The sequence below is a fragment of the Wolffia australiana genome, chromosome 3 (genome assembly GCF_029677425.1).
Source record: "Wolffia australiana isolate 7733 chromosome 3, ASM2967742v1".
In the NCBI taxonomy this organism is placed as follows: Eukaryota; Viridiplantae; Streptophyta; class Magnoliopsida; order Alismatales; family Araceae; genus Wolffia; species Wolffia australiana.
In genome coordinates this window covers 16303221-16437500 of record NC_135837.1, presented here as the reverse complement: position 1 = coordinate 16437500, position 134280 = coordinate 16303221, and the positions used below count along the sequence as shown (strand labels likewise).

Below are 134280 nucleotides of genomic sequence, written 5' to 3'. Positions count from 1 at the left end.
CTTCCTCTTCTAGCTCGTTCCATTTCTTCTTCCTCCTCTTCTAGATACTTCTTTCTTATCTTCCTCTTCTTCTAGCTCCTTCTTATAGCTCTTCTTGCTTCTTCAATTTCTTCATTGTCTTCTTGTAGCTTCTTCTTCCAGCTCTTTATTCCTTTATTCATTACTTGTCTTCAGAACCCATTGAAATTGTGTAGCAGGTCACTATTTTGATATAAAATATAAATATATGACTTATGTAAACAGAGGATAGGTTCTCTTGTTCACATGCAACAAGTGAGCAGATGTTTGACTTGGGAATTGAGTCAACTGCGACATTGGTGTTTTTATATTGCAATGCTTAGTTTTCACATCATTTTTTATCTGTCAATCTGGAGAGATTACTGCAGCTTACACCATCTGTACTTCTTATTATATTGAAGTACTTTCCTTTTTTAATTTGATAAAAATCCTTACATTGATGGACGGTTCAATATGTCGAACGACTCTAGTCCACTGCACTTGGGTAGACATGCAGACGACTATCTCACATATCCGTCTGTTAGCATATCTGAAAGCTAACAGACGGATATGTGAGATAGTCTAAACCCTAAACCCTAAACCCTAAACCCTAATGATCAAATGGGTGATCAAAGTAATGACAGTGCACTACGCAATGGTACAACCAGCAAGGGGACAAACCATACATGTGATCTGGATGGGTCAACCGCTGGAAGCAGGCATTATGAACCAAGGTCCAAAGTCTTCCAGTATTCCGGGAAGACAGGACCTCAATTGTACGTATGTAAACTATGTACAAAGGTCACCCCTCCTAGCAAGGCCACAATCAATAGGAACAAGGACGGGAGCACTACTTTTTTTTGGCGGCATCTAGAGAAGTGTCATCGTGCTATCTATAATGAGTTGAAGGGGATGCCAAAGAAGAAGAAATCTGTTGTTGACTTATTACGTGCTAGACCACGCAGTGGGAGTGACCCTCGATGGACTGGGATTACCCTAGAAGCTACTAAAGTAGAGCTCGACAGACTCATTTGCGTCGATGACCTACCATGGAGCATAGCAGACAACGAGGGTTTTGTGCAATGGTCGCAGTTCTTTGCGCAATTCGACATGCACATTCCATGTTTGAGAGTAGCGAAAGAGTCATTCTTTGAAGCATATCGCGAGATGAAGATTCAGTTTTCCCAGGAACTCACTAGTGTCGACCATATCTCCTTGACAGTGGACGCGTGGACAACAGAGAATGATATTGAACTGCTTGGTCTCAGTGTGCATTGGATTGATGCTGAGTGGAGGATGAGGAACCGGGCATTGTCTATTCGGGAACTACCTGAAGGCCACTCTGGGGAGAAAATGAACGATGTTGTCATGGCAGTGCTGGAAGAATTCAAGCTCACGGCGAAGGTATATCATGTACCACTACTACAAAGATTCATATTAGTATTTTAATCTATTTTTGCTTGTCACAGGTCACTGCAATCACGACTGATAACGCTTCGTGCAACGGCACAATGATGATACTATTGGCAGAAGGAATAGTGGACATGACCCCAGGCTTCACACATGCCTGTCAGGGCCCATGTTTCGCACACATAATTAACATAGTCGCCCAAGCAGGCCTAGCTAGGCTTCGCATTGTAGAGAAATCATCGCTAGAGGAAGACGATACTAAGATGACTGAAGAGCATGATCCAACAAGTCAGATTTCTATTTCTCTTTGGCAAGTTGTGACACGAGTTAGGGAATTGATTACTATGGTACCGGCGTCAACAGGAAGATCTAAAAAATGTCGGGGTATATGTGCAACCCTTGGGCTTCCAAATTGCAACAAATTGCCCCTTGACATGCCAACAAGGTGGATTTCCACCCATGACATGTTGGAAGCAATGGTGGAGAAAAGTGAGGCCTTGTTCAACATGGCCCTCGTCCTCGACCCACAAGGTCGGAACCTTCATATTGCTGAGGAAGAGTGGGATGTGGTCACCGAGTTTGTAAGGGTTTTGAAGCCTTTCGCACAGGCCACACATTCATCCACCAGAGAGACTGCATTTACAATACCTGCGGTTGTAGGTGTCATTGTGTTGTTGAATGCGCACCTAGAAAAATCAATTATGTACTTTGCAAACTATTCTGGCACCTTGACAGAAGTGGCACGTGTCTCAATGTTGACGGCTATAACCCAAATGGCGTCGAAGCTGTCAAAGTATACATTCATGCTAAAGCGCAACATAGTCGTAAATGTTGCCGCTATGATGCACCCATCAGTGAAATTAGCGTCGACGGATCGTTTACGACACACCATCATCTTGAGCTATGTGCGCCATCTACTTCAAACAATGGCAGACCGAGGAACTAGTAGTCTATCCCAATTTGGCTGCGTAGAAACATTACCAACCCCATGTCTCTCTAGTGATATTTTCTCACAAGGTTTGAAGCTCTACATGACGCATGATCCAGATCAGGGGCCTGCTTGTTCCACGATAGAGCTGGACGACTACATATCTGGTACTTCGTACCAAACGATAGACGCATTATCATGGTGGAAGGAAATTGGAGAACGACAGTTCCCACAAATGGCGAAGATAGCAAAACAGTTTCTTTCGGTTTCACCAACCTCCGCCCCAGCAGAGAGACTATTCTCCGCTGGACGGGTCGTGGTCACATACAACAGGCACAAGCTGAACGCGGAGAGCATCGAGGTATTGACAACAATGAAGTGTTGGTTGCGCCCGTACAAAACAAAACAAAGGGCTCGCAACAGTACAACCGACGAAGATAAAGTGCCATAGCTTTCTAATGCCTCTTATCTTTTTTTAAGCTAAATAAATGAATACATTCTTGCAGATTTCTGGAACCCGAGTAGTGTTGTACGGGAGCATGGACCGTTGGAACCACAGAGAAGACACATGCTAGTTAATTACTGGGGATGTTTTATTCTTGCAAGGTCGTGCACAACCTAATTTTGAAACATATTTATTCCAAGATGTTGGAATTGGACCCATAACTTTTATATTTAATTAACGAAAAAATCATGTTCTCAGGATTATTGAAATTTGAAACTCACCAAGAATATGAATCACTTAATATTTATAAAAAGTTAATCTTGATATGAAAAACCTGACAACAAACTTGATAATGTGTTAAGTTATTTCAAAAAAATATAAATATATGATGAAAACTATTTATATTAATATTTGCATATTGAAATAACTCTACTCTAATTGAAATTACAGGTTTAAGAAGTTAATTGAATGTTAAATAATGTTGAGATGAATCACGGAATTTTCTAGCAGGTTATTGATTTTTTTGGGAATTTATTTGATAAATAGATAAATTATTAAATAGAAAAAGAATAGAATTAAAAGGAAAATAGGAGTTAAAAGTAATTACTAAGGTCGGAGGGACTTTTCCTTTATTCTGTTTACAAATATACCCTTAAAATTAAATTAAATTTAAAATAAAATATGTTACCTTGTAACTTTAATGTTCCAATAATAAAATAATTGAACGTAGTGGCTTGTAACGTTAATGTTCCAATAATCCAAAAATAGAAAAACTGTTGGCTTCTAACGTTAATGTTCCATAATCAAAAAAATGAACGCAGAAGCTTGTAACGTTAATGTTCCAATAATCCAAAAATAGAAAAGCTGTTGGCTTGTAATGTTAATGTTCCATAATCAAAAAAATGAACCTAGTAGCTTGTAACATTAATATTCCAATAATTAAAAAATTAAACATACGGTCCAATCTTGCGTTTAAACTTATGGGTTAATTTAAACATCGATGATCTCTGTAATCAAAACTGTTGGCTTGTAACTAACGTTTGTGTTACAATAATAAAAAAATTAAGCATAGGGTCAAATCTTGAGATTAAAATTATAGGTTAATTTTGAACTCCAAGTTGCATCGATGAACTCGGTCGTTGCCTCTTCCCTCGTCTATGTCTCGTTCTCTACTCCGAAGGTGAGCCCCGTAAGGTAGTTGTGCTCGGCGATGTCTCGCTCTCTACTGCCTAACCTTGAAGGTTTAGCATAGATAAAATAGTCACTGCTCATTATATAGCAATTTCATTTTTTCATATTTTCAATATGGGATAAACGCATGTTTCATTCATGAGGAGGCCAGCGACGGCTTCAGCGGCGGCGCCAGCGAGTGGCGGCGTCAGCGAGCGCCAGCAGCGTTCGACGACCGCCAGCGACCGGCAGCAGCGGGCAGTCCATGCAGAGCCAACCGCCACTTGTTCAAATCTTGTTCGATTTTGTTCGAACAGTTCGAATAAATGGAAAATCGAACAAGAACGGACCAAAATGTTCGTTCGAAACTTTTGATCGAACACAAACGACCGATACAATCCCCGATGCCTACACATTTCTCTCTCTTTCTCTCTCCTACAGTACCCATTTCTCTCACCCATTGCTCTCTCTTTCTCTCTCCTACAGTACCCATTTCTCTCACCCATTGCTCTCTCTTTCTCTCTCCTACAGTACCCATTACTATTTACTACCCATTTCTCTCTCTTTCTTGCTCTCTCTTTCTCTCTCCTACAATGCCCATTTCTCTCTTTCTCTCTCCTACAGTACCCAATTCTCTCTCTTTCTCGCTCCTTTTCTCTCTCCTACAGCACCTCTTTCTCTCTCCTACAGCACCTCTTTCTCACTCATACAGCACCCATTTCTCTCTCTTTCTCGCTCCCTTTCTCTCTCCTATAATACCCATCTCTCTCTCTCGTACTCTCCCTCTCGACTCTCGTTCTTCTCTCTCTCCTACAGCACCCATCTTTCTCTCGTTCTCCCTCTCTTTCTCTCTCTTTCTCACTCCCTTTCTCTCTCCCTCCTACAGAAACCCATCTCTCTCTCTCTCTCGCGCTCTCCCTCTCGTTCTCTCTCTTTTACAGCACCCATTTTCCCCTCTTTCTCTCGTTCTCCCTCTCTTTCTCTCTCCTACAACACCCATTTCCCTCTCTCTCTCTCTCTCCATCTCTTTCTCTCTCTACCCGACGGATACGCAGTAATTTATAAGTTCCTGCGGTTTCCATACTGTCTGCCGAGTGCCGACTGCGGCCGAGATGAGCTGTCCTTATCGAGACGCGAAGCCAAGCCTTCAAAGAAAGTGAGTGGAAGGTGAAGAAGCCTTGGCCCCCACCCCCCCTTTCCTCTTCCCGGCTTCTTCTTTCACGGGCTGTCAACAGATGCGGACGACCATTTCACACTAGCATCGACCAAAGAACAAGTCTTTCACGAGCTTCTCCCGAGAACACCCCACGCTCATCTTCTTCCTCTTTTTCGGCCCCTTTTTTGCCCAATTCTTTCTTTCCCGGCGATTTCCTTCCTGTTCTTTTCAGGTGATTTTCCTTCCTCTTCTCTCTTTCTTTCGCGGGATCATTCTCAAAATCCGCTCCCGAATGCTGTGAATCTAATCCTTGAACCAAAGTTTGCCTCAAATTATTGAGAATATTAGGCCGCCGAGGAGAAAACTTGGATGTTTTCTTGTGAATTTAGGATTTAATTTTATCGCGAACTCGATTTTTTCTCATCTTTTCCCGGATCGGCCCCTTGTCGCGGTCGATCAAGCCTGACTTGCTCAACTCGTATCATGGATCGCATTCAAGATGAAATTCTTTTGAAGTAATCAGATTGTTTATCTGAATTCTCTTGAGCTTGGGCTCTTCGTATATTTGGTTGAGCTGAAGATCGGACGGGGAATGCACCCGAGCATTTCCTGTTGGAGTTTAAGGAATGAAATTGTTCGGTGATATCTTCATCACGCTATTTATTTTACATTTCCATGGTACTGCATTTTATGTGTTTGATGAAATGGTTTATTTCTCGTAGAAATGATCTTGAAGGATAAGTTTCGTTAGCCTTGGCTATTTGAAGCGGAAGGGGATGCTGTTCCACTTGTTCTTTGTTCTTGCTTGCCTGCTGTCGCCTGTTTCATCTGATTACCAAGGTAAATGTTCAGGTGTTAATGTTCCACTAAATCATTTCATATTCGAATCAAGTCTGTCACCTCTAAGCTCGATTATCTTCCAATTGGTATATTCAGTCTCCTTGCCATTAGTCAGTCTGTCAGTTCGAGTATTGCCGTGATTACTTGTCATCATCCGCTTATAAATGATGATGATGATGATGATGATAACAAAACATCATTCAAATGACGAGGACTATTTCATAATGTTATGAAAATAACCGATTAATGGTAGAATATTCCAGCAGGACATCAATTTTTGTTTAAAACTTTGGAGGGGCTAAAACTCTATGTTATGGGGAGTCTCATCCTCCCTAAAACTCTTAACTACCAAGGAATAATAACCATTATATCGTCTTGCAGGGGACGCATTAGATGATATGAGGAGGCAATTGAATGCCTCCGATGATCAACTGACGGACTGGAACGTAAACATGGTCAGCCCATGCACTTGGAGTTCAATTATTTGTGATGCTCAGGGCAATGTCCTTCAAGTGTAAGTTGTTATTGAACACGTGGAGCTCCTAATCCTTCAAAATTAGGCTAACCCAGATATTTATGTGGACATTAAGTTACATATTTTTATTATCGGAAGAATGGAAGTGAATCTTTCTCCTCACATTTGCATGATAATGCAGCACACTGTCTTCCATGGGATTCACCGGGACTTTGTCGCCCAAAATTGGTGTCTTAAAGTACCTATCAGTCCTGTAAGTATTGTCGATTACCATCACTGATCACCATAGTTTTTTTTGTTAATTAATATGTTTTCTATCAATTTTGTCCACATGAGTCAGATCACTGCCTGGGAACAGGATAAGGGGGCAGATACCGAAAGAATTTGGTAACTTGTCAAGTTTGTTGAACTTGAACCTGGAAAACAACATTCTAAGTGGGGAAATACCAGATGTTCTAGGCAACCTCCCCAAGCTCCAGATTTTGTTCGTAACCCTCTACCTAACTTCGAGTCATTTAGGGTTTATGTATTTTTACGAGGAAGGTGAATTAATCCTTCTTTTGTCTGGATTGATTGCATCTACTGCGATTTTCTCAGGATTTTAAGTGAGAACAATCTCTCAGGAAGTATTCCCAAGACTTTTTCAGACTTGCCAAGTCTGACCGATATGTAAGTAGACACTCCATATGAATCATATTTTCTTATCCAATTTTTGCAAATTTGATTTTTTTCCCACTAAAGAATGAATTCTGTTCTGCAGCCGGCTAGCCTTCAATAACCTGATCGGCTCAATACCTGATCGACTTTTCCAAGCTGGCAGATACAAGTACGAATGATTTCTCTAATATACCATGATTGACAGAAAATTCTGAGATAAATTTCAAACGTTCTTTTTTTTTCTCTCTTTTCATTTTCTTCAAAGTTTTACTGGAACCAACTTGAGTTGCGGATTGAATTTTCCCAACCCTTGCGCATCTACTCTTGCCCAGAATGGTACGTAATTATTTGTTTCCACAATGGGCCTTTATCCTAACCCTCTGCTGTGCATGTAAATTTGGCTGCTTTCTGACCCCAGGTAAATCCCGTAAATCAAATACCCCGCTGGTACTTGGGGTAGCCATACCATCGATTTTCCTTCTCGCCCTGATCGTAGTAACTGTTGTGTTAAAGGGTAGAAGGAAAGGTTCCCATGGCGAGGTCTTTGTCGATGTTTCAGGCAAGAAAATTTTAAGACAATGTTTTTAGATAATGCATGTTGATAAGATAAAACTTGCTGTCGAATTAGCCACAGTCTCGTCAAGGATTAAATTTCTTGATAATTTGCAGGAGAGGATGATCGGAGAATTGCGTTTGGGCAGCTGAGGAGATTTTCCTGGCGTGAGCTACAGGTGTCCACCGATGGTTTCAGCGAGAACAACGTTCTTGGGCAGGGGGGTTTCGGAAAAGTGTATAGAGGGGTTCTCTCAGACGGCACAAAGATCGCTGTTAAACGACTAACAGATTACCAGAGTGCCGCCGGAGAGTCCGCCTTCATGCGTGAGATAGAACTGATCAGCGTGGCTGTTCACAGAAATCTCCTCAGGCTCATCGGCTTCTGCACCACCCCCTCCGAACGACTCCTAGTCTACCCTTTCATGCAGAACTTAAGCGTCGCCTATCGCCTGCGAGGTCTGTTCTTCTTTCTCCCAATTCTTTCTTTCCCTGCGATGGTTTGGCTCTTTTCAACCAGCATGTCAACATCATCAACCATCATTCATGTTGATGATGGCGTTGTTGATTAGGATGACGACGACGGGGTACCAACCCTTAATGTCATCGCCCATTATTGATGTTGACAATGACGTTGACTTGTGTTATTGACAAGATGTCAACCACTCGTCAACATCTCACATCAGTGTCTAGATGTGCTGAATCTTGACTCAGCCTTTGTTGGTTGATGCAGAAATCAAGTCAGGAGAAGAAGTGCTGGACTGGGGCAGAAGAAAGAGAATTGCCCTGGGCGCAGCTCGTGGGCTGGAGTACCTCCACGAGCACTGCAACCCAAAGATCATCCACAGAGACGTGAAAGCAGCAAATGTGCTTCTTGATGAGGACTTTGAGGCTGTTGTCGGCGACTTTGGCCTGGCAAAGCTCGTGGACGTGCGAAGGACCTCCGTTACCACCCAAGTCCGGGGAACGATGGGCCACATTGCACCGGAGTACTTATCCACGGGGAAGTCGTCCGAGAAGACTGATGTCTTCGGCTATGGCATCATGCTACTGGAACTCGTCACGGGCCAGCGGGCCATTGACTTTTCCCGGCTAGAGGAAGCAGATGATGTCCTCCTTCTAGACCATGTAAGTATGACTTTGTCATCATCATCATCACAACCCCAGTAAAGAAATGGATGTCGATATAGTTGCCGTCGTCGTCATTATCAATGACAATGACGAGAGTCACATTTAGAGGGAAAAAACTAGAGTATGTAGAAAGTCTTGTACTTCCACTGTCATCGCCGTCATCATCATCAATCATCCCCATCTGGAATGATGATGATGTATGATGATGCTGATTTTTCGTCATCGTCCTCTCGTCACTGTCATCAAGAATGGAGAACTCTAACCTGTGCTAGAACCCCTAAAGAACTACATCAAAGAAGCTTAAGCTTACGGTTTGTACCATGTAGGTGAAAAAGTTAGAGAGGGAGAAGAACCTGGATGCAATGGTAGACGGCAATCTGAAGAGAAACTACGACAGGCGGGAGGTGGAGATGATGATACAGGTGGCACTTCTGTGCACGCAGCCATCGCCGGACGATCGACCGGCCATGTCCGAGGTTGTGAGGATGCTGGAAGGTGAAGGGCTGGCGGAGAGATGGGAAGAGTGGCAGCAAGTGGAGGTTCATCGCAGGCAGGAGTATGAGAGGCTTCAGGGAAGATTTCTCTGGATGGAAGATTCAATGTACAATCAGGACGCAATTGAGCTGTCTGCTGGGAGATGATGAAAGAGCTCTTTCCTGCCCAGGTGAGTTTTTGTGAGTGAAACTCAATGAAATTTTTTTGATTTTTTAATTAAAATTCAATGAAAAATTCACAGCAGCAAAGGAAATCTAAACACGGGAAGAACCCTGCTTTTTTCTCAGTTGAGAAATTTGTGCTTGTTTTGATAATGCCCTAGGAAGAATATTTATTTGCATTTTCGATGCAGACTTTCTCTCAATGAAAATTTTAATGGCGGGCCATCTTCCTCGTCAAAGCCGGAGGAAATGAGGGGATTCTTCTGATCCTTAAATTAATCGAGAAATGGAATATTCCGACCTATCTGCTCCATTCAAGCTCCGCATTTGTCCGATTATTGCTCGGGCGGCCTGAGTCCTCTGGTCTGATCGAGCTTCCAAAAGTATGCCATCCCAAGAGATGTGGTATAATAAACTGAGACCAACAGACCAAAGATAAATCGATATGTTAATAGTCGTCCTTTAAAATGTCAAAGAAATGTAAGGGTACTGAAAATCAACAATCAACAAACGAACATAATTAATGAGATTACGAAGATAAAAAATATATTTGTTTCTACTTTTTCCTCAAAAAAAAAAATTTGTTTCTACTTTTTCTGGAAGCTATTTATGTAGACAGAAATTGTTTACAGTTCATTCTTTTATTCATCACCGTTTGGAAACGATCGTAACACCCGAATTTCTATGCTGATGAACCTCCAGCCAGTAAAAAAATCCAGAATGCGCAAAAAAGGGGAAAATAATTTAGAAAATTAAATATAGACGCTGTACATTTTTCCTAGAAAAAAGTGCAACCTATGTGATGAGATAGTAAAAAAACGTTCATTGAGTAAAATAAAATTGATATGATTTATCCGCAAGCAAGGAAAGATTGTTCTTACGTGGAAAGCAGACTTGAGAGCAGCAAATTCCCCTTTTGTTATAGTAATGTAAACGCTTTCATCCGCATCTAAGATACGATTTTTAACACCTGAAAGAGGACAAAATATAAAAATTAATTGATGAATACATGGCGGACTAACAAGAGCATCCCGACTACAGAATCCCATGGAGTTTTCCCGTCAGAAGGTCATTGCTAAATCAGATTCGGATAAATCTCGACATAGACATTAAAAAAATGAAGATTTTTCTGGTAATCCTGCGAGATAACAACTCTTTCCTGCTTTTAAAAAAGAGATTGAAATCCTTCAGTGATAAATTTAATTTTGAATTAAATCCGAATTAAACCCTTCAACGACATCTTGAATTAAATCTGTCACAAGTCCCCCAATCCCTTGGAAACACTTAGGCACAGGATCGAGTAAAAGACGAGATACAGAGAAAAACTTAGGTTTTCATTCAAGTAAAATCAAATCAGGGAGATACAGAGAAAAACTTAGGTTTTCATTCAAAGAGAACGTAGGATTGTGTTGGGTCGGATTAGCAGCTAATTACAACGGCTCCATTCTTTGCCTCAAATTATGCGAAGTACTGACGTTCTACTTCATAAAATCGTGACGAAATCAAATCTACTAACTCATCGGGTTTGGTCTTATAGGTGCTTTTGACAGTTTAAAAAATATTTTCAAAGTCAAAACCGAGAACTGTTTGCGTGAATGGTAATGTAATTAAAGCAACGGTGTAGATTGAAAAAATACTTAGATTCAAGACATGGCCGCTGCCATCAGGAAGTGCCTCTGCCTTTAGGAGCTTCTTCACCTTGCCTTCATCACTGTCCATTTCTAAGAGACGTCAGCAAGTGATTACCATTGCCTCATTAGTTACTTTTTACCTTAATCATGGTTGAAAAGAAAATTGCAGACAGTACTCCGAAAATAAGCCGAAAGTTTTACTGAAGGATGTATGATAGGACAATAATCCGTAACAAGAAAAAACTACTGAGATATTTTCCTGTTGAGCTACGTGAAATACTTAGAAATGAAATACACCGGTGCCTAATTTCTTTTTATTGGAAGAACTGGTGCCTAATTGCTTAGATTAACAATAATAGCAGTTATAGTAGGAAATTAATGTCAGAGAAGATATCGATAAATCATACCCACGAGTAACAATTAATCGCAAAAAAACATACGAAATTCGCAAGAAAAATTCAGGAATAAAAATGTCAATTTATGAGTTCACGAGTACCTTCTTCCTATAAAAGGATCATGAAAAAATTCGCACGAATCATTATCACCAAGGCTCATCAGCGTCCCAATTTCTGGAACAGATAAGGAGAATACCTGATAAGAAGTTGACAAAATAAAGAACATTCAAAGACTACGCAAACTTGGAACAACAAAAAAAACGAAGTATGAAGCCGCTGGTGATATTCATCAAAGAGATAAACATGCAGGAATAAATTTCATGGCTCACTTGTTTTTTGTTCCAGTCGTATTGACGCGCTACCGCCGCAGGGGCGAACTGGAGCAAGATAAAACCCTCTTTTGATATCTTGTAAGCGCCAGACTGCATTCAATATGATACGAGAATCGCATGATAACCAAGAGAAACAACGCAAAAGAGTACTGAGATAAAGGATAAGCGTACATCCAAGGAGGAGAACTCAGGAGGCTTCGGTTCCACAGTCAGAGCAGCATTCCCCTTGTATATCGTGTGACCGACAAAAACCTTGGCCATTTGACCTGAGAAGGAAGCAAAAACCATCCTGAACAAGACCTAAAAAGACAAATCCAGACGCAAACGCCAATTCTGAGCTTCAAAAACGAGTAATTCCTGAGCAAACCTTCCGGGAATTGAGACTTGGAAGAAGAAGTTTCATCCTGCGGCTCTCGCAATCTTCCCTGTTGCACTCCTCTCGCCGCAGGCCGGCGACATTTCACGGATAAAGAGCTCTTCGAGGAGATGAACAGAGGAGGGCGATGGAGGCTACTCTGGGAAGAGTTGTTGCAATGCGGAGCAGGGAAGAGAGATGGCGAAATCGCATGCATCTCCAGAGGACGATGAAGAGAGAAGAAGAGAGAAGTTGAGGAATGCAGACTATGGTGGGAAAGAGCTCGTCTTTGGTTTTTATCTTCTCAGTAGACGCAGTACGCTACAAATACAGTCTTTTCCTTGGGTTTCTGCTGGAAGTATAATGCAGTGACGCGGACGGGACGGTTTTTCATCCCGTGACGAAAAAGTCGTCCCGTGCGCGAGGTTGGACGAAAACCGGGACGGTTTTCGTCCACTCGGACGAACAAACCGTCCAGTCCGTGTCACTGGACTGATTCCGACGTCGGACGTGACGATCTTCGTCCCGTCCACTCCGTCATCCACGCCCAGGACAATCTGGAACTATACTAGTGCAGGGATGCGGACGGGACGGTTTTTTCAGATCAGAACAAAAAAATCGTCCCGTCCGCAAGGATGGACGAAAACTGGGATGGTTTTTTCGTCCGAGACCTCTGGACAGGACGGCTTTCATCCACTCAGACTGATTCTGGACGTCGGACGGGACGATCTTCATCCCGTCCCGTCCATCGTCCACGTTCTGGATGATCTGGAACTATAGCTGGAAGCCTGACCAGATGGTCTAAAGCCCATACTGCAGAATTATCTGTACTCCAAGGTTAAAACACAAGAATGTAATATATAGTTCAATAGCAGTAATTATTGCCATTGCAGTTATTATTAGATGGATGCATTTTGCATGAACAGTTTTTTTGTAGATTTTTCGCATGAAATTTATGCCTTATGGAAGGAGGATATTTATCAAATTTTGGTGCTAGGGTAGAAGCAATTATTAACTGTATTTTTAATATGCAAATTATGCTGGGATGGCAGAAATTCTGTCTTTCACTTGTGGAGTTGAGCAGGAATGTAAAATCTATGAAAATATATTTTCCAAAATCATTCAAGTTAAATTGAGTCATTTTAGGGTCGAGGAAATCCAGCAGACAAACTTGTGACTTTTGTGCATTATTTTGGTGAAATTGAATTATTAATGTATAAATCATTAGGATATATCACATAAAATCATATGTTATATGTATTTATTCAAGATTATTAACTTTAACCATGTACTTAACCTTGTATTGATGACAATTAATTTTAATTGTCCTTTTTAATATAATTTTCATGCATAGTCATGCATGCCTTTACTGGACCAGTAAATTATAGTAGTTTATAGCATTAGAAGTTATTTTTTAGATTTAATTATCAAAAGGTACATTATTGCAAATGAGAGAAAAGGAAATTTGGAAGGGACCGTGTACTTGTATAACGTTGGAAGGCTGGTTCAAAGATATTAAGACAAGGCCCAGATAGGGTACAACTGAGCCTTACTTTTATAAAATTGAACAGGCCCGTTTAATGCTTAGTAATACGATTCTTTATATCCTTTGATATGGGAATAAAATTTTCACTCAATATCAGGTGACACAAACGTGGCAAGGAAGATTAGGAGAAATGAAACAGCCATTAAGATGTACATAATTTATGTTACAATTTCTGGTATTGACTTTGCAAAAACTTGCCAATTTCTCCTTCATGCTAATCATAACTACTCTCAAAATGATGGTGGAACACTCCGTGATCTGAGCTCCAAAATTCTAAAAATTCAAGGCTTTAAAATGTAAAACACAAATTTTGTTTCTCCTTCTAACAAGTGAAGCTAGAAAGGGTGGTTAAGGTCTGCTAAAAATATTGCCGTTGCCTCGACTTGTTTTTAAAGCCATTTATTTTTTCCAGTGGAGAAAAGATGCCATCGGAAGACCATCCTTCAGAGAAGTGATAATCCTAAAAATTGGTTGATTTAATAATGGGAATAATATTTATAAATATAATAATATTTGTAAATTTCGAATAGTCAATTTACAGAAAATATAGGATGATAAATGGGTCAATCTACAAGCAGTTAGTCATCCAAAAAAATGAATATAAGATTTGATTATTAGTGTTAAAGAATGTGTACAAAGAAGAAATATCAATAGGGACTTTTTCAAGATTTCAAATGAGTTTTTTGCCTTTTTAAAATTTCTTTTTCATAAAGGCAAAAAATGCATTTCGTAAAATTTCTCTTGTTTTATTTGACTCAAAGCAGCTGCAAGCACACAGAGCTAGTACCTATTGACCTTTGGAAAGGGAGGATCTCCAAAAGTGTGTGATGGGCTTAGAGAAAAAAAATTGGAAAGGATTTGTTCAAAAAATTTTAATGGAGAAAAACAGAATGGAAAATTAAAAGAGGAAACAAATGAATTTTTATGAAATCTTAATGTCTCATATAAAGATAGATACTTGAATTTTGGAACAATAAACATATGGATCTCGAGATAGAAAATAGATAAATTGATTTAGAGAGGGAAAATGGATAAAAGTTTGGGGAGGGGAAATGATTTTAAAGGGGAATACGAAATTCATCTAGGAATATAATGCATGAAAATGAAATTAAAACGTTATAGACTAACATGATGCATTTAAATATTTTCTTGAATCAAATGAAATGATATTAATCATTGAAATCCTCCAAGGGCATGTAGACGCCCATTCCTAGGCATTTTTGAGACGTTCAAGAAATAAATCAAATATTTAAGAAGAAACTTACAATTTCAGTCCAAGATGCAAGGAAATTTGGATGCCAGTAGCAGGTTGTGTCCTTCTTGGTCAACTAGGTTGGGAAGAGCTTTAAAAGTATTCTCCCTCTCTCTCTCTCTCTATATATCTTCTCAACTTATCTAAACTCATCAAAAAAACTTATATAAATGCATGGATAAAGGGTAAAAATTGGGTCCAATTAGAGGGCTAAATATCCAAATGTTGTGATTTTAAATTGGTTAATTTCGGCCATTAGATCCTTTTAACCTCTCCTCCACGTGGCTTACCAACTTGATCAGATTCTACAATCTGGTTGGTCCTCAACCTTATCCTTATTTTTTACCATTGGTTCTGGGCATTAAAAGGGTCAAGATATTCCAATAAAAAAAGGTTAGGGACTTAAAGGAGTGGATTATATAGCCATAAAATCTGTTTCAACAAATAGAATCATGTAATGTGCCATGAATGCTAAAAATAAATGTCATTTACAACTAAAAACTAGTGTCCATATGGCACTGCTTTTAATGAATTGAATCCTGATAAACTGATTTTGAGTCATTAAAAAACAAACATTTTACATTCATTCCATGCATTATTTTATTAATCATACCTCTCTTTAAGTATAAATTCCCATTTCATACATTTATTTTTCAGAAACATTAAAATCACCCTTTTTAATGAAATTTATACCTAATTTTTGAAGGCCATACATTCTCCTATAGAACATGTTTCAATATCATTATCTTCATTGAATTCAATATCATTATCTCACACGAGTGACTATTGTACATTTTCCAGGGCAAAAAATGGATAAACAAGTAAAATTAAAAATGTGTTTTTAGACCGAGCATGGTGCTGGAAATGTTCAAGCTAGACGTGTGCACGAATCCAGAGTGCTCAAGCCCGCCTACAGACGGCGAACACCGCCGTGCATGGAGCTACCCAACGAGGTCTCAAAGGTTGCACACAGAACCACCAAAGGCCCACAGTCACAAGGCCCAATGTGCACAAAGTCATGGCCAATACACATGCCCGAGAGGGGAAGTATTTTGTTTATTCAAAGCATATTCCCGTATAAATTTAAATAATAGTTAAGATTTCAAATATTATAAATATGGGATAATATATAACATATTTCTTTCAGCACCATATCAGGCTGGGCTAACAAACGAAGAAATGGATCGCGACCCGTTGGGCTGCAATCTTAAGAAATTAAAAAGAAATTTATGACCGGGTTTGAAGCTGACCAGGCCCAAAGCCCTTATTATATAGGGCCACTTTGAGTGAGGGGATATGATCTCAGCCATCAGATCTTATGAAATATTGGACAGTGAGATATGTCTCATATTATTTAACATTCTTCTTTTTCTTTTCAGCCTCTTTATTGGCTGACGTGGATGGTGGGGCCAAACGATGGGTGAATCAAAGCACGAGGTGCTGATGAGGCAGTTGATAACGTTGATGACGAAGTGGCTGGAGGGCCAATTGATGTGGCAAAGTCGGGTGCATTAGGAGGAAAATGGTTCGGCTGAGATTTAGTCGCAGCCGTTAATAGTTTGTAAGTAGGCATCCAATGACCAGGGGCAGATATGTCATTTGCAATCCTAGCCATAGTCCTCCTTTGGCCAAACGACAGTTTCTAGCTTAGGGGGGACTGCTATATGCCATGTACGACCAGGAAGGACCCCCAGATCTGTTACATGCCATCTACAGCTACAAGAGTCCTTCCCAAGCCTTTAAGGGGCTCACCGGCCCCTTAATTTAACATATTCATCACAGAAAGGAAAGAGCACCGGTCGAGGTCCCTTTCAGAGCTTTGAGTGATAATTTGCAATTGTGACAGCTGTGCCATTGCGCAATCAGCTTGGGGAGGCATCAGAGAAGAGCTATGATCAGAATAATCTGCACCAAAACGGAGGATAAGAAATGGGGAAACAGCACACCAAAGCTTGGGGGCGGCGATTGGCATCTCCACCCCCATTCTTTGATTCAGGGCAGATTTGATATGTTTGCTAGCTTGGTCTGAATGAAAACTAATCCATAAACATAATAGACTTGGTTGATTTCAGTTTTATTCAAACAAATTTTTGATTCCATCTCGTTTGGGTGTAGTGACCTCTTTGAGTTCTATAGACCACAAGCAAGGTGTCGACATGATTATCTGATTTTCTTCAATTTATTTCAAAATAAAAATAAAAATAAAAATTCTCTTAAATATATTTACCGATATTACTCATATGACTATACTTCTAAGATAATCATAAAATCTGAAAATACCCTCTATATTTTGTCTTACCAATATTCTTAATTCTCCTACCTCGTCTTAATTTCTCTCTCGGACTATCTTGTTAACTGAACCACTTTAAACATCCTCTCTATCTAACCACTTAACTCTCTTCTAAATTAGGCAATACCTTTTCTCCTATCTATCTTTCTTGCTCGTAAAATCTAAGCATACATATATATTTTCCTCTCATCTAATCTAAAACTCACCTAATAATCCGTTCTTTCCCTTATCATAAGTATTACATCTTTATTCTTCATCCTTTTTCTTCTTACATCTTATTAAAGTAAATACTCCTACTAATTAACTTCATACATCTTATTAAAATAAAATCTTATTCAATATCTAACTAAATCTTAATAGCCAACCTTATTTTATATATCTCCTATCTTATACCTTCTATATTATCTTATATCTAACAATACAACTTACTATTAAATAAAGAAATAAACTTCTTTTCTTCTGTTAAGAATAGTCTCTTATTATTATTCTATCTATCATACTAATCTCACATACTTCTTCCATTACCTATAACATCACCCTTAAATTGAATCCCATTAATCCACTCCAATATCCTAATTCTTTATTTTTTCTAATATCTATAAAAGATATAAATAGTATACCATATTATCTCTCTCTGGATCTAGGTCTCCCTCACACAATTTACTATTATTATTCACTATAACCTATTATCTTAAATCTCTCATTAATTAAATACTTCCTCCCACCTAAAAAGTACTTATCTTCTACAATTTTCACTATATTAGTTATTAAATAAATATTACCTTACATTTTTATTATTATAAGTACCTTATATCTTTATTACCTATTACTTCTATTATTCAACTATAACTAATATCTTTAACAACCCTTATGATCATCCTAAGTTCTCCATCACCCTAACTCAACTATTAAATAAACTTCTAAAGGCCAGTCCCTATGGAGATGACCTCACTCCCATTATACAAATCTGAGCGAGTTTTTTATTTTAAAAAAAGTTATTTGATTTAGGCAAATTAAACTACAATGACACTACAATAACATCACAGTTTGCTTTTATAAAATCCCTCCATGTGTCCCCAAGGAACTGTAAAATTATAATAAAGGCTATGTTAATCAATTAAAGCTATTGCAAGTTACCAATATGAACAGTTAGATGTGTGTATTTTTCGACGGCAATTTAATATGTAATACACATGATTCTTCTAAGGCAATTTAAATGTTGTAAATGATGGAAATATATGTGGCCGACAAGCCAATCACACACTCTACATCTCGTTCCATGTTCATTAATACAACATACTCATTATAGTGCAGGTGTGATAGTTATAATGAAGTCCATGAATACATGATCGGACTTAGTGAATTATGATGAGATCATAATGTGGAGATCACTAGTCTTTAAGCATGTAATCTAGACATTCCTATTCGAAGGATACACGAGAAGGACATCGAAGTATCCGGAAAGAATAGCACTATCTAGCCTCACTCATATGATGAGTATGGCCGGTCCCGTAGCCATTAGTGTGGCGACACTAAGGATAGATAGTGGGTGCTCTTTAGTGGAAAGAGTTCACTGAATTGATACGTATGAATCCCTGAATGGTATTATACCGAACTGTCAATCAGGTTGATTCACGTCACGATTGTGTAAGTGGTCCTTAGACCTGAGACACCAAAGACGTCTTGTGGACGGACGGTTGTACTTTGGCTATGGTCAACGAGTCTCTAATCATGGGATTCTAAACGGTCTTAGTTCGGGTACATCAAGAAGTACACGAAGGCGATTGAGTGGTCAAGATGGGATCATCCACCCTCGGTATAAGAGGTGACAGCTCAAGGAAGATGATGGAATGAAGTCCTTGGCCAAGGCAGTGAAATATCAGAGAAGAGTTCTCCGATGATTTCCAATTGCATCAGTACTAACTCAGATGACTGATTAGGGTTTGACAGTTGACCATACCCTAAGTTGTCCAAGGACCATCAAGTGGATGAGGGATTATACATACATGGTAACCGATGACGAACAGGTTCCATGAGTGAGTCGATACACACTCCTTTGTATCTTCTAGGACACGAGGTGTAGCTTGGCACCCCACGTGTCGGAGTCTCGACCTATCGATTGGGTTAAATCGATCCGACATTAATTAATCTATATGATGATATAGTTAATTAATTTGGAAGGCCAATAAAGGTTATTGGGCCGCTGGAGTCGTTAACTAGACTGATACATGGGCCCAGAGGGTCACACGCAAATGGTCTTTTGGACGTTGGAAGATATACTTAAGTTTTGGGGTTTTTATGAAAACTACCCACTTAGTATAAATAGGGGAAGGCCCTGAACGAAATTCACCCGGGCCAGAATTGTTCAGGGGCCTTTCCCCTTCTTCTCCACTCTCCCCACACCCCCTCTCCATCCCTGATGCGATCAGGACGACGTAATGACACCGACGGAGAAAGAACGGGGCTCGTCAACGAGAAGGAGGAGATCCGACGCGCCGAGAACCACATCGATACGTCCAGAGGCTGCACACTTGAGCAGCTCGACTCGTCTCGCTCCGGGATCGAAGAAATCACGAATGAGATTCGTGCAAGGTACATTGTTTCAATGTTTTTTGTTGATGCCGTTCGATTATCAAAAGTCTTCCGCTGCGCATCGTTTTTGATTTGTTCATCCAAGTCAAGGCCTATAGAACCCAACAGTAAAAAGGATTAAAAACATTTTCTACATCATCTAATGTACTATGGGAATATTTTTTTATAAACCTTAGATTAAATGGAATTTAGAGCCTTTTATAAGAATTTATTCATATTTATATGATTTACAAAATAAACATGTTAAAAAAAATATTAAGTAGATATTGTCTCCAAAGTCCATAAAATATAACTACATGCTCTTCTTCAGCTTCAGGGGATTACATCATCCCACATCAGCATAAAATTTAATTAAGTAATCATAAAATACTTAGAATAACTAAATAATTTTTCTTGAAACAAAAATATAAAATTCTAAGAATCCTGGACATTTTATAAATTTAATAGAAAACTGTATTACCCATGTTTTAGGGGCAAAAATTATCCTTTGACATCTGATTTTTCTATTGCTCTATAAAATTTATGTAGTCAAGTTGTGTATATAGATACACAAATTTGTGGATCTTTGAGTTCAAACTGAAATTGTGTTCTAATTTTTTATTTTATTTTGTAAATAAAAAATATAAATGTATAAAATATGTTGATCACATCATTAGAATTGGGAATTTATTGTTCACACTAAATATGTTTATTATCAATTATAATATCATATCATAATGAGACTCAGGCTTCTAATGCCTATCCAAAAGATTCTGAATCAAACTTCCCGAGTATATGAAATTAATACACGACACGGAGAAGAATTGAAGATGATTGTGAAAATAGAAATATTTAGATGATGATTACAGATAATTCAACACATGTTATTGAATAGGGAAGGTGTGAAATCTAAAAAATGTAGTATCCCCGTTTCAATAATTTTTTAATATCTTCATGATGATAAAAAAATTCATAACACTTTGAGATAATGATATGAAAGGATATATATATTTATTTTGGAATGATATAATTTTGTGTTGCATCATCAAATGAGGATATTTACAGAAAAATAGATGAATTGAAACAATGGCAGATGGAATTGAATACAACTAGAGGGAAAAAATAAATGGATAAAACCAATTTCTGTCCTTCAACCTCAAACTTGGAGCATAAGTCACAAAACAAAAATGGGAAGCGGAGTTATACTTATATGAAAATGTGTATTTATTTTGATAAATTTGAGGAGAATCGTCAACATAATTGTTTCATCCAATTTTATATTCTCCTCCCAATATTAATATGCCATCATTTTATCCCAAACCTCCTAGTCATGATTTTTAATGTGTTAAAAAAACTTTCAAATGCTATAATTTTTAATGCCCTCTTTCAAAGTATTACTTATGATGATAAATGCAAATGATTATGATGAAACAATATATAGTGAAGAAAAATAATTTATGAAATGAAAATATATCAAACTTTAATTTATAAACTTAGATAATTCTGAATTTGTCAAGTCTTAAAACAAAATATCTTGGCTCATGTTTATGAACCTATTTATTACAATTCCATTGATTGCTATCAAAATTTCCAAATAATTGAACATTACCTGCCGATTATTAAATGCAGAAATTTGTGTTTTGATGAATATTGAAAGTATATCATGCAAAGTCAGCCCCCAATAACTGGGCTTATCTCAGATCACACATTTTTGTTCATATCAGGAGTTATGCTTAAGAAGATAACCACATTCATATCGTTGAAACTATGCATCGTGCACGTCCTGGTCAAATGTATGATATTTGACCATCCTGTCAAGGGCCCAAATCATTGATGTAGGATTCATAATGTTTATGAAATGTTGATAACCAGGCCCGATGTCTTGGTTAAAAAAATATGTTAATCATACATCATTTGAGCAGTAAAATGTGAAGACCAACATGGACTTATATACCTACCTTACTTATCTATGCCTGAATTATTGGATTATTTCAAAGAGATGGCACGGAAGTGGTGAATATTAAGATGAAGACGCGACTGATGGAGCAAAAGATGAAGGTTCTGATTTATCAGAACAGTTATTAAATAAAAGATAAGTGTAGAGTTTTATGTTAAGTGAAATTATTTCAGAACCTAGGCGCTTAGGAGCGAAGAAGCAACGGTTCCACTTTAGGAGAAAAGAAACAAAGGCGCCAAAGCGGTGAATATATTAAGATTTAGACGAGCGAGCGGGGGCGACAGAGCGGGAGCATTTATAATCATTTATAAAAATTTATTAAAATTTTTTAATAATAAACTTCATAAATAAAAATTTTAAAGTTAAATTTATTAAAGAAATGCAACTATTGGTTTTACCTTTATGGTTTATGAAGTGAATGACAAAGTTATAATTGTGCCAATTTGAATTTGGTTATTCTTCCTTAGTTTTCTCTCTCATATTCGATTCATTTAACTGTTAAATTTTTGGAACTTACAGAGTTAACTCTTTAACTTTTGAAGGAAATATTGGATGATCTAGCCCTAATTTTAAATCACCTTCTCTATCTCTCTTGGTAAAAATCACACTATGAGGAGCACGTCAGATTCTGGCATTCTGTAGAAATTTACAGGCATTTTTTTATGTATATTTCAACACCAAGTTTGTTTCTAATATCATCAAAGATCCATAGGAGTTGTAATTATTTTTTTTTGCCCTAGAATTGACATTGTCAACGACATTGGTCTGAAGATTATCATTTGGAGAGCAATGAGAACAAAGGAGAACATTATAAGATCACAGATAAAAAGAAGTAGCCAACTCGCAGGATGATTTTCAAATATTCACTAACAAAAGTATCACAAAATCAACACAAAATCACTGTATTTTTATGATTTATATATCTTGACTCCTTTGATAGTTTATATAATTTTTTTGTACAGTATTTTGAATGGCACGGGTAAAATAAAGAAGGAAACATTGTGCAGCGATCGGACAATATATCAAATAAAGAATCGTGTGTTTCACAAGTCTTCAATTTTCGGTGAAATCGATACTGAAAAATATTAAATATACATAAAATAAAAGAGGATATAGACATAGAAGACGGGAATAAAATAATCAGGAGATAATTAAAAGCAAGGTATTCTAAACCATCTTGTTATACTTGATTGAATATGCAATGTATTTTTATTCAAATATATTCAATATTTTTTCATATAGAATATCCTTGAAATCATTTTCCTTTTAAAATTATTTCCATCTATGTTATTATTTGGAATAACTAGATATACAACAATTAAGTGGATCTTAGGAGACTCTAGGGGACAGATAGGTTGTTTATATTCATGTTTAAATTTTACCCCATTATCTAAGATTATCTATCAATGATTATTGATAAAGTTTTGTAAAAAATTCAATAGATATGAATTTTTAGGCTTAAGATACTTTTAAAAGTGATATTTCTCATGTTATACAGAATATTAGATTTCAACATATAATACATACTTATTTTTACCATGTTATATTTTGATGGGTTTGAATAATTTTAATGATATTATTGTTGAATTATTTATGCATAATTCTCCAAAATGTTATCCTAAATTTAAACAAAATGGGATGGTTGCAATTAATCCACTAATCCTGATCTCCAAAATTCATTTTCATTCCATATTTGACCATATTTCAGGTTCAATCAAAAAATACATTATGGGCGGAAAATATTAAAGAATGATGGATCTAAGCATTGTGGTTTTTGTTCATCATGAATTTCTTGTACTACAGTCATTAGCCATTGAAAATATGTTCAGGTTCCTATGAGATTTTTATGTGTCTTTAGTGAACTATATATATATTTTTCATATTTACCATAAACAAACTCTAAACCGCCAAATTAGGTTCTCATGATATTATTCATACAAACGAAAAAAAAATGTAAGTAGATTTACTATTTATCTATGATAATATGAAATCTAAAAGGAATTCAAATTTATATATGAAAATCTGAAATGTTAAAATCCAATTCTAATCAAATTGAGAGACTCTGAAATCAGGTAAAAAATATTATGATTTAGTTTTTGAATATGAAATCCTAAAGTTTTTTTGGGTCTAAAGGTGGATGAAGAACTCAAAAATGATTCACAGAAGACTTAGATGGAATTATAATGGCACCAACAAAACCATGAAATGAATCACCTATGCACGGGTTGCATTCGTGATTTCTTGGATCCTAGAGCAAGACAAGCCAAGCTGTCATGTGTGCAGCCTCTAGATATGTCCACATGGTCCATGACACATCAAATCTCCTCCTTCACCTTGACGAGCTCCATTCACCCTCCATCGTCGTCATTATGGCATCCCAATCGCATTGAGAGTGGAGCAGAGGTGTGGGGAGAAGAGATAAGAAGGGAAAGGCCCTGAATAATTCTAGACTGGGTGAATTTTTTTCACGGCCTTCCCCTATGTATATACTAAGTGAGTTTTTTTCATAAAAATCACAAACTTAAGTATATATTCCAACGTCCAAAAGACCATTTGCATGTGACTGTCTAGGTCCATATATTATTCTAGTTAACGACTCCAGCAGCCCAATAACATTTATTGGACTTTCAGAGTAATTAATTATATCATCATATAGATTAATTAATATTATATCAATTTAACCCAGTTGATAGGTTGACTCTCCAACTCATGGGGTGCCAAGCTACACCTTGTGCTCTAGAAGATACAAAGGAGTGTGTATCGACTCATTCATAGAACATGTTCATCATCACTTATCGTGTATATATAGTCCCTCATCCACTTGACACTCCTTAGACGACTTCGGGTTCGATCAACTGTCAAACCCTAATCGGTCATCCGAGTTAGTATTGATGCATTCGGAAATCATCGGAGAACTCTTCTTTGATATTTCACTGCCTTGGCCAAGGACTTCATCGCATCATCTTCCTTAAGCAGTCACCTCTTATACTGAGGGTTGACGATCCCATCTTGACTACTTAGTTGTCTTTGTAAACTTCTTGATGCACCCAAACTAAGACAGTTAAGAATCCATGATTAAAGACTCGTTGGCCGTAGTCAAAGTACAACCGCCCATCCACAAGATGTCTTTGATGGCTCAGGTCTAAGGACCACTTACACAACTATGACATGAATAAAACTGATTGATAGTTTGGTAAAATACAATTCAGGGATTCGTATGGATCAATTCAGCGAACTCTTTCCACTAAAGAACACCCACTATCTATCCTTAGTGTCTCCACACTAATGCATATGGAACCGACCATACTCATCATATGAGTAAGGCTAGATAGTGGTAGTTTATCTAGATATTTTGATGTCCTTCTCGAGTATCTAGATATTTTTTATTAATAGAAATATTAATAAAAAATTCTTAAAGACTAGTGATCTCCACATTTCGATCTAATCAGAATTCACTTAGTCAGATCATGTATTCATGGACTTCATTATAAGCATCAGACATGCACTATAATGAATATGTTATATTAATGAACATGGAACGAGATATAATGAATATGAGATTGGCTTGGCGGCCACATATATTTCCATCAAATTTTTTTTCAATATATTTTAATTACCATATCATAATAAAAATAAATCCACATATTTTAAAGCCAAAAAAATGTATAATCCACCAATTCCGTATTCAATGAATATAAATTCAATGCAAATCCTGTTATCAAGCTTAAAAATAATTCAATTCATTTTAGAATGATATTCTGAATTTTCTATATATTTTTATTTTTGGAGAATTTTCTAACAGCAGATTCTGAAAGAAAAAATTTTCTGAGTCAGAATATGCTTTTTTGGAATTTTTGACATTAAATTTGGAAACATACAATTTTTCAAAGTTAAAAAATATATATTTTTATTTTTGGGCCTTTATTTTATTAAATATGAATTTTAGAATATATTTTGGGTTTTTATACTTTTCTTGACGCAAATCACGTGGACCAATCAGAAAAAAGAAACTATTTTTTGCAATAAATGCATTTCGTGGCCTCAAGAAAGAGATGATTAAAATATTATTATTTCTCTCTTCTTGGAATAGTCAATGTTGGGCGACGTGGCAGCATCATAGAAGGCCACATACAGGTAGTGCGCATGTGTGCACTAATGGATATTATGTGGCCGTCAAGCCAGTCACACTACTAGGTTTATTTAGATTCATAGAATAAAATATTTGCGTTTATTATTATTCCATGTGATGTTTATAGTGAAGTCCATGAATACGTGCAATGACTTAGTGAATTATAATGAGATCATAATACAGTGATCACTAGTCTTTAAGCATGTATTCTAAATATTCCTATTCGATGGATACTCCAGACGTACATCGAATTCTCCAGATAGAACAACACTAGCTAATCCTATTTATATGATAAGTATAGCTGATATTGTAGCTATTAGTGTGGCGACACTAAGGACAGATAGTGGGTGCTTTTTGGAAAGAATTCACTGAATTGATCCGTAGGAATCCCTGAATGGTATTGTACATAAATGTCATTCAGGTTGATTCAAGTCATGGTTGTATAAGTGATCCACTGATATGAGACACCAAGGACATCTCGTGAGAAGACAACTACGTTTTGACTATGACTTACGAGCCTCTAATCATGGGATTTAAATAAGTTATAGATCGGATGTAGTAAGCAGCTTACGAACACGTGGCCAAGATGGGATCATCTGCCCTCGGTATAAGAGGAGATTGACTCAAGGAAGACAATGCAGAAAAATCCCTGGCTAGGATAGTGAGAATATTGGAGAAAGCATTCTCTAATGATCCCTGTTACGCATCAGTACTAATTGAATGATGGATTAGTGGTTGACAATAAACCATACCCTAAGTCGTTCAAGAGTCTCGTGCGGATGATGGATTATACATATAAGGTAACTGATGATGGTAAAGGTTCCATGAGAGTGTTCGAGACTACTCGATATCCTCTAGAGCACGAGGTGTAGCTTGGCACCCCACGGGCTGAAAACTTAACCTATCGATTGGGTTAAATCGATACTTATTTAATTAATCTATATGTTGATATAGTCAATTAATAAGGTTGGTCAATAAATGTTATTGGGCCACGAAAGTTATTTACTAGAAGGATACATGTGCCTAGAGGGGCACACGCACAAGGTCATAAGGGCATTGGTGGATATATTTTACTTTGGCGGGTTTTTGAGAAAAAAACCTTAAGTGAAATATAAAGAGGGAAAGGGGTCTCATTTTAAGCATCCATACAAGCCTGATTTGAGAGGCCCTCCCTTTCTCCACTCTCTTCTCCACTCATCCAAGGAAGAGTGTCTTCGTGGTGAGGAGGTCCTCTAGATTTTCAAGAAGAGTTGAAGAAGAAGACATGGAGATCCAAGCACCGAGTGATCGCGTGGATACTTCTAGAGGCCAGAAGCGTGAACAGTTTCAGAATGATCTCGGAGCGATAAACTCAAGGGTGGAACGAGTTCCCCAAAAGGTACTTTCAGTGGTTTGTTTTAAAGATCGATTATGAATCGATCGACATGCTTCCGCATCCATGGAACATGTTTTCCATGGCCGAACCAAGGCACCGAACCCAACATACACGTGGCACATACATGTCACATTTCTATTGATTTAGAAGGGAAAATCACTGATGTGGCATGCGCTGATGTGGTGGCATGTCAGTTGTGACAAAAGATATTAAACAAGATACTTAAGCAATAACCTATCGATATTCCTTTTTTATTTTTTCTCACGGCAACACATGGGGCTACGAGAGCTGATGATTGTAGATGACAAGGAGAATTCTCAGCCAATCATCGCATTTAATGTGAAGAAGAGACAAAAACCTAACCAAATGACATGAGAGCACTGACGAGGAGGAGAGAGAAATATTTGAATTCAATTGACATCTAGAAATCATCCAACTTCCAAGCTTGATATCCAACAATCCAAGACTCGGATTGAACTAAAATTTTAAGAGAAACTTTGTCTTTTCATCCTATATCCATCCATATAGTTGGATCTATAAATTGAGCCCCCTATCTTGTAAAAACTATCTATCAGCTGACTTCCTACTAGTGAGGCTGATTGAAAGAAAGTGAAGGTTTGAAGGTCCATCAAGTGTATCTCTATGTCTCTAGTGCTTGAGGAGGTTCAATAGAGAAGTGGGAAGGTTGATCTGCAACAGGAAGATGCCGTGATCCCAGCATAATATAGGGATCTAAGGTTAGCTTTTCGTCTTACATTGAATTATTTCCAACACACTTAGTTAGTTTATCCATCTTCATCATCCATTACCATACTTCATCCACTCCGTCATCGTCCCCTATGCATCTTCACCTTAACCTTCATTTCACGTGATCCCAGCATTGTGACCATCTCGTCACACATCTCTCTCCTTCTTATTTAAAAAAACACATATCACTACGTCTCTCATTTCTACCATCATTCTTGCTATTCTTATAACCACTCGCGATTGTGCACTCACCGCACCGCAGTTACGATCCCGTCTCACTCCCCATTCTCTTCCATATTAACCCTAAATGAGTAAAAATCTAATTAGCCATTTATCATCGTATTATCTACTCTCATCACGCTTTCACTACCGTATACATAATTCCTCTCATCTTTGATTTCCCAATTGGGATTGCACTTTCTCTGATATCCATTACCTATGAAGACGACCCATACTCATCACTAGCTAATCAAATTATTTACAAGTATCAGTTATAAATTAGACTGATTAAACTCAAATTTTCAATGACGTTAGCTTTACCCAAAGTTTGAGTTTATCAATATGGTACTGCTAGAACTTCAAGTAAATGTCATCCCCCACTTTGAACTTGACATGAAAGCAGATGCTTATCTGCATTGGTTTCCATGGTGCATTTGGAGTGTTCTCAGTTTTAATGAATGAGTTCTTGGAGTTGGTAGTGATTACAAAGTGTGGAGTTCAAATCATCAATCAGGGACAGCATCAAGCCACCATGCAGGATTCTTGGAGGCTGGTCTTCATAGACAACTTGGAGGGGAGACATCTTGATGTTTGCGTTATACATAGTGTTGTAACTTAGCTCTACCGAGTGTAATCGGACTTTGATTTACCCCTAAAGTCTACCCATTAAACTCTTGGTGTTATGAAGAGCTGTGGCTCCCACTAAAATGCACTCCAGGAGACAATGCCACGGACCTAGATAATTGGTGCGGGCATGCCGCATAGTTTCTCCACCTCTGTACTAAATCTTTAGGTAACTTGCTTGGTAGAAATAAGGTGTCCCAATAGATAAAATGTTAAAGTACTCAACCATGAAAAATATGGCATGAAAACCCACAGTTGGGAAATCCATCGATCATATATGATAAGGAAAACAACAGCCAATGATTGAAATAAATATTATGGTATTTTTAAGGTTAAGAAGTTTTCAACATATAAATGTGAAGTGACAGTGGCGTCGGCAAGGAGGGAAAGAATATTTAATCAAATGAATGGCCAGGATTGTTCATACTTCAAAGGTTGATATCTGAAAATTTGTCATAGTCCTGGTGGAATGTAAAGACCTAGGGTTAAAAATCTTTGCTTATAATGTTCCATACTCATCATTGTTATTAGCTTATATCTATTTCATCATCAAGTCATAATACACTTTGATCATTGTCTCATCATCCCATGGTGTCAAAAATCTAATAAAATTCACATCTATTCATAGATTTTTATTTGCCTGAATCTCTCTATCCATCTTCTCATCCAGTCACTATAATTTCACTTCTTTTCACATCTCCCTTTTCCATTATCTCCCTGTAATCATTATTCATTGTTAATCATATATTATCATCATATATGTCATTTCACTTGTCCCCCAATTTCATATTCTATAAGAATCCCCTTTCATCTCATTAATCACCGCTTTAAATTCCTTAGCACCTCCCTGTGGAGACAGTCATTAATTATCACTAGCTAGATCTATTTGATTGATTAAAGGTATTTATATATTTTATTTTTTAAACTCAAAAGCTAACAATGGCAAATGAAAGCCCTAATTTTGAATTTATCAGATTCCATTTTATCTTTATCTTGGATCTCCTTCCATAGATAGGAAAAGTTAGTTTGAAGTAATTGAACAGAAATAAAATCAATATAAATACAAACTAGCTACCTAATTGAACCCCTCTTCTTAGGAAATCCTTAAATAATAAAACTACCTAACCACATAACGTCAAAATGGGCCTTGAAATATAAATTTTAATCAATAGGTACTGGTCATATATTAAAAGATTTTAATAGACATTGAATGCCCAGCTAAGGAGAATAAAATCAGTGTGTGGTGAACACAGATCCAATATATTTGATGATTTCTTTTAGTTTGTGCTGGTTTAATTTGGATGAGGAGAGCCAAAGAAGGGGGAGGGGAAATTTATGAAATTTTGAATTTGTGAACTTTAATTTCTTTTTAATCAGACCTTTATGAGCCTAAATATAATCTTATCGGATTTTTGGAGTTAAAATAAATGCAATGGATTCTGTGTTTTATGCAGGTATCAAAAACCCCAATATCCGAACCTGGGTATTCTTTTTTTGTTATGTTGTTCAACATCCCCCAAGTTAACAGTAAGGCTAGAATGGCCTAAAATCTACTAACTGGATTTCACACCCTTTTATCCTTTTTTTTTACCCACAGGTAAATGCACTTAATTTTACTGTCCCTTAATCCCGAAAACTTGCACAGGTATGAGACAGGCAATTGTCTTCAAGTTCATAGATTGAGCCACGTCCTTACAATGAACTTTTTCCTCACTTCTGGTGATCAAGCCTTCACAATGAATGCTCACATTCAATATTCTTGTGCATAATAGAACTCCTAAGAAGGGTTCCCTTAAACATAGTAGATGATATCCATTCTATAATAAAACACATACATTATGAATAATATTCATCTGATTTAAATATCAATTAATATTATAATTATAAAAAATATTAGCTTTCCTTAAAAACAATAAATCATAATAATTTTTTCTATAAACTCATCATATGTCTCAAAGTTTAGTTAGTATAGTGTGATTGGTTATTCGATCATAGGTTAAATCCTACCTAATATGAAATATGCATATTTATCCCAATGTGAAATGGAAATAAAAATAGGTTTTAACTAGAAGAGAACCAACATACTCATACTTATAAGATAATTCAAAAGTTAGAGAATAACTAATTTTTCTGTAGTTTTTAGCTTTTAGGGTTGAAAATTTCAGAAAAGACAGTATGTGATTATGTGTAGCAAAATTATTGCAAAAAATATTTCTGTTTATGAAAGGTAAGATAAAAGTAAAGTTTCATACATTTTATGTTATGTTAAACTGAAAAGTAAGAGAGAATATAATTCTTGTTTCTACGATTTCTAGGAACTATCAGTTTGGTTAACTATGAACTTACCTGTTTATGATTTCTTTATTTCAGGATAAATCTATTAATTTTTTTTTATAAATTAAATAGATAGATCATTTTAGTAACTCCTTACTAGATCTAATATCAGTTACAAAAGTTTTTTGAAGCAATTATTATTGTTATTATTCCAATTAATATATTTCCAAATAAGTTATGGAGAGAATATGAGCGTAAGGGATTTAATTCATGCAGAAATTTATAACTACTGTACATGATTTAATTGGGATATGCCTTGTGAATAATGATCATTTCCCTATAAATGCATATTCACACACTAATGATATTTACATAATGTGTCAGGATAAATGTATAAGGTTGGATTTATTGGATCAAATATTAATTTACTGAACCTTTGGGTGGAAGTCAAAACCTTCACTTCAATTTTTTGCGCTTACATTCTGGTCACAAAGATTTCATGATATCTTATTAAAGTAGTAATGGCTTGAGAAAAAAACTGAAAGTGGGGTGACCTAAGGTCCCATCTGATTCTACCACTTCCTGAGTCAAAGTAGAGTTTGAGTAAGACATAAATATCAAACGTGTAGTCTTACCTTTCAAATTAATGGCATAACGATTATCCAATTGTTGGTAGTTGTGTAAAAATAAATTTACTACTTCTGCGATTGCATGCTTGGATTCAAAATTTTGGAACTTTATAGATTTATTACTTTTGTAGCCTAGTGTTGCTAAACTTTATTAGTTTTATTAGATACAATATCTAGGGTCTTTTTGATATTATTGGAAACATATGCACTTTTATTCAATAACTCATCAACACTATTATCCTCCATATGCCGTAATAGAGGATCATAAGTAATCTCAATCATGGCACATGAAAAGCATACCCGTTTTGGATTGTGAGGGTGGGAAAATCATCTCTAATATTTCTAAGCCAAAATTCTTAAACATTTACATTTCGTATAATTCTTATAATAATCTTGACCCACCATTAGCATCTTACGATAGGAGTACAATGAAACAACTACCCACAATGGGACTGTTTTCATTTCATTTTCAATGCCACCTCATTTGTTACCTTCTTTCAATAAACTGGCCTTAGTATCAAAAAATAGTTATTGGATTATTAACTCTGGATAATCTTCTTACATGCCATTTTGTTTACCTTCTTCCATAGTTCATCCCCTCCCTTGGGCTTAATCCATTTACATTTGTGGTTTTTGCACTTAAATTCTCGGTATATGAACCACCTTAGTCACCTCATATAGTTTAATTTTGAGTGCAATATATGTGGCTGAATTTACGTATTTTAAAATATCTGTCAGTTCCAACACATGAGAGATCTGTTTCTCTCGTAACTCTTCCCTTTTGAGGAGTTGTGGATGTAGAGATGGATTATTTTAGGCTTTGATTAAGACTACAGAGACTACAAATTCAAGCCACACGACATTGATTGGACACACAACCTAACTTCCATGATCCATTAATAGAATATTCTCACATTTGGAATAAACAATTGTCTTTGTAGAGAATCTACATCACACAAACTACTGTTACTACTCATCTTCCCTTTACCTGATGAGTTCAGTATAATAGCTATGCATTACTATGCTTCCAATCATTCCCTAAACATTATTGATAGTTTATGCCTATTTAATATTTTACATGATGGTGTTTGAGGTTGGTCACAAAATCCTATTTATATTCATCATTAATTTATCATCTCTATGAATTTTTTATTTGTTTTGAAATAAATCTCACATTGAATGAAACTGAAGTTCTTGGCATAATATCCATTTTCATTTGGGAAATCATCACAATACTCAATTAAACAAAAGTCCTACTTACTATTCAAACTTACAAGTTCACTTATGGGTTTCAAAGTATATGAAACCATGGGTAGTATTTACTAAATTTCATGTCCCCATTCTTAAAAAAAGGACTTGGTATAATGTACGAATCCCTTAATATTGTTTCCTGATATCATTTTTATCAAGTTCAACAAATTAATTTTTGTGTTGCCTTTATATAAGATCAAGTTACATATCTTGATTTATTCATATTTATTCTAAGGGAACCAGTCATGCATGGCAGAAAACCTGATATCCATGATGATAAATTGCACAAATTGTGAAACTGGCACCATAATGCACACATGGAGTGTGAGTCAAGAGAGCATGCTCACATGCCTATGTAGGGTAATGATGTCCAACCTAGCCCAAGGCAAAAATGTACATGGCACTGATGATAGTCATTGAGTGCATCGAGAGTGGTGCCAGCATTGTGCAGAAGGCACAATACTTTTTAGAGGATCTCTATCACTATATAATACTCCAATTAAACCAAAAGTTGTATTGTACATCAATCAATTCGTCAAAGGTCTAAGGGAGATGGTGCAAGAGAGATAAGGGAAAGTAAGTGTCAGAGTAGAGAGGAAGAGAAAGGTTAAGGCGAGCATGGTGACATGAAGATCATTACCATCCGTGAGATACCTGGGGAGGTGTCTCTGAAGGGAAGAGCCTCTACAGAGAAGGAAGAGAGAATCATGACCGAGGGAGAGAAATGAGGGAGTAGCGAAAGGATAAACTCACAATCTGATTGCCTGTCTTTCCTGAGTGATCTTCACCCTTCAGTAACCAGGTGCAATGCTGCTTTAGGATGGGCCACTTTGGGCCGGCGACTTTTGTAAAGTCACCCTGGTGTCATCTCAGTATCACGACATATTGATGCTTCACACAGAGTGCCTTGATACTTCACGTTTGAGGTGAGGCATTAGATGCGTGTGTTAAGTGTCTCAGTCCAATTAGATGGCCTGCTCAGTCCCTGGTCAAAGGGCAACCAGGCAAATCAAGTGTGTAACACTTACAGGGCAAGTGAATATATAAAAATGTCTTGGCATGTTCTCAAAGCACGTCTTCCCCTTGATCTTATCTTTGCTTTATATGACGCAGCCTTCCAAGGAATCTAACCAATATTTTTGCTGCTATATTTGGAGAAGGCTCCTCGGCATTGTGCATTTGCCAAGACCAACACACTGTCAGGCTCAGGGTTACAAAATCTTAACTTGTAGCATGATAGTTACCCTCAAAGTCAAGGCATTTTTGTTGATGAGAACACATCAGTTGATTCTTGGGATTGATTAAAAATGTCAATTTTTTATCCATAGTTTAGGACACAATCCATTGATTTCAGAACCAAGGGATGAACTAAAGTTCTTACCTGCTATTCCATACGATTCCGAGGCAATTCAAGTGAAAAATCAACCTCCTAAATCATTATTTTTCAACCTCTTATCATTCAGATTACATGTTCAACTCGGTACATTTTGTGATTCTTTTTTCCATTCTATGGTCATTGAAGCCTCTTTTTATTTTTTTTCATTCAATAACACTGAATCAGGAGCCTTTTTTGATATGACTACTTTCAACTAATATTATCAAAGATAATCCAGAAATGAATACATATTTTCATATTAATTCTGCAGATTAGATCTTGTGCTCCCCTTAATACTAAGAAAGAGTGACTACTCATTATTGAAATAAATGAAAGAGGTTTTCTCTTGAGTTTAAATCTAACAATGAAATCACCACAGGCTTAACTTTCATTACCTAGTGGGCTGGACTAGTTATGGGTCAAATAATCCTTTAGACTGGGTTTAGATAAATTATTTGAACAATCTGATTGGAATTAGCATCACAAAGGTGCACTAGTAGAAACGAAAAGTACAAGATGGCTTTGCATATCATTTTATAACTTTAGAAAAATAGTCATGCCAAATATTTTGGTAAAATGGGAATTTATAAAAAAATGGTCATGTCAATAAAAAATAGAACTCTTTAAAAATAAATTCTAATGAGGTCACTAAGATCGTGCACATGTTAACTAAAATTTTCTGATGATAACACTATTACAAGAGTGAGACACACAATTTCAGATGGCCCTGCAAGCTTAAGAAATAATACTTGAGATGGAAATAACAGGAAGATAGCCCAAATAAAGAACAAGACAGATGAATGATACATGGGGTAATTTTCTTGAACTAATAAAATAGGACATGATATAACACACGGATCATCCCCATGGTGAGAGAAAATTTCTGATCATATGATGTAACCATGTTCCATCTATTTTTATTTAGCAAAACAAAAAGGGCTTCTATGGCACCTCCAAGCTTGTGGTCAGATTCCTTCTATCTAATATATCATTCTCTATACGTTTGACTTCTTCCATGAGCTCTTTCAAAGTCATACCATGCTGATCTCTCCTCGCGCTGCTGCATTCCTCCAACACACTGATGAGCCGTCTAAGGCAAGAAAGGTACTCTTCTTTTACATCCTGGTACTTCAACAAACTCCAGAGCTCTTTCTGAATGGATCATTGTATCATTAAAATAATTCAAATCACCTCATGTACAGGAATAAGAGTTAAATTGTTGCCAAAAATGAGATACCTCTCTATAAATTGCAATACACTCACGAAGCACATGCTCAGACTTGCTAGCAGCATTTAGCAGGGGTTGCATCTGGAGAAATGTATTTCATGGTAAGTCCGTAATAAATAATGGATCATCTTGATCATAGAATTTCACATTTCTTTTAAATAAAATAAAATTGTTGATACCTTAACTAATTAACACATCGGTATAGATATTAATGAAATGAAGCTGGACCAAATAAAAATTAAGTAATTTACTGTAGAATATATCCATTTTGTGACAATCTATTAAAACCATCCACGAAAAAGAGTAGCCACATTGTCCCACATCAAATCTGGAATGCCAGTTCTTCCCATGTTGGGACCCTTTATGACCCATATTGTCTTATAACGTGGATCATAAGATCCAAAGTTCGTCCTTCAATGATTCATTTGGTACAAATAAGAAAATCATCATTAATGATCATAATCCAAAATTTAATGAAAATAATATCGTGGATCAACAACCTGGGCCAGGTCACTGATGATGGGAGATCATACTGGACAAAGCCACACATCCAAACAACCAAAGAGGAACAGGAAGTACTCCATGTGCTAGACACATTCCCTGCTTCAATATCATCTGGCAGTATCTGAGTACCTAATACTGCTCCTTTCCAAGCATAGCCCTCATCTAGAAGAATAATTAGGAAGTTCCACCTTCAGGCAGAGAGTTCATGTTCACCCAAATCTCCTCCATATTCTTTGATACATAACTCGAGGAAGAAACATATGCATAAGGGTTTTTGTAGGAAGACAAAATGAAAATAATGGGCCATTCCGTAAAGTCAATAAATATCTTCACTTCAAAATATACCCTAAATATTTCCCACCTTTTCTATTCAGCAGAAGATAAGTTAACTCTATCCAGTTAGCAGCCTACATTTGGTATTTCATGTTTCTCAGTTGAGAAAAGATCTAGGAGACAAGACATTATTGACAAAATGGGCAGGTTGGATTATGGGTTCAGCAGAAGACATGGTCACCAAGATCTTGAGGGACCATTACGGCATAGAGATGAACTGGGAATAGTGGGCAGTTATATGCAGAGAGGCATCCAATTTATGGTCGGCCATGAGACAGATCTTCCCACAAATCCAGAGGTTTTTTGAAGCCAGAGTGGGGAACAGAGCATTATTCTGCCATTGGACGGATGACTGGTCGGCCCGGGTTATGTTGTGAGAGGAGTTTCCACATCTATTCTCTCCGACCCGTAACCCTCAAGCCTATGTTTGAGGCGGTCGGGATGGCCCATGGAACCCAATTTTCAATGGGCTCTGTAAGACCAGAGTGGAGGAATTCATGAGCATGCATTAGGTGATATTATGCTTGAGGCCTAAAGATGGGACAAGGGACTGCTGGGTATGGAACGAACCTTCTTTTTCATTTAGGGAAGTGTACAAGAAGCTCAGAGTTGAGTACACTAGAGGAGGAGCCAGTTAGTAGAATGTGCAGATATTTGGAAGAGAAGATATTGGGAAGGTTACTTCTCAGTAAGCAAGTTATGAAACAGGGCCTCTGGAAGAGCATGTACCCAGATGCATCTGTAGAGTGTCCAATATGCACACAAGGTGAGGAGAATCTCTCATCAGCTTTTTCAAGTGTTTGTCGCCCATTTAATTTGGGGTCCGCAGAAGCTCACAAGAGTGTATGTGACATCCGATGAAATACACTAGGGATCGACCGGGGGAGGAATTTGGAGAGGGACCCTTGGTGTGGGGCTGGCTCCTCGTGGTCCTTTTGGAACAGTGTCTGCACTGTAATGAAGTGAAGGGAAGGGTCACATCGTTGGACACTGTCTTACATGTTTTTTTTCTTTTTTTTTAAAGGATAGGGGAGATCACACAAAGTCGGTGACCCTCCCAGTGAGATAAAAATATATTATTGTTTAAGTACATGTAGGGCTTAAAAGGACAGCCAGGACCTTGGCCCTAGGCTTTTACACCATGAAACTGTAAAATCCCCAACTTTTTGTATCACCACGTCCATCGATGCTTCTCGTTCGTTGAAGATGACTTCGTTCATGTGCAGCCATAGTGCCCATAGCACTGCGAAGGGTCGAACCTGGCCCTTTGCCCCCTAGGTACCCCACTTTGTATAGAGTCCCAAAAGACCTCTGATGAGATATCCACCGACTTGAGTGGCTCACAGGTCCATACTGTTCGGGCAAAGGAGCAGTCAAAAAAGAGGTGAGCACAGTCCCCATCACCGTTTGAGCATAGAGCACACAGTGCCTAAGCTTCTGGGAGCCATAAATTCAAACAACTTTCGTCACTTGTCTTCGTCGGAGGAGTAGCCGACAGAAAATTTTCACCTTAAGGGTGAACTTTTGTTGTCATATGATGCGACACGCGTAGAGGATCCTCGGTTCCTCCCCTGTCTGTTTGCGACTGAGCTTCGCTTAAGCATCTCGAACAGAGAAGGATGCACCTATCCACTTCCACCAATCTATGATGTAAAGGGTTTTCCTTCTTACTTGTTTCAGAGGAGTATAGGGTGGGAAGAGGATCAGTTTGGTTGGCCATGTACATATTGCTCATATAATACTAATTTTGGGTTCATCACCTTTTGCTGCTGATCTTCCCTTTTTTTAATTTTTTTTGGCATTAATGTCCTTTCCTTAAACACTTGTAACCCTCTCCCCATGGGATGTGGGACAAAAAGTTGTCCTGGAATTGGCAAGGAGATCATCTCAGAGGGGGTTCAATTGCTGATCTGGGCTTCAAACCAGTGATGCTCTTATCTCTCTCTCTCTCTCTAACATTGCAGGATAATTCCCAGATGGAGACTTACTGAAGGTCTTCATCATAAATTGATTACTACACGCCCACTCACAAACTTGCACATGCACTTAAAACTCTTGGGGAGCTTCTGTGGCTATGGATTTAACACCACTCCTCCCTATCGGATGATAATTTTGCTATGCATGAATTTATGAGCGAACATGTGCTGCATTAGTGATCTAACTGCACAGCCTTGGGATGGAAATGCGTTGAAAAAAAGAGCTTATAGAAATAAAAGAGGAACCAAGAAGGTGGTAATCTTCTTTGAAACTGGCCAACTAGCGAGGGAGGCCGTCCTGTGGCTGGATTTGGGACAAAGGCATAGGGTGCACATTAATTTGTCAGGAGCAATAATCAGAAAGGAAAGATCTGTGAATGAAATTCCGTTGGTCATCGGGAAAACTGTCATCAACGATCAACACTCTGTTTGGTGACATTTCTTGTGAGAAGAAAATCAATTTATATCAGAAACTCTGAATAAATTAAATCCTTTAAAAACAAAATCAAATAAAAATACAGACATAAAAACATGACCGATTACAAAAAACATTTGATAAAAAGCACATAAAAATTAGATTTTTTTCAAACAAAGAATTCTATGATCAAAAGGAAAATTTTCTGGTTAAAAAGCTTGAAATACATCAATATGGACAAAAATGAAAATATATATTGAAAAGTGGTTTTCCGGAGATACATATATTACTAAGATGGATAAACATCAGGATACCATTTCCTTCTGTATCTGTAACTTGGAAAGTTCTATGAGGCCCATTGCACTGAGAGATTGAATCTGCGAGCATGATAACAATGCCTTAGTTGTGCATACAAGCTTATCACTGTCTCATCTTTCAAACATATAGTTCTCAGAAGCAATTATAGATGACAAAAGTTCTGAAACATCAGAAATTTAAAAATTGCAATTATTCTGCATTCTTTTACTCTTTTTTTTCTGTACACAGAACACGGCAGTGGCAGTGTTCTTCCCTGACTGCAACAGTGGATACCAAGGGTTTGTAACTGGAATTCAAATCGTGATTTTATCAAAGAAGAAAATTCATTGAAACAACTGATACCATTTAAAAATGGCCATAAACCTAATAGCCTGGACTAATCTGAAAGATCATTCCATGTTGTTGAAATCTCAGAATAGGGTATTGGTTTATCATGTGAAGATCGATTAATGAAATTCATAACTATCTCAACAGAGTTTTTATTTTATTTTTTGAACATCCATGGGCTAAGAACCAATCATCAAATTTTGAGCCCTCCATATCAGGTACCCCATCTACTTGTTCCCAATATCATGACGTGTTCTCTCTGGAACAATCATTTCCATCACACTTTAGTATAATTAAAAAACCTCTGCCAAAGTGCGGGATGGTACTTTCATCAAAACAATATCCTAGTCCATGCTCCCATCTGGATTTGAATTCTTTCTCAATCAACTGGATTTTCTTCTTCTGTCACAAACAAGCTAAGTATGTAGACCTGTTTCCTTTGTCACAGAATCCCAGCATTCCTGATAGATTATGAGTCATGTTAATCTTCTCCTTATCACCTCTGTTTTATGGCTTGCCTTATGTGAGCTAAAAAGCCCATGATCATCCTGCCTAGTACTCGTTTGCTCCAAGCTTCCCTGAAATTTTACTGTTGGAAATAGGCTCTGAAAGAAGCATAGTAATTTCACTGAAATCCACTGGGCATGATTCTGATGCGAGCCAATCATTAATTGCAAGAAAACCAACCAGAATATGTACAGAATTTTATGTAACAAGTTGAATAATCATCTTCTAGATTATACATCCAAACCCCCTTTGAGAATATAGAACTAATTCCCCCACCCTTGTAATGCCACCATTGGAATTAGGCTCTGAAAGAAGCATAGTAATGTCACTGAAATCCACTGGGCATGATTCTGATGCGCGCCAATCGTTAATTGCAAGAAAACCAACCAGAATATCTACAGAATTTTATGTAACAACTTGAATAATCGTCTTTTAGATTATACATCCAAACCCCCTTTGAGAATATAGAACGAATTCCCCCACCATTGTAATGCCAATCGTCAACTACCAACGGTCTCATTGAACGACCAAACTGAATGCAACCTCTCGCCTTGGGAACACCTGCCCCCTTTCTGAAGATCTCAAGCACACAGGCTTCATCTCCTTCCTCTCTCGATCTGCCTCACCCTCTTCTCTTGGCCGTAACTTCCAAGAAGAAGATGATGCCCTGTCTTCCAGCCTCCGACAGGCCCTTATTCCTGCCCTGTTAGGCGTCAAGACTGCCTGTCGCCATGACTTTCCCCCTGTTGACTGTTTTTGCCTTTAAATCTGCTTATGTCAACACATAGTATTCATGTGCTGACCTGGTAATGATCGGTTGGATCACCCTAACTGATATATTATCTTCCTCTTCTTCTTTGCATATGTTTTCAAGTAGGAGACTGTTCAAACGGTGATTAGAAACATGTTGTCTTGAAGTTTTGGTAAATAGCATGCAATGATTCATATTCAGCTTGATCATCCAAATTATCACCGTCCTGCCAGATGGTCATAACTTGTAGGAGTTCTCGTGCGGCTGGGTGCCCCAATTACATCTTGAAATCAAAACAACCATGAAACAAGTATCATTCCTTGGTCCACACGGACCATTATAAGGTTAGTTCTTCCACCCTGATCATGGACATGATTATCTTACACATTTCCATGAACCAGTCCTCCACACACATGATCCATCCTTGTTTTTTTGGCAAAGGTTGGGGTTTGGCATGGCCAGACGTCTCTTGCACAATCATCATAAGTTCCTTGTGATTCACTCTTGGCACTACTCCCCACATGCTTGATGGATCTCGAACCTACATCGATTTTCCCTTTTCTTGTAGAGCCATTGATCTAGGAAACTCAGAATCTTCCTTCTTGATAGCAAACTCAGTGATATATTATTATGATTTGAAAAATATTTTTGCAAAACATTGGACACAAGACTATACATGTTAATTTAAGTTATGATCCAGAGGACCAATATCTCTGAGATCCGGCTAGAGGGAGTGCTCTCATTTGGGCCATTACAGGGTCTTGACCAAACCAGCAGGAGGCCAATTTCAAGGCAGACAGGTTAAAAAAAACCATGGGCTCTCTCCTCTCTCCATGATATCCCAAAAGATACCAATTGAGCCTCCTAATGCCCAGGCCCATCGTGGTGAGGTGAAACAGAGTAGGGTTAGGTACTCCCTAAGATGGTGTGGTGAGGGTGTGTTTGCAGCAGAAGTTCTTTGGAGCAGTGTGATGTAGCTCATACATGTCTCTCATTCTGCATCAAGCCCATTCCAATTCTGACAATGAACGTCTGTTTCCACTAAGAAAGAAGATGGAAAATCAAAAAGAGAAAGTACTGGAATAGAGGACTGCTGTTTTGAGTGGGCGGAAGGTATGCAAGGCTTTCTTGCTCCATTTAAATGTCTCCTTTTGAAGGTGGTGGTGAGTGGCCCAAAGATGGACTGTACCTAAATAAAGCAACAGTAATAACCAGTGAGACCCAAAACTGATTTCATCTCCTTCAGATTGTTTGCAGTCTGCCAGTTAGTCATAGTGGTGATCTTGTTGCGATAGATGGAGACAGATTCTGGGCATATCCAGTGACCAAGATACTCCAGATGGCGGCGTCAGAACGAGCACTTAACGTGAATGATTTGGAGGGATTTCTCATGGAGCATGTTGAATACCAGGCAAAGGTGCTCGGAATGGTCAGCGATAGTCAGACGGTAGACGAGGGTGTCATAAAAAATCAGAAGGAAAATGCAAAAATATGGATGTAATATAGATTTTATTAAGATCTGGAATGTTTTCAACACATTTTTCAGCCCTAACCGTATCACCAAACTGGCCCCCATGCCTGTAAAAAGTAGTCTTTGCTGCATCCTCCTTGTGCGTATGAATTTGATGTATCCAAGATGTAGGTCCAGCTTTGTGAAGATGATGGTTCCATGAACTTCATCCCATAGATATCTAACTAAAGGAATTCAGATTTATTGGCAATGGTGGCTTGGATAAATGCACGACAATCCACTCAGAAATTATTTTGGTTAAATAATTTATTGAGGATAGCAGTACAGTCCCTTTGAGATGGGCACTTTTCCCCATTTTAGGAAGATGGTTTGATAAATGCTTCACTCTGGTGGAAATGACTTGGATGATTTGAAGACAGTTTAAAATATGGCCTTGAGGTCAGACAGTATCTCCTCATTATCTTGTCCTAGGTGTGGGCCTAGATGGCAATTTGGAAAAGCCACAGCTTGTTGTCTTTGAGGAGATCTTTATGCATTTATTTGACGGAGATCCTGGATCAAGGAATGTCGAGGTTGCCCCTCAGGGTGATCATGCCACCTTCCACTTCATGTTTCATGCCGAAAACATCCAGTTAACCGAAACCCTGCACATGGAGTTCAGTCACTGCATACCTAGCATGACATCCACAGTATCAGCACTCGATGGTTTTTTATTCTCAATGATCACCAGGTCTCCATCCACCTGACCTGCCAATGTAACATTTTGGTTTGTCCAACATTCGATGAGGATCATCACGACTTGATTATGTATAGTCTTCACCATTTTCATAGTTTTGGGGACTGTAACACCCTCCACCAAATTAAGGAGACTTCAATACGCTGCATGGTCATACACATCTTCTGTCATGGTATTGTCATATTCCTCCTTTGAGTGTTCAAATTGCAGTCCCACCGAGAGGACCAGGACCTGTAATTTTTGTCAAGTGATAAACATAGGCCAATCACATTGTGTTCCTGGGGTTGTGCCGATGTGAGGTTGGTCTTCTTTTGCCCAGAGGTCTTTTGCTGTGGAGTAAGGAATTTGCCACCCTGTCGGAATGCTGCCAGGGAAATAATGCCCAAAGTCAAGGTGGGACTGGGCATGGTGGAGGAAGGGTTCTCATGGGCGCTGAATAGTTGTGACTGTTTGGGGTAGTTGCACCATGGAATGAATGAGTATGACTATATCATGCAGGAGGGAACAGAGTGGTTTCATCGGGACAACTTGATTGGAGAGAGTGGTAACATCAATAATCAATGCACAAGGGATTGCATGTTGGGGGTGAGCTTCGTGAACTCGAGAGTGGTGTCAGGTCAGGGCACAATAGGCGCTGGGCCCAAAAAATCATTGGCTCTGATACCAGTGATAGATACCACCAGTAGGGAAGGAGATAACCAAGAGCGAGGCTGGGGAAGAAGAGAAAAAACATTAATCAAGCACCAAACAGCTTACATAAGCCAACAGCCACGCTCACAAGGGGAGTGTCTCTCAGCCAGTTCCCACAAAATTCAGTCTCAACCCTATAGTTCTCCCCCTCACTCATTTAGTAGCATGATTCAACCCTTAACTCACCCACCCTTGCCTAATGTAAACCAACTTAGGCAGTTCATGCTGAGTTGACCTGTTGGGTCCACAACAGACACTTACTTATGGGCTACTCTGATCCCCTAATGACAAAAATATAAGCCTCAGGCGACAAAAAAAACTGCCAGATGCTATCTTTGGGATTCCAAGAGCCTCTCCAAAATGAATAAAAAATAATTATACATATTTTTCAAAGGTTCGACACCGGCCATCTGGGAGGAGGTGCAACCGCATGAAGCCAAGGACATGTACAAAAAACCATTTGTCTTGTTTAGAAGAAATTAGAATCTCCACAACCATGAACTATCGTTACGAGTAGAAGTTCGTCCAACGATGACAAAAACACCAAACGTGCTATAGTTGAGCAATGTACGTAGCTGGTTCTGAAACCTTCCAAGGTAGAAGTAAGGAACAAGGGGGAGTGTAAGAAGAGATAGATGATAGAAGACTCAAAGGAGATCCCTCGCAAGATCTCCATTCTCTGGTCGCAGGCCCGATCCCGCTCCCAGCCCTCAATTGCAGTTGCAACTGCCTCTGCCAAAAGTCGCTTCCTCCTCTTCTCGTTTCCTGCTGCTTGTATTTATTTTCTCCTCGCACGTGCAATGTTTCAGTATGCTCGTGAACTCTTGAAGACTGGGTTCTCTTCTTCTTCTTCCGTTGATATTGCTTGGAGAAGAAACGCCTTGTATCACAAGGTGGAGACTCTGAATTTGACTTTATGTTCAATAGAATTCTAAAATAGAATCCATAAAAAAGAGTTTCCTCGTCATAGTCTCTTGACAATTATGATTGAGAGGGAACTCTAGATCAATACTTCATATCTCTTATATCAAACTGTGATTGAAACTAGCATGAATTTCTGAGGATAAAATCGAATGCAACCACAGAAAAAATAAGTGTCACGTGTACTGTGCAAATACAAACTTACTAGTATCATCAACGCCATTCTGTAATTCTTCTCTGCATCATCTGGGGTCCTGATATTCACAATATTTCTTTGTTCTATCAAAGGATCCAACTTTGCCCTTGAAATCCTGTAAATGGCCATGGTAAGTAAAAATCTGGTACTTCCAGTAAAGATGTAGTTTCGAATTTTTCCTGTTGAGGGCATATATTTTTTTATTTTGAGAGACAAATTGGAACCTTTTTGCGCCCTCTAAAAGAATGTCTGCATTCTCAAGTGCAACCCTTGCCTCTGACAAGTTATTCTTCATCAGCTGACCAAACTGTAGAATTTTTGTTCTTGCTAGATGAAGCATATTAGATGCAACCTGTAAGATTCCAAATATGAGAATGTCAAAAAAAAATTTCTGGATTGTACATAGAATAGTAAAATGGTATCAAAGCGGAAATAAGATATACGACAGCAAGATCAAGATTATAAAAAACAGTTTGATCAAGATCAGGGAACACCACCGTCCTCTGCCACAGGCGGCGGTAACAGTTGGCTTGAGGAGTAGCTTTCTTCGTAGGGGAACAGTGATTCAATTGAGTTGAAGGCCACAACAGCTTCAACAGAGTTGAACTTTATGAACCCCATGGAAGTTGACGTAGTACACGTCCCATCCTCAGCAGAGTCAAGACTCCTATAATTGCCTTACCGTTAGTTAAAGGCCCATAACTAGTTAATTTTAAGTACTTTGTTTTGGTCTTTAAAAGGGAAGGTTCGGAGAAGAAAGAAGGACAACTGGTATTTCGGGAAAATAATCGATACTCTTTCTCTTGTGTTTTCCATTCTGACCTAGCATTTCTGCTCCTTTCTCCAAAACTCTGCCACCGTCAGAATCTGTTGGAGCACCCAGGTACCTATCCTTTCTTCAAGCGTGTGATAGTACTTGGTGCCCAATTCGACCGTGGTGTGTTCTATGTTTCTCGCTTGTGTTCGTTTCATTACTATCTTTGGAAAAGTTTCATGTGCAGACGAACCTTTCCCTGAGCTCCCAGAATCCATAGCTTGCGGTCAGATTTGGCAGACCACGTCAGCAAGTCGCGGAGTATTTTCCTACCACCGGTCAAAGGGGTTTTTAACAAGTTCAACTTATTAACTGTGGACTTCACCGCATATCATTCTTTTTTTCAGGCTATCGGAGGCGGCTTTTCTTTAGTCTGCGTCAGGCACAGAGTGAAACCACAAGAGACACCCCCATGGCAAACAAATGAAGTGAGAAATAACGATGATGAATCATCACATCCAAACATGCAATGAATTATGGTCAAGACTTGGGCCTGTCATTATTGGAATCAAGCCAAATCAGGAGCCTTTAAAAAGGGGAAGTTGGTTATCCTGATTCTTGTGGAAGATGGAGAGCGAGTGAAAGATCTTGGAAGCAGGAGTCTCTATGTGATTGGGAGTTTCTCCAAGTGACTCCACTGTCAGATGGTGCTATGAGGAGGTGAGGGAACCTCCGACCGAAACGCAGAAGGTTAGCAACCTATATTGTGAGAGAAATCTGTCAATCAGAGGAATCATTTCATTTTGATCGTTATTCTACTTCAAGCTGGTTGTCTATGAACTTTATCCTAGCCAGTTGAGACACAAATAGCTACTCAGCAGCGTCAGGCTGTGTTATAGAAGACCTCTCTGGCCCTTAATCCTCTATTACTTTAATTTATTTCTTTAGCTTATTGGTATGTCACCCAATGCTTTTCCTTGCTGGAGCACCTCTATGAGATCCAATTGGCCACACGTGGATCCTCATAATGGGTTTTCCTCATGCTACCCAGATTTGGCATTAGGTCACTATACATCCAAACCCAAAACCCATAACAATGATGAAGAAATTTTTGCTCCTTTCACTAGAGATTGATAGCAAGCTTAGAACTCTTGTACAACACTTGTTTGGTCCAATTATAGCTTCGAAAAATACGAAGAAAAAACACCAAAAGTCTATTAATTAATTTTCCAGTCCCATGTAAAATGCAAACCAAATTTCACCAGCGTTCATATAAAATAAATACTCATTTTCGAACAAAAAAATGGTTAAAGTTCTCTTCAATGAACAAGAAACAGGACCTGTATGTGCTCTTCAGGTAGAATATTCTTCCTTGCATTTAAACACCTGTTGCATGAATATTTAAGAAGCATTAATTTGTTAAGGCAAAATTTCAGCCATACACAAACAAAAAAAACCTTTCAAACAGCTCTTCAGCTTCAAGCAGATTGCCTAAAGCCTGAAGAGTCAATGCCAACTGCTCTGCAGCAATTACAGTTTCAAGAGTCCACCCCTGGAAGAGAGTTTTTTTTTAGGCCAACATATATGCATCAGATAGTTTGTCTATCAGCAACTAAAATAATCCGCAAAAAATCAAATACATTATATAATATTGGACTCTTCTATCTCCTAATATATGTATGAGGTGATGGGGATCAACAACAGAAGCAATGGTTTTCTTGAACGGTGATGGCGGTCAATAGTGGTCAATGGCAACCGTGATAGAATTATTGGACAGAGTGACGGGGATTGATGGCAGCAGCAACGGTGTTCATCGACGGTGGCAGTGATTGACGGCGGGGCGATGGGGATTGACAGCGGCAGAAATAGTGTTCTTGGACAGTGACTATGATCGACGATTATCAATAGCATTGTCGAAGCTGCAATTAGACGATGGGTGATCGATAGTGATCAACAACAATGGCGTTCTTGGAGGGTGTAGTCGATCGATGGTGGCTGAAAGGTGATGGTGCTCGAGAGTGGCCCATAATGATGGTGCTCTAGGAGGGGAGACAGCGGTCGACAGCAACGATGGTTGAAGGTGATAGTGTTCCTAGAGGTGGAATAGAGACATTGTATCCCCCCCCCAGACATCGCGCCAAAATACCAGCTGAACAGTGATACTCATGTCGAAAGGAGTGGCTATGCAAACCCCACCAGAAGAGCAGGCAGGTGGCAGCAGCCCAGTCATGGCAATGATTGACTAGGGGATCGACATGACAAAACGGGATGGAGTAGCTTCTACCTGATGAGAAGGGAGCATAAAGATTGGGAAGATTGGCACTAGAAAAAAGGTGACTCCCAAGAAATTGTGGGGTGCTCTTCATTAGGTCAGCAAAACAAGTATCATTGTGATACGAATCTTCCTAAAGTATACAAAATAAGAAATAAATCGATATTGATTAAGAAAAATGACAGTTATGACAGTTATGGTGGCCACTCACATATATCGTTAGAATCTTCCCGGGAGTCAAGACAGCATAACAACCCAACTGAAGCATCTGAAGAGACACATCCAACTGAGGCATCTCCTGATGAAGAATGCAGGGGAGGTGTCCAACAGACACCACTCTTGGATATGTTCGAAGAAGGCAACTGAAGCAACATCATAACTGCTTAAATGAGGATAGTATAAATATATGTAGATAAGTGCGTATTAGTTAGGAAAAGACTCCCAAGAAGAAGTGGGGGAGTTTCCTAAGGCTCTTAAGATATCCTTAAGAGAAATGGGAGGCGAGTGATCATCTTGTGAGATAGATTCTGTAAGTAAGGGTTCACGTACTTGTACTATAAATTTGATAAATATATTGCTGTTTCTCTACTTGTTCTAGTCTGAATTGGTATCTTGTGAGAAGACTGTATCACATTGTCAACTTCATTGTTAGTGAGCCATGGAGGATGTCACCTGACAATGTGGAGGCAGGCTGGGTGAAGATGGGGCCACATAGGAAAATGACAGCATGACCACACTGAGGGGTCAGGAACACAAAATCAAAAAAAAGGAGCAAAGTTGTAACCGATGCCTAGCTTGGGGACGGCTACACAAGGAGATGATGCAAACAAATCCCTGACTGCAGCAGGCCAACACAAAGGAGACATCCCCCATAGATATAACATCACCTGAGAACGATCAGCGGCATACCCTTTTGAAGACAGAAAAATGCCCAGAAGGAGGTAGTTGTCCTAGGATGGACATTATGGGTTGATATTTGGGAGAATGGGAATCCAATGCGGTATGCTTACAGGAGACCATGTTGGTGAAGTGCGAGGAGTGGCATTGGAGGCCAGTGGAATGTGAATTCCATGAGGAGTACTTAGCCTTGATCGCGGTAGGCTTCTCCAGCAGTTCGGTGGTGCCCTAGAACAATTCATATTTTCTAGGGAAGACGCACTGATAGGACAGTTTCAGGTGGAAACACAACTGAGGATGAGGAACAACAACTTCAAGTTTGTTGCAACCTTAGTGCGCACCCTGACAAATCCATTGTTAATGGCATCCCTTGGCAGGAGTTGGCTGGGGTTGGTCAAAATTCTAGGGTTTACTATTGTTGACCAATGGTTACTTCAACATGATGTTGGAGGTGGAGGACATACCTCACAGAACGGATTGCCGAGACCCAAGATTTGAGGCTTTCTGGGTGTTCATTGCAGAGGCGTCTTTGTATTAAAGGGGACCGATGGATTACGTGTACATTTGGAATGACATGGAAGGTCCTAAATCCTCTCATCGGTCTGATCATTTATTTTTCTCAGTAGAGCTCTTGGAGCAGTTCCTGCCAGTGGACGAGTGATCGGTTCCTTGCCGACTTTCAAATCACTCTCTGGTCCTCTGAGAACCACATGATGGATCTAGTTGTTCCACATATTTCAAGATGGATAGCTCCTAGCTCCAGGAGCCAAGATTCAAGGAAGAGGCCGTCAAATGGTGGTCAGAGCATCCTATGAAAGGTTTGGCCACGATAAGGTTGGCTAACAAAATTGGAGCTCTATGCAGTCACATCAAAGAGTTAAGGAAATAAAGAGGAGCAAAATAAAAGCTAATTTGACTCCATAGCCAGAATCAAGGATCTGTGTAATATATAAGATACTAGAACCCTATCAGAAGAAGAGGAAAAAGAGTGGCATGGTGCAGAGGTATGATAGCAGAGGAAGATTTAAGGAGAAAATGGAATGGCACATCCTTCTCTCTCTGTGAGAAAAATACACAGATGCACCCTTGAACGAAGGCAGGTGACATGAGTTGTCAAGAAGAGTTGGTTCCGGGAAAGCTCGGCATTGTGGGTTCTGTGCATAGGGGGTGAAGAAGGATGTTATCATCTCTTTTTGAATGAACATTTACTCCAGCAGTGCGGCCAGCAAGCCAAATGCAGGGTTGGTTGTCTTCTCCAAGGTCATCTAGGACTTATTACAGGTTGGGATATAGAGGGGGCAAGGGGAGAAAGGACTGACTTTTGTAGTACTATCGGCAATAAGGCTGCATCAGACTTAAGTTAATTTTAAGGGGAGGGAGGCCTTTGTCCTACAAGCAATGGCAATGGCAAAGTTTTTCTTTATCCTAGTTTAGAGAGATGTGATTAGAGGGGGTGGGAGGCCTTTGGTCTCATGTGTATTCATGAAGCATATATATACCACATGAGAGGATCACCAATCTTTTTTTGTAACTCTCCAATCTTGGGTGTGTTTACTCTCGTTTTTTAAGAGAACCAATACAAGCCAGAGAAAACCAGATTAGAGAATAGAGTGAGGTGAGGTGAGGTGAGGTGAGGTGAGGTGAGGAGAGGGATAGACCCAAAACCATTCCATTGATACTTCTTGCCTCTTCCCTCAGATGAGATATATATATATTTAAAGAGAAATGGGAAAAGTAACCTAATAACCAAATCACCAAACTGCCCCTGATGGGCAAGAGCACCAAAGATACCCTTGAAGGTATAAGATCATACACCATCATAACTGAAAGTCAGGACATATATTCGAAAGATGTTTTAAGAATACATCAAGGCTAGATCAAATACTTTTCATGTTCCCAGATGAGATTTCATGTCAGCGATTTGAGGCTCCATAAAGTTCCTTTATGATCCCAAAGGCTGAGGTCCTCTTCGCCCATGCTCTAAGCCAAGTAGAACACTCAGCCCTGCATACATAATGTATGTTTCCTTCTCTAGCCCATTTAGATATACGAGGACACCTGGTTCCACTAGAAGAGAATTCTTCCCAATCAAATGCCTTATACTAAATAATTGAATCAGTACAGGGTTTAGGGTTTAGGGTTTTTTATTCAGAAAAAAACTAAATAGTTGAATCAGTACTGATAGGTTACAAGTGAGGGGTGTATATACCCTAGGAGAGAGAAAACGAGAATAAGAGGGTAATGGGCTAATAATAGCACAAGGCCCATTACCCATATAAGACCTATGTCACTAACAGCCCCCCGCAAGCAAGGTATGGATGTCGTCCATCCCGAGCTTGGATACAGCGCGCACCAGAAGAGGATTAGACAGGCCCTTGGTCAAGACATCGGCGGCCTGGTCGGAGGAAGACACAAAATGGAGATCGAAGATGCCCTCATCCATCCGTTCCTTGAAGAAGTAGCGGTCACGCTCCATGTGCTTGATCCGACCGGTCTGGACCGAATTCTTGGCCAGTGCAATAGCCGACTTGTTGTCGCAGTAGAAGTGAATCGGGCCGGAATACTTGACGCAAAGCTCGCGCAAGATCCCGTAGATCCATTGGCCTTCCGAAGCCCCATCAGCAAGGGCCCGGAATTCCGCCTCTGCACTGGAGCGGGACACCTTGTCCTGCTTACTGCTCTTCCAGCTGACAAGGCTACCTAACACGAAGGCGCAGTACCCGGTGGTAGAACGGTAGTCGACGACGGACCCGACAAAGTCAGCATCCGTATAGACATTCACAGTCATGTCAGAGCTCCGTGGGAAGAGAAGGCCCTTCCCGGGGCAGCCTTTCAGGTATGCAAGGACCCGATTGGCGGCCTGGCGATGAATCTCATGTGGAGCATGCATGAACTGGCTGAGGAGGTTGACGGCGAAGCTGATGTCGGGACGAGTGTGGGTCAAATAGAGGAGCTTCCCCACCAGCTGCTGATACTGATAGTGGTTGACCGGCGGAGAGTCGCCCCCGTCACCCAACTTCACATTGGGATCAATGGGCGTTCGGAGTGGAGAGCAATCGGTCATACCAGTCAGTGTCAGCAGGTCAACGGTATACTTCTGCTGGGAGACAAAGATGCCGCGAGACGAGTAGGCGACCTCAAGACCCAAAAAATAACGGAGGGGGCCGAGTGCCTTAATCTCAAATTCCCGAGCAAGAGCAATTCCGAGGCGGGAGGCTTGAACAGTATCCAAGCCAGTAATCAGGATATCGTCGACGTAGACCACCAGGATAGCGACCCTGGTCGGGCCGTGGCGAAAGAAGATAGTAGCATCGCCATTGCTCTGGGTGTAACCTTCAACACGCATGACGGAGGAGAAGCGACCAAACCACATCCACGGAGACTGCTTCGGTCCGTACAAGGACTTCCGCAGTCGACAGACGGTTCCCGGAGGACCAAGGGGGTACCCGGGAGGGTGGCTCATGTATACCTCTTCCTCAAGATCGCGGTGAAGAAAGGCGTTCTTGACATCAAATTGCCGAATCAACCACCCATGATGAGCAGCGAGAGCCAAGAGTAGACGAACGGATTCCATCTTCGCCACGGGAGAGAAGGTCTCAAAGTAATCGATCCCGTAGGACTGCGTAAAGTCCCGAGCAACAAGCCGAGACTTGCGACGCTCAAGGGACCCGTTAGCACGGTGCTTCGGGGTATGAACCCACTTGCACCCCACGGCCTTCTTTCCCGGCGGAAGAGGAACCACATCCCAAGTATGATTTTTGACCAAGGCATGCATTTCTTCGTCCATGGCCGCCTTCCAATGAGGACAAGCAAGAGCATCGGCAAGGCGGTGTGGAACGGAGACGGACGCAAGACGGGTCAAAAAAAAAGACGGTAGGGAGGACTCAGGCGGTCGTAGGAAAGATAGTGAGAAAGAGGATAAAGAGGTGTGCGAGTGCACTGGCAGACCCCTTTGCGATGAGCAATCGGCCAACTGAGGGAGGCATCGTCAGCACCAGGGGGAGCCGACGGAGCGGGAGGGCCAAAGGAGGAGGGAGCGGAAGTGGTGGAGGGAGAGGATGTCACAGCAGGGACCGATGACTCGGAGGGAGGTGATAGCAAAGGAGAGAGATCGACATGGGTCGGAGTAGAGGAAAACTGAGGAGGGGACTCCGTGGAAGGACAGGAGTCGGAGGCCACCACAGGAGAGGAGTCATGAGGAGGTGGAGTAGGATCACGGGCGACATCCATGGGAGGAGGAGGTGCCGTGGGTGCGACGACAGGGAAGGGGTCCAAAATGGGAGACGACGAGGCCTCACCTGGCGAAAGGCTGGACGAGGAGGAGGAGCCAAAGAAGGGTTGAAATTCAGCGAAGGTGACGTTCGCAGAGATAAGGAACCGTCGAGTGGATTTGTACCCTTTTTGGAGAGAGGAGTAGCCGACGAAGATGCACTTGAGGGCCGGGGCATCGAGCTTCGTCAAGGTGGGTGCCGTGTCGTGGACGTACGCGGTGCACCCGAAGACACGGGGAAGAAGGTTGGTACGCAGTGTCACGGCAGGAAATGCAGTGGACATCCGATCGATCGGACTGCTGAACTGAAGTGTCTGGGAGGGCAGACGGTTGATGAGATGAGTGGCTGTCAAAACGGCTTCTCCCCAATACGTCCAGGGGACACAGTAATTCAGCAGCAATGTGCGGGCAGTAGACGTCACATAACCAATACGACGTTCTGCCATGCCATTTTGCTCCGGGGTGGCAACGTACGACGTCTCATGCAGAACGCCCCACTCGGCAAAGTAGGACGCCAACTCCTGGTTAACATAGTCGCGAGCATTGTCCGAGCGGAAACGCTGAATGTGACGGCCAAACTGGGTCTGAACCATGGCACAAAACTGCTGAACTGTGGCCGCTACAGAGGACTTGGCTGGAAGCAAGTAAGTCCACGTGTAGCGGGTGGCCTCGTCAACAAAAATCAGAAACCAGCGGTGCCCCTTCAGACTGGGCTGTGGGGCCGGACCCAAGACATCACTCTGAATACGATACAGCGGCACCGTCGTATGGGAAGCAGATGGAGGAAAAGTTGAGCGTCGATGTTTGGCTATCTGGCATGCCTCACAAACAACGGTCTTAAGGTCCAAGCCCATACATAAAGACGGAAGCAGACGCTGTAAAGTAGAGAACAGTGGGTGCCCGAGGCGCTGGTGAGCAAGCTGGAGGCAGTCGCGGCGAGAATCAGCAGCGGTGTGAGGACTTCGCTGCACCATAAAGCACGATCGGCTCCCATCATCGAACAGCAGCAACCCCCGGTCCCGCCTAATCGGTGTAGTCTTCCGCACCTTGTTAGACAAGAAGATCCCGTCAGGTTGGATGTGGAAGGAACACTGAACCGCATCGACAAGGCGCTGCAGGAACATGGAGGACGTTGTGAATGAGACCGAGACCGTCCACGTGGATAGTCCCGATGCCAGCCACTCGAAGACGTCCACCACCAGCGGTGAGGACAGCCCGAGTCCCACCATTCCGCTCGTAGGATACGAAGCGGTGATTGAACGAGGTCATGTGTTCCGTGGCCCCCGTATCAAGCACCTAAGTGATATCTGACACGAGCGGGGCTGTGAGAGCCGTATGTCCACAGTACCACTGATCGGAAGAAGAGGCAAATGACGCACCAAATGTCCCGAAGGAGGCCATAGGCTGGGTCTGCAAGGCGGTCAACTGCGCAGACAAACGGGCAAGGTCGGCTAGTAACTGCTCCATGGAGACCGCAGAGCTGCCGGGTAGAGGAGGGGACTTGGCTGGGGCGGCGGCGACATGGGCTTTGGCATCCTTGGCAGCTTGAAGGTCAAGCTGCTTCTTCCTGCATCGCTTCGCCGTGTGACGGCGCTTGCCACAATAGGCACACCAGCTTGTCCCACGGGTCGGAAGCCGGATCGGGAGCAGGAGGTTTGGGTGGCTCCGGCGGACGCGGCAACAAACCAGAGGAATCCCCAGAGCGGGAGATCAAGGCGGTGGAGTCGGCCGGGGGCGCCACCTCAAAACGATCGAGACGAAGACTGCTCTCCATCTCGATCAACTCCTTGACCACCGCGTCAAACTCTGGGAGAGTGCCCTTGGTGTGCAAAGTTCGGCGTCGAACCTCGGCATACTCCGGGTTGAGGCGGTCAAGGAATGACAGAAACCGAAGGCGAAGAGTATGACGTCGATCAACGCCGTTTGGATCGCCAACGAGCATGTAGTAGTCAACCTCCCGCCAGAGTGCAGTGTGGGCCAAGCTATAGTCCATGATGGACATCGTCCCTTGGCGTAGGGCACCAGCGCGCTCCACTAGCGAGAAAATCCGCCAGTGATCTGCATCGTGGCCACAATACTTGTGGGCATGATCCCAAATCTCCTTCGGAGTTGTCAAATGAAGGAACTTGTCATAGACCGAGGGAGAGAGCGTGTGGTTCAGCAGCCAGGAGTGGACAAAGTTCTGCTCGGCGTCGAACGCAACATAGTGCGGGTCGGTCGGCGGCAAGGCCAGGCAGATCAAGTGCTTGTGGAGGAGACGGCCTTTCAGCGTGGACTCCACAAACTTAATCCAGGCCAGCAGTTGCGGAGCACTCAACCGACAACAGTCGAGAGCAGGCGGGAGAGGGAGACCAATCTTCGGAGAGGGCAGGTCTCTCCCGAAGTCAGCCGCTGTGAAGACGGGAGACTGCGCCGGGGGGTTCTCAGGAGGAAAAGACCCGGAGTGGATGGTAGACATGATGAGCAGCAGCGATCACGGCGGCTGGTCAGGCGGCGGCTGGCAACGGCTTGCGGCCTGCGTGGGCGGCAGCTGCGGCTGGCTGCGTGCTACGGCGTGCGGCCTGCGGCGGGCTGCGGCTGCAGCTTGCTGCGGGCTGCGACTTGCGGCCTGCGCGGGCTGTGGCTGCGGCTTGCTGCAGGCTGCAGCTACGGCGTGTTGCAAGCTTGCGGCCTGCGTGGGCGGCAGCTGCGGCTGGCGGCCTACGGCTGCGGGCTGCGGCTGCTGGCGGCCTACGGCTGCTGGCGGCGGCTGCGGCTGGCGGCCTGCGGGCAGCAGGCTGCGGCTGGCGGCCTGCGGTGCGGGCTGCGGCTGCGGCTGGCGGCCCGCGGCTGTGGCTGCGGCTGCGGGCTGCGGCTGGCGGCCTGAGGCTGCGGGCTGCCGCTGGCGGCCTGCGGCTGTGGGCTGCGGCTGCGGCTGGCGGCCTGCGGTTGCGGGCTGCGGCCTGTGGGCTGCGGCGTGGGGCCTGCAGCTGCGGGCTGCGGTGTGCGGCCTGCGGGCTGTGGCTGCGGCTGCGTTCTGCAGCTGCGGGCTGCGAGCTGGCGGCCGGCGGTTGCGGGCTGCAGCTGCGAGCTGCTGGCTGCGGCGGGCGGCTGGAGGCTGCGAGCGTGCTGTAGCTGCCGGTTGCGGCTGTGGGCTGCGAGCTGTGGGCTGCGAGCGGCCTGCGGCTGCGGGTTGCGGGCGGCCTGCGGCTGCGGGCTGCGCTGAGAGAGGAAGGTGGGGGAAGAACTCCGCTGGCTGGCTGCGCTGTGTGAGGAAGAGACTCCGCTGAGAGAGAAGGTGGGGGAGGAAGGAACTCCGCTGGCTGGCTGGTGAGTCTGGCTAGCAGACGGTGGCAGCAAGGGCCAGGGACAAGAGGAGGATCAAGCGCAAGGCTCTGATATCATGTGGAATCCTAACCTAGGTTAGGTTAGGAGAAGGAGAAGGGTAATGAGAACAAGAAGAAGAATACTCTCATAACTGATAGGTTACAAGTGAGGGGTGTATATACCCTAGGAGAGAGAAAACGAGAATAAGAGGGTAATGGGCTAATAGCACAAGGCCCATTACCCATATAAGACCTATGTCACTAACGAGTACATATAAGAAGTCCATACTGTATATCAGGTGCACATAAGAAGAAGTCACCACTGTTGATCACGCGCGACCTCAAACTTAGTATCGTCGATAATGTTTTTTAATGAACATTGACTACCGACCATTAGGAGATGATGATGCTAATGGTAATGTAATTGTCAACAAGCTGACCTCCCTATAGTTTGTCGTGTGCCACCAGCGGAAAAAAACAAAGAGGTACAGTGTGCCTTTTCCAATTAGAGACTAGAATATATATAATGTTTGCATTGCAGTGCCCTAAACCACCATTATAGGATCTGGTTGTTATAGGAAAGATAAGAAATGAACAGACGACCAGATCTGTTTCTAAAAGAGGTAGGAAATAAATACACAAGAGTTTTCTTGCCATGAAAGATGTCTGATATAAGATGTACATTGCTATGTCTTATGGGCTAATTACTAAGGGGCCCACTACCCAATTTAAATCGGGTTTATAACAGCTAGTAAAACTAGCCATTATATACGGTCAAATTAGCCGTCAGCATGTACAAATACCTACTGTGTGTAAATGAAAACTAACCCTTTCTTCTTTCAATTCTGCTTCTTCTTCCTTCTACTTAATCATCTCTCTCGCTCACCCAGGCCTCAAGGTAGTCAGGCCAAATCGACAAGGAATAAAAGGATGACCACATGAAAGGAAAGGCAAGCAATGAAAAAGAGGAAACCTGATATATGATTGCATGCTGATAGTAATGCCAACGGCAATACATGAAATCATCAGACAATGGCTTACATTAGCAACAAAAATGTGACCATGCATGATGGGGTAGACGTTGGAGTGGAAACTGGAAACAGTTGGCCTACTAATGCAGTAGTAAGTTGTGACCCACATCTGAGCCCAATGCCAGAAGAGTTGCAAAGAGGGGCAGATGGTGCAGAGAAGATGGTGGCTATGAGTGCCATCTGGTAAGCAGATACAGCTGTCATTCGAAATGAACTAACCTCATGGATAAAGTGACCTTTGTAATTAAGTGTCCCCCTATAAGACGACTATGGCACCCAGGGGTGGGGGGGAGGATGAATGACACTGACAAACAGCGCATGAAAACAGCCATAAACACAGAAGAGCAGACATTTTTTACCCATCTTTTTTCAACAAGATTTGTTAGATTGAAGTATCCTGCTTGTACTCCATATTCAAATTAATGGCACATCAATTCATTAAGAAAGTTTCCACATACAACATGCTTTCGATAATAAAAAATTTCAACCAACCTTTAAAATCTCTAATAAATGCAAAATCTTTCTTTGAATTCCTTCAACATCATGCAAACGACCAGACTTCAAAAACATCTGTAAAATCCAGAGAACATATCAAACCAAAATCAAAATCCTGTTGCCAAGTTAAATATAGGTTGAATGAAATTGCAGATGACAAAGGTGGATATCAAAAAGAGGAAAGTTACAAAAAAAGTTCCAGTTTTGAAGTGAAATTTATTCATACAATTTTAATAAAAAACTATTCATTCACACATTAGTAATCAGGTGCTCCATCGATGGTCTCTTGTCCTGCATATTGAAGGTGGATGTGAAATCCAATCCTTCTAAACATATCAATGCCACCATTAGGTGGTACTTACAGGAAAACAAATTTTTATTTCCAGATATATCAGATATTAAAATTTATGTTATTGTTTTCTCGATCTAAGATAGTACCTGAAAAAATGTGTCTCAACTTCTCTTATCTCTTCAATGCACTAGAGACACTGGCACTTTTCTCCAACTTGACAGCTAGGGTTTAGAACATACAAAATGCTCACTTGAAGGTTAAGTCTGGGATCAGTTTCAATGCTGGCCCCATTGCACCAAGTTTGGATCCCACCATTAAAATTATTTATTTCTTGTATGAGAACTAAGTCACTCACTAATTGGTATACTCACTAAAGAATAGAATGGCAGGAGGTGAACCACAGCTGGAGGGAATGACAGTGAGAGGTGAATGGCGGGAGGGAACAGCTGTTGGAGAGCAACAGGAGGTTGATAGAACCCCATCACAGGTTTATCAAGGAACAATAGAATCATTCTCTCTAGGGCTTCGTCGACGCCCATGTGATCGAGCAATCCTTCAGCGTTCAAGGGGAGAAGATGACAGAGAATAAGACAAGGATGAAAGAGGAAAGAATATAAGAGAGGCTATCGCGCTTGGAGGTCAGAGTTTGGTGGCGCTTGAGATGATGGCAAACATGACAAGGTTTCTGGCTCAACGGCATAAGGGAAGGCAGAGCAGAGGAGGGGAGAAAGCAAGAAAAACTCAGAGATGGGGAGGAATTTGTGACAGAAGTATCCTGGACGATATGTATATAGAACTGTACCCGAGCAATAATATTCCAGAGGGAAATGCATGTAAGATCAAATATTTCAAGCCAGCTACTGTGGAAAATTCACACTTTCTTTTTGATGCAGCGATCACATAAAAAGATTAACTTTGAAGCTCAATAGTTAAATACATGTAAATTGAATCATGAGCCGGGATCATAAAGAGCATACTGTGAGTAGGAAGTGGACTTAATACAATGAATTCAGAAGCATCAAACCTCTCTCGTTCAAAAGAATCAAAACACATCAAAATGGTACCAGACTTGATAATGGAAGGATTTGGCAGAAATATGTAGAATGGTCCTTCCTAAAAAAGTTATTCCGGAATAAATGGGCAACCTGGCGCGAGGCGAAGTCAAACATACATGGCATTCCAGGAGAGCGTCTTTGGCCCCTCATTGTGGACCCACGTGGGGCTTTCCCATGATGCCCCCTCGGGATACAAGGGGAAAAAGAAGAGTGCCAGCTCTGGGGCAGGATGTCCCACCAACAAGCTACCACGCAAACCAAAAGGGGAGGCCACACAGCAAGCTGTTTAGTGACCCTAATAGGGATAAGTACAAGGCGGGCATGAGTGGCATTCAGGAGGACTTCAGCAGAGGATGGCTACGTCAACCTGCAAGCGCGGAGAGGTGGATCACAACCTGAGGGAGAAGGGAGGAGGTAAAAGGGGAGAGACTCACAGGGATGCTTCCTGTCCTCTTCTCCCATGAGAGAGGGCTTAAATGGGATCTTCAACGGGCCGGGCCTGGGCTTCTGATCCGGGCCGCTGCTGTGGCTTCTTCAGAACATATATGCATTGGCGAATCATATCAGTATTCAGGTGTCACCAGGCCCGTCACCCAAACAATAGGGCATTGGTATCCTCGGAGTACGATGTATATTGAGAAGACCAACATACAATCTTAAAAGCACAATGGGCCACAGGAGACACGAGCGGGGTCAAAGATTGGGAGGAAGAACACACCATCATGAACCTGTGAATGATGAGGGCAGGGTGAGAATGGAAACCCGAGGAACCAAGGCCGCACGGCGTGCACGGCAGGATAAGACCAAAATATCCATCGAAGGGGAGCAAAGCTGTTTCAGATGTCTATTGGGAGGGCACTGAGGCCGAGAATGTAGAGAGCCAGTGATTTACCTGAGATGTCAAGGAGTGAGGCATCAGCAGTTTACATACCCCTATGAAGAAATAAGGAGAAAGGAAAATCGGACCAGGCAGCAGGAGACAGCACGAACGAGGCCTGCACAAGGCTTGAAGGGAAATCCAGCAATGGTGGGGAAGAAAAGCGACGCTGCATACTCCTCCATGGTTGCCTGACAGGGGAAGTCGTCAAAGGATGTCCAGGGATAGAGGAGGTCCGACAAGAACTATGGAAGCATTTTGCATCAACAAGGAGCACAGAAGTCTGTAATCTCGATACTGGCTTTTTTTTCATCCAAGAAAACTCCGCGGCTGCATATATTGTGGGAGTTTGACTTACATAAAGAATCAATGGGAAGCAGCGATGGGGTGGTGACAAGTTCTCCAAAATGGGGCCCTGGGGGATGCAAGGCCAATCATAATAAAAGCCAGTGGAGTCCTGTTGGGATACCGAACGTAGCATAAAGTGGAGACCATTGGCCAGGCATTAGGCCGACTGCATGGTATCAGAGGGTCAGTTGATCAAGGATCCACCACCAGAAGAGAAAAGGGAAGATTATAGGTAGGGTCAAAACATGGGGCCTACTAGTAAACTTCGGCCAAGCAGAGACAGAGTCCTTCGATGGCAACAACAAGGGTCCAAAAGCAAGAGAGGAAAAGGGGCCGTCGACACCAGAATCATTATCGCCAAAAGGAGGATGTGAACGCTCAGCACATCCAGCCATGGCCGGCAACAAAGGGGGAACATCCAACCATTAAGGTCAGATGCAGACGGAAGCCCACAACAGATACAAAGCAAAGAGCAGTAGGCATTAGCAACAACTATCCCGACACAATCAGACCTAATAAGAGATGGAGGTAATATGCTACAGCAATTAGAGGCACCACAAAGGTTGCGGAGGCTCACCCTAGAGAATATAAGACACTACGAAGGCGTGGTCTATAAGAGGAGAGAGTTGCTCTTACGAGATGATGCAGGGGGAAGTGCACCGGGCAAGGTCGGGAGGATCAGCAAACTCAAACTCGTGAAATCAGAGACGGATGGGAGTGAAGACAAGATGCAGAGAAGAAGTGGAGGTGGAGGGGAAGACAAGGGCTATACGACAATGGCCAAAATGGAAGGCAGCGATGTATGACAAAGACACATTAGAGGGAAAGAAGACAGTGCAAGAGAGAAAAAGCCGGGAGGAGGTGGAGTGAGACACGCTAATGATCCACATGGTATGTGAGTTGGTCGCGGACAGAGAGCTGCATAAGAGGTAGATACACGGTGCAGGGCTGGAAGGTCATGAATGAAATGTATATCTTAGAATGTGCAAAGATTCTAGGATACAAGAAGACATAGCGTAGTGGGGCGGTACGGGCGACAGTGGGGAGCTACTGTGGTATCTCTGCAAGAGACCATGATAGAATGCTTGGAGGCAAGGAAGAGAAGTATGGTGGATTGAGGCTTTACAGACTGCTTTATGACAGTGAATGCGGTCGGACGATCTAGGGATCAAGTAGTTGCCTTGAACAAGATGGTTTTATCCAATGAGGATGAATGGACGGCACAATTTGTGGCTAGGGTGAAGCTGCGATAGCGCAATGATGGTTATGAATGGGTGGGCATATCACTGTACGATCACCTTTCAAACATTCTAAGAGCTTCGTTCTGGGAAGAGTTATATGTGGTAGCCGCTTCCCAGGGATTCTGTTGTTGTTTGGGGCCAACTTCAACATCACGTTACAGACATGGGACCGCCCTAACGGCTGTGGTGGATGGTGCACTGTCTGATCAGAGATTGGAGCACCTCTTGATCATGCACAAGTCGATATTGTACCTGCGGACCACATTGGAGCATGGGACAGCTAGGCATGAATGGGCCCACCAATTTTAGTTCAGGAGGTTTACAAGAGAATCAAGGGGGATTATCCATACATCCCAACATTTATGTAAGCAAAAGGTCCCATTAAAAGTGCAGATTTTTGGAAGGATGCTTCTTAGGAGACAAATTACGACACTCATCCTTCTAAAGCACATGATCCCAGACACATCGACACTACACCCCATGTGTGACCAAGGAGAGGAAGAATGCTCTCACGTGTTTTTTTTAGTGTTCTTTTTCTCATTCAACATGGAGATTGCGGAAGTTCATCCGGGTGGATATGATGTCTAACAAATCATGTAAGAGAGCTCTCCAGAGGGTACAGGCAGAGGACGCTCGAGGTGGGGAAGGTTCCTCGTAATGCTCTGGATGCTATAGCTGCACCACAATGAGGTGGTAATTATGGGAAGGCCTGTGTTGCTGGAGTCAGTACTACATGATATGGAGAATTGATTATCCTGATGGTTCCATAGGAGGTGAAGGATGGAAAAGGGACAAGGCTGACCGGTCATGTATTTTTCACAACATTATGCATTATTATTTACGGGCTGATCACCAGTTTCATGTAATCTTCCATCTTTTTCTTAAAAAAAAAAGATTATATTCAGATCTTTCAAGGCATTAGGCATATTGTAACTAAAATTCCAGGTGGGATATAGTATCACCTGGGAAAGATGTCTCATCCTTCTCACATAGGCTCCAGATTGACCGAGGCCTCCATCCTATAAAAGAGAAATGTAATAACACAGACCTATATAGAATAACTCAGAATTCAGATCAAATACCTCTAATATCCTAATAGAGTCTTGAACGAGAACCTCTCCATCTTTCTCTTTTCCTTGAAGATACAACACCTGAAAAAGTGTTCAAGAAAATATTATTGAAGAAAAAATCAAATAATAATCCTCAAAAGATTTTGTTGAGTAGATCTTGGATAAGAAAGAAAGTGGGGGGGAAGATGAAAAAATAAGATACAGAAAAAAATAGCGAGGTGGTAGAACAGAGGGCGAGATCCCTCCCACTGTCATGGGAGTTAATGCACGGAAGACGACAAAGCAACTCAAATTATGGTAGAGAGTTCCTATCATTGAATAAGAGTTAGGAACCCAAATACGAGTTAAAAATAAACCCTTTATCTTCAACAATTTTATTCTTTCAGATTAGTCATCCACGTTTCTGAACTTTTCCTAAAAACCTCCTCACATTTAGTGTTGTTATTTTGAATTTGCATTTTACTATTCAATGATCTCTAGTTGAAGAAAGAAGTTATAGGTTTCAAGACTATGAACTATCAAACACATCTTCAAGGCTACTAATATGATCCAGCAGCGGGTCTATGTTTGGAGGAAGGTCCGACCTGGGCCCATTATGCAAGCACAGGCCCAACCCGCATCATCTCCTATTTAAAGGCCTCCGTCAAGACAGTATGAGCAGGAATTCACACAATAAGCTTCCCCTCTCTCTCTCATCATCTCTCCTCGACATCGGTCACGACTCTCTCCTCCCAGGTCAAGCCCACAACTGCTCTCGGGCAATCCTCGCCAGCTCCTCTCCATTCCCACTCTCTCTTCTCCACCCCGGGAACTCTTCTACTTATTATCTCCCTCTGTTCCTCTCCCTCACTTGTGATATTGCTACATTGGACACCTTGTGTTATTTCGTCGAATTTGTCATTACAACCTGATCGACAATCTGTCACTACTAGAACGGGAACGTATCAGCTACTAGAATGGGAGGTAAAAATTAAGTGTTAGATCATATATCCTGTGTACAGGCCTAGGCCCAGTCCCTCATCTTTCCTCCGTCTCTATCTTCTTATCAATTTGTGTCAGACGTATCTTCTTTCCATAGGGCAGGTCAAAGGAATCGGAGACTTGGAAACATTAAACCTCTTTCCATGGCCATCCCCTTTCCAGCAACGCAGGATCCCCTGCGGTCACCCAACCACCCTTTTTCTCTCAGTCCCGAGACCTCAAACTCAGCTTAGCAGATGGGTTACAATCTCTAATTCTTGTCTTTACTTTTTGATTTTTCTATGTAGTTACTTAACTTTAGTGATTAGCATCACATTCCTTTCAATTGGTGACTATTCTCGTCTTTCCGTTCTTTGTTAAAGAGAGCTCCATATTATCTTCATGCGCTACAAGAAAACTACTTCCCAATACCAACTTTTTGGAGGGCCACCAAGCTGGGTGATCTTCTTTATTGTTAAGAGAAAAAAAAAATACCAACTTTCATTATTTGCTCAGGAACAACTCCTTAATTATGCATTTTTTCTGTGGACGTGACACTAGGCTGTTGACCCCATAACCCAGGTCGATATTTGAATGGGCTCCATTAACACTACAGAAAATGACTCCCAGAAAAATCAGCAAAATCAATGAAGCTTCATAACTATACCGTCCCAAGATGATACATTGTATCCGCGTATTCTGTGTGCTCGAAACCGAGGACACGTTCCTTTATCTGTGAAAGATTAGTCATTTATATCAGGACTGAAACACAAAAGACAGAATAAAGTAGAACCTATCAAATACAATCAAAACTTCAGCTTTCAAAAACTAAAAAACCGTCAGCAGGAGAAGGGCTCAGGCTTCAGAAGAAGTTATGGTCTCTCATTAGGTACCTTTAATGCGCGCTGCAGCATGAAAATGATAATACAAAGTTTATTCAGGCAAGGATAAAGATGATAAAACATTATTTTTAAATTAAGTAACAGATTCCCTCATGAGCAACAAGAAAAACACAAAGGAAAAATATGGCTTTTAAATGCTTGAAACTGTTTAGTTCACTAATCATCACAAATGAGACCTAATAAAAGGTTAGACATCATCAAATTTATGTCACTTCATCAAAGGACGACATTGTTCGCTATCCATACCTTGTCTCACTTTTAACAATATTTAATTCCACTTGGAAACTGCTTCCTTAAAAAAGCACAGAAATGACACATAGTCTACTTGGAAATATCAGGTTAACCATGATTGTGAAAATGACCTCACAAAATAAAACAGGTTTATCCCCCTGACATGCACCAAAAACAAAATTGCCCAATGTAGGGAAGGAATAAAAAGGAGAAAACTTCAGTATATTTCTACGGGTGAAAAGCCCTAGTTTTATACAGGACAAGATCCACTAGCCGCTAGTGAAACCCCTTGGCATAAACAACAGTCAAAAAAATGATGAACAGGGATATAAACATCATATACAGACTTCTCTGGTTAACAATGAACAACAGATAGCTCAGCCAACATCCATCATCCTATTCCAATGGTTCTATGGAAATGCGATTATATCTCCTCCTTGACAATTGCAGATTTTTTTTTTTTTGAAAACATATGAGGCGGTCACCCGAACAAATCAGTATCCACCTGACAAGTACATGGTTCAAGCCCTAGGGCTCTATTACATGTATACATTTTCCTCTTCCCTCTCCATCACCGTCACGAGGAAAACCATGATGCTATGAAAACCATGATCTCATGGGCAAGCCCATCTGTAGAGGTCTTCCCCTCTCGGAAAATCACCTCATTTCTGTGTAGCCAGATTCCCCAGAGCACTGTCAGCGCTCGGCCCCCCACTTCTCCAAGTTTGGGACCAGTTTTCTGCATGGACTCCCAAAAGGCCTCTGTTACAATCCCCAAGGAGATCTAACAAAATCAAGAAATGGGACGGAAGAGGTAAGAGAGAAGAAGAGAGAGCGATAGGTGAACAACTCTTAAGAACCTCCGAATCGGGAGTTCTTGCCCTCACGAAAGCCGGATACAGCTACCCGTGCCAAGAAACCATAGGGTAATCATTCATCAAAAGTCCCTCTAATGACCTTACAAAGGGGTATTTATAACGCTACGATTTCAAGAATCGGTTATCCCATCAGGACTCTTACAGCCTCTTCTGATGACGTGTTCACCGCCAATTGTGCCTGGTTGGCCCAAACTGTGCATGTGAAAGGGCATCCAAAATATAAATGATTGCAATCCTCGTCGTCACTCATGCACACCACGCATACCGTCGGGGCATCTGGATACATCCTCTTGAGAAAGACGCGGGTCATCAGTCTCTTTCGGAGCAAGAGCCACCCAAAAATCTTGACCTTAAGCAAAACCTTAAGATGCCAAATGGCTCGACACGCTTAGATCATATTTTTGTCTTCCTCGTTGCCCCGTCGAATCTGTGCATAGGCTTTCCCCATTGAGAAAGGAGCTCTTGTCCAATCCCAACCATCTGATTCCCTCGGGTTAGGGCGGATCTGATTTAGAGCTTGTTGCAAGCCCAAGAAATCACTTAGTTGTTGGTCTAACAAGGCGCCTTCAACCCTCGGATTCCAGGTACTGTCTCAGCATACACATTCTGTAGCCTCAGGGCATTGTGCGAGTGCAAATATCCAAGGGAATGTTTCTTGCAAAGGGTTGCGCGACGACCAGTGGTCTGTCCAGAATTTAAAGAGAGCCATCGGCTATTCGGACAGAGTAGAACTCCCAGACCTTGGGGAAGATTTGTTTGAAGCCTTACCAAAATGCTGATGCCCCTTTGATTGTGCTATTTTCTTATCCCAGTTCAATCCCCAACCTTATCTCTCAAAATATGTATGGTGAGGTCATCGCTTGGTTGCATGATCCTTGTCACCCACTTTGTTAATGATGTCGTATTCATGATTTGGATATGCAATACTCCTAGTCTGCTATGTTTGGTGGGCCTACATATGGTATCCTATGCAACCAGTGCGAGCCCTCGACTCTGGTCGATACCAGTGCCTTTCCAGAGGATGTGTCTCATCAAGTCTTCGAGTCTCTGGCCGATTCCAGTAGGCATCTAGAATGCAGAGAGATAGAATATAGGGATTGCTGACAATACTGCCCTCAGTAGCACCAACTTACTGCCTCTGGACAATACTTTGGCTTGACATCCTTCCAACCGCCTCTCGACCTTGTTTATCACTGGCAGCCAATCCGGCCTAGTCATCTGCCCTCTAGTTAACGGCAAACCCAGGTATCTCATAGGGAGGCTATTGATCGGTGTTCTCAGCACCTTTGCACATTGAGCCTCCTCCAAGGAAAGACCACAGCGGACAAATGCAGACTTAGCCCGATTGATGAGTAGGCCCGAGAAGTTCGTGAATAGGTCAAGTAACGTGGACAGGTTTTTTGCCTCCTCTACAGAGCCTTCTACAAAAAAAGTAGTGTCGTCTACGTACTGCAGTAACACGGTACCCCAGGGACACTTGAAGTTTGATAACCCTTCAAAAGACTGTGCGTACATGCTAGATTAGTGCATGCGGAGAGTGCGTCTACCGTTAGCACAAAAATTAGGGGTGTAAGTGGGCACCCTTGCCTCACCCCCCTTTGCGATTGTATATGCGCACCTTCCGACCTTCAATTCACCAACACTGAGAAGGAATGTGTTGTGATGCATCTTTTCATCCATGTGACCCATTCTTTTAAGAAGCCCCTTCTTTTCCTTGACCCCCAGAGGAATCTCCAGTTAAGAGTGTCATATGCCTTAGCAAAATCAACCTTCCACATGAGACCTTTAGTTTCGTCTCGTTTCCACGTTGCTAGGATCTCGCCTGCTTCAATGGCACTGTCGACCAGTAAACGGCCTAGTATGAAAGTTGATTCGGAGGGTCTTACAAGTTCCCCAATCACCTCTCTCAATCTGTTTCCCAAGACCTTTGCAATGATAAGATATATGGAGTTAGACAAGGAGATTGGTCTGAAGTCCTCAATTTTTTCCGAGCCTTGCTGCATGGGGAGTAAAACCAAATATGCCCGATTTATTATCTTCATACTACATGTCCCCTGTCGGAACTCTTCGAACGTGGCCATCACATTTGGTTTCGCCAACTCCCAAAATACATTACAGAAGAAACTGGCAATCCATCCAGGCCTGGTGTCCCTTCACCCTTGAGGCCTTTTATTGCCTCCTTGACCTCTTGCTCCGAAAATGGATGAATCAACTCCTTGTGTGAGGGGTCCAGAGTCTGAGCCCCCTTTCCAAACCACATCCACGTATTGCACCAACCCTGCTTATAGAAAGTGCAAAAGTGATCTGCAATTGCACGGCCCACCGGCTGGGCTCCGACATGCTCATGGCCTCCGATCGTCAATTTCCATATACTGTTGGTTCGACGTCTTCCGTTTGCTGCTAAGTGGAAAAATTTCGTGTTTGCATCACCAGCTTGTAGCCTAGCTGTCTAGACCGCTGTCTCCAGTCCATCTTGAGTTTCTTGTCTTCCACGGCTATCAACCCTCTCCACTTCCTTCGTTCGTGTGATTCTTCTTCTTCTAAAAAATGTATATCCTAGAGATCATCTAGTTGTTTGATTCTGTACAGAGCCTCATTTCTTGTCTTCTTTCTGTGCTCGTGTACTCGCTTACGAAACTCCACGAAATGTAGCCACTGCCCGTATATTTTCGCTGCCAACATTTCCATCTCTGATCATAGACGGGGTATTGAGCGCCATTTTTCCTGCACCTCTTCTTTGAAGCCAACCTCTTGCAGCCATGATTTGTCTACCTTGAGGTAGGTGGGTCTCCTGTTTGACTCATTTCCGGCCCAAACAATTGATGTATGATCAGAGACAGCGTGGAAGTAATCTCCCGTCCGCAAGTGGAAATTGCTCCGCGAGCTCAACAGAGCATAAAAACCGGTCCTGACGTGACATCCTGTTTCATCCCGTTGCATTTCTCCACGTATATATGCAGTCAGAACGCCTCATTTCTTGTAGTGATGTCTCTGCAATGAAATCCCAAAAGTCTTCCAAGTCTACATCTCTCCCTCCAACTTCATATGGTCGATCCTTAGCCTCTACTGTCACGTTGAAGTCGCCACCCAACAACATGGGGCACCCGTTGAACGTGTTTGTTAGCTCGGTCATCTACGTCCATAGTTCCCTTCTACGTTGGGCATTTGCTGGGCCGTATATAGAGTCTACGACCAAAGTTGTCACTCGTGTGCTTCAATTCGATTGTTGCGGCGAGCTGCCACGTCCACGAAGCCACTTTGAAGAACATGGCCTGGTTCCATGCTACCACCACTACTCCAGACCGTCCAACCGCATTGATCCCCAAAAAACCCTCCAGGAAGTCTTGACTCATTGTGTTCCATTCCTTGGCTCACACTGTTCCAGCATCGTTTCCTGTAAGCATGCCACTAAGGCCCCCCATTCTCTCAGATAGCCATAGGAATGCCCCAAGCTTCAAAGATAGATGTGCTGATGAGTCTACATGATGATCCGTCTCTTGGGAGAACTCGACACCATTTCATCTATGCTCCTCCTTCAGTTTCTTGCATCCAGCCTATTGCAGCAATATACACTGCCATCGAAGCCCCCCGGAGGAAGAAATGCCCGGACTCGAAGGGCCAAAGCTCAGCTTTGTCAAGGGTTGGAAATTTTTCCAATAGTCCCCTCCATACTTCATGTAATGTGGGGACTCCTTGTTTGACCTCCCCAACAAGGCAGCCCATGTGGGCCCCCTACTGACTTCTCATCGCTCCAACCAGCGTACGAGCATCGACAACTGGTTGATGAACTGTCTCCCCCCCCCTCAACCATCGATGTGGTGGCGAGAGTCCTGGCCCCTTCTCTAGCTCTATTAGGTCATTCTGTTTGTCGTTGTCCAGTCCCCGTACACTTTCGGCATACCATGCTGCCATGGCACTCCTACGCTCTATGTCTGTTTTTCAGGCATCTGTAGCAGCATTCTTCCTTTACTTCCTTGTTAATACGCACGACTTGGTGAGAGTTTCTTCGTCTTCGTGGCACGACTCTCACCCAGCCATCATCCTCCTCTTCTTTTGATGTATGTGCTGTTCCATCTCTGTGAGCGTCAACAGGTGAATGGCCAGTTGGTCTCCCGCCATTCCGGTGGTCTTCCGTTCATGCCTTGGGCATCGTCTTGTCTTGGTGGGCAGGTTCTGCAAATTGCAGGTGTGGATGATTTGCACGTCTTGGCTTGATTGTGGTCATCCCCCTGTCCACGGTCTTGTCTATCAAGAATGGTATCTATCGGCTTACCTCTTGCAACAGTCCTCGCTCTGCTCCTCTAGCCCTCTGAATAGGCTGCGGCACTCCCGGTCGTCTTGTACGTCTTCGTCCATGGGCTACTCCTTCGCGACTCCTTGCTCTAGGTTAAACTTGGTTGCTGCCTGCACGCACCAATTGATTTGTGCTCGCGAGGGGCACACCTACTGTGCAGAAGCCATTGGGGTGCTCCACCGTGTCAATGTTGCAGTCATCTCCCCATCTCCCCCTATGTAGGCATGAGGCCGCCATTTGGCTGCATATGCTCGGGTCTCCTCTCTCTCTCTTCATATCTTCTTTGTGTCTCTGCCCTGCGCATGTCCCAGGTGTGGGAAAGATGGGTCTTCTCGCCGGAGTGTTTCGTGGCGGGAAACACAAAGAAGATATGAAGAGGGCCCCCAATGTCCCATCTGTCGCGGCTAAAACCCCTCGTACTGTTGCAATTTTTTGCTGCGACAATCTTCTCTCTAGCTCAGCGCACCAAACGTCTCGAGCGGTGAAGACACGCTTTCTTCACAGCGGCAGCTAGCCTCACGTGGGCGACTCCTATAGGTTGGAACTCGCAATGGCTTTCCTCAAACCCTGTACTACGCGATTGCCGACACCGTGTAGGTCATCGCATCATAGGAGTTTGCTTCATGACATCTGTTGGATAGTCTTCTGTCGTGGGTTGTCGGTCGCCGAGATTGCAGGGTCGTCAAAGTCACCGGGGCCACAAGGTCACCGGGTTGCCGGTCGCCAAGGTCACGAGGCCGCCGAGGTCGCGAGGTTGCCGGTCGCGGGGTCGCCGGTCGCGAGGTTGCCGGTCGCGGGGTCGCCGGTCGCGAGGTCCCCAATGGTCACCCACCGACTCTTACGATTTATCTCTAGTCGGTCTCGCTGTCATCCGCAGGTCTCCCACTCAAGAGGTCCCCGATGGTCGATCACTGTTAGGGTTCCGAATCCTGAACAACAAGTACTCTAGGAATTCAAACAAGAATATCAAATATCTACAAGATCCAACCAATCACACTTGGAGAATACCGATATGGAGTTCACGAGGAAGGAAGAATCATTCAAACAAGAACATACACCAGAGCGATGAGAGAAAATAGAAGACTCTCCTGGGATGGAGAGAAATATCTGCCCGCCGGATCGGCCATGGCAGCCTGACGAGGAGAATCTCCGCCGACGATAGATGAGTGTTTTCTTGATTCCCCTTGCCGCCTTCTCCTTCTCCTATTTATAGAATGATGGCCTTGATTTGAATCGTCTAGTTCCCGCCTTATTTCAAAGCTCCTCACACGTGCTGATCATCTTGCACGTGCTGGGTCCACGAGCCTTCTTTTCTTCTTTTGGTAAGTTCTCAAGAGATCCATATCATTAGCCACAGAAGGTGTTTATCAATCACCAATCTCGTACTCCCAAGAAATGCCGATCGAGAAGCCCCAAGATCCCCCAAGAATTGCCGATCACCCTTTCAGGATAGTCCACCGATCTCCCACTCTGGATTGTCACAATCGCCGATCAAGAAACCCCACGAATCGCCGCGATCTCCCATTCCCAAGAATTGCCAATCTCCCGTTCAGGATTCTCACGATCCCCCATCAAGAAGCCCCAAGAAACGCCGATCGCCAATCTCCCGTTCCCAAGAATTGCCAACAGAAAAGCCCGAGAATCACCGATCGCCGATCTCTTACTCCCAAGAATTGCAGACTGAGAAGCCCCAAGATCCCCAAGAATTGCCAATCTCCCATTCAGGATCGTCCGCCAATCTAACACTCAGGATGGTTTTGATAGCCGATCAAGAAGCTAATCAAGTGGTGGCAGTACAGGCCCAGATCCATGCATGTACACTTCTCGATATGATATCCCCCACCAACTCCGACCTCTCATATTGAGTGTCTCCTGTACTAGTCGTCCCCTCCACACTCTCCTGCCTCCTTCCTCTTGTCCTCTGACAATTGTAGATTAACACAGCAATTTTTATTCAAACTATTGCACTAGAAAACGAATCAATCATGTATGAAGAATTACAACATAACCAAATCTGCATCACACAGTTACAAGTCTGGAAGCAAAAAAAAAAATTTTAACAAAATCTTGTACCATTTCAAGTCCAGATACAACAAAAACCTGTAACATACCAGACATTGACTCATGAATTTCTCATGACGTAAATCTAGCATCAAGTGGAAATCAAAATGTAATAATAGGCATCTTGTTAACAACAAATTAGTATGAAGAGGGTACTCAGATTGTGTCGTGAAAATTAGACGAAATGAAATATGTGTAAAAAGATGACGCCCTGTGTATCAGGTAGTGGCCTAAGTTCCAAACAATGATATGATTTCCTTAAATGACGATTTACATCTCATAAGTGCACAGTTTACCTCATAACATCTTCGTGCTTCATCAAGATTTTTCTGTACAAGGTAGAATTGTCCGAGATTATGAAGGGCGACTCCCACCCTGAGTAATAAAATTTTGTGAAGAAGCCTTTAAAAATAGAAGAAAAGGACAATCAAAATAGCTATGAAGATCTCTTCATTGAGCCAAACATTTATAAATTTCAACGTAATTCTCCTGAGCCTTGTATTTTTGGTTTACATTTTTATCCATTGGTTATCAGATCTGGATGAAAGTGTAACTAACCTAATGACTGGGAAGAAACTACATGAGGAGACAAGGAGGAACAGTAGATGGTAGAATGCCAGCAACAGGAGGCAGAGCAGCAGGGGACAAGGAGCAACAGAAGCGAGAACAGTGGATGGTAGAAAGCCATTTTCCTATATTATTTTTTGTAAAAAACAAAAAGGCAGTCCCCCGAAAAGATCAGTAACAAACCGACGAGCCCTAAGGCTCCTTTACATGAATACTTCTCTTCGTCCCCCTCCAACCGCAGCTTGGGGGAACCATGGCGTCATGAGTCCCTCCACCTCATGGATTAGCCCATCCATAGCGGCTGTTCCACCTCGAAATATCACTTCGTTTCTGTGGCGCCAAATTCCCCAAAGCACTGTCAGCACTCTGCCCCCCTCTTCATCTTGTCTGGATCCGAGACTCTGCATAGACTTCCAGAAGGCCTCTTCTGATGTCATGTTCACCACCGCCTGTGTTTGATTGGCCCAAAGTGTACGAGCGACATATCACCCGAAAAATAGATGGTTACAGTCCTAATCGCCTCCTGTGCACAGTACACATTCCGTCGGTGCGTCAGGGTACATCTTTTAACGCAAAACTCGGGTCGCAAATCTTTTATGGAGTAGGAGCCACCCAAAGATGTTCACTTTCAAAGGGACCTTTAGACGCCATATGATCGGGCATGCGTAGGCCATCTCTAAGTTTTGTGTTTCCCTAGTGAATCCCCATGTACGCTTTCAGCACTTTAAAAGGGGCTTTGGTCCCAACCACCTTTTATGTTGGGTCTGGGGCGAAGCTGATTCAATGCTTGTTGCAAATCCAAAAGGTCTGCTACTTTTCTGTCTGGTAGGGCTCCCACAAGACTCAGGTTCCATGTGTCGCCTCAACAGTCCTCCACTATGGTCTCTAGGTGTTGTGCTACTCGCAAGGGACCACGTGACGACCAGTCGTCCGTCCAGAAGCGAAATAGAGAGCCGTCGCCTAGCCGGGCTGAGTAGAACCCCCGAACCTTGGGGAAGATTTTTTTGAGACCTTGCCAGAATGGTAACGCCCCCCTGACTAGAACCGTTTACTTGTCCCAATTTAAGCCCTCACTGTAGTTGTCCCTCAAGATTTGAATGATTTGGTCCTCGCATGGTTGCATGATCCTTGTTACCCATTTCGCTAATATTGTCGTATTCATGCTTTGGATGTGGAGCATACCCAGTACTCTTAGCTTGAGGGGTTTGCAGATGGTATACCATGCAACCAGTGCTAGTCCTCTGCTCTGGTTGTTTCAGGGTCCTCTCCAGAAAAAGAGTCTCATCAAGCCCTCCAGTCTCTGACTAATCCCGGCTGGCAGCTTGTACACTGAAAGATGGGAGATGGGAATAGCTGATAGTACTGACCTCAGGAGCACCAACTGGCCACCTCTGGAGAGCACTTTATCTTGCCATCCTTCCAGCCATCGCTAGACCTTCTCTATCACCGGCTGCTAGTCCGCCTTAGTTATCCACCCTCAGGTCATTGGCAGTCCCAAATATCTCATAGGAAGGCTGCCAATTGGTGCACCCAATGCCTCAGCGCATTGTGTCACTTCCTCTTGGGAAAAATTATAGCTCAAAAATGCTGATTTGTCAGGATTTATACGTAGGCTCGAGAAGACTGCAAACAAATCGAGTAATGTTGACAAATTTTTTGCCTTTTCCACCGAGCCTTTGATAAAGAAAATGGTATCGTCCGCATACTGCAGTAGTGGAATTCCCTCAGGGTGGCCGTGTTTGGTAACCCCTCAAGAGATTGTGTGCTGGCCAGTTTGGTGCATGTGGCTAATGCGTCTACTGCTAGTATGAACAGTAGGGGTGCGAGCGGGCATCCTTGCCTCACTCCCCTCTGTGGTTGTATATGTCTGTGCTCTGGTCTCCCATTCACCAACACTGAGAAGAAATGTGTCGTGATGCATCTTTTCATCCACGTGATCCATTCGTTAGGAAAACCCATCATTTTCATGCTTGCCCAAAGGAAACCCCAGTCAAGTGTGTCATATGCCTTGGCGAAATCTACCTTCCACATGAAGCCTGTGGTTTTGTTTCTTTTCCAAGCCGCTAAAATCTTGCCTGCTGCAACGCAGTTGTCGACCATCTGAACCCCTGGGATGAACGCCGAATGGAAGGGTCCTATAAGTTCCCCGATCACTCTCTCAATCTGTTAGCCAAGACCTTTGCGATGATTAGGTAGATGGAGTTTGACAAAGAAGTTCAGAGAAAATCTTCAACTCTTTCGGCACCTTGCTGCTTGGGTATAAGGATCAAATAGGCCTTGTTCAGTCTCTCCACGCTGCCCGTAACCTGTCGGAATTCCTCAAGCGTGGCCATCACGTCTGGAGCTACCAGCTCCCAGAGTTCTCTGTAGAAGAAGATTGGCATGCCATCCAGACCTGGTGCTCCTTCACCGTTGAGACCATTTATTCCCTTCTTGACCTCTTCCTCTGAGAAGGGGAGAATTAGTTCCAGTTTGCGTGAGGGGTCCAATAGTCGAGCCCCCCTACCACACCGCGTCCACGTATTGCGTCGGCTCTTCTTATAGAAGGCTCAAAAATGGTCTGCAACTGCCTTTCCCACCAGTTGCGCTCCAATATGCTCTTAGCCTCCCATGGTCACTCTCCATATACTGTTTGTCCTACGTCTCCCACTTGCGGCTAGGTGGAAAAATCTCGTATTCGCATCTCCAACCTGTAGCCACAGCTGCCTGGATCTTTGTCCCCAGTCCATCCCCAGCTTCTTGTCTTCCGCAGCTACCACCCCCCTCCACATCCTTTGCTCAAGTGTTTCCTCTTCTTCCAGGAGTCGTGTGTCCTCTAAGTCGTCCAAACATTTGATTTTGTTGAGGGCCTTGTTTCTGGTCATCTTTCTCTTCCTGTGCACTTGCTTCCGAAACTCCACCAAGTGGCGCCTGAGCGCTTGCAATCTGGCGTCCAATGTTTCCGCCATTTTCCTATATTATGTTTGAATTTCAAAGCAAAAGATCTCAAACTGCCTTTACTCTCAAAATCAGCCCTAAAGGTCCTTTTGCATCATTGCAAGGCTATGATTGTCCACCATCACCAAAATTAATGGAGAAGATCTTAGACAGTCTCTCCAGTGCCCAAGATTACTTCAGCTAAATCTTTCAGCTCTTGCCGATTAGTATTCTCAGCCATAGAACAGCCATAAATCAGATATCCTTTTTCACTGGAGACCTGCAAGAAGACTATATGAAGCAACCTGCAGGAGTTATCTCTGCAGATGGATCAGCCTGGTGTGTCATTTGCAGAAGTCATTAAACTTGAATTAAATAATATCCCTGAGCTTGGTTTAGCTGTTTCAGAAGTAGTCTTTGAGTATGAGCTTCTGCTGTTTAGAGTAGGTCGTTCCCTTTTTCCTGTCACTCAAACTGCAGCTAATATTATCATGGTGATATGTATGGGCTATCTTGTCATTACTGGCTGTGATTCCATGGGTATCTCTCAGTCAAAGATTTTCTTCAAGACTGATGTGCAACAAAAGACTTGGAAATTCTATGATAACTCTTGGGTATTTGAACAAAGGACTTGGACTTAGATTTCTCCAGTCTGGTTCTCAAACAAAGGAAATATAACCTCAACCTTGTAAAGGATTCAGGAGCAGATGTACAGTTTGTTGTTTCCAGGACGACGCTTCTCTTGTTAAGATTCAAGCACCTTCCACTGTACTAAAAATTATGGTTTCTCCCTCTGGTCAACACACATGCCCAACCGCTCTTGACTACTCTTTCTTCAGTTACATTTTTGATAATGCGTTGAATAAAACGTATCAGAAGCCAAAGTAGCTCAAGTGGGACAATAAGCCACCAATAACCATTACAAGTGATCCAGTTCTCCCATATGGAATTAAATACCTCAAGATTGATCAGCATTTTATCATGCATTGTCGCTTCAATCTTCTTCAACAAGCAAACCTTTTTATGAAGATTTATGGAGTTATTCTTAAACACTTCATAATATATCATTTATAGAGGGAATTCATCCAAGAAAAAAAAATTTAGAGGGAAAAAGTTATCTTTCTGCAATACAGACCTCCTTGTTGGTGGGCTGGAGATATCCTTGTCGGTTCATATCATGAAGCGAGATAGAGGGATAAACTTTGGGGGATGGACATCGCCAAGGGAAAGATAGAGAGACTGGCGGAGTAGATGCCCCAAGGGGAAGGGTCATATGGGGTGGACATTTTCAGCTGTCTACACCAGGTGGGCTTTGTGGTGCAAATTCAATTCACCAAAATAGTTATTTTGCTGCCCTCCAACAAGGAGGGCTACATCCTTTAAAGGAAATGATGGGAAAGGGACAAAAAATGATGAAAATGCCCTTAGTAGGCTTTGGAGAAAATGGATATGGAACCAAGTATCCCTCAACAAGCATGCCTTTTAAGAAGATATACACTGGAGCAGGAGTTATTCTTACACACGATATAAATATAGTATATAATTATTGAAAAGTGAAATAGAGGACCGTCTATGCTAAAGATTTAAAACAGGGAAATTCCAATTGATAAGAAAAAGGAGATAAAAGATTTATTTAGAAACAACTTGGCCAGCACATACAGAATATTTTCACTCATTAAAATAAATAACACTTGATAAAACTGATTTGATGGTAAACATATCATAACCACATGCGTGGAGCCTGAGGCACGAATGATGGTAAACTTATCATAACCACATGCTTGGTTCCTGAAGCACGAATGAAATACTGAGGAGAAAAGAGAAATGAGATACACGTCAAGTGACCAAGTCTCGTGGATCACTACCAGACAAGGTGGCTCCAAGAACCCACCCCCCAACTCTCCAACCAAGACATCTTCCTGTAACACATATTTAAACCCAACTCTAACTCTTTACTAGTTTAACAATCTTTCTCCAAACCAGGTTATAGCTTTAGTTTCTAGGCCGGGTTCTCTACTGAGCCAGGTTCTCTTCTTCTTTCAGGAAGAGGTTAGACCAAGGGGCCCAAAATAAGCTCTTCAAAGCAATTAATTTTTTGGACGAAAACATATTTATACCTCATTGAGCCAAGTCTACTAGCATCAATAGTAGTGAGTACAAAATATTCATCAGTTAGACAAATATCTTCAAGAAGCTGCTGAGTCTATATTTGGACTTTTTAAAGACAGAAAGATTGCACACGTTCTCGTGGGAAAATAAAAAAAGTAGCATCTGTCACAAACATCCTTCAAGACTTGATATGACCCAGGCAGTCCCAAGCAAGATATACCAGATTTAAGTTGAAAAAATAATTTCACTTAAAGATACGTCCCAAAGGTTTAGAATCAAAGAACATATACTGAGTCACAGCATTATTTGGATCTAGTCATGAACTGCTCTGGATCCAGCTCAAAAGTTAGAAGTTGAGTTACAAAAGGAGTACTTACATGAGTTCTGATGTAAAAATAAAATAAAAATAAAACATCTCAAGACATCATTCTGGTGACAAGAAAATAAGCACTCTGTTTCAAGCCCCAAGTTTTAGAGTCAAAGATCAGGGATTCTGTCCTGGGAACTCCACTCACTTGGGTCAAATACACCTAATTTCAACAATTCCATCTTAAAAATAACAGCATGACCAAGTTTATTATCCCAAAAGAACGCAACTTTCATTATAATAGAACATACCGCACATCCACTTCTCCAAAAGCTTCCTCTAGAATTCTTATAGCTTCTAAATATAATGGTTCTGCTCTAGACAATGTCTTCCTTACCCTATAGACTTCAGCCTGCAGAAATCAGAAAAGAAAAACAATATCTGGTGAGCTACTCAAGAGAAGTATAGTCTGTAAAATAAATTTCTCCTTAACAAATCAATGTGAATATTAGTCCAACTATGGAAATGTACTAAAAGAAGCCAATAAACCTAGCACTGCTGAAAAAATGGGTGGGCAGGATTCTGAGTTCTGAAGAGTATCTGGTTATGAAGGTAATGAAGGACTGTTGAACGACATTTATACCCTTCTTGTCTCTCTCTCTCTCGTACTCTCCATATATGTATCTTCTTTCAAGAAACCAGAATGTGAAGTTTTTTCGTGCTTCTTCCTTCACATTTTTTCTTCCTTATCGAAGCTCCTTTTCCCCCCCTCTTTGGAGCTTATTCCTGGTATCAGAGCAATTCGAAACGCCTACGCTCGATAGATTGCACGATTTACTGCTGAGAATAGCTCAGCAGCGAGCTCGATCTGATGACGACGTTCGAAGACCGAATTCGCTACTCGATCTATCGCCGTCAGATCTATCGCCGCAGAGCTTCTTCATAGACGTTCGATCTGTTCAGCGACAATTTTTCATAGAGCTTCTTCACCGACGATTGTTCAGAGTCACCGAATTTGCTACGATCTATCGCCATTAGATTTTTCGCTACAGACACTCGGCCTGCTACCGACGATTGTTCAGACTCACCGAATTTACTGAGGATTGTTCACCAACAATCGTAGCTGTTCACCGACTATTGTTCACCAACGATTCACAGTTGTAAATCGAGCAACTTAGCATCGACTATTGTTCACCCGTTCAGAGTCTTCGTCAGATCTATCGCCACAGAACTTCTTCACAGACGCTCAACCTGCCACCGAATTACTGACTAATGTTCATCAACAATTCAGAGTTGCTCAGGGGTTCTCATAGTTCGATCTGTTGGCTTTCGCTTGTTCATCACCGACCGCAATTCGTTCTTCCAAGGAAGAGCGTTCTGTTCTGTTGTCATTCGCAGTTGATAAGTTGCTATCTCCAGATTATGCCTGCATACTCATCCTGTTGGTGTCACTGACCAACTGCCGTCGTCAGATCTCCTCCTGGGTACAAGCTCGAGGAGTGTCAACATTCGTTGATCCCACCCCGTCTATAGTATGGCTTCTACTGACTCCACTACTTCGACTACAATTCAGCCACCTGGGCTCTCTCTTCACTCATCCAAATTGAGCTCTTGGCACTACTCTTTGCCACATATGCTTTCTGAGCTTAGATTCACTGGGTTGAATCTTCTTCAATGGCGTCACTACGTTCAAATTACCTTGACAGGGAAACTCATGAAGCATCTTGTGGAAGAGCCGCCGTCTCCCACCGCCTCTCACTACGAGCATTGGCTCGATGTTGAAGGTGTAGTTCACAGGTGGCTACTTGACAAAATCAGTCCATCATATGCAGCTGAATTCTTGTCTCTAAACTCCGCTAAGGAAATATGGGATCCCGCTCATGAATCTCACTCGAAGCGAAACAATTTGGCCGTTATCTATGAACTTGTGACTCGCTCCACTAACTTGGTTCAAGGCCCACGATCTGTTCACACTTATCACCTGGAATTGTCGTCTCTTTTGGCTGAGTTGGACCACTACATGCCACCGAACCCTCACTCAGTCAATCAGGGGTATATTCTTCAACTTCGAGTGTTCAAATTTCTCATGGGGCTGAATCCAGAGTACGAGTCTTTACGCGGGCAACTTCTTCATCGCAAAAAGGTTCCTACCTTGAAGAAAGCTCTTATGGCCGTTCAGATGGAGGAAACCCCCCTCGGCATATTCCACTCTGAACCTGTCTCAGCAAAGGCGGTTCAACAGCCGGGAAACCCACGACCTAAACCTGTTCGAGGTGTGTTACCTCATATGCCCTCTCTCACTGTGAAGCCACCAAACATGAACCCCACGGCAACAAAATTGGCGACCACAGGACACAGTGCACATAGTGATTCTTCTCTTTTTTGAAACTATTGCAAGAGATCATGCCAAGGTGACTTGCTACAAGCTATAGAGAAAAAATGCTCATCAAAGCCACTTGATGACTCATATTCTGTCTCCCGTTGGGCCGTTCATGACTCCTCCTATGTCTCTTCCTGAGAAACCTCAACCAACTGCTGAAGCCACATCTTCACTTGGAGACCAGCTTCGACGCGATGAAATTGACCAACTCCGACAGCTTCCACAGTCAAAATTGATGGACTCTACTTCCCTCGTTCATCAAGGAAAACATTTTTACTCTTCCACTATGCAATGGATAGTTAACTCAGGTGCCACAGCCCATATGACTCCTATATCCCAATGTTTCCTTAACTACACCCCCTCTCCTAGCTCTCATACAGTTAGCACTGCCTCCGGTGATCTCCTCCCTGTAGCCGGTGTAGGGTCTGTCCAAATCTCCTCCCATCTCACCCTCACACATGTTCTTCATGTCCCACGTCTCACCCTAAGTCTCCTCTCCCTTCATCACCTCATTCAAGACCTTGGTCAAGATGCATTTTTTACCCCTAATTCCTGCATCTATCGTGATAAGGTGTCGGAGCAGATGACTACACTTGCTGAGGAACGAGGGGGCCTCTACATCTTTTACGGTTCTACATCCGTCTCTCCTTTCGCCCCTGCTCTCGACATGGCTCTCTCCACGGCGGCGCTGGACCCCCTTTGGCTCCTTCACCGTCGCTTGGGACATCCTTCCTTCTCTACTTTGAAATTCATATTTCCTCGTTTGTTTCATGGACGTCCAGTGGACGGGTTTTTTTGTGAACCATGTCGATTAGCTAAACTTACTCAGACAACATATCCTCTTTCTGATCCCTCTTCTCGTTCATCTTCTCCTTTCTCCCTCATTCATAGTGATCTATGGGGGCCTGCTCCTGTTCCTAGTACGTTGGGCGCCCGATGGTTAGTGATCTTTGTGGATGATTTTACCCGCGTCACATGGGCTTATCTCCTCAAGCAAAAATCAGACCTTTCCCAAACTATGATTTCATTTCATGCTCTTATCCAAAATCAGTTTGCTACCTCCCCAAACGCTTCCGCTTCGATAATGCTCGTTATTACGTCAACTCCACCATCTATACCTTCTTCACATCTCATGGCATCGTTCATGAAACATCCTGTCCATACACACCCCAACAAAATGGTCTTGCGGAACGCAAGTTTCATCACATCTTTGACACCACTCGCTCTCTTCTTCTTCACATGAACATGCCCAAATATTTCTAGGGTGAGGCTTCTCTCACTGCAATCCATCTCATCAGCCGCCTTCCCTCCCATGGTCTTTCCCATTTTTCCCCTATTGATGCTCTCTGTCAGGCCTACCCCATGGTTTCCTTGAAAACTAACCTTATTCCACATGTTTTTGGTTGCGCCTGCTACGTCACTAACCATCATCCTTCTCAGGATAAGCTTGATGCTAAGGCTCTCCACTGTGTCTCTGTGGGTTACTCTTCTCATCAAAAGGGCTATAAATGCTATCATCCTTCTACTCATCGCTTCATTGTCAGTAAAGATGTCACCTTTGACGAGTCCACTCCATTTTATCTTTATGAATCATGTCCTCTTCTCTCTCTTCTACTTCACATTTGATGAGTCCCTCAATTTCCTAGTTCCACTTACATCTCCATCATTGTCTCCTCTCCCTGCTTGCCCTCCACCCGTTCTTCCCTCCTTGGTTCCTCCACCAAAATTTGATGGGACCACGTATCATTGCCGCCCGCATCCTACTCTGACTGTCTCTGCCCCACCACCTACACCACCCACTATTGCCCCGAACCCTCCTCCATCTAATGACGACCTTCCCATTGCCCTCCGGAAGGCCTTTCGATCATGCACCTCCATCCCCCAATACCCTTTGGCAAATTACCTTTCCTCCCATCACCTCTCTCCGTCTTACCGTGCCCTTCTCACTCGTCTTGATTCCATCGCCATTGTGAAGACTGTGGCCGAAGCGTTGGCTTCCTCTGAGTGGCCACGTGCTATGGAAGAGGAGTTGGCTGCCTTGGATAGAAATCAAATGTGGGATCTTGTCCCGTTACCTTCGGGCAAGCACTCAGTTGGCTGTCGGTGGGTTTATACTGGCAAGTACCAGTCCGATGGCTCCCTCGAACGGTATATAGCCCGCCTTGTCGCTAAAGGCTATACTCAACAATTTAGTCTTGACTATTTGAAGACGTTTGCCCCGGTCACAAAAATTAACACTGTTCGTCTCCTTATTGCACTTGCGGCTCATCATGATTAGCCTCTTCAGCAATTTGACGTCAAGAACGTCTTTCTTCATAGTGATCTCCATGAAGAGGTTTATATGGCCTTGCCTCCCGGCTATGCGACTCCTACAGCGCTTCCCTTGGTCTGTCGTCTCAAGAAATCCCATACCCTTTTCTACCGTCATTCCACGTCCGAGGGCGTCACACTACTTCTTGTGTATGCGGATGACATTACTATTACAGGGAATGATTCGCAGGCCATGGCCAAATTGGCGTCTCACCTTGCTGGGGAATTTGACATTAAACATCTTGTATACTTCGATACTTCCTTGGCATTGAGGTGGCATATTCTGCGGCTGGCATTTTCCTTTGCCAGTGAAAATATATTGCTGATCTTCTTCAAGAGCTTGGTAAGTCGGACTCACAACCCCTTACTACTCCTGTCGAGGTGAACCATCGGTTATCTCTAGCAGAACATGAGAAGGCTGTTGATCAAGGAAGGTACCAAAGATTAGTTGGTAAATTGATGTATCTCACTCACACTCGCCCTGACATTGCTTATGCCGTGGGCGTGCTAAGTCAGTTTATGCATTCTCCAACGGCGTGTCACATGCATGCGGCCAACTGTGTAATCCGCTATCTAAAAGGTACTGTTGCTCTTGGCCTTCAATTTAAACGTAAAGGTGGTCTCCAATTGGACGTCTATACAGACACTGATTATGCTGGTTCTCATGTTGATCGTCGGTCAACGACGGGCTACTGTACCTTTCTTGTTGGTGATCTAATTACATGGCGCAGTCAGAAGCAATCTGTCGTCTCTCGATCCAGTGCTGAAGCTGACTAATCTCCCTCTTTGGAAACTCTCGATCCACCTCTTTGGAGACTCGTGTCAGGTCTCTGCGAGGCATTATAGCTCATTGATCTCCTTACAGAGCTGAAGCTATCGTGTCATCAACCAACTCAAATGTTTTGTGATAATAAGTCGGCTATCAGCATCGCCCACGATCCAGTGCAACACGACCGCACTAAACATGTTAAATTTTGTCGATACTTCATAACAGAGAAGCTGGAGTCGGGACATTTTTACCTCTCATACGTCCCATCCGTCCATTAGCGAGCTGATATTCTCACCAAAGGACTAACTGCCACATGTTTTCAAGAATTGTGCGGCAAACTGGGAATGGATAACATCCACTCACCAGTTTGAGGGGGACTGTTGAATGACATTTATACCCTTGTCTCTCCCTCTCTCTTACTCTCTATATATGTATCTTCTTTAAAGAAACCAGAAATGTGAAGTTTTTTCTTCTTTCTTCCTTCACATTTTTTCTTCCTTATGGAAGCTCCTCGTCCCCCACCTCTATGGAGCTTCGTCAAGGAACAATTATGCAAAGGCTGAATTGGAAGTGTCGTGCAGTTAGTCATAAGGGGCATCTACTATCTGGTATGGTATGAAGCAGTTTTTTCCTCAAATCCGGAATTTGTTGGATGGCTGCTCTTTAGATGATCCTTTCTGACACGAGTCCTCGACATAGTTTGTTATGTCCACAATGGACACGGAAGCCTGCTCTCAACTTCTGCTTTGAGTGTCCATTCGCCAGGCAATTGTTAAAGACTTACCAGGGACTTACCAAAGTAAAAGAAGGAGAGAAGCCAAGTCACGTGCCAGCCTGGACTGCGGACGCCCAACAGCATGAAGGTGGGGAGTGTGATGGGGGAATAAAAGGGAATCTCAATAGAGGGGAAGGCACTTTTTGTCAGAAGCGATTACAGGGGAGATTCTCACGTCAACGAAGGGAGCCGATTCAGCTCTCGACGTTCCTGCAAGGAGGAGGCACTGATCCAGGTTCTCTGAGCATAATTATCGTCTGTTCTCAGTTCGTTTCTCATCATACTCCGAGAACTCCATCTCGCTCTCCCTCGCTATATCTACATTCCGTTCAAGCTCTATCAACACTCTTGCAGTTACATCACATTCTTTCTACGACTGGGGTTGCTTTTCTATTGTGAATCTTTAACGATCGAAGAGAGTTCCATAGCCGGATATTCAAATCATAGTATTCTCGAGGAGTCTTAACAGCAATATGGGCCATGCAAAAGATACCAAAAAAGGTTATTTTCCCCTGAGGAGGCCTTTTGGAGCTCTATCTAATGAGGCGTTTGCAGGAGGAAGCCGGAGAGAAAAAGGAGGTTGTATTTAAAGAGACAGTTGCCTTGGCGTAAAATACCCGTCATGACATGACGAGTTTTGTTTCATGCAAAAGATACCGAGTTTTGTTTCTTTTTCGTGTACTTCGGAACCTTCTCCTTTTCTATGCCTTGCTGAAGCACTTAGCAGTCTCACACCTACTCATGATAAGTTTGAAATTCAGAAATTTAATCATGCATAACACACTTTATCTTATTATGGGAGATATGGAAGGGGCGAAATTCTTCTCGTTTTGCAGGGAATCCCATGAGCGCTGTGGATATCATGTGTCGCATCAAGTTGTGAATACGACGGCCCCACTATCTCATCCCCACTCGCGACTGCAGCTCAGCACTCGAATGCGATTTCCTTCGTGCCGGGGGCATCCCAGTGACCCTTGCTCCTATCCGCATTCAACTACACGTCATCCATTGGCACCCACAGCCAATTGGCAGCCTCAAATTGAATGTGGATGGTACGTCCAAAGGGAACCCGAGGCCAGCAGGGGGAGGTGGTATCCTCCGGGATCATACAAGGAGTATCCTCTTGCTTTCTCCTCTTTCTATGGCGTACAAATTAACACAGTAGCCGAAGCTATGGCGATACGTGATGGCTTACTCCTCTGTGAGGAACGAAACCTTCATAATATCGTCATAAAATCGGGCTCACAGGTGTTAGTCGACATGCTTCATGCAGGTACATGCTCCCAATGGCGACTACACCGTGTATGGCAGGACATCATGCGGTGCCGCCCTAGCATAACTAGTGTTCGTCATCAGCTGCGAGAAGGCAACAGACAGCAGATGCAGTCGCCAACCACGCGGTACACACACGACTCCCTTCCTCCCTTTTCCTTACTTGGCAGGCGCTCCCTTCAACCACTAGGGGATGCTATCGCGTCGAACGTCTCGGCTTGCCGAACCTCCGCACGCGCCGCACACTTTCGAAAGAGGCCCCAAGGGAGTGGCAGATCTCGTAGAGCACTCGACGTGGGAGCGCTCACGCCTGATCCGACAATCACGACAGCGGGGTGGATTGCGCCCACCTCAAATGAGGTCCTCACCACGCACTTCATCGATACACTTGTTAAAGGCGGGGACAGCTCCACTATCTCTCCACCATTATCATGCGGGGGCTTGTGTGAGGCGTCGACGTGAGCTCTTCTCCGAGCACCTAAAAGGTATCACTTATGTATCGTTTCCTTTCCTGCACATGGGCGTGGACGAGTGGGACCCGAGTGTAATTGGCATATTTATATTCGCTCCACGCCTATAAACGTTGATAAACACTTCACTTTATAAATAAAATCCCCCTGGGTGGTGTCTAAGGCACAGATGGATCGATCTACGACACCGGGTATTTTGCTAAAAAAAAACACACTTTATCTTAAAATTTTAAGGTGAAATAATTACTTAAAAGGTGGAATCCGATGCCTTGAATCTGAAATAATCATGGCGTTCCCTTGGCTCTTTGCGCTTGCCAGGTACCCAAACCAGTGGGTGAGTGCACGAACAACACGTGGAATCCGAGGGTAGACAGTGCCCTATGAAACTAGAGGGGGCAAAGTTCTTGGGCATGCAACAAAGCTTGAATTAATGTTATCCAAAACCCAGAGAACAAGATGGATGGGTTTGGGCCAGCGCTTCCTTTTTAGTTCAAAAGGCCTAAGCGAGGATTGCTCACGGAAATGAGGACCAATCAACTATCCAGGCATGTCGGGTCATTTGGCGCCTAAAGGTTCTGCTTAAGGTAAAATTTTATTGATGGCTCTTATTGATTAAAAAACTGGTGACCCAATTCTTTCGCAAGGAGATATATCCAGATACATTGGTGGCGTGCACTTTATGCACGAGAGGTGACAGATTACAATCACTTATTCTTCGAGTGCCCCTTTGCCCGCTCAATTTGGGCCATCCAAGCGCAGCTTGAGGTGAATGAGACATCGGAGGAGTCCTTCTGGTAGTTCACACGGATCAGCACCCCTAGGAGGGAAGAGGGGGGCCGAGAGATGGCAGTGCTCTGGGCAATATGGCTACACCGTAATGTAGTGGTATTTAGGGGGAGCATGGCTTCTACAGACGAGCTCATCCCATGAGGTCGAGGGCCTCATGGTGTCACAGTTCCCCCGAGGTGTGAACAGATAGAGCGGTCGCCATGTAGGAGCTTTAGGGATCTTCGCGCGTACCTTTGGCTTGTTACTGCTTTGTCAGGTGATTGCCTTAAATCATCTTTCAAGAAAAAGAAATTCTTTTTCAAGAAAAAGAAATATTTACCTTGACAGTAATACCTTGTGCCTGACACGAACAATTATTAGTACAGAACTTTTAGGTACTGGATCAACCCCTATAATTTCTCGTAATAACCTTTAGTCTGGCATCTATAACATGATTAATAACTTGCACTGGGAGACTTAAAATGTAGATCACAGCTCTCGAACATTGCCGAAAATAAGATAATGATTCGAAGTAACTCTATCATAGGGATATAAGACCAAGATCAACCCCTCTTAAAAAATATAATAAGGAATAAAAATCTTTAGAACAAATAACTAAGTTACCAAATTATTCAACGAAGAAGCCACGTGTGGATCTCGTTTTCCAAATCCTTCTTTAGCCTCTTCCAAGGCCGACAAGAAACACTTCTCTGCTTCCTCTATCTTTCCCTTTGCACAATAAAATTAAAAAATGATTGAAAAGAATGATACCATGGGGAATAATTTTTAAAACTGGCTCACTTCTAAAAATAAACTCCTTCCCTTGTCCGTAAAAAGCCTCCACTTGACTGTGTGAGAATTTGAAATGATTGAACCATCTTCAATTTTCTGTAAACCATAAACGGAAGCAGTGACTGTATCTTCAGTTGCACTCTCGGAACTGACACCATTCACGGTTGTATCTTCAGCTGCTGCAGAACTAAGACTCAAACCAATAATTAATCCTGTTGACATGAAAACAAGACATTTTAGAGGTCACAAGAGCAAGCAGTCCACATTCCTTGTAAGAAAAAATTTCAGACTTCAGAGATAATTTTAATTTGGGGAGAATGTGCCAGAGTAAAATATGAAATAATGACATAAATATACCACAATAGTCAAATTGAAAAAATTATACAGTATTTTACGACAAAAATAAGACATTTTCAACCAGCTAGGAAATTCTGCTGCAGAAATTACCATCAATATCAAAAATTGATTACAGTGTGAAATAATTGAGTCAATCACCGACATATTAGGAGCCACAGACCGATTATTCCTGTCATGAGATTAATAAATGACTTCTACATTGAAATCAAACTATGGAGTGCTACGCAACGATTCTTCTCCAAACAATCCCAAAGGAAGAAAAGGAGGCACGTGTGAGAAGACCTAGCAGTGACTAAGCACGTGCAGGATTGGGTATGAATAAAGAAAAGCAGGAAATAAGAAGAAACAGGATTTTTCAGATTCTGTTGCTGGAGCTGGCAGAGGGCTGGTGGAGCAGGATCGGGCCTGCCAACCAGAGTGGAGAGCTGAAGGAGATCTCCACGAATTCTTTCTTCTAATTTTCTTCTATCATCTACATATCTTCTTTCCGAATTTGTGGACAGAAAGGCTATCAACAATCGAATCGATCGACATTGCAAGATTTCGCAGTATTGCGGACAGATATCAATCAAAACACATGAGAGATTTTTGGATTGATATCAGGGAGCAAAGTGCCATGAATTGGTCATATTCACTCTAGAGGGAGATGTCATAAATTCTTGTTTGAAGTGAAAGTAATTCTGTTCAGATAATTTTCATTCAAATATCCAGTAAGAGAGGGAGACTCGAAAGCACAGTTTATGGCAGTATCTTTTTGTTGAAAATAGGATACCAGAGGTGAGAGAGAGGTGGAGGCAGGGCAATGGGAGGAGTTCACTGCCTTGGGAAATAATAAAATATCAAAGGAATGTTCTCATTTCACTTCACATGGTCTGCCTTAAACTCACTGATAAGTGTCTATACCTTTTCATAAATCCCTTTCAAAATCAATAAATAGGCAATATCACCTTGCTTCACAACATATATCAATGTGTCTATCACGTCAATTGTGTTGTGTGTATGGGCTTAAGCTTTTTAACCGCCCTGATTTGTGTAGAATGGGTTATGATTCTTAGTTTGAAACATTAAAAGGGACAATCACCCAACTAGTCGGTGATCCTCCCAGTAGAGCCTTACAAGCCAATCTCATTCTATCCCAGTTCAAACCCTCCTCTCTCTCCATCCACAGCCCAAGGAAATCAGGTTCCCTTAAGTCCCTCCAACTCATGAACAGCCCCATCAGTAGAAGCCGTCCTTTCCCTGAACAGCACCTCATTCGTATGCAATCATATGACCCAAAGTGCCACCAGTACCCGCCCGCCTTCTTCCTTTCTTCTACACCTGTAACTTTGGATTGAGCCCTAAAAAGCCTCTTCCAAATTCACATTCACCATTGACATTTCTTGGCTGGCCCAAATCGTGCGAGCAAAAGGGCACTCAAAAAATAGTTGTTGACAGTCTTCTTCCCCTGTTAAGCATAACACACGTGCTGACAATGTAACTTGGTATAGCCTTTTGCAAAAGGCCCAGGTCATTAGTCTTCTTTGTAACAGAAGCCATGCAAAAACCCATACCTTCATCGGGAATTTTTGCCGCCATATGAACCTACACGCTTGGATGATTGTGGGGTCCTCCTCTTGGCCCTGTAGGGTTATTGTTGTTGAATAGATGTAAAAATTATCATGTTTTGTATAAGTGCCAATCAGCCCATTACCCGATCGGGTTATTAGGCCATATCGGTTAGGCCTGTTATAGAGTAAGTAACAGCTAGTCAAACTAGCCGTTACTAACCATTGAACTAGCCATTATAATTGGCTGTTTAAAAACTGTGTAAAATCACATATGGAATACGATTGTTTTTGTTGTTGTTCTTGATTTCTTGCTGCGCCCAAGTCCTCTCTCTCATGTAAATCGGGTCAATCGATAATTGTGTATGCCTTTCAGACTGAAAAAGGGCCATTGATCCATGTCCACCCATCTTTTTTGCTGCACCTAAGGCTTAACTGCGCTAGGGACTTCTGCAGTCCAAGAATTCCACAACCCTCTGGTCTGACATGGCACCAACTAACATCAGGTTTCACACTCCATCCCAGCAGTCCCAAACTTTGGTGTTAGGGCTTCATGCGAGTGCATATAAGCGAGGAAATGCTTCACACAATGTCCCTTGTGGCGACCATGCATCCAACCAATACTGAAATATTGTGCCATTGTCTAACTTGGTGGAGAAGAAGTTCCATACCTGGAGGAAGATATGCCTGAATCCTCGCCGAAAGGGTGATACCCCTTGGAATGGAGTTGCTTTTATCTCTCGATTCAACCCCATGCCATATCTTTCACGAAGAATGAGTTATAGTAACACATGCATCGAGCAAAATCTTCTGCGTATATTACGTTGTATTTCCAAATGGGCCACATTTCATTCAACCCAGTAACACCCCATAAATATCAATTGAAATGAATAGCGAAAGTGGTTGTTTTGCCGTATTCTTCCCATTGCTCCCTTTTTCTCATTCTTCCCAACTTACAGAATGTATTTTGAAAAACATAATGTTTAATGAAAATCTCAATCTGTTAGAGGGCATCAGAGCTCTACAGCTCAGTCCACCACAATAATCTCTCAATATGCACACTGACATGAATATGCATGTCAGATCTTTCAAAAAAAGAAAATCAATATGCATGTCTGCGACTGCTACTGCAGTTTGTGTGCTGCTGTCACACTCTGCATGCAGTCAACACAGTCTACGCGCCTTTGTCAGCATGTCACCGTTCTAGTATGCATCCAACCACCAATCTACTCACCACCATCAATATCCAATCACCATCTATGTTGCACTCTGTAGTTAATGGCAAACAAAAATCACCACCATCAAAGTTGTTAAAGATATAAGGAAAAGAGCCCAAGCCCAAGAAGATGATTGTAATACACGAAGGAGATACATTGGGCCCACTATACCCATTATCGGGTTCTGTGGGTCCCATCGTTAACGGCTAGTAATTACTAGCCGTTGGGCGATGATACGATCCCAGTAAGAGTATATGAAAGAAGAAAGAGAGGAGGCCAGAAAGGCAGCGGGCCAGCTGGCGCTGAGCTGGCCAAATAACCACCCTTCTTGAAAGGGTAGTTAGTTAGGAAATAAAAGACTATAAATAAGGAGCGAAGGGGGAGAAGAAGGGGGACGGAGCATTTCGGGTTTCTTGAGCAAGGGGGTCGGGAGGAGCAGAGCTGCATTCGGCGAGCTGCCTCTACGGTGATCTTGAGAAGAAGATTCGAAGGCGACGTGGACTTGTACCAGAGTACGAGGAGCGGAATCAAGATCCTTCTGTAAGTCTTAAATTCCAGCCGTTGCTTTTTCCATTTGGGACTGCATCGTATCATTGGTATCAGAGCCACGATCCTGGCCACAATGACGTTGAAAGAAGTGGAAGCGAGATTGGAAGAGAATGAGGCAGAGTTGGGCGAGCTGAAGGTGGAGCAGAAGAGGATAGCAGATGAAATGAAACTGATCCGCGAAGAGGCCAGAGAAAACGGTGAACTGCTACGACAAGTGCTGCGTACCCTGGCGACATTGAATCAGGGTAGCACATCTGAAGAACGAGGTCCGGAAGAGGAGATCCCGAGAAGCCATGGCAAGAACAAGAACCAAGTACCGGGGGAAGTCGAGACGAGGAACGACACACGATCTGGCAATCGGAATATGGAGCATATCCAACAAGTTAGAAGCAAGATGGAAGCGCCCAAGTTTCGAGGAGACGATGTAGAAGGCTGGGTGAGGGGTATGGAGAGGTTCTTCCAAGTCCAAGAAGTAGTATCGGAAGACCGGATCGATGTGGCAATGGCAAATTTGGAAGGCGAAGCTCTGCAGTGGTACCTCTGGACCACTGACAGGTACACCTTTCTCGGTTGGAACGATTTCAAGATCCAGATCGGGAAACGGTTCGATGAAACGCTAGCAGATAACATCAAACATCAGTTTATGGATATCAAGCAGACGGGGACAGTGAAGGAGTACCGGAAGGAGTTTGAAAGGCTATCCGTATATCTACCTCCGATGCCAGAAGACATAATGTACGACATATTTTTGAAGGGATTGAAGACAGAGATACAAACAGAGATGGATATCGAAGAATTTGTGGGACTAAGAAGACTTATGGATTTAGCGCTTAAAACAGAGAAACGACTCAAGGCCCTTTGGCAAGCCTGGGAGAACCATAGTCAAAAAGGGGGAAGACCACCAAATGCGGGAGTACGCTACCAGGAGAATCACATTCACTCGGTTCAGTCTACAGGAGCAGGAGGAGGAAGTTATCATCAGAACAAGACTAAAATACAAGAGAACACTCAAGGGACACCAGCGTATAGAAGGAAACTGATGTTAACAGGAGAAGAATTTCAAAAACGCAGAGAGAAGGGCCTCTGTTATAACTGCAACGAAATTCGCCCGGGACATCGATGCAAGAAAACTCTACAAATCTTGATTGTGAGTGAAGAAGATCGGGATAAATCGGATCCAGATACGGATGCCATTGTGGATATAGAGGCTAACGACATACCACCAGAGTCCCAACTGCTATCCGCACACGTCTCATTGAACTCTATGTTGGGGTGGACCAACCCAAGGTCCATCAAGCTGAAAGGGGAACTACGAGGCAGGGAAATCACTGTATTAATTGACAGTGGAGCTTCCCATAATTTTCTGAGTACAGCCATTGTGGAGGAATTCCATTTCCGGAGTGATACGTCAGTGCTATTTGAAGTGACATTGGGAAATGGGGAGTCTAGCAAAGGTCAGGGATTATGTGTGGGAGTCCAGTATAACCTTCAAGGCATTGAAATGACTAGCGACTTCTTGCCATTCAAGTTGGGGGGAATTGACATGATCCTAGGCATGGCATGGTTAGCATCCTTGGGATGGACCCATATCCACTGGGAGAGGCATATTCTAAAATTCAGAAGAGGCGACAAGGTGGTGACTTTGAATGGGGACCAGAGCTTATCCAGAACCGATATTAAAAACCACTCTGTTGACAAGGAGCTGATGAGAAGCCAATTATTGATGATCGAATTGTATAAACTAGACACTAGTATCAAGTTGCCTCAAACATCACAAGGTCGTGCTCTAGAAGAGAAGCTCAGGAAGCAATTTTCTAAGGTCTTTGAGCCACTGTCAGAATTACCACCTGCCAGGCCGATCGATCACGCCATACAACTTATACCCCAAGCTCAACCAACCAACCAGAGACCGTACAAATATTCATACTTACAAAAGGACGAGATAGAAAAGATAGTCAGTGAACTTCTAAAGGCGGAATTCATCAGACCATCGCATAGTCCCTTCGCAAGCCCAGTCTTACTGGTTAAGAAGAAAGATGCCGGATGGCGATTTTGTGTTGATTACCGTGCACTTAATAAAATAACTGTACCAAATCGATATCCAATTCCTGTGGTGGAAGAATTATTGGATGAACTCCATGGCGCATTATTGTTTTCCAAGTTAGATCTGAAATCGGGGTATCATCAGATCAGGATGAAAGAAGAGGACGTTCATAAAACTGCATTTAAAACCCATGAAGGGCATTATGAATTCCGGGTTATGCCCTTTGGGCTTAAGAACGCCCCAGCTACATTTCAATCTCTTATGAACCACCTGTTTCATCCACCTCAGAAAATTCTTACTGGTGTTTTTGATGATATATTGATTTACAGTAAGTCATTGGAAGACCATGAGTCACATTTGCAACAAGTCTTTACTGTCCTGGCTGATAATGATCTTCATGTGAATCCCAAAAGTGTCAATTGGCTTGCAATCAGTTGGAATTCCTGGGGCATTGGATTTCGCATCAAGGAGTTATGGCGGATAAGAGCAAGGTGGAGGCGATGGTGAGCTGGCCTGCATCAAGAATCTCAAGCAACTGCGAGGGTTCTTGGGTTTGACAGGGTATTATCGCAGGTTTGTCAAAGAGTACTCCTTGAAGGTCGCCTTTAACAGCATTGCTGAAGAAAGATGCATTTGGGTGGAATGTAGACGCGCAAGCTGCATTTGATCAACTTAAACTAGCAATGAGTTCTACTCCAGTGTTGGCCTTACCAAATTTTGAATTACCTTTTACCATCGAGACGGATGCATCAGGAGTAGGCATTGGTGCTGTCCTCATACAGAATGGACGACCCATCGCTTATTTTAGTCAGGTCCTTCCCAAGCGGAGCCAAGTCAAATCTGCTTATGAACGTGAATTGATGGCTATTGTCCTGTCAGTGCAGAAATGGCGACACTATTTGACACATTTGCCTTTCATTATCCGCACCGATCAGTACAGTCTTAAATACTTATTGTGTCAGAAGCAGATTCAGGAGCCGTACAGCAAATGGGCTTACAAATTACTGGGGTTTAATTTCGAAATTGAATATAAACCAGGGAAGAGCAATGTTGTAGCTGATGCATTATCCAGGGCCCCATCATCAGTGGAAGTCAATGCATTGCAAGTGTCCAGGTTCCAGCTATTAGACCAAGCGATCATCCAACAGGAGGTGGGTCAGGATCTGAAATTTCAAAAAGTAATTCAGGAGTTGCGACTCAGTCCATTTTCCTATCCAAAGTTCAAACTATACAAGGATACCCTACTGTACAAGGGACGACTGGTGCTTACGGGGACTTCTTCATTACTACCAAAAGTGTTACAGACCTATCATGATTCAGCACCGGGGGGGCATACGGGATGCAAACGAACCTATAAGCGCATTGCTCAAGACTTATACTGGCCACGCATGAAAGATCACATAAAGAGATATGTGAATCAGTGTCATATTTGTCAAACTAACAAGATATCTTCCTCTCACCTGCTGGGTTATTACAAGCTCTACCCATTCCTGAACGCATCTGGGAAGACATATCGTTAGATTTCATAGAAGGGCTGCCAACATCACACGGATTCAACTGCATTATGGTGATTGTGGACAGACTGAGCAAGTATAGTCACTTCCTACCACTGAAACACCCATTTACTGCCCGAGATGTAGCTGACATCTTCGTCCGAGAAATTGTACGCTTGCATGGGATACCCTCCTCAATTGTTTCAGACAGAGATAAAATCTTTACCAGTATGTTCTGGAAGGAGTTGTTCCGCTTGCAAGGCACCACATTATGCATGAGTTCCTCGTACCACCCCCAAACAGATGGTCAAACAGAGGTGGTAAACAGATGTTTGGAATCATATTTACGCTGTTTTGCTGGTGAGAAACCGAAGTCTTGGTCCAAGTGGCTCCATTGGGCAGAGTTCTCTTATAATACAGCTTTCCATTCATCCATTCAGATGACACCTTTCAAAGCAGTGTATGGGAGGGACCCACCAAAACTTTTGTACTATGGGACCCCTTCATCTCCACTTGAGTCTGTCGACACTCTATTAAAAGAGAGAGATGATACTCTGAAAGTGATAAGAAACAACTTACTAGCGGCGCAATCCAGCATGAAACGCCAAGCGGATAAGCACCGAAGAGACCTTGAGTTTCAGGTGGGGGAACAAGTGTATCTTCGACACGTCCCTACCGCATGAAGTCCTTAGCAAAAAGGATCAATGAAAAGTTATCTCCAAAATATTTTGGTCCATTTCGGATCTTACAAAAGGTGGGGCCTGTGGCCTACAAACTAGAACTGCCAGACAGTTGTTCCCTACATCCGGTGTTCCACGTATCTAAACTAAGGAAAGCAGTGGGTCCAGGCAGGGTCACGCAATTACTGCCTCCTTCATTTACTGATGATTTTGAGTGGCAGCTATCTCCAGCAGAGGTGGTGTCGGCTAGGAGACGGAATGGACAAGTGGAAGTGTTGATTAAATGGAAAGGGCTTCCAGAAGAAGATGCATCATGGGAACCTCTATCAGTCATCCGAGGGCAATTCCCCGACATCCACCTTGGGGACAAGGTGATAGTCGATGAGGGGGGAAATGATACGATCCCAGTAAGAGTATATGAAAGAAGAAAGAGAGGAGGCCAGAAAGGCAGCGGGCCAGCTGGCGCTGAGCTGGCCAAATAACCACCCTTCTTGAAAGGGTAGTTAGTTAGGAAATAAAAGACTATAAATAAGGAGCGAAGGGGGAGAAGAAGGGGGACGGAGCATTTCGGGTTTCTTGAGCAAGGGGGTCGGGAGGAGCAGAGCTGCATTCGGCGAGCTGCCTCTACGGTGATCTTGAGAAGAAGATTCGAAGGCGACGTGGACTTGTACCAGAGTACGAGGAGCGGAATCAAGATCCTTCTGTAAGTCTTAAATTCCAGCCGTTGCTTTTTCCATTTGGGACTGCATCGTATCAGGCGACTAGCCGTTAGACGACTAGCCGTTAGGCAGTGGCTATAAAAGGAGATGTTTGTAATATATGTATCACTTTTTTCTAATACAAATATTTCTCTTTTGTTCTTGTTGCTGCTCGCTCTCTCCCTTCTGTACTCTTCAAGTATTACAAGGTCGACAAAAGTCAAATGGCCAACAGTCATGCCTCTCCATGCCAGGCATTCCAGAGTCCTGCTCAAAGGTTGCAAGCCTAATAACGATTGTTGCATGCTCATTAGTTTGTCCACTCTCTGGTCTAAAATAACTCCCTCCAAAATCGAACATTCTCAACTGCTACTTGAGTATTCTGTGCAGGGAAGAAAGGCATGGGAAGTCCTCTCGCAATGTACCTCAGGCTGACTAGTCACCAATCTAGTAGTGCGACAGTGATCCATCCCATAGTCTGGCTTCAAAGAACCTCTATCTCATGCCCTGACCAGAATTGGAGCCATGAGCTGCTCCCAGTTCATCTCTGTACAATAATCATGCCAATCCATGTCCAAGTCTCTTAAGACATTTGTGACCAGGTCCACCTCCAATGCCATAATCCTGCCCGCTTATTTAATAAACAATGGGGGTAGCACCCTCAGCCCCACTAGCTACGTCAGTCAGCAAACCACCTCCCAAGATACCCGAGCAGATTTACCAATCCCCACCTGAGGGCCTTTCCAAAAAAAATCACCTCATTGAGGCTTCCACACCTTCTGATTCCCTTAGGCAACTCAAAGGAAGAAAGCTAAAATATAAAAATTGCCAAGAGCACCAATAGTAACAGTACCAGGCAACCCCTTTTGACAGCACACCGCTCTGCCATCCCTCTAGTCTCCTCTCTGCTATCTCAATCAGCGTCGTCCAGTCTGTGATCTAAAGCCTTCCCTTCGTCAAAGGTAATCCCAAATAAAGCATGAATAACATCCCAATGAGCATACTCAGAGCCTCACAGCATTTTACTTCTTTCCCCTGTAATAGTCCAAAACCCACAAGTGCTAATTTTGCTCGGTTGACCTGCAAGCCCAAAAAATGAACAAATAGGTCTAAATAGCATGATGAGGTTTCTCGCTTCATTCACAGCTTTCCATGAAGAAGCTGTATATTTTGGTTATAAAATTCGTTTGGGTCACCTATAATCTAAAATCCTCTTAGCAAGTCACCCATGCCTACACTGATTATACAAGTGGCCAGGGCATCCACCATTAATACAAGTAGTAATGGTGCCGAGGGGCATCCCTACCTGATCCCCCTCTGTGGATGGATCCCCCCTCCCCTTTGGTTTTCCATTCGCTAAAACCAAAATGAGTGGGACGTAATGATAAGATTCTTGCTTAAACTTATTATACTTACAAGAGGAGGAGACATCAGCATGCACATGACTCAGACCCAGCACGTGTGAATCCATAGAATGGAGGGAGCGGATGATAGAAATAAAAGCAGCAGGAGCAGTTTTGGCTATCAACTCATTTTTCTTGGTTGAACGGCTATGAACTCATAAAGTGATGGCAGAAGATCCTCTTGACCTAGCAAGAAGTGTGTTACAATCCGGATGATCTTCCTACTCCATTCTTGTCATTCTTCGTGTGGACTCTTCCTTTTGAACTCTTCATTCTTGAAGATCTTCCCTAATAAAGAGATTTGTGCTTATGGATTTCTTGGATTATAATTCCAAATCCCGTATATCAACATGTAACACATCTCCTAACCCATTTCACTCAATCAGTAGGAAATCCTCTCTTCCTTATCAAGGCCTACAGGAAATCCCAATCAAGAAAGCTGATTGCTTTTTACGAAATCAACTTCCCACTTGAAGCTTTTATTCCTTTCTCTACTAACCCACTACTTTTCCTGCCACCACTGCGCCATGGACCAGCTTCTGGCCTGGAATGAAAACTAAATGGAAGGATGTGATGAGATCACTAATCACCTCCCACTGTCTATTGGCCAGAACTTCGTTAAATGCAACTGTAAACCTAGACAGAATTATTCCACATTTATTAGAGGTCCATTTTATTAAGCACAAGATTGGCTAAGCAATGAGAAGTGCAGCAGCTAAGTGCAAAAAATGATGACTCATCTACCAGAAAAGTGCAAAGGATCCTTTTTCACAAACATCAATAAAAAAATATTTAACACAACAGAAAAAATGTAAAAATTGCAAAGGCACTATAAGTTCCTCCATGAAATGTTGGAAACTGGCCTCAGAAAATAATTTACAAAGTTACCTGCTTGTCCTGCAAATAAAGCTTGCCAACTAATATGATTATAAATCCTCCTCCAAGCATAGAGACTGACTTTCACTTGATAGGAAGATGTACTAGAACCTGTAGAATTTATGTGCAATACAATTTTTATAAGGAAAAAACAAAATAAGTAGAAAAGGATTGTCTGTCAATGCTTAGCACACAAAAGTAAAAATGTTCGGTTCTCGTATTGAAAGAAAAAAAAATACAGAATAAAAAGATGCAGGGCAGGCCCCCCAAAGCTGCTGAGTCAAGACATGATCCAAACAGGAAAGTCACAAGGCTGGCAGAAGTCGCAAATAAGGAGCTCGAGAAGGTATCCCCCAGATGTGGAGAGGACTAGGAGACAGAAAGCAATCCACAAACAAACTGGCAGGCATGCGCCATGGCCAAGACAGTGTTATAGGAAATGGGGCCTACAGACTGCGTGTACACTTGGAGAAGATCAAGGGGGCCCACAATTCTTTCTCGCTTGGACAGGTTCGGATGTGTAGTGGAGTTATTGGAGATATTCCATTTCGCGGACGTGTGATCACTTCCCAGACCTGTTGTCTGATCACTCCCCAATAGAATGACACGCGCATGAGGACCAGAGCATATGTCTACATGGACAGAATGTGGCTGGACAAGAAAGGTTTCAAGATGAGGATGTGTCATGGTGGTTGTCACAACATGAACAGGGCGTGGCAGCCGAGAGGTTGGCCATAAAACTTGCAGGGCAACGACGGCATCTAGTTGGGTTTAGGAAACAAATTTGCGAGGGAAGAACTGTATGTGCAGTGACATTCTATCAAGAGCTAAACAGTTGGATTATATAGGGGATGCACAAAGTTAATCGAAAGAAGAGACGAGGGAAAGGAATGTGTGTAGAGAGGGGGTGGCAGATGAAGAAAAGAAAATGGAGCTGGATTGGAGACAGCAATTGCGGCAACAATAGCTGAAAGAAGAGAATGTTAACACATGATTTGGTCATCTAGGTGCAAATGGAAGGAGATCAAAATCTATTTATCAATGGAATGAGGAGCTCGAACCAAATGCTAAATGTGCAGGTGGGGAACTAGGAATATGTTAATACACGTGTAGTGGGCGGAGTTCTAGCAGACCATTTCAAATACCTCTCCAGGCAGGGGGAGCTGGTGGAGATGGAGTGGTAGAGGGACAACCAGGCTGACATAGGAGCAACAGATCGATCTGGTAAGGCCTTTCTCCATGGACAAGGTGAGAGAGGCCATCAAGGGGTTAAATGGAGAATGGGCACCATGTCCAGATGGATTTCTCATATTCGGCCAGAGTGAGAAATAGGGAGTTCGTTGGAGCAGAGATAATAGGCACCTTGGAACATTTTGGAGAAGACACTATGGACTAGAGAGAATTAATCGATCATACCTATTTATCCTACCCAAGTGTCAAGGAGTAATTCATGTCGGTGATTTTCTGCCTATATCACTTTCAAAGTCAACTTATCTCATCATCACAAAGGTCTTGTCCAACAGGTTAGGGGGGGGTGACTGGCCTTCATTCCCATCAGGCAACTGATGGTGGTGGCCGTGCGCCCAACATCTACACTAGTGGTGTGGCTGCCACGTGGGGGCCTGCTCCACCCACTGACGCATGCCTTGGTGGCGTTATGCACGACAGCTATGCGCCATCTAAGCACACTCCCAACGGCATCCCGCACGACAGGGTGTCTTATTACCAGTCCTCAAGAGCGAAAACACTATGGCAGTGTTGGCAACCAACATTGCGCTGCATGTGCAGCAGGTTTGCACATGTACCCAGTTCACACCACTAATGGCTTATGCACCACAACTGACGGGGTACATGTGCAAACCAGCTGATGCACCACAACTGACGGCGGGCATGCGCGCACTCTGCGCACACCCCACGCACAACGTTCAGGCTGCGATGCCTGTCCTGGTCCTCGGAGATGACTTACCCAGAGTCGATGCTGGTTTTTGCAAAAAGCATTGGCTGACCAAGGATGGCACCAACGCAGGGTAGGGAGACCTCGCGCTCAACACCACATCCTCTGGATGCTGCACACAGGGTGTCAGATCCGGAGGAGGCACTGGAGCACACATTTTACCGAAGTCCCCCAGGCGCGCGGTACACCAGGCGGGATAGACCAAGGGCACGCTGAGCAGCAGAGCCCATATTCCCGTAGCTGGTTGGGGTTGGTGTGGTGCCTTCTCGCCATTACTGATGTAATAGCCAAGTGCCAGATTACCAAGGCCATGCTGGCGCATAGCCAGGCACCACCAACTCTGTAAATTCTCTTAGCAATTTAGCAAACAGTGCTCTCTCTCAAGGGGTCAACCACACTACTTCACCCTCAACTCTAATATACTCAAAGACTTCAACTACAATTGCAAAGGCTGCTTGACTTGCTGAACAAGATGAAGGCCAGCACACTGCTAAACTGCAAATTCAGCGCCCACAAGTTAAGATGTGTGATAGCCATGGGGTCATTCATGCTGGTGATTTTCTGCCAATCTCGCCTGCTAATTCTACTTATCTCATCATCACAAAGGTCTTTTCCAATAGGTTCGGGGGGTGATTGGACATTTAGCCAAGCCTTTTCACTTAGCTTTCATTCACATCAGGCACCTGTTGGATGGCACAGTAGAGCAGGCAAAATCATACATGCAAGGAAGAGAAAGTGGACCAGGGGTTTTTCATGTACTATTCAAGCATGGGCGCACAACTCATTAAGAGGTTTCCAAATTCATGATACCCAAGAGGCATTCCGTTACACCAGCATGCAGATAACACCATCTTCTTTATGTATGGCTCTGTGCAGGTAGCTAGGAACCTCTCTACATTATTATACATAATTGCAGAATTTTCGGACCAACAGATCAGAAAGGCCAAATCTGCATCTGTGGGGTTTGGACTATCACCCTAGGAGGCACAGTGCTCTAGAGCCCTGGGAACACCCCTTGGGTCAGTTTCTGTACACTATCTAGACGTGCCATTTGACGAGAGGACGGCTCTTGACTCTAGATTGACAGCTGGTAATTGATAAGGTGGAGAGGAGATTGGAGGGGTGGTAGACAAAAGAGTAGTCAAAAGTGGGTTGCTTGGTGCTTCTGTAATCAGTCCTTTCGACGATACAGATTTTCTACCACTTAACCTTGAAGGTACCGACGAGGGTAGGAAATCGTCTAGAAGGCTTAATGAGGAGACTTTTTTGGAAAGGATTTGAGTTTGAGAATGACAAGGGACGTGTTTGGTCTCCTAGAACGTGGTTTACTAACCTAGGAGTGCTGGGGGGGAGGGGGAGGGGGTTGGGGTTTCTCCATATAAAATTTATGAACTTGACACTGCATACAAATGGATGGGTAACATTATGCAGTTAGAGGATGGTCTAGTATTGAACATCCTGAAGAACAGTTATGGCTCGGGGTTGGATTAGGAGAGGGATATGGTTCCAGTCAAAGGGGAATCTACCTTTCGGCATGGCATGAGACAGAATTTCCCTCAAACCTGGAAACTTTTTCGTGTCAAACTAGGGGATAGCTCCGAGTTTAGATATTGGTTGAAGAATTGGCCAGCAAGAGGCAACCTATGGAAGGAGTTTCCATGCTTTTTTGCTCTTACACAGAGCTCTCATTTTTTTAGAACGAAAATATGGAGGACCACCCAAGGCCGGTGGTCTACCTGATACCATTAAAATGAAAGTCATGTACAAACCATATACAATCAAGACCCAAAAAAAGGGTCTACCTTTCAGCTCCCTCCAACCCACCATGACACTAGCGCCTGAGCTACTTGGGTCTCCCACGAGTTTCAATCCCAATGAGCTACTTGGGTCTCCCACTAACAGGAAAGCGTATTTTAGCTGCAGAATGTCAACCAGTGGTCGAGAAAGTGGAGAAGAGGCTGGAGGGGTGGCAGAGCAAAATTCTATCAAAAGGGGGTCATCTAGTGCTCTTGCGTTCAGTGCATTATGGGGGGGACGAGAAATGTGCCAATGCATTGGCACATTGCTCCTCCTCCTCCAAAGAAAGCCCCAAACCCACAAAAGCTGACTTGGATCGATTAAGTTACAACCCCGAGAAGTCAGCAAATGAGTCTAATAGAGTCGACAGAGTACGTGCTTCTTTCACCAAACCTTCCATGAAGAATGTTGTGTCATCTGCATGCTGTAGCAATGGGATACCCTCCGGGTAGCTTGCCGTCTGAAAGCCCTTCAAAAGGCCTTGCTCACAAGCTTTAGTGGTGCAGGTGGCCAAAGTGTCAACAGCAAGGACGAACAGCAAAAGTGCTAGTGGACACCCCTGCCGAACTCCCCTTTGTGGGTGGATCCACCCCCCCCCCGCTTGGCCATTGATCAGGACCGAGCATGTGTGGGATGTAATACACCACCTCACCCAATCCACCCATTCTGCAGGGAAACCACGCTTTCGCATAACAGACCATAGAAATCTCCAATCAAGCGAGTCATATGCGTTCGCGAAGTCAACCTTCCAAATGAAGCCCTTTGTCTTGTTAGTCATCCATTTCGATACGATCTCTCCTGCAACCACCGCACTATCCACCAGCTGCCGACCCGGAATGAATGCCGACTGAACGGGACTGATTAAGTCCCCAACTGCCGCCCTTAACCTGCTTGCCAGTACCTTGGCAATGATGAGGTATATAGAGTTCGACAGTGCGATGGGCCTAAAGTCCCTAACTTCGATGGCACCCGAATGCTTTGGCAGTAGAAAGAGATGTGATCCGTTGAGTCTTTCCAATCCAAAGTTATCCCCCCAAAACTCGTCTAATGTGCCCATCACCTCAGACCTGACCACCTCCCAGAATTCTCTAAAGAAGAAAACTGTGAAACCATCGGGTCCTGGCGCTCCTTCACCATTTAATCCCTGTATAGCCTCTTGAACCTTTTTCACATGGAATGGCTTTACCAGCTCGTTTTGTTGTTCTTGCGTCACTTTGGAAGCGCTCCTTCCGCTCCATCTCCATTGGTTCCAAGCCCCTCTTTTAGATACCAATCTGAAGTGATCTGCCAGTGCTCCTCCGACAGCTTTTGACCCGACCAACTCATGTTCCCCCACTTGCACGCGAAGTATTTGATTCGAGCGACGCCTTCCATACGCTATCAAGTGAAAGAACCAAGTATTGGCATCCCCCTCTTTCAGCCAAAGTTGCCGTGAGCGTTGCCTCCACTCTATTTCTAACTTCCTGTCCTCTTCTTCCACTACCCTTCCATAGGTTTTTCACTCGTTGCGTTCAGCATCTGCCAACCTCCGAGTATCTTCTGTGGCATCAAGCTGTTGGACTCTAGACAAGGCTTTCTTAAGCTGTTGGACTCTTGGGTGGTGTCTTTCTTCTCGGATCTTTTTCAGGTGAAGGCGAAGCCCTGCCAATTTGTTGGCTAGTTGCATCGTGGCGGTGCCTTGGACGGGTTGAGATGTCCACCATGATTTCACTTCTTCCTAAAACCCCTTTTCTCGTAACCAGACTTATCCAACTTAAAATACGTGGGTCTATTGTGGCTTGCGTTATCCTGCCAGATAATTGGGACGTGGTCTGATATCGGTCTAGGAAGTACGCGCACATCGGCCAATGGATATTTCTCGAGGAGGTCCACCGAACAGAGAAATCTGTCCAGATGGGACAAAGTAGTAGGCCCCCTCGTACTTTGCCATGTGTAAGTGCAGTTTGTCGGCCCCATTTCTTGCATACTTGCGCCTGAGATGAAAGACTAAAACTCCGCCAAACTTGGGTCTTGCCCTCCAGTTCCATTTGGCCTGTCCCTTGACTCTAGCGTCACATTGAAATCTCCTCCAACCAGCATTGGGGTCCCTTGGAAGAGCAAGACCACACCTTCCAACACCTCCCATAGTCTATGTCAATGGGCCGCAAGAACTGGGCCGTAAACTGAGGCTACCACACATAGAAAATTGTCGCTTCTTCTCCTCAATTTTACGGCCACCACATGATGACCCTTCCAAAAGCCCTCCTTGGCAAAAGTTGATGTATTCCAAGACACCAGTAATCCCTCGGATCTACCAACTGCATTGACTGCCACATATCCCTCAAGGAAATCTCGTCCCACCAAGTTCCATGCCTTAGCATCGCATTTCTCCAGCATCGTCTCTTGCAAGCAGAGACTATGTTGGCCCCCCATTGCCTCAAATACCTTCCCACCACACCATGTCTCCCTTCATCGCGGAGCACGTGCACATTCCAAGAGACACATTTCATAATTGGGATGAATGTTGCCCCCCTTGTCCCTGTGCTGGCAGAAGCTCTATTTTCTCAGCCAGCTCCACCATCGTCAGATGCGTGCTCAAGTCTTCGGTTCTCCAGTTGTGACTAGACGGCTCTTCAGTCTCTGCCGCCTTGCTAGCCGGACATCTTGGTATGGGCTCGGCCGACGATTGCCTCGAGGCTATCTTCTTTGCCGGTCCTTCCATTCTCAAACGCAATTGACCGTTTTTTCCTGTCATCACCCATGCCGTCCTGCCCTCCTCGTCTGTTAAGGCCAGTTTCCCATGTCTATATACCACACCTTTTAAACGATGAAAGTCTTCTTTAGTGATCTTCCGCGTCCGCTGAGGTAGCCGTATCCACTTCTGCTGTGTTCTTTGTCCCTCCATGGTGATGTCTTCTTGTTGGATCCTCGACGCCTCCGAGCCTTCAGATGGTTGTGTATGTTCCGAGCTTTCGCGCTCTTTCTCCATCTCGGTCAGGAATGACGGGATGATCACTGTCTCATATTCCCTGTGGACCGTGGTCCTGCCCTCTTATTCTGGTGGTATTGCCTCCTCTGCATGCCCCATTTGTGGCTGCCCTTGTAGGGAGTTCTCCCCCCGTGGTCCACCCTTTCACTCGGAGCCGGCGGGAGGGTTTTGGGACGGATATCCGTTCTGAAGGTTCTTGTGTAGCCCTGGATCGAACAGACTCTGGTATCGAATCCCTTTCTGTCATTTCAACTTCTAGAATCACCACAGTGGAGTCCCCTGATTCCAGACCCATCGAGATGATACTCTTAAGTCGCCCGAAAGAGGCGACCAGATTCTCCAGTTTCGAACATCTACGATGCACCAAAGGGACACTGAACACTTCTATCACCACCCCCACCTTCATCCTCTCGTCAGCTCCGTCCATTGGCAGAACCCGGCGCCACCTCACCTCCGTGGAATCTGCGATCCTCTGTGTCCACCCGCAGATCACAACATATGCTGCCATTGAAACTCCCCTCAGAAGTAGAGTATTGGACTTGCTAGCATAGAGAAATCTCCACGCAATTCTTCTGCTCCTGGCTCGTCATCGAGACGCGGCGGAAAGTCGGCGCTGGTATGGCCTGCTGGATGTTCATCTCTGTCGCCTCGCCCATCACCGCCACTGTCGCCAACAAGGGAATAGTCAGGTTCACCGCCGCCGCCCTGGGAAGAGCGTTGTCACCCGCCGCCGCCACAACCGCCGCAGCCTCTGTACGGATGATGCCGGCTGCCGCTGTCGTAACCGTTTCCGCCGCCACGAGACTGAGATTGAGCTGAATACCACTGGCTCGCCAGCAGGCCGTCCGACCACCTCGACGGCCCTCTTTGCTGATCTCCGCCCCCTCCCTCTCCTTGGTGCCTTTTCATCCTCCCCTGTCCAAAACTCCTCGTCAGCAGACCATTCGACCGACGGACGACCACAACGACGATTCTCTTTGCCGATCTCCTCCCCCTGGATCACCTCTGTGCCTTCCCATCTTCCCCTGTCCAAAACCGCCGTCGTAAAAGCCGCTTACTCCGCTGCGTGGCTGACCTTGAGCTGAAAACCGCTGGCTTGCTGGCGGGCCGTCCGACCACCTCGACGGCCCTCTTTGTCGATCTCCTCCCCCTCGATCTCCTCTGTGCCATTCCATCTTCCCTCGTCCAAAACCCCCCCCCGTCGAAGCCATTTCCGCTGCCGCCATCCAAATTCTTATCCTTGATTTCACTGGGCTAAATCCATGATTTTATATGGTCTCTGTATCTCTGAAGCTTCATGATCTCTTTCTTCAAATCCACCTTGAACTTTTCCTTCTGGTTCGCATTATTCGTGGCGTAAACCTTGTTCCAAATGCTGTCGAAGATGTCCACTCCTTCCTGCACCTTCTTCAGGACGCGATTGATCTCTCCTTGTATTGTCCTGCGGGGGCCCATGACAGCAAAATCGATCAACATCAGGAGATTTCTGGGGTTTCTCTCCGGCGACCTTGCTGATCGAGCTCCTGCGGTCGAGCTCCGGTGGTCGATCTCTGACAGTCGAGCTCCGATGTCTGGCTATGACGGTCAAGCTTGGGAGAACGACGGCCGTCAAGGTCCGGCGGTCGAGCTCTGGCGGTCTGGCTCTGACGTCTGGCTCTAACAGTCGAGTTCCGGCGGTCGAGCTCCGACGACAGTCCCCGGCGGTCGAGTTCGCCAACTGACGACCACGGAAAAATGTCTGGCTCTAGCGGCCTGGCTCGGACGTCTGACGTCTGGCTCTGACGGTCAAGCTCCGGCGGTCGAGCTCCAACGGTCTAGCTCTGACAATGGTCCATGACAGTCGAGCTCCGGCGGTTCGAGGGCAACACCAACGGTTGAGCTTCGACGGTCCGACGGTCGAGTTCCGGCCGATTTGACGGTCCCCCAAGTTAGTTTTTCGATTTACCTGACGATCCGCATTAGAGACATCCTCAACGGGAACTGAAGAGGAAGTTTCGGGGATGATTGAGCTTGGAGCGCTGCAATCTTCACCTCCAGCAGAAGAAGATGAGAATGATCTGCAATAGAAGAAAGATGAGGAGGTGGGGAACGAACATCGTTGTGATGCGAGAGAACGGGGGATTGGAACCACGCGATTGAAATTGCGGGAAAAGGGAAGGTGATCGTGGCTATGGCGGGGGTAGCCCTCGGCGGATCGAATCCGATCTCATGCCATGGTCAGGGAGTGTTGGGATGGCATATGGAATCTGATCTTGGAGGGACTCTTTCGGATCAGAGGGTGGAAGAGTTGATAGGCAAACAAAAATGGCTATTACGTTCCAGACTTTCGAGCACATCACAAGATGGCTAGTAGCGGAGAGGCACCTATTTGGTCTGTGATGCCTATACGAAGATCAGAAGAGGATTTTTGGAGAGGAACCAACAATCATCACCACATGAAGCCTTTATGGTTGGTTGTTGACTAGGCGGCGACTTGTGTCACAAGCCCGGAAGAGAATGTTCTTGGACGCCTAGGTTGAATGTGTTGTGCGCACAGGGCCGGTTCCCACCTTTTCCTTGTATGTCAGTTTGCCCAGGTGTAAGGCCCCAAAGTATGCGGCTTTCTCATGCCGAAGCCTGCGTGCCAACCACACAGAGTACACGGCCAGCCCACCATGGACTTGCCTACGAGGAAAACCCAGATACGTAGACTCGGATCATGGAGACCGAGTCTGTTGTGTAACCACAACACGCACCACGGGTGGCGACACCCATCCCTGATCTTAAGGGCCAATGTCCACACTGTCTTCTTGCTTGCCGCCAAGCCTTCAATCCGAGCATTGTTCGTAGCTGCAGATTTGACTGCGTGACACCAGTTGATATGGGCATCACACCAGATCCCAAGGGTGGATGTCTCCTCAAACAAGATTTTCAGGGGTTATATCATGGACAGCGGATCTACGAAGAAGACAAAATGAGGAAGGCTACTTGCGATGCTATGGATGATATAGATGCACCGTGATGAGGTGGCTTTACGGGAGGACGGCCTCAACAAACAATGGTCTTCACGAAGTGGAGAGCCATGCTGGATACTGGTTTAGAAGGGAGTGAAGGGTGGCTATTCAAGCCATCATGTGTATCAATCATTCATTTATTTTAATGGCATCAGGTAGATAATCGTTCTCTGGTGATCTTCCTTATTTTTTTTCCAACAAAAAGGATTTGAGATACGCCAGACCAAAATAATCAATATCTGAGAAGTAATGGAGGAAAAAGAGGAAGGCAGGAGCTTTTCCCCAGTACTCAATTGACAACCTAAAGAATTCTAAACAGAAAACATACTTGTTCTTGATTGATGGAACAAGAGCACAACAGGGTTCTAATAAATAATGTGACAGGAATATTAAATGAATCTATGATGGTTTTCTGAAAAAATGGTGTAAGCTAATTGCACATTCACTAGTATAAAATGTTGAAACAAAAAATGTTATAGCAAGGATCAAGAAGCTTGACAAGCTGTACCATGTGTACACAAATATGTAGAAACATTGTTCTTGTGGATACCCATGGTGAAAACAGGATGGAGGAAAGTTGACCTCTTTAGATAGATAAAAGCTTGTCGAAAGAACATCTTGATATTCTCTGAAATAGTAATTATGAAAGATGAGTAATAATATCTTTAGATATGGGTAAGACAAAAAATTAAGTTTCCATAAAATTTCCTGTTACGAGGGAATAATCCACTAACTCACTGAAACAAGCTTTTACGTGGGGGTTATAAAGATAAGAAGACAAACACTTATAGGGCTGGCCCAATAACCCAATACATGGATTCAACATAAAGAAAGAGAGAGACACGAATAGCCATTTCAATACTCCTGCTCAAGGTGGAGCGCAGATGTCGCCAAAGACCAACTTACCATACAGCACTTCTGAACCTGCACCAACATCAGAGAAGACCTCTGAGTGCACTCCGCCATGCTGTTTGAAAAGAAGATCACTCCCAAGAGTGCTTGAAGAAGATTAATGGATGCTGGATGAACTTTCTCAGAACACCAACAGCATATGCAAAATCAGGACGTCTATGGGTCACAAATAAGAGCTTCCAAATAAGTTGCTGATACTGGCCCTGATCCACAAGTTTTTCATGCACCGCAGAGAATAGGTGATGACTAGATTTGGAGTGTCAATAGTTTACGAGTGTGCCTTCTGTTAATTAGAGATATTTCAGCCAATTATCTTTATTTAATATAGTTTTTTGTCCTTACTTTGTAAATGGGCCACGTGTTAGAATTGGCCCATACTGTTTACTCAAATTTAAGTGATTGTGTGTGGGCCCCATTTATAAGTGGCCCACCTATTTGTGTATCATGTGACTTATTCCAGGATTAAGTCACGATGGTTAGTGGGGCCTGCCGACTTGTGTTATTGCCTGGTATTTAAGCCAGCAAGAAAGAATAGAAAGTGAGCTTTTCTATTGTTCAAACACTAGCTGTCAGAAACTCTGTCTACTGTCACCAAGAGAGAGGAGCATCCAAGGGATTCCTACAAGAAACCAATCTGGATTTGTCTAACGCCTTTCCCAAATCTTGAACAAGATCAATGGCGTACTTTCTTTAATACAGAAAAACATCCTGAGAGGAAAATGCCACTTTTATATCAAGAAAGTGTTGAAGAAGCCGAAAATACTCTGAACTGAAATAGAGAGAAAGGGTCTCAGTCGCTAGGGAATCATTACTGGTAATGACAATGTCGTACATGTTGACCAGGAGGGTTACTCTCCCTAACAGAGAGTGGCAAAAAAACAAGGCATGGCTGCTATTACTCGGGTAATAACTGAACTGCCTCTTGGCCATGATGAACCAACTGAACCAGGCCCAGTGAGACTGTTTGAAACCATGGAGGGTCTTCTTCAGTCCGGCCAACAAGAGAACAGTGTGAGGTGGATAGTGATGAATACCCAAGAGGGAGATAGATATATAAATCTCCTGAGTAAGATTGCCATAGGAAAGCACATTCTTAACATAGGTTTCTACGATGATGAGCAGCCATGATGAGAAGAACCCAAACTTTGTTTAGTTTTGCAACTAGTACAAAGCTATGCAGATAGTCAACACCAAACTGATGAGTTCTTCAAATGAAAAAACAACAAACTGATGAGTATACCCTTTCACCATCAAGCGGATCTTGTACCAGTCAAAAGACCCATCAGAGTTATATTTGACGGTGCATATCCAGGGACCTCTGACCACATGTTTCCCAAGTGGTTATGGGACAAGATCCCACACTGATTTTTTGTGAAGAGCCTCAAGCTGGCCAGTGAGTGGAAGCATCGGACAAGAAAGGTGGTTGCCAACAAGACTGCCCCATCACTGCTGCTGAAGAGAAGTTTCAGTGGGTTGTCACTGGAGCTCTGATACCATGTTGGAGAAGCTAAAAAACCCTAGAGGGAATAACCGACTAACTCACAGGGACAAGGATTACAGGGAGGCTTATGAAGTGAAGAAGATGAAGAGTTATTGGGAAGGCCCACTAGCCCAACATTTAGATTAAATATAAAAGAGGGGGAGAGAGAGAGAGAGAGAGAAAACAGCTGCTTCAACACTTACTTTCTACAATCATATGATATATAGTGAAAATAACATATTTTAATCTAAAAGAATTCTTGGGCCTGTCCACCAACATCGAACAAACATGCCATACCTGGTCAATGTGTTATTTTTTTACTCAGTCTTAGTGCTACAGAGATTTCTTGATAAATTAACTAACATCTTGAATTTCATTTGCCTAATTATGCATCTTTTGAATCAAAATAATTAGTTGCTTAAGTGGCTTCTTGATGGAATAGGTTGTTCAAAAGCCCAAAATTTTGTGTCTACTTCGCTTTACATTGTCCAGCTAATCAGGCATATCGGCAGTTTTATACATAAATAGCTAAAGTATTTTAATGTAAGAAATGAATGGCTCGAAAATTTGGTTGCCTGAAATCGCAAAATATGTTTGGATTATGCAAGTCGATACATAAATTCAAGATAATTAATATTATCCATAAACATTAACGTTCAAGACACCAGAACCGCTACTCAGAAAGTACCGAAATCCCCCTTCATTCTTTGGACGTTAGCCCAAAGAATCTAACCGAAGTATTACCTCGTCAATTGGTAAACTTTTCGACTGTTTTGATTAGTAATTGTAGGAACAACGATCTTTTCAAGAGAAAAAGAGTTATCTAAGAGGAATAAGAGATTCAGAATGTACCCGACCGGTAATTATTTCCCTGTGCTTTCAGAGAGCACAAAAAAAGAGAGACATAGTTCCTAATGAATCAAAAACTCGCACATAAGCTCTTATAATGATGAAAACGCGAGCTCAGTTTCCACTGATCAGAGATTTCAGTCTCATAAAGGTCATCCATATCCCTCTGTATACAATTTAATGTGCCCAAACGTTGGGAACAACTAAGAGAGCACCGTGATCCTACATTAATCAAATTGACGCGGCACACCCCACGACCAATTGGAAAAATAAAAATCTCAACAACTCCAGATGTCATTCACTAGAAACAATCAGAAGATGAGGAGTACGAATGTCCTGTAGATATTTAAATCAATTTATAAGAAATCTAGAGAGGTAGTATCCAGAATTAAAACATCGTACCTCTAGTAATTGGGGCACCCGATCAATAATACAATGGTCGTATGACCGGAGACAAGACGATACCACTTCGAGATGCAAAATTCTTACGGCAAAGAGTTAAAATCCAAGAACAGAATGCAACCGGGCCAGAAAAGGACCTGAATCGAAGCTTCGTCTCGCAAGCCGGCGCAGGCAGCCCCGTGTCTGGTGTGGTGTGGGCCAAATGGTGGGAACATACATGAGAACAAGATCAACCACAGGCTATGTAGGTCCAACCCAACAACTTAGCATCTCACCAACAGTTAAACATAGTGTTATATAGGGAGTAAAAGATATTCATTATATGTTGCACTTTTACATCATTTTTCTTTATATTTTTCCTCATTTAGGATTGAATGTGGGTTTCTAGTTATTTCAGGGTGCACAGTAGGTTACTGTGATATGTAGATTGGTATTTTCTTGTTTTAAAGTTGGTCTATCGGCCACATTTATATCCATTTAGTTTGAAAATAATGATACCGTTTAGAGGACATCTAATTATAGTTTCTGAGGACAATACTTTCTGAATTAACAATGGATTGCAAAGATGATTAATGAGTTAATAAGATAGTTACACACAAATTTTAATTTGGGAAATTGGTGAGCAGGTTATATGTAAATACCTAAATGTTGTGATTACAAAAGCTAAGATTCCTTCTTACTTATAAGGACTAAGCATAATCATGGATACAATGTGCTCGTGTATAAGAAAATTGATGAAATTTCCAAATAGGAGGCTATATTTTATCATTTATTCTCGCGAAGAATTATTGAATATATCCGGTATGACTAGTTTTTATTAGATTCTGGCGTCCTGAATCAGATGTGTCATCTGGGCGCCGGAGACTCAGGGAGAAGGGACAGTGGTTGTTTGGGCAGAAAACCTGATAACACGCAAATATATGCATAGATATCATGTGACTTACCGTTAATTGTGTGTATTATTTAGTTAATATGCATGTGATCAATGATCCACATTATGGTTCATTCCACATTTAAATGAATTTCATGACTTTCCCATGTTTTGATGTTTTCCCATATTTTCATGTAGAGGACTCACCTTGACATGAATTTCCTAACATGAAACATACATCTTAAATGAGTTCTAATTATTCGATATGAATTTTGCTTTTCTCCCCCCTCACACCACATTTCTATGCAGAGAGAGGCAATAAATTGTAAGTCTATTTTTCTACTTTGATACAAGAACAATGGTTGGCCGGGAAGAGAGAAGGTGGCTTGAGATCAGTCTACTTTTACCTGTTTCTAGAAATATCTATTCTTATTTATTTTGATTACCATGTCCCCATTGCAAAATGTCTGGCTTGGGTAGACTATACAAAGCCCCCATGTGAGTGATTTAATCAATTACTTCTAGATCGGTTTAGATCACACTAAAAACCAGTAAAAGTTGGTTAATATCGTTTCATTGGGGTACTAGCCTTAGATTTGTTACCATCACATCAACATATTATATAGCTCTAATAGTGTTCTAGTCTTTCTTGATCAATGAAATAAGATCAAGACATTCTTGATCATTTTGATGTTCTCTCTATCCCTCTCAGATATTTCAACCTTCTTTCCACCACATGTGTCTCTCTTTTACCAAACATAGCATTCAGATTAAACTTGCATCAGGTACTTAATGAAGAGGATAAATTATTTTACATCTATCAAAATAATAACAAATGTTTCCATGGAGGCGGGAAGGCTCTACCTCCGACTCATGAAGACGACCAAATTAGGAGAGACAGAGAGACAGTTTTTTAGATAATGCAACATATCTATGGATGTTAGAAGATTAACACTTGATAGATAGGGGGGGAGAGATGAAGAGAGATAAATAAAGAGAGCAAGATAGGGAGAGGGAGAGAGGTGGGAGGTAGAAAGAATGAAAGAGTGAGAACCATAATTTGTTAAATGTCATGGTATAATTCACTATAATGAAGCACATTGGACCATAAATGTGGGGATGCTTCATCATGTCATGTCTTCCCCATGGGCCACAATATCTGATTATGTGGATTAGAGGGCCCCAAAGGCAAGATGTCCCCAATGATGACATGCCCTTAGATGGCGCAGCTCCAATGATGTGGCAGCGCGGCTTCATTATGAGCAGCTTCATCTCGGCGCCAAAAGTGAGTGAAATAGCATCATGAGAATATTATAGACATGATTAAATTCATTAAATAAGCTTTCACGGCATATTGACAAGGACATCATGAGTTAGAACAAGTTAATCGTTGATGATAACATTTATAATATTTTGTGAATATATATATTGAATAGTTGATTCTTATTCATCCTTCTAAGAATCATGAAAGATATTGCATGGTTTTTTCCCCTTTTAGTGTATTCTGTATAATTTTTTGTAATTTTGCTAAATTTTATTTTTTGTTTTGAGAAAAAAGATATAGTATGAATTTTTTCTTGTATTTTTGTGAATTTGTAAATTTAAAATTCCCAAAGGGCTCATATATGCCAATAACTTACTTCTTGAACTCCATAGTATATTTCAAACTAAACTAGACGAGGCTGAACAACCTCATTGAAAATTATGTATTGTATGCTGATGTAAACAGTAATTTCCCTGTGTATGTCAGACCCCTTTTACCTTGATGGACATTGTGCAATTGAATCATGTAAATGACATAGTAAGTTTTTTACATCACGAGGTGACCCAAGGGAAATATGGTTTTCCAACATATACTTTCCGTCCTTATTCGTTCAATATGTATATCAAGTTCATACATTTCGAATTGAAATTTATTTTCAGTAATGGAAAAATATTTGGTATTCTTTCGATGAATCACTTAGTTAACAATCATAAAAATGTAATGAATTTCATAATGGATGCAGCATTTAATATGTATAGGTCTCCTCAAGATGGACATCATTAGTTTCTTGAATTTATTCCATATCGTGCCAAATTGAATTAACCTCCTGCTACGTGGAACTCCCTTTACTCAATGTATATCAGTAATCAACATTATGTAAGCAGCTTTCCCTTAACCTTGGAATGATTGGATTGTCCCGTGGTCTAGTTTCAGTTATCATGTCCCATGATTAACTTTTCATTGCTTGGAATTACCTTTAGGAAGTCTTTTGGAAAAAGATAATTTATGATATTATAATTTATTATGAGGGATATTAATCATTAAAAATCCTTTTGAATACTATAAAAATGCCTCAAATAGAAGCAGTAGAGGAAAATTGCATCATACTGCACTAATGCTCAAGGATTAGGTTCCTTTAATATTTTTAGTGTAAACATAGAACTAGGGGATCTTTAGTTGGATGAACATCTTTTATCCTTTAATATTGTATTCAACATTCTGCAAAATTACGTAAAATTCAATATTCATATTTGAAATACGAATATTTTTAAGTATTTCCTCAGGGCTACATATAATCTAGAGCTATATTAAAGAATTAAAATATTTATCAATATTTACAAATATTCACATTTGTATCAAAAAATTCAGATTCTCATGATGTGTTCGTTGTTAGCGATATTTAAATTAATTCACAGAAATATTATAGTAAACAATTTTCTCATACCATGACTAGTTCAGTATCAATGATTTTCCTTGAGACCTCATTAGATAAAAAATCATTGGACTAGAATTTCTTCAAAAAAGCCTATTTGTGTTATGACAGACTAAACATTAAAATAAGCCTAATGAATCCTGAGAAAAATACACCTAGGAATATAAAATTGTATTAAAAACAAATTAATAGATTTAAAAACTGTTGGGTTCTGGTGCCTTCTCTGGCTGGCCTGGCTCCCTAAAATGGGTGGCCTTTCCCTACTTATGTTTTACTTAAGTTTTTGCTCAAAAACTATCAAGTAAAAATATTCACTAATTCTCCTAAAATATTATGTGTGTGACCCTCTAGACTAGAGTATCATTCTAGTCAATAACTTTACAGGCCCAATAATAGCCAACCTTATCAATTAAATATATCAACATAGAAATTAATAAACTACGGATCAATTTAACCCGATCAATTGTAAAGTTTCCATCTAAGCAATGTTCAAACTCTCTCATGGAACCTTTATCATCATCGGTTACCATATATGTATAATTTCTCATCTGCACAAGACTCTTGACGACTTAGGGTATGGTTGATTGCTAAACCATAATACGTCATTCGATTAGTACAGATATGTTATGGGATCATTAGAGAATGCCTTTTCTAATATCCTCACTACCATGACTAGGGATTCACTGCATCATCTTCCTTAAATCAATCTCATCTTATATCGAGGGTGGATGATCCCATCTCGACCACTCAATCTCGTCCATGGGTTTCTTACTAAATCCAAATTATGACTTGTTCGAATCATGTGGTTAGGAATTAGTAAGTCATAGTCAAAAAATAGTCGTCCATCCACAATGTCCTTTGTGTCTCATGTAAATGGATCACTTATATAATCGTGATATAAATAGGGAAGGACACAGTCTGACCGAAGTTCAGTCAGACCGGACCAAACCGAAGTTCGGTCAGACCGGACCAAACCGAAGTTCCGGTCCGGGTCCGGTTCGCACATCGAACCAGACCGAAGACTGTTACTCTCTCTCTCTCTCTCTCACCTGCTCCCTCTCCCCCTCTCTCCCTCCTTTCTTTCTCCCGTTCTCTCTCCCTCTCTCTCTTTCGTCCTCTCTCCTTCTCGCCCGCTCGTTCTCTCTCTCTCCATTGTCCTCTTTCCCTCTCGCCTGCACGTTCTCTCTCTCTCTCCTTCTCTCTTTGTCTCTCCCTCTCTCCTGCTCGTTGTCTCTCACTCTCCTGTTCGTTCTCTCTCACTCTCCCGTGCGTTCTCTCCCCCTCTGTTCTGGTCTCACTCTCCCTCTCGTTCGCTCTCCCTCCCTCCCTCCCTCCCTCCCTTTCGCCGTCTTTCCCATTCTTGCTCTCTCCCTCTCATTTTCTTTCCCTCTATCCATCTCTCTATCGCGTGCTCTCCCTCCCTTTCTCGCACCCTCTCTCCCGCTCTACCTCTCCTTAGACATGGTTGTTCTGTTCTGTTCTCTTTATTCGCACAAAAAATTCGCACAAAAGAACCGCACAAGGGTCTGTTCTTTGTTCTGTTCGTTTAATGAGCGAAAATAAGAACGCACAATTCGCACAATTCGCACATTCGCACATTCGCACAAAATTCGCACAACCGCACAAAATTTGCACATTCGCACAATTCGCACAATTCGCACAAAATCGCACATTCGCACGCAATTCGCACATTCGCACAAAAAATGCACATTCGCACAATAATCGCACAATTCGCACAAAATTCGCACAAAATTCGCACAAATATGTGGAAAATTTGAAAAAAAATAATTTTTTATTATTTTTTTAAAGAATAAAAAATGGAAACGAATTTGATCGGCTCCAGTGTGCGATTGGCTGAGAGGGAATACTTTTAATCTTTGACTATTACTCTTCTTCCTCTTCTTTCAATTTTTCTTCTATTAGTCTTTTCTTGTTCTTCTTATGTCCTCCTTATTAGTCTTGTTGTCCCTCTATTATTTTTCGTGCTCCTCTAGTTCTTCTAGCTTCTTCTAATATTATTCTTCAACCTTCATCTAGTTTTTTTCTAATATTCCTCTTATTCATTTAACTTCTTCCTCCATCTAGTCCTATTATTTTAGGTCTTATACTATGTGTCTTTGACTTTTACTCATCTTCTTCTTTTTTTAGTATTCTTCTACTGGCCTCCTCTTGGTCTTCTTCCACGTCTTGTTCTTCATCTAATTCTTCTAGTGTCTCCTAATATTATTCTTCAACTTTCATCTGGTTTCTTCTAATCTGCTTCATACAACAACTTCTACTTTCATCTAGCTTTTTTAATCTTTCTCTTCATCATCTTCCTCTAGTAATTTTTTTCCTTAAATCTTCTTCTTCTTGCTGCCACTAACGGAGTGGTGGGTTTCGGCCATGGATGTATAGAGCCTATGATCCATGCACGGTGAGATACGCTACAGCTTACTACAACAGGCCGGAAGTGCAGGAAGCCCTCCACGCCAACGTCACGGGCTTGCGATATAAGTGGGAGACTTGTAGGTCTGCATTTCTTCTCCCTCTAATAGAGCTCTTCATGCTCTCTTATGCTGTGAAAGGGTTCCAGTGTAAATCCCTTACATCATCAATACCCAGATCCATGCAGGTTCAAGGAGGAGAAAAAGAAAAGAGAATAAAACATAGAATAGGAAATCGAAGAAGAATAAGAAGAGAAAAAAAACAGAGAAGAGGAAGAAGAGAAAATAACAAAGAGGAGAAAAATAACGAGGAGGAAATAAGAACAATTCGGTAGAATAGGAAAATAAAGAATTATAATAAGAGAAAAAAAGAACAAGAAGATAAATTATTAGGCAGAAGACAAGAAACAGGACGAAGAAGAATATGAAGGAGGGAAGAAAAGGGTAGAGAAAAAAAAAACAGGAAGAAGAAGAAGATAAAAACAAGGAGGAGAAAAAGAAAAGAGAATAAAACATAGAATAGGAAATCGAAGAAGAATAAGAAGAGAAAAAAAACAGAGAAGAGGAAGAAGAGAAAATAACAAAGAGGAGAAAAATAACGAGGAGGAAATAAGAATAATTCGGTAGAATAGGAAAATAAAGAATAAGAATAAGAGAAAAAAAGAACAAGAAGATAAATTATTAGGCATAATACAAGAAACAAGAAGAAGAAGAGAAAACCGAGGCAGAGAAAAATAATAATAATAACGTGGAATGGGTAAATTAACAAGAGGAAGAAGAGAAAGAAAGTAAAGAAGAAGAAAGAGGAAGAAAAAAACAAAGAAGAGCAAAACGAGGTGGAGAAAAAAGAAGAAGATACAACGGCAGAATAGGAAAATAAAGAAGAAGAAGAAGAGGAGAAAAAAAGAAACAGAAGATAAATTAATAGGCATAAGAGAAGAAACAAGAATAAGAAGAATATGGCGAAGAAGAGAAGAAAAACAAAGAAGAGAGAAAGGATGAAGAATGATAGAACAATAAAGGAAAGAAAAATCTCCGGATAGAACAATAAAGGAAAAACGGAGTTTTTGGAGTGGGGATGTGGCGAGATTCAAACCAGGGCAAGCGTCGGCGGCGTCGGCGGCGTCGGCATCGGCGTCGTGTGGCGACTGGCAAGAGCCGACTTGGCAAGGGAGAGCGGGAGAAGGAGAGAGTGGGAGAAGGAGAGGAGAGAGCAAGAGAGAGGGAGCTGTTCGAATGGGTTTTTTATTTTTTTAATTTACCTAAAAACGAATCGCACAATTCGCACAAAACGAAACGCACAGGGGTTTGTGCGAATTGCGGTTCATTTCATTGTGCGTTCTCTGCGGAAAATCCGAACAGAATGCACAATTCGCACAGATTCGCTCAAAGTGAACCGCGCGACCATGTCTACCTCTCCTTCTCTCTCCCTCTCTCTCTCTCTCGCTCTCTTCCTCTCTCTCACCCTCTCTCCCACTCCCTCTTCTCCTCTCTTCCTCTCTCTCTCTCTCTCCCTTTCTCTCCCTCTCTCTCTCAAACTCTCCCCTGCTCTCCCTCTCCTCCTCTCTCCCTCTCTGTCACCCCCTCTCTCTGTCACCCTATCTCCTGCTCTCCCTCAAGTCCTCTCTTTTGCTCTCCCTCTCTCCCTCTCTCATTCTCTCTCTCACACACACACTCCCTCTCGCATGCTCCCTCTCCTTCCCCCTCACTTCCCTCTCTGGCTCTCCCCCTCTCGTTCTCCCTCTGTCCATCTCTCACTTTCTCCCTCTCTCCCTCTGTCACTCTCTCCCTCTCGCACTCTTGCTCTCAGTCTCGCCCTCTCACACTCTCTCTCTTTCCCTATGGTATTCTCTCGGTCTTTGCACTCTCTCAGTGTCACTCATGACTCTCATTCTCATTCTCATTTAACACTACTTCAGCACTAGAAGTGACTTAGATGCACTGAGTAGACCTAGTAAACTTAACGTCGACTGGTCAACACGATCGACCTAAAACCGGACCGGACCGAGCTCAGACCGAGACCGAGACCAGACCGAACTTCAGGTTTAGTTTTTCGGTAAAATCGGATCAAGATCGGACCATGTCCTTCCCTAGATATATATCAACCTGATTGACGTTTAGGTATAATACGATTCAGTGATTTTTCAGATCAATTCAGTGAACTCTTTTTTAAAGAGCACCCACTATCTGTCCTTAATGTCCCCACACTAAGAGCCATAAGATAAACCATAATTCTCATATAAGTAGAATCAAATAGTGATATTATATCCAAATAATGTGAATATTTGGAATACATGTTTAAAGGATAGACATCACTCTATTATGATCTCATCATAATTTACTAGGTCATTGCACATATCCATGGGCCTCATTATAAACATCACAATTGAATAATAATGAACTAGTATATTATTCAATGAGCTTGAATAAAAACATGGGGGTGTGATTTGGCTTGACACCCACATAATATCTAATAACATGCAAATAAGAGTTGATAAAGTGTTATTGTTATCATATTTTTGGGCTTTTAATGCTTAAAAACATTAATTTTCAAGGCATGTTATCATGATTTTAGGTTAAAAGAAGTATTTCCTAAATTTCAAGTTAAATAACACGTTTGATAAATAATTAGGTCAATATATACATTTTAAACGTTTTTAAAATGAATGGTAAAAGAAATTAAATGTTTTAATTGACCTATTTCTATTAATAAAAAGAAACTAAACAATAAAACTTATTTTAGAATCAATAAAGTATTTTTCTACATATTAATGAATGGTTTTTAGGATTTATTTCAATTTTTTTAATAAATAATCATTTTTCTTATAAAAATGGCCCTTATTGGGCCAGTTTAAGCGCTAATTGCGTTGGTGAGTGGCGCAGAGCACAGATGAATGGAGCGAACCAATCAGAAGGCGTGATTGCACCTTTGGTGCGTGGCATGCATGTACGCTACTCCGTGTGTATCGCGGACCACACCAAGGTAAGCTCCACCAATGAAATGTGACTTAACTCGTTGCGTGCGACTTAACTCGCTACGTCGCACAAAGCTTGCATAGGACCAATGGGATGGCAGATCGCCATGGTCCACGCAAGCCACGCTCATACGAAGCGCGGGTACACAGACCGCCGTGTGTGCGAAGGGCGACAAGTGTGTGGCACCATGTGGCCAAAATTTTGTGGCGTCATGCACATTGCGTACAAAGCAATACTGACGAGAGTATTAACAGAATCGGAAGAAAAAGTTCTTCCGATTCGGCAGCAATAAAAGGAGGAAGATGAGGAATTTAATAGTTGTTCTTGATTTGAAGCTCAAGGAAAGACAGCCCAGCTCCCTAGAAGTCACAAGAATCCACCAGTAGCGATTCAGAACTCGAATTGGACCAGAATTTTGCAGATTTGGCGTCGTATTCGTCGTATTCAGTCGTTCGTTGCGCGGGATTCTCTCCAATTGATTCAAAATCAATCCTGGTATCTCTAGGCCCTCATTGCTTTGATTTTACCCAAGATTTTACATTCAATTTAAGTGAATTTTCAGTTCGGTCATGCTCGCTGTTGCCCCTTAAATTCTGATTTTAATCATAGTTATTCATAAATCTTACCTAGTTTTTAATTCATTTAGTATACCTAGAGTAGCAATTGACAATTTTGAACTATATTTATCCCTTAGATCATCCTATTTCATCTCATATTTCTTAAATTAGCAAATGGGGAATCATATTCACGATTTGCTAATTTAGGACATTTCTATAATTTCAAAGTAATTAGGATAAAATAAAAATAGAAAAAAAACCTCCAATTATGCCAAATCCGTGAGAAGTTGAATTGGATTGTACTAGATAATTTCAGAAATCAATTTGAATTTACTAAAATTGCTTCAGCTAAATCATACCAATTTAACTATCAATTTCCACTGGAATTTACTAAAACATATTAATTCCACTAAGTCTAATTAGTTAACAATTCAGAGATTACTTAGTGATTCTTACTAAAAATTGTTAACTAAACATACATCCGAAGCTTTCATTTTGGGTGAAAAGGATAACATCTACACCAAAATCGGGATCTAAACCCTAAGTTGATGAAAAGTGAATTTTCTCTATCGCCTCCCTCGGGTTCAACCCCTTACATAAACACTAAAGGATATATAAATTTTATTGATTAAGTTCAGAAAACCCTTAAATAACAATATATAACCACACATTTTTTGAACTTATCAATATCCATCAGAAATATTTCAAGTTTAATTTTATTAGAAGAGACCAAAGATTCCCATCTAACCATTATGATATGAAGGACATGAGTGAAGCGCACTTTCTCATTAGACTGAAATATATCTAAGATAGAACACTAGGTGTCCATAGACTATCATAAAGGTCATATATATCAGATGTGTAATAAAGTTTTTGATGGAATTTTTTTTCACCCGATAATGCCCCTATCATTGAGGGTGGTAAATTAAGAAAAATATAAGGCCCTCATTCCAATAAGGAAGGACTTGAGATGAAGGAAAAACCATGTGCCATAGCCTGTGGGTCTCTTCACTATGTCCTAATGTGTACATGACCTGACCTAGCTTTTATTACTAGGTAGGAATATGTCAAGGTAATAATAGACTCATGCATTAATTATTTTTCTATAAGGTTCTACGCAAGTAAAATTAATGAAGGATCGGGCTCTTCTAAAAAAGAGAACATACTACTTTGGATTCTTGGGACATTCTGACTTTGACTTAAACGAATGCTTGAATAAATGAAGATATATATCTTGTTATGTATTCTAATTGCCCAAGGTGTTGTCTCATGGTCTAGTCCCACGCAGAAGATGACCATAGCATTTGTGATGGAAGCTAAGTATGTGACTTATTTCCTCGAATCTTCAAAAGCAATATGAGTGTATAACTTCATGTGACATCTTGGATTTTTTAGTCCCTAAAGAAGACCATACAAATATAGAGTGTAATGGGGACCATCTAGCTTAGAAGACCCGGTCTCAACTACTTCATCAAGTGAGGGCTGACACGCGAGATTCGGCCTTCAAAGTACTCTGCCTTGTCAACGAGCCCTAGTGGTTTGATGTTATCTTTCACTTAATTTTCCTTGCTTAATAGGCCTTGTATGTCACCTGTGTATGTGTTTGTGTTTAGGGTTAAAATTTGTCATTGGTAATTGAGATTATTCAAAAAATATATATCTAACTGTACTTGAAAATATGAGTACGGATCGTCTCCACAGGGAACGATGATTAAAGAATTATTTTATTATACTAGTAATGATTGAAGAGAAGATCGACGAAAATAAGATTCGAGGATGTTAGCGAGTAAAAATTACGTAATTTATAAGTTAAATTAACTTAAAGAGAAGAGCGAGTGATTGAGATGGATATGACGATGAACGATGGTATGAAGGAGGATAGTGGTTGGATATGGAGTGGTACGATGGCGAGGATGGAGAGACGGGAAACGAGAGTTAAATGAGAGTGCAAGTTTGATGATAAACCCTAATTACGTTAACTATGGCGTCGGGAAAGAGACAATGTAAGGCGAGGATACTTATCTTGGATCCTTACATTCCGCCAGGATCACGGTGATTTACGAGTGCCGGTAAGTCCCCCCTCTTCTCTAATGCTTCTTCCCACACACCCACGACACCAATAACACTCTTGATGGATCTCAAAACTCAATATCTTTCAATAAGCCCACAAAATTAGGAAGCAAGTTCACAATGATTTTTACAATGATCCAGGCCTATATTTATAGATCAAAAGGTATGGATATAAATAAGCGGGGGAAACAAAGCAACACTGAAAATTTCAGCTAAATCGAAGTTGTAGATCAAAAGTTATGGCCGTTTGAAGTTGGAGCAATCATAGTCATTGATATTTTCTCTCTCCTCATCATCATCCTCATTTTCCATGCCCAGTAAGAAGTCGAAATGCCTCATCTTCTATGCTTTTTGGTCTTCCACACGCACTTGTCTTTTTCCGCACACGTGTTCCTAGGAGGAAGAAAAGGACAAAGAAAGAGAAATGAAAGAAAAAAGAAACATATTAAAAACATGTTTTTTCACAGACTAACGTGGCGACATGTCAGCGCGCCACACCGCCCTCTTATTTCTTTGTTTTAAATGAGTGTTTGTGAGTATGCCACGTCATCTTGCGCCAAAAAAAAGCCAAAAATACTTAAAAATTCATATTAAATAAAACAAACGCCCAAAAAATATGTATAAATATATATTTTGACTAATAAAAATCTTATCTTTCCACATTTAATGTCACAAAATTATAGAAAAATCATATTTTATCTCAAAAGTTATATTCTTTGAGAATATATTATTATAAAAATCCAAAAAATGTAGAAAATTCAGAAATTTGTTCTAAAATAGATTTAATCATTTTAAGCTTGATAACATGCAAATATAATCATAGATCATTATATTCCACCAAGATCAAAGTGATTTGGAACAAAAAGACGAACCCTTTCACTTGTCTTACACGCCCTAACTTCAATTGAAGGTGAACACCAATAAAAGTTTATGGATAACAAAATTACCTCATTTCACTCAACCTACTAAAGTAGGAGTAATTCAAGATGATTCTTTCATGGATAGAGGGGTCAATTTTTATGGATGGATAGAGATGAGATAGAGATAAACTTTCCAACAAAATTTTATCACAAGAGAGATCATGGTATCATGATTTGAAGTTGAATCATTCTGAGTTGCCTGATTTTCACTAGCCTCCTTTATCCATGCAGAGGCTTGTCGCCATGACATTAACTTTTTGAAAACCTGAAAAAACTCATAAAAGCCCTTGAATCATTCCAAACATAATTTCATAAAATTCGTTTGAAAAGATCTGAAAAGATTTATTACAGTTTGAAATTTTCATTTTACAAATTTCATAATACTTAATTCATAAAAAATCTGAAACGATATATTGTAGTTTGAAAAAATAATCACTTGGAATGAAATTTCATAAAATTCTCTCTCTATATATATTATAAGTAGAATATTATTACATTTTACATTAAACATCATAAAATTATTGTGTGTACATATTCTATCTTTAAAACTATTTTATTTATGAGTTTAATGTGAACAATACAAATATAGATATATACTGACTTAGTAAATTATTTTCTTTATTAATGTGATTTGAGAAAAGTATATAAAAATACCCAAAAATTCATAAAAATAATAATATGATTATGAATATAGTCATTTTAAGCTTCATTTTAAATTTCATAAAATCAGTTTAAGCCAATAAACATGGAAATTTCATGATAGCTCCCTGATCCATAGAGGGAGATTATTGTATTTTTAAGACATCGCTGATGGATATTACGTGACCGTCTAGCCAATCACCCCACCATGTTTATTAAAGTTCATAGAATAAAATTTTTATGTTCATTATTATTCTGGTGTTATGTTTATAATGAAGTCCATGAATACATCCAATGATATAGCGAATTGTGATGAGATAATAATATAGTGATAACTAGTCTTTAACAATGTATTCTAAATATTCCTATTTGGTGTATCGTCAAGTAAGACATCAAATGATCTGGATAGAGTAGCGCTACCTAATCCTACTCATACGATAAATATAGTGATCCTATGGCTATTAGTGTGTCAACACTAAGGACATATTGTGGCTGCTCTTTAGATAAAGAGTTCGCTGAATTGATCAATATGAATGCCTGAATCGTATTATACCTAAACGTCAATCATGTTGATTCATGTCATGCTTATATAAGTGATCCACTGACCTAAGACACCAAGGACATCTCGTGAATTGACGACTACATTTCGACTACGACTTGCGAGCCTCTAATCATGGGATCCAAACAAGTTCAAGGAGATGATCGAGTAATCCATACGGGATCATACGTCCTCAGTAGAAGAGGAGATTGACTCAAGAAAATTGGAGTGAAGTGGTGAGTAATATGGAGTGGGAGGCAATGGGAGATGTGGCGGGTGACCCTTATGCTGGAACATCTGTCCACCAAACCCATTACTGTCTGTAATACAATATTACAAAATGAGATCCATTGGAGATGAAGAGAGGAACCACTAGACAAAATAAAACCTGTATTGTATAGTTAAACAAAGATAATGTACATTCAATATAAACAAAGTGGCGAGTAATGGTCAAATATTTAAAATAGTTTCCTACTCGTTATTTAACTTCAATCAATATTGGCTGACATGGATGCCAATTACTTTAAAAAATATTCCAGAATTTAGAGGCACAATTGATCTATGAAAATCTCTCCTAATGTAACTATATTTGTCATGTTTCTCATTGTGAACTAAAAGAGATAAATTTGACATATTTTCTTTGCGGGGAGAGCAAAAACAATGTCACAACACATGTTAAGCAAGTTTGAAGTAGGCCTTTAAATGTCACCTTAATATAGAGAGACTCATCATGCTCAAATCATTGGAAAATTTTCCCTAATTTCTCAGAAATTTCGTAGACCTTGTGTTTGGTAAAACTATTGGACAAAAATGGACGACGTTTTTGAACTGACAGAACAAGACTGAATGGACTTCTGTTCCATTATCCATTCATGAAATTTTGTTTCGTCCGTTTCATCCTTTGACAGTGTTTCATCACCATCACATGTTCATCATTGTTATCGGTTTCGTTATTCGTCTGTTGCACAAAATGGAATGGATAACGGACGAATGGATGACGAAGTAAATAGAGAGAGAGGGGGAAGGGAGTAATGGAGAGAGAAAGAGGAGAGGGAATTATTGAGAGAGAGAGGAAGAGGGAGAGATCAAGAGAGAGAGAGGAAGGGAGAAGGAGTGGGAGTGATTAATGTAGGACGTCATCGAGGACGTCATCCGGTCTACACCGAGTATGATGGCTCTGTACCAAGATAGGTAGTGGTATCGAACGTCAACAGCGTCGTCCTTCGATGGATACAACCCTAACGGGTTAGGTGTAACTATGATGCAAAAATGAATGTCCTACCTGTTGTATGTGCAGGCTTCGACTCGAGGGAGGCGCTGAGCTCCAAGCTTAGACGGGGTCATCGGGTGATGGCGACGATGGCCTCTCAAACCTTGTTGGAGCGCCGGGGATGTCTACGGCCAAACAGAATCAATCTCTAGGGCTCTCACGCAACGAATGGGCTCTTCCGTACCGGTAAGACGCTCAAAATACGGTCGTAGGTTTCTCTCAAATACCACTCTCACCTACCTAGCCCGAGCACAGTGGAGTCAAGACAAAAATTTACTGCAAGAGATAATGAAACAAGCGACGCGAGAGGATGGCGTACCTTGTTGGCATGGCTCATGGTGCAGAATTCATCAATGGTTGGCAGCGATTGAAGCAGGTGGGGCAGAGAGGGGCCGGAGGCGGATGGCGGCTTGACGATCGAAGATGATGTAAGAGTGATGGTATAGGTCGAAGGAGGAGAGGAAGACTAGGATGGGAGTTTTCACGACTCAAGCCGACACCCTGTCTTAGTTGGCACGACCCTAGGGTGGCATGACGCCGACGAGGATGGGCAGTTATGGCGAGCATAGCAGCAACGAGTCGGCCCACCTTTGGGGAAGACTTCGGATCAGTATCACGATGACTGTCGGGGTGCAGTCAGTTGACTGAGCTCACACATCGCTTGGGGGCAATTAATTCATTAATTGCAACTCCTCCGCATAGTGCGAGTCGATTAATGGATATCTCAGCTCGGTGCGGGCAAGAATCGAAAACCTGGTGAGCGGTGTCATGGGTGATGGTTCTTAGTGATCCAGAAGCATTCACAGTCTTGGGAGGAGTGAGCGCCGATTCGACTATCCACGAGGTAACTTACTACCAGTGACAACAGGAATCCGAAACGGGGCCTCAACCACTGCATGAGCTCCCGTTGGGAGAGTAACAACCATAGCCGTCGTCCTGCCTAGAGACTCTGCCTTGAGCTTCACAGAGTAACGGGAGGGGACCCCCCAAAAATCTACACGAGATGGAGCAGCATCAGACGCCAGAACGTAACTTTCACACAACTCAACGGCCTTGTGGCAGCAACACGCAATCTTCGATTGCCATGTGTTGGTCAGTGTTTGTCTTGGGTGGAATCGTTGAACGACGACTTAGGGAGAGATGGCTGTGGCGTGGATGGTCAACAGGCGTCTGTCACGGCGGGTGGTTTCACGAATAGCTGAAGAAGCGGCAGCAACTGACTCTTGGGCGGTAGCAGAATTAGCGACATCGGCTATCTCTTGAACACTAATAGCAGTAGATTGATTTCAGCATGAATTCTAGCGATAAATCGTGATCTCACCATGGCGGATTGAAGCATTTGATCAGTGGCAAACGTGATCACAGCGTGGGCGGATTGATACATTCAGTCAGTGACAGAAGGGGAAGTCTTCTGGTCGTGCAGCTATAGAGGGAATTGAGCGGCAGATTGTGAGAGTTTCCTCTTGCTCCCACCGTCAACTGCCTTGTGTTCTTGGAGCTCGAATCTTCACCAATCAAGAGAATAATTCACCCAGCGACTAGGAATCAGGAATAAGATAAATCCTGCGAGCAGGTTGAAATCTCTTCTCCTTATTCCCTTCGTTCTTCCTCTTCTCCCCTTCCTTTCTACTATCTCCTCTCTGATGAAGGGGAGACTAGAAAATAAACAAACGATCCTTCTTATTGTTCTTCTTGGTCTGAAGAACTAGGGTGCCCCCCTTTTTCCTTATAAAGGGGGAAGAGGTCAAATGGCCCCCCTTAAGTGGGTCAACAGGGGGCGGGGAACAAAATTAGGTCCATTAGGGGCCCTTATAGATTGGGCCCCCATTACACATAGAAGGGGAAAATTAAAATTAAAAGAAAAAGGGGAAAGGACTAAAGGCCCCTTCCCATGGCGATGAAAATGCGGGCACGGGACGCATCACGGTGCAACGAAAACAGGAAGAGTACGAAGAAAACACAAAATATGACTAAAATAAAAATGATGAAATCAAACTACGATAATCGAGCACTTTCACCTGGCTGTCAACGACGTTGGCGGGCAGCGCGGACGACATTGCCGATGATCCTTGATGGCGTGCGCCATTAGTGATAGAGAGAGAGGGGGGGAGGAAGGGAGAAGGAGAGGGAGTGATCGAGAGAGAGAGAGGGAGGAAGGGAGAAGAGGAGGAAGTGATCCAGAGAGAGAGGGAGGAAGGGAGAAGGATAGGGAGTGATAGAGAGAGAGAGAGAGAAGAAGGGAGAAGGAGAGGGAGTGATCGAGAGATAGAGAGAGAGAAGAAGGGAGAAGGAGAGGGAGTGATCGAGAGATAGAGAGAGAGAAGAAGGGAGAAGGAGATGGAGTGATCGAGAGATAGAGAGAGGAAGGGCGAAGGAGTGGGAGTGATCGAGAAAGAGAGAGATAGAGAGAGAGAGAGAAGAAGGGAGAAGGAGAGGGAGTGATCGAGAGATAGAGAGAGGGGGAGGAAGGGAGAAGGAGAGGGAGTGATAGAGAGAAAGAAGAAGGGAAAAGGAGAGGGAGTGATTGAGAGATAGAGAGAGGGGGAGGAAGGGAGAAGGAGAGGAGTGATAGAGAGAAAGAAGAAGGGAAAAGGAGAGGAGTGATTGAGAGATAGAGAGAGGGGAGGAAGGGAGAAGGAGAGGGAGTGATAGAGAGAAAGAAGAAGGAAAAGGAGAGGAGTGATTGAGAGATAGAGAGAGGGGAGGAAGGAGAAGGAGGGAGTGATAGAGAGAAAGAAGAAGGGAAAAGGAGAGGGAGTGATTGAGAGATAGAGAGAGGGGGAGGAAGGGAGAAGGAGAGGGAGTGATAGAGAGAAAGAAGAAGGGAAAAGGAGAGGGAGTGATTGAGAGATAGAGAGAGGGGGAGGAAGGGAGAAGGAGAGGGAGTGATAGAGAGAAAGAAGAAGGGAAAAGGAGAGGGAGTGATTGACAGATAGAGAGAGGGGGAGGAAGGGATAAGGAGAGGGAGTGATTGAGAAAGAGAGAGAGAGAGAGAGAGAGAGAGAAGGGAGAAGGAGAGGGAGTGATCGAGAGATAGAGATAGAGAGGGAGGAAGGGAGAAGGAGAGGGAGTGATCGGGAGATAGAGAGAGAGGGAGAGGAAGGGAGAAGGAGAGGGAGTGATAGAGAGAGAGAAGGGAGAAAGAGAGGGAGTCATCAAGAGAGAGAGAGGAGGAAGGGAGAAGGAGAGGGAGTGATTGATCAATTGATCGACAGAGAGAGAGAGAAGGAAAGAGTGATCGAGAGAAAGAGAGAGGGAGAGGAGCGATCGAGAGAGAGAGAGAAGGAGAGGGAACGATCTAGAGAGAGAGAGAGGGAGTGATCGAGAAAGAGAGAGATGGAGAAGGAGAGGGAACGATCGAGAGAGAGAGAGAGAGTGAGGGAAAAGGAGAGAGTGTCAAGCCATCTCATGATGACACATCAGTCCATGACAGACCAAATGGCATGCCGCCATTTCTTCTCAGTACGCCATCTCACTCCCCATGCGCCATCATTTCCCAGAAAACCATCAGTATCGCCGGTTTCCTAGACACCCGTCGTTCATGGGGTGCTATAAAAATCTATAAATTGGACCCCCGATGTACTTACAAACACTTCTTTTTCTTTAATCTCATCTTTTCATTTTAGTTGTTCATAAAGCGTTGAGACGATGTTCTTCTCTTCACCTCTTTCCTTGGTCTTAGTTCCTCTTCGACCATTCTTCAACATGGCATCAGAGCGAAAGCCAGAAGATTTCTCCGATGATCTGCCAGAAGAAGTAAGTATCTCCGACTCATCCTCTCAAGATTCATTTCATGCTGCGACAAGGTCATCCCCACCAGGGCCAAAGACTCGGATTCCATCCACAATGGTCACTTAGATTAAACTCACAAACAAGAACTATGTAATCTGGAAAAACCACGTATTACCAACTTTAAAATCTCATCGATTACTCTCTCACATCACAGATGATCCACCGGATGACGCCTCTAATCCGGAAGCGGACTGGTGGTATTTTGACCAACACGTCCTAGCTTATTTGCTATCATCCATGATGGAATCCTTTATCGGATGCATAACTGAAGCAACCACAGCCAAAGTGGCCTGGGATATACTAGCTAAATACTTCACATCCTCTGTTGAAGCAAGAGTTCAGGAGCTTTTAAGAAAGCTCCATACACAAAACAAAGGTACTCAGTCTCTCGAAGAGTACGACTCCCCATCCGTAACATCAATAGTGCATTAGCGGCTTCTGGCCAAAGAGTCGACCAACCTTCTTTGACGCCTTGAACCTCACTATGCACCGGTAATCACGAGGTACGTGCTTCTGCTTTTCCGATGACATTAGAGACAGTGCTCTCTCACCTCGGTGATCACGATGCTATGCTCACGCGTTATCAAGCTCTTAAGGAGCCTTCGCCAGCTTTCCCGACTACGGTTAACCAAAGCCCAAGCCACATTGACAAACAGCAACCATCAACAATGAGGTAAGTCAGATAATAATAATCGGGTGCGATGGATTTGGCAGATCAAACGGCCGAGGCAACAGTCGCACATATGGAAATCAAACCAATCATCCGTCTCCACGATGTCAGATCTGCTCTCGAAATGGCCATCAAACCTAAGTGCTACAAAAGATTCAACCGCACCTACATACCTCAGGACCCGCGCACTCAACAACCAACCTACTCCAACACCACATACTCCCGGCCCTCCACACCGTTCGACTCCACAAATTGACCTCCACCTCAGGCCTTTAGCGCATCTTCCTCCAGCACACACACCTCCTACTGGTACCCGGACAACGGCACAACACATCATGCCACTCCCAACCCAAATGTGATCATCGATCCTCAAATCTACTCCGGGCCAGACAAGCTCTACATCGGTGATGGCACAGGTTTGCAAATCAATTCCTCTAGCTTGGCTACACTCTCTTCTTCTTCTTCTCGCCCCCTTCATCTCAAAAATATTCTCCATGTTCCCAAAATCACTGGAAATCTTCTTTCCGTTTGTCAATTTACCAATGATAATAAAGTCTCTAAATAATTTTTTCTAACCATTGCCTTGTAAAGGATCTATCTACCAGACAGGTCATCCTCCGTGGCAGCACTGACGCTGGAATGTACACGCTACCTCCACCATCCTCTCTGTGCATCTGTCTAGGTAAGCGAGGCTCACAGATACGTGGCATCGTCGTCGCGGGCATCCCTCATTTCATATTTTGCATCACATCATTAAATAGTTTGGTCTCCCGACCATACACTTGTCAAAACATTCTATGTGTGTTTCATGTCATTTATCTAAAGCTCATCAACTCCCCTTTCCTTCATCCACACATCGCTCCACTAAACCTCTACAAGTCATCCATTTTGATATCTGGGACCCGCTCCTCTCCGCTCCCACTTAAATCATCTTTATTACGTTATTTTCATGGATGACTTTAGCAGGTTCACTTGGCTCTACCCACTTAAAGTCAAAAGTGATGCTTTAGCTCTCGTTGAATGACAGTTCTCCACCAAGCTTTGTGCACTCCAGTCCGACTGAGGAGGTGAATTTCAGGCAATGACTAATCGTCTTCCAGAAAGTGGCATCTCACACGGGGTCTCGGGCCCACACACACCTCAGCAAAAGGACATAGTCGAGAAAAAGCATCGCCATATCATCGAAACATCACTTGTCGTGCTCCATCATACCAATTTACCTTCTCAATTGTGGGACAAAGCAGCTTCTACTATGGCCTATCTCATAAACCGTATGTCAACTAAGATTCTTTTCAACAAATCCCCATTTGAGGTACTCTTTCATCAAACTCCGAACTACAATTTTCTTAACACTTTTGGGTATCTTTGTTTTACTAACCTGCGAGCCTACACTGTGAACAAACAGAGCCACTGCTCCTAGCAATGCATTTTCATTGGTTGCAGTCCTCTCCATCAAGTTTACCGATGTCTCGCACCTAGCACAGGTAAGATCTTTATCATTGGTTACATTGGTTACATTTTCTTTGATGAACAAACCTTTCTAATGGAGCGCGCCAGCTTACTCCCTTGGAGTCATCATCGGAGCCACCATCATCATCATCGACAGTCCACCGATTGGCGTCCAGTTCGACCGGCACATCAAGGCAGATGTGAAACACTTAGGTTTGAATACCCCAGGTAAAGCACGTCCTCATATCTGACCGTTTAGATTTTTTTCGGCACATGCTTCTTATGTTCAGTGTTGTATTGCTTTCATGTGTTCTAGTTCATCACGTCCGTGTTTGTCATGTCATTTTTGTGTCAGTCATGTGTCTGTCGGGTTTTTGTGTTTGTTTTCAATTCATTGCATGTCGTGTCATTTCCTATCGTCAAATACATGTCAAGAATTTATGTTTAATTATTGTATTAAGGGGAATCCTATTTATAAGACCCCCCCTTAGTAAGGACTGGCCGCGAAGTATTCTTCCTTCCTCAGAACTACCGCCTCGGTGTGAAAAATTGCGGCGACGCCTGATTTACGTCCACAAAACTGACGCTTCGATCACGACCAGCTCGTCTAAGGGTTCTAATCAAGAGGGTACGACCACGCGACCTGCCATGGGTCCCACACTTCATCTTGGACCACGCCGACAACCCAGCTATTCACGTTGTCGTTAGTCGCCCTTGCCCGGAGCACTAGGTCGACGCATGCCACCTGCATCCTAGGTGGATGCCTCCAGGAGAACGTCAACCTGCGTGGTTCAGCCAGGCGCTGTATCATTCAGCGCGTCAACTCTGGAGCCACGTATCGCCAGCGGTTTGCTGAATTCAAGTCTGTTGTCATTGGGTTTGTCTCGTCCGCTCCATGTCCCGCGAGGATTTCTACTGACCGACGCTGGACTGTCCATCAGGCCAACGCACGATCAACCACCGCAAGGTTGATCGGCACCTACGGTGGCTCTTGGCCGTGGATTCGCCAACGTGAGCACCACATGTGTTGTCCGCAATGCTGTGCTAAGATCTTTGCCTACTCCATGAGCGTGCAACTCCCATAGAGTCACCATGGGCATTTCAGTCCCCCTCGTTCATTGACTCTGGCCCCTACGGCAACGTGTTATCACGCGCACGATTTGTGCATTACCACGGTTGCCCTTGCTGTTATTGTCATCGACCCACGGCCAAGTCCACATCGTGATCGGGCTAGTCCCACCTAGACATGGTCGTTATGTTCCTTTGGTGCAAATTGGATTGAAATGTGTGTTCTTTTAGGATTTCCGAACATAACAAAGTTGAAAACGAACAGAACTTTGCACAGACCCCTGTGCAGTTCGCATTGTGCGAATTGTCCGAATTTTTTTTAAAGGATTTTTCAAAAGTGCGATTTTTCACTCTTGTTCTCTTTCTCAAAGTCCCAGTCTCCCTCCCTTGTTCTCGTTATCAGAGTCCCAGTCTCGTTCTCCTTCTCAAAGTCCCAGCCTCTCTTAGAGTCCCAGTCTCCCCCATACTCTCATTCTCTCCATCCCTCTCGAGTCTCGACGACGGCCCATACACACCCTAATCTCGTCTCTCTCTGTCTCTCTAGTCTATTCTCTACTCTCCTCTCTATTCTCTGCTCTCCTCTCTATTCTCTACTGTCACTCCATCACGGGGACAATCCCCGAGCTCGAAATCATCGCACTTTCTCCCCGCCGATTTGGCAGCTCTACGCCAAACTCGCAGCTCTAGAGCCAGATTTGGACGAGGGTCA

General features: G+C 42.5%; 3 protein-coding genes across 8 annotated transcripts; 1 reads left to right on the top strand and 2 right to left on the bottom strand.

Moving 5' to 3' along the window:
• The first annotated feature begins 5039 nt into the window (after positions 1-5039).
• LOC144701081 (LRR receptor kinase SERK2-like) lies at positions 5040-9896 on the top strand. 2 transcript variants are annotated; one of them, XM_078572774.1, is made up of 13 exons: positions 5040-5338; positions 5829-5946; positions 6328-6460; positions 6603-6674; positions 6762-6905; positions 7019-7090; positions 7182-7247; positions 7344-7414; positions 7497-7637; positions 7748-8089; positions 8364-8758; positions 9088-9425; positions 9609-9896. In XM_078572774.1, exons 2-12 carry the CDS (start codon positions 5883-5885, stop codon positions 9400-9402), a joined length of 1815 nt encoding a protein of 604 aa, XP_078428900.1. In that variant the 5' UTR covers positions 5040-5338; positions 5829-5882; the 3' UTR covers positions 9403-9425; positions 9609-9896. The 2 variants fall into 2 exon arrangements, with proteins under 2 accessions (XP_078428900.1, XP_078428901.1); XM_078572775.1 differs by lacking the exon at positions 5040-5338 and adding an exon at positions 5368-5745.
• Positions 9097-12444, bottom strand: LOC144701082 (single-stranded DNA-binding protein WHY1, chloroplastic-like). Of its 2 annotated transcripts, XM_078572777.1 has the most exons (8): positions 12143-12444; positions 11947-12041; positions 11773-11865; positions 11545-11639; positions 11055-11128; positions 10299-10387; positions 9719-9832; positions 9097-9417 (listed from the first exon to the last, which is right to left on the bottom strand). In XM_078572777.1, the coding sequence occupies exons 1-7, from the start codon at positions 12345-12347 to the stop codon at positions 9719-9721; spliced, it is 765 nt and encodes a 254-aa protein (XP_078428903.1). In that variant the 5' UTR covers positions 12348-12444; the 3' UTR covers positions 9097-9417. The 2 variants fall into 2 exon arrangements, with proteins under 2 accessions (XP_078428903.1, XP_078428902.1); XM_078572776.1 differs by lacking the exon at positions 9097-9417 and having other exon boundaries at positions 9505-9832.
• A 22686-nt stretch (positions 12445-35130) lies between these two features.
• Positions 35131-111893, bottom strand: LOC144701080 (Tetratricopeptide repeat (TPR)-like superfamily protein). 4 transcript variants are annotated; one of them, XM_078572769.1, is made up of 19 exons: positions 111767-111893; positions 108495-108614; positions 98287-98385; positions 87420-87622; positions 87243-87347; positions 78186-78286; positions 72272-72350; positions 64503-64514; positions 64277-64342; positions 62662-62730; positions 62542-62598; positions 57764-57841; positions 46954-47048; positions 46837-46882; positions 44967-45094; positions 44752-44857; positions 39140-39202; positions 35607-35678; positions 35131-35521 (listed from the first exon to the last, which is right to left on the bottom strand). In XM_078572769.1, exons 1-19 carry the CDS (start codon positions 111846-111848, stop codon positions 35312-35314), a joined length of 1791 nt encoding a protein of 596 aa, XP_078428895.1. In that variant the 5' UTR covers positions 111849-111893; the 3' UTR covers positions 35131-35311. The 4 variants fall into 4 exon arrangements, with proteins under 4 accessions (XP_078428895.1, XP_078428899.1, XP_078428898.1 ...); XM_078572773.1 differs by having other exon boundaries at positions 111630-111860; XM_078572772.1 differs by lacking the exon at positions 39140-39202.
• Positions 111894-134280: the final 22387 nt, after the last annotated feature.

Excerpts from the sequence above, each read along its gene's own strand:
- LOC144701081 (XM_078572774.1), top strand. The coding sequence starts at position 5,883 with ATGCTGTTCCACTTGTTCTTTGTTCTTGCTTGCCTGCTGTCGCCTGTT. Across the intron at positions 6,906-7,018 it reads CTCCCCAAGCTCCAGATTTT|GATTTTAAGTGAGAACAATC; the intron begins GTTCGTAACCCT and ends CGATTTTCTCAG. Across the intron at positions 7,248-7,343 it reads TTCCAAGCTGGCAGATACAA|TTTTACTGGAACCAACTTGA; the intron begins GTACGAATGATT and ends TTTTCTTCAAAG.
- LOC144701082 (XM_078572777.1), bottom strand. The coding sequence starts at position 12,347 with ATGCATGCGATTTCGCCATCTCTCTTCCCTGCTCCGCATTGCAACAAC. Across the intron at positions 11,129-11,544 it reads GATCCTTTTATAGGAAGAAG|TGATGAAGGCAAGGTGAAGA; the intron begins GTACTCGTGAAC and ends AGAAATGGACAG. Across the intron at positions 9,833-10,298 it reads CTCTCAAGTCTGCTTTCCAC|TTTATTATACCACATCTCTT; the intron begins GTAAGAACAATC and ends TGTTGGTCTCAG.
- LOC144701080 (XM_078572769.1), bottom strand. The coding sequence starts at position 111,848 with ATGTATGTTCCCACCATTTGGCCCACACCACACCAGACACGGGGCTGC. Across the intron at positions 108,615-111,766 it reads GAGACGAAGCTTCGATTCAG|AGAATATCAAGATGTTCTTT; the intron begins GTCCTTTTCTGG and ends TTACTATTTCAG. Across the intron at positions 57,842-62,541 it reads GGATGAGACATCTTTCCCAG|ATGTTTTTGAAGTCTGGTCG; the intron begins GTGATACTATAT and ends TGGATTTTACAG.